Genomic DNA, 144,179 nt, shown 5'->3' on the forward strand with positions numbered 1-144,179 from the left:
CCCCCCCCCCCACACACACAGTTTTTATTTTGCCACACTTTTATTCTAATGTATATCTACCATCTTTAAGGTAAGTGTCAGAGTCAGGCACTGCTGGCTAACATCTGTAATCGTACCTACTTAAGAGGCAAAATCAAAGGATTGTGGTTCAAATTTAGCTTATTCAGGAAAAGGTGAAGAGACTCTTATTTCCAAAAACCAGCAGTGGACATGTGCCTCAAATGGTAGAACACTAGCTTCTAGTAGAAAAGCTCAGGGATAGAACTTAGGCCTTGAGTTAAATTCTTGGAATTGGCACAAACAAATGAATGGAACCTAACAAACTCATCATACATTGAAAACAAGGATGTATTTCTTACTTTTTTTTTTATTAATTCAAACTAGTTTGATGTGAAGAAAGCTTCTGAGATAATAACTTTGGTCTTTATTTAAATAGTAAAAAATATTACAATATGCATGTTTTTATATTTAATATTAAATTTAGTTGAAAAGGTAACTTTAAAGACAAAGGCCTTGAGTTCAGTTCTCATCTGTCTTATTTATAGAAAGTTGTATCACCATTTGTATTCCACAATTTATTTATTTATTCTGGACTGGGACTTGAATTTTGGGCCTCATGCTCTTGATTGGCTCTTTCCCTCATAACTGGTGGTTTACCACTTACACCATATTTTTAACCTTCACTTCTTGCTTTTTGCTGGTTAATTGGATTAAAGAATCTCATGGATTTGTATCCCTGAGTAGGACTTGAGAAGCAATTCTCAGATCTCAGAAGCCCAGGTAGACTGGATGATAGGTAGAAAATACCAGGCTGTGTTAATTTAGTTATTTATAAAATGGAGATCACATTTATTATGTATTATAGTACTTAAGTCTAGTATCATATTAAGAGCTATATGAAAAGAATAGAAAGCAAGAACAAAAGAAATGAAAAAGAAATACAAAAGGTCAGAAGTAGCATATATTACTTGTCTATTTTTCAATCTACGACTCTACTAAATGGCTATGGTAACACAAACACGCGTGTGCACATACACACACACACACAGACACACACACACATCTTCCCCAGTTCTATATCTGAAACTTTGAATAAATGCCTTTTACATAGTGGAGATAAATTTTGAAATTCTGAAGTTTTGAATCAATGCCTTTTGAAATTAAAATAAAAGAAACTTTAGGAAAATCTTGGTGCTACCTAGATTGTTGGATGAATGAAGGTTCTTTTTTTTTTTTTTTTTTTTTTTTTTTTTGGCCAGTCCTGGGCCTTGGACTCAGGGCCTGAGCACTGTCCCTGGCTTCCTTTTTTGCTCAAGGCTAGCACTCCGCCACTTGAGCCACAGCGCCGCTTCTGGCCATTTTCTGTATATGTGGTGCTGGGGAACCGAACCTAGGGCCTCGTGTATCCGAGGCGGGCACTCTTGCCACTAGGCTATATCCCCAGCCCTGAATGAAGGTTCTTAAAAGCATTAGTTACACAAATTTTAAATATAACCAAGCTGTAAGAAACATTGTTATAACATCCAGGCCACACCTTTCTTTTCCTGATTCTAATTCTGAGGAAGTCTTGTGTTTGAGAGGGAATAAATTACTTCTGAAAGTGCTTGGAAGAATTTTTCCTTTCACCATTCCTTCTTCTGGATCAGATATTTTTTTAATATTGAATAGGAAAATTACCTTTTGATTGATGATGTTTAAAGAGAATTTGAATAGTGTACTATCTAGCATTTCCCAGTTAGTGCCTGTGGGAAATATGCCGACATTTTTCCGGTAGAGAGAGGAGTGCATTCTACTATTAATAGATGGTAATAATTGACTTGGCTTCTCTATTGCTTATATGGAAGATTTGATTTTCTCATTTTATAGACCCAAATCAAAACCATTGAGTAACCTCATAAGCATTTTGAAAATGAAGAATAAAAACCATAATCCAGGTGTACTAACATATTAATCAAATTAAAGAAAAAAAAGAACATGGTATGAAATATTAGAAATGGTAAATCTCAGAATTTCCAAACTGAAGGACTGACTCCCCAAATAGATTAAATTTTCCCTTTGTAGGAAATTACTTTCAACTTCTTAAAAAATATTGATTTGGAAATGCAAAGTCTGGGCTAAGTAATTAGGAGTCCTTTCATCACTTCTCACCACAGGAGTCTAGTTTAATTAGATTCCAGCACCTTTAATAAGCCACACCAATATCTTCTATCTTCTCTAAAGGACAGATCGGCCCTCCCATGACATCACCTCTCCCCTGCTACTGATTTTAATATATGGTCATTCTGTTCTTGGGAAGTCTTTCAATTTTCCCATAGAGAATATTGGCTCATCCTGTCCCCTGGTAAAGGAATGGCAGCAATTCTTAAACTGGAATAGTTAAGAGATTTAACACTGATTATTATTGTCCCCCAGTGTAACAGGGACTTTGTAACAGTAAGGAGTCTGAGCACCCTTATTTCAGCTGCAATGGCATTCAGAGAGGGCTCTTTCCCAGGCAGTCATCTGTGTGTGTTCTTGATTTGTAGGATATTACCCTGTAAGCATCTTGGTTTATCTTCCTTTGTTGACATGTATGAGCATCACTACAACCATAATTTTATTTGGTGGTATGTGACCCTTAAAATGTTTTTCGTGCATGTTGCAGTCAAAAACTGTGTGGGGCTGAAATGGAACAGTGTTTTCTGTGATTTATAACAAGATGGGAGAGAGATTAGATCTCTCACATATTTATTCATGATTTGGTATATTCTTGAGCCAGATTTTAAGTGATTAGAAGAAAAAGTTTCTTTCAAATAAAATACCACTTGATTGTCCTGATTTTAGAGTACTTTTGCACTAAAATATGTGAAAATAAGGATGCAGTCAGCACTTCTGAAGCATTAGAAAATCTCTTATATCCAAAGAGAATTTCACTTGCTGCCTAACACAAACCTTAACCCTAACTCTTATGCCTTCCTAATATGCTCCTCTGTACTAAAAAGAAACCTATGACTATTTTTGTGTCTAGGTTTACTATTATTTTCATGATGGCTACAAAAAAAGTCTGTTCCTGTCATAAATATTCCCCCTATCACTCCAGGGAATTTGGATTTCTTGATCTCTCCACTTTGAATTTTTTAAAGAAATCCTAGAGTTAGGCATGAATGGTATCTCCATCTTACTGATAAAAACTGAGAGAGGTAAAACAACCCACATTCCTCAGATCTCTAAATGGGAATGATTATTATATAGTTGTTGGTATTGCTGGACGCCAGCGGCTCACACCTATCATCCCAGCTACTCAGGAGGCTGAGATCTGAGGATTGTGGTTTGAAGCCAGCCAGGCAAGAAAGTCAGTGAGACTCTTATCTCCAGTAAACTACTCACAAAAAGCTGGAAGTGGCGCTGTGGTTCCAGTGGTAGAGCACTAGCCTGGAGCCAAAGAAGCTCAAGGGACAGCGTTTAGGCCCATAGCTCAAGCCCCAGACCAGAAAATAAATAGTATTAAACTAAACTGATGGAAAACACTTAGTCATGTCTATACTATCAAGATTACTTAAGAAAATAATAACAGCATCAGGAAACAACCTAAATGAGGTGAAAAAAAAAAACTTCCTTGAATTAGTATGGTTATATTTCACATAAAATGAGATCTTGTGTTTTTGTATATTCAGTATTGTAAAGTAAACTTACATCTTAAAATGTAGAATTTACAGTTTTGTTTCTTCCTTTCTGCTTCTCCTTTCTAATATGCACAGACTGATTCTAAAAGAAATGACTATTTGGCACATTAAATATACCTGCAAATGAGTAAACAAATATAAGGATAAAAATAGGTTATCACCTTATATTGGATTCCAAAATAATAATTGAATATTTAATAAATATATATATATAGAGAGAGAGAGCATCACTTACACATAAGTAATTTGTGGTTGTTGCTTTATATATGCACTGTTACACTGAGTCTTTACAGCAGTAGTGATCTCAATAGACATTAAAGAGCTTGTAATTAGAGAGGGCAAGGGGTTCTATAGCTATTGAAGAGTGTCAAGATCCACAGCATGTTCTTTTAAACACATTAAATAGACTCCTGTTAGGATAGTTAATTTTGGCTAGTTCATTCTTTTTTCACATTTTATGTTGACAAACTTATACATGTCTAAGTGGGAATTACTTAAATATAATATATAGTGCTTACAACACTACATGCAAGTACTTTTCTAAAATGTCAAGGTTGCTTACAGGTGTGTGTGCTCAGTGGCCTTCAAGCTTTCAAATATGGTCGGCAAGGTGATTGTGTGTGTCTCTGTGTGTGTTCAGTGTGTGTGTGTGTGTGTGTGTGTGTGTGTGTGTGTGTGTGTGATTTCTTAATTAAGACCAGCTCATTTCATTTCTTTAATGTGAATGACTCATTACAGAAGAGAGTTACATGATTATAAAAAAAAGAGAAACCAAAAATACGTGACCCAGAAAAATCTTGTGGTAGTATTTAATGTTTTTTGAGGTTCATAATAGATGAAAGATCATCTATAGTTTTTATAGAAGACTTGTTTTGCTTATAACTTTTTACAGTTATATAGTTGCTTACTAGAACATTTTGTTTTCACTGGGTTTCTGAACATAGCATTTTGTTTATAAAGTTTCTAAGTTTTTTTTTTTTTTTGGCCAGTCCTGGGCCTTGGACTCAGGGCCTGAGCACTGTCCCTGGCTTCTTCTTGCTCAAGGCCACTCTGCCACTTGAGCCACAGCGCCCCTTCTGGCCATTTTCTATATATGTGGTGCTGGGGAATTGAACCTAGGGCCTCATGTATACGAGGCAAGCACTCTTGCCACTAGGCCATATCCCCAGCCCAAGTTTCTAAGTTTTGAATCTATTAATTGTTGCCGGGGCTCACGGTGTTTTCTTAACTTTATCTTTTGGGTTGACTATTGGTAGCTTGGGAGACTTTTGCAGAGTTTATGTATATTCTTATTGAATTGTTTTGATTTCTGCGGATTCACATTTGCTGATATTCAAAACTACTGTTTAGCTGTATTTCTAAGTCTATTTTAACTGGCTATTCAAGGTCACACTCATTACAACAAATTGAAGTAGTATGTTGTGGTCAGTGAAAAACTGTTTGCAACTAACTCCTGCCCTGTATTATCATTTTCTAAGCTCTTCTTGATTTTAATCAAAATTATTATGTCTCTAGAGATGTAATAGTAAATGTTCGACTTCTGGCATGCTCCGCTTTTATTTTTTGGTGTGGCAATCTCTCTCTTTCTCTCTCTCTCACACTTCTGTCACTGTCCCTGTCTTTCTCACACATTCTGTCAATCTCTATTTTTTTGGCACACATATGAGAATTGGTATTAGATTAATGTAATATAATAGCCGTTAATTTAGATTTTAGTATATCTTACATGGATTAGTATAGCTTATAAAAATTTAGCTTTTTGTTTTAAATAGCTAAAGAATTAATAGAGCTCTAGTGTATTGAACCTAAAACTGACTTATCAGAATGATAACAGCAGATAGCATAATATGTTCACCTTCAATTTCAGCTCATATGAAATGATTTTTTTCTGAATTACAAAAACAGTGCACATTTTATGTACTATAGACCCCTATCAGATGAAAGGGGTTTTTCCAATTTCCTTCTGTAATCACCAGTGAATTTGTTCTTTTGGCAGAAATTAAATAAATAACTTTCCAAATTTACTATTTTTCCTCTTTTCTTTCCTTTCATTTTTAATTAAAGACTGTATCCAGTATATAGAATTCACAGAGCATACACTGTTCTGTATATGTGAGAGGCATCAAAGTAATCTTTCCTTGAGAAAAAATTAGAAAATAGTGCATACACATATAGTGAGAAAATCTTGAAAGACCATTTTCTTTTTATTTTCTTGAGCAGGAAAAAGTATGATGTCATGAATTGGTCATAAATATGGTGTAAACAGAGCACATAGCTGGAATTAGATAATGCTGTTCCTAAAACCTGTTTTGTAAAAAAGTCAGTACAGAACTCGAGGGAAAACGGGCGAAAAAGTGCAACAGTGGAGCTCACTGGACACTGATGAAAGAGAATGTTGCAAATTGTGGGTGGAGATGGGAGGGAGGGATTCGGAGAGAAAGAGGGAACAGAAGACATTGGATGAAAGAAAATATACTCATGACTAGATTTTTTAATCCCTCTGTACATCATCTTTAAAATAACCATAAAGTTTTTTTGTAAGTCAGTCTTGAAACTGGTTCATCCTGTAATGCTGATTATCTGGGAGAATAGGAAAAAGAGAACTGCAATGCAATGCCAGCCTGAGCAAAAATCTTTGAGCTCCTATGTCAAAAATGAAAAGCAAAAACCAAACCAGAAACAAACCTGGGCATGGTGGCATAAGTCTGTAATTGGGTAAACTGGTCCAGAGAGGTTTGGGAAAAAAAACAAAACATGTAATGTATTTTCTTGAAAGAAAATATGTCCGATGATGATTTGTTTTAGTTATAAATTCAAAAGTAGCCTGTGCTCAAATGTTTGTAATTGTGAAGTGTTTTGAGAAGAAATTAAACAAAATGTTATGACCTATTACTATCCTCCATAAATCTTCCATTTACATGTTTTGAGAGAAATAAGACCTGGTTTGCACCTGGTTGGAAAATCAGGAGGAAGAAATCATGTTTACATGGTGTCTGTAGGTTTATGTTTCGGCTTACACTGTAGGGATGGTAATGGACCAATCTTACAAGCTTATAATACAATTTTCACTTTATTTTGAACATATTTTGCGTATTATAAAAATATTGATCACAGTGAGCTTTACCAATTGTTATTGCTATAAAAATGAATGCAGGAACAATATTTTTAGTGGAAATAAATTATATAGTCATTAATTTTTCTTTTCTTTTCTTTTTAAATCAAAAGAGAAACACCTTACATGTTTGGTCATCAGCAGAAAACCAGTCTTTGAAGGAGGCCTTTTGCAGATGAGCTCCAGTCCATTTCTGTAAAGTTATCCACACGGATTGGAAACAGACTTTAGTCTTTGTGATCATGGCCCCACAGGGTCTCTCTGTGCATAGACAGTTCTCCATGGAAACAGTTTTTCATGATAGAAAAATGATGAACGGAATAGAGTACAATCTTAGTTCATATGTGGTCTTTTCCAATATGAGGGGACACAGCGACAAACTTCTTCACTAAATGAAAGTCCGGGCTCACAGTGCCTCATTCGATTTGTACATGGTCGCCGGTAACAACTAGGGAAATAGAGAAGTACATGTGTTAGAGACCAAGACAATGACTTCATTAGGCTACTTTCACTTTCATATTTTCCTGAATTTGAACTAGAACAAAAATGACCAATTTTATCCCAAATGTGTTGTAGGATCATAAATAGGTTTGAGTTTATGGACAGAGTTACAAAATTTTGGAGGAATGGAAAAGCCTTTCAGAGCATGTCTTGCTTGCTGATATAACAAATGGAAGGATGGACTATTGTTAAGCATTCGTTCTTTTGAAGTGCTTCTCTGCTTCATGGATGAAAGTGAACATAAAACTGCAATTTTGAAATAAAATGAATATTTAAGGTCTGTTGAGTTACTGTGATCACATAAGCATGGCAGGATTCACAAAAGTCTGGAATCTGTACGGGAAGCAGACTTTCAGGCAATTAAACCCAGCCATCTTGGCAGCATCTTGGGGATCTGTGCTGAGTGGCCCTGCCCACAACTCTTGTGTTTCTATTTAGCAGCTGGCTGTGTGATAGTAGCTAAGTCTCCTTTCTCCACCTAGGCTCCTTGGTCTGTGGCATAGGAGGGGAAGAGACAACACTCACCATGGTGTTGGGGGGGGGGGGGTTTCTTTGCTCTTCCATACCAGACTTCCAATTTCTCATGTTGTTGAAAGGGCAAGTTACCAGCTAATCTATTGGCAGCTTAGTACTTCTAGTGAATTGGCTTTCTTTTACTAACTTTTTTGAGTATGAGTCTGCCTACCATGTAGAATGAGATACAGGAAAAAAGAAAACACAGGATGGCTTAGGGTGGAAGTTTAGAAGGGTGCTACAATAAAAAAAAACTCTACAGTTTAGTTTTGAATTTTATCTCTTTTATGAAAGAAAAGAAAGCATATTGAGGCAATGCTTTAATGCATTTCTTAACTAAAACTCTATCATCATATTATCAACATAATTCTTTTACTAAAAAAAGATACAGTTCTCAATTGCCAATAGAAGTTACTGCTTAAGGCAGTGGACAAAAGAATATAACATGGCCTTCACACTTTTGGAATGAATATTACAAGAAAATGAGATGTAATAAAAACAACTCACTATACAATACTAAAATTCTCTTTTTCTCTATTTACAGTCACAACCTGAAAATTATACACTCAGAAAAACTGAACATGAAAAGAGTTGCAGTAAATTGAAAGTCTTGGGGGCAAGAGACAAAGCTTAGAGCTTATTGATTTAACACTAGATTAGAATGCATGAAACTGTGGGTTCTATCCCCGGTGTGGCAAATGAAACCAAAACCCAACAACCATTATCTTTCTGGACTGAGCTGAGCATGGATGGTTGATGCCTATAATCGTAGTTACTCAGGAGGTTGAGATCTGAGGATTGAAGTTCAAAGACAGACTGGCAGGAAAGACCTTGGGACTCTTATCTCCAATTAACTACCAGAAAACTGAAAGTGGTGCTGTGGTTCAAAGTGCTAGTATAGTACTAACCTTGAGCACAAAAGTTCAGGGACAGCGCCTAGGCTGTAATTTCAAGCCCCATGACCAACAAAAAAAAAATGTAGTTGAAATATTCTATTAGTCATCAGAGTAGAAATGTATAAGGCCTTTAAAATATAATTATTGCTCGAAATATTTTAAAGAAGAAAATAAAGGGATCTATATGGTTCTCTAGGACAAAACGGGGAGAAAAAATATAAGCAGTAATATAATTAGACTCATTGACATCTGCTTAGTAGCTAATGACAGGTTATCAGAAACAAAAATTACATGCAATCAGCCCAGATGTCCCTCACTGGGTGAATGGAGCAAGAAAATGTCGTGTGTATATATAAACAATGACATTTTACCCATCCACGAGAAGGAATGATATTGTATCATTTACGAAAAAAAACGGGGAAAATATGCAAAGTGATATAAGTCAGGCCCAGAGAAACAAAGGCTGCATGTTTTTTTTCTCTCATTTTTTTTTCAGAAGTTAGAATTAGTTTATAAATATGTAAGTAAATACTTGCATGCAAGTAAACAGAAATGCATTAACTAAAGCACAGCATATCAGAGCAGGACTCAATACAATTCCTTAAAAGTCTAACTTATAGTTCAACAAAATAAACAGGTGCTTGAAAAGGATAAGATTGAGTCATGGGGAGAGGGTAGGTGAATGAAGAGACAAAGGAGGGGAATGCAGTAAAAAAAAAATCAATGTGTATCCTATACAATACAGAAAAGTGAGGGAAAGGTTGGTGTGGGAGCGATGAGTGAAAATGTTGAAAGGGGTGACATCGATCAAAATGCATTGTATTTCTAAACTGTTTTGTTAATTGGCAACTCCTTTGTAAAACTACTTAAAGACAATAGAAAATACAATAAAACAAGAGTACTAAACTCCCCAGAATGAAAAAGATGGGCTGTACTCCTATGGAAGAAAATGTAATAGTGAACATTAACACAAACTAAAGCACATATAAATGAGATTTCAGTTTTATCTGTTGAAATGTCATGGCCTATTCATATTTAGGAGGGTTGTTGGGAGAAAAGAATCCAGTGAAAGCCATTCAAAGTAAATGATCTGACAATTTAATGGACAGCTAGGAAACTATGATCTCATATCATACTAAAAAGAGATAAGTTTAAAGGAAGAGTACCAGAAATGACAAAGTAGATAAATACAAAATTCTCCATTGGCTCTGGTGACTTGGAAACTAGCCATAGCTGAAACAGAACTTTAAAACAGGCACATAAACCAAACTACAAGCAACAAGGTAGGAGGGAGATGAAGAAGAGGTAAAGCTCTAAATCACCAGCTTGGAGCTGGGTGCTGGTGATTCATGCATATTATCCTACCTACTCAGGAGGCTGAGATGTGAGGATTATGGTTCTAAGGCAGCCTAGGCAGAAAAGTCCTTGATAGACTCTTATTTCCAATTAACACCCCCCAAACCAGAAGCGGGGCTGTGGGTCAAAGTGGTAGAGGGCTAGCCTTGAGCAAAAGAGCTCAGGGATAGCACCCACACCCTGAGTTCAAGCCCCACAACTCACAAACAAACAAAAACCTGCTTACTTTCTGAGAAAGTGTGAAGAGGACAGAATGTAATTGCTCAGTCTCAGAGTAAAATCATAAGTGAATGGAAGCCATATAGGAATGTCCATAAATTAAGGGAAGAGGAATATAGAATTGGAGACATTTAAGTTTCTCATGTGAGATGGTATGCATGCTAGAACGCTGTTGAAGGATTGTGGGAGGAGATGTTAAAAGTGTAGGTCTACTTAAATATCAGTTCACCTTATTCTCTGAGTTTATAAAGGTATATATTCATAGACTAATATTGAAAGTCAGTGGATCCAATAACCTCATATTTTTTCCCATGATGAAAAAATGGGCCCAAAGCCAAGGCTTAAATAATGAGGTTTGAGTAAATTTAGCAACATATTAATTTATCTCACTAAGTCCATTAAATACTTTAAAATAAATATTTCCATTTCTAGATAATATTCTACAGTGAGAATTGCCAGTCTATACATTATTTGTAATTTTTATATGAAAAATGTACTTAGAGCAGTTTGTTCTAAATTACACCTGAATGTATCAAAATTTCTTTGTTAATGTAAGTGTAGATTGCTTGGCTATATTGTGAATACAACTAACAATCCCTGATTTCATACTAAACACCAGTTACATCATTCTGTGAGACAAGAATTCATCCCCAGTATTCATGCCTTGTTTAGTTTGGGGGAATGAATTCAATGTCATGAAAGTTTAGCCTTCATGAGCGTTCTGATGAGCTTGGTTCAGAAAACTGTTTCTGGCTGAGAATGCTTGATTTTTAGCAAGAGAAACTCATGCCTTTGATGGAGATGTCTTACCTGCATGTTTGATGTTGGAACTTCTTTCCCTTTAAGAAGCATTTCTGGGGATTTTCTGTGCATTCACAAGTACACTTTCCAGGATTTAGGGGCTGGTTTCTTGGGCAGGTTCTTTTACATACACACTGGCACGTATTTTCATCGAATTCTCTGTGGGCCCCACACGAGTTGGGGAAGAGTTTGTTTTTACAGACGCACTGGCATGAGTCTCTGTCTAGTTCTTTGTGAGGTCCACAGCTGGAAGCCCTGAGTCCCCCTTGGCAGACACACTGGCATGTCTCCTCATCCAGCTCTTTGTTGGGGCCACAGATATCATGGAATCCATTTGTCGTTTCTATACCAAAACAGGACAGTGTTCACTGTACCTTACCAGATTCTAAACATAGTGCAAAACAATTCAGAATATTTAAATGCAACGTCCTTGTGTTTTTCCCTCTAGCAGTGTGAACTGAGATGGGCACTTTCCTTTACAAAGAAGTTAAATAAAACTAATTCCACTACGAAGTAGGAAATGTCCTGTTTTGCAGTTATTTATTTCAAGGAATGAGGATTACAAGGTTTTACTGGAAAGTTAAGTAGGAAAATATATCTTAATCAAAATATAGCCTAGATATGGAACAAAATAGGGTTCCACTTACCATCTTCAGTGTTTGAAGAAAACATGAAATCTTGCTGAGCTAGGCATCTGCAAAGGTGATTATTCCAAATGTAATTCATGGGGCAGGTCTTGTTGGCTGCCTGACACCTTAGGAAAAGACAGGTAGCATTAAACAATAGTATAATTGGAAGATAGGGCAGATCATTTCTTCCTGTGTGTATTACAAATCAATGCATATGTATAAAAATAGTTTTAACATATATAAGACTATATGGATGCCCAAGCATCCATAAATTCTAATTCTAGAATTACCCTTGTTATTTTTATGGTTTTACTTGACTCCAGACTTTAATCTTGTTAAGAAGAAATATATGTGTGTGATCACATATAGATTTAAATTACACAGAGAAGTAATAAAGCCTTTTATAATACTCTAAAATCCGCCTTTCCTATTTATTATACAATATATCTTGGCCATCTTCATATGCCATTTAATGAAGTTAGTAACTGGGATGATACTCTAAAAAGGATTTGACATTATTTATTAATCTCTTGAGAAAATGCATGTTTTATTTATCTGGCGTTCTCAAATACATTTTCAGTAACATCTATACACATACACCATTACTCATTTATTTCTGAAGTATCATTTCCCACAGCTGCAAAGTATTTGCAATGTGGAGGTTTCTACTGTACATTACACCAGCAAGATATCAAAGTGTATGTTTTTGTTTTGTTCTGTTTTTCCCAAGTTCGTTCTTCTCTCCTTCCCCATTCACATCTCCTCCTTTTCTTCTTGCTCTAAGTCTTTTCATCTTTGCTATTGGTATTAATAAAGTATATGAATTTCAATTAAGTATACCTTTTCAAGTACCCCTCTGGTGCTCTAATTGCTGGCTAATTGGGACCACTTCATGTTGGTGCATGTATGCCAAGAACCCTTTAGTTTTGCCCGGTTGTTTGCTCTCTGCAATGAACAAATGTTGCCAGCTAATCTTGCCTGTCATTTCCTCCATACTTGGCATGAACCACTCCTCTGAGAAGCCATTTGATGTTGGAAAATGACATTTAGAAGTAGCTATCATTTTGTACCAAGTGTCTAGTGCTATTAGATTACAGGAATAATATAATGTTGTTTTTATAGAAACACTAACACTAGCTTCTCTCTAGTTCTTTCTGGGGTCAGAGTTAGAAAAAGCAGACATTGTTTCCTTAATGTTGACTCAGAAGAAAGACACGTGTCTTTTTATATCCTAACTTACAAAGTATATATAAACCTCTCGCTATGTGATTTATCAGCAGATGTTTGTGTAGACATCAAATGGAAATATTTATTTATAGCTCCCACATCTTTCATCTCAACACAAAACATCAGTATGTGGTAAAAAGAAGGTTGAGTTACACCCTGAATTGGTGGAATATAAGAATCATATGTAGCTATCTTAAGAAGTACACCAAGTGTAAACAAACAGGCATGTGCTTTGGCTGTTTTGAAGAAAAAGAAGTTGCAGCGATTTGATCAATATGATGATATGATTCTTTAAAAATACCCCGAAATGTCTTATAGCACCATAGAAAGGCATTTTGGAAAGAAGCAAATTTGCCTGCCTGCCTTCCTTCCATTTTCCCTTCCTTCCCTTTCCCCTTCCACTTCCCCTTCCCCTTCCCTTTCCCTTTCCCTCCCCCTCCCCTCCCCTCCCTCCCTACCTCCCTCCCTTCCTTTCCTTCCTTTCTTCCCGCCCTCTCTTCTCTCATTTTGTTCTCCTTTTCTCTCTTTCTCTCTCCTTTCCCATTTCTTTTTCAGACAAGATCTGGCTAGGTAATCCAGAATAGCCTTAAACTCCTGATGCTACCTGTCATGACTATTTAGGGGCTGGAAATACAGGCATGTACCGTCATACTCAGCTTGCAAATCAGTGTTGTACAATTATGTCTAACTTCAGTTTGAATATTACCTCCAGGATTTATCAAGGTTGTCTTGTGTCCATTTGCCTAAAAGTGCCAGCTTACTCTTAATTCACATCTAACCTTCAGCAAGTAATGAGTAACTCAACCCTTTTACTTTCTTTAAGAGTCATGTGTCTAGCTTAGAGAAAAGGTCTATTTCCCATGACTTTATTGTCATGTATTTTTTTTTTGCTACAACTTTTTATACAGCCTACAAATGTTCATGCAACTACAAAGAAAGCAACTGTGTTTTAACAATGATTATTGATGGGTGATAGTATATAATGCATTTTACACACTTATAATAACTATATATGCAAAGTATGCTTTTGAGAGATTATTGTCAGTAAGCACATACTTGAGAAAAAAAATCCAGCTCTTATTTCCAAACACCATTTAACGTTACTTAGATTTTAACTGTACACTTTGACATGCTAGCAAATTCCTCTAAAATCCTATCTCTTAATAGTCTTCATATAAACAATTTTTGCCTTTACTCATACTTTGTGCCTTTTTACTTTTTAATTTTCATTTTGAAAATACAAAAAAACATGTGATTAGCAGACTAAAGATAACCAGAGACATTTACTCTGGTATAAAGCAACAGTATGTTGTTTCGTCCTCAGTGTTTCTTTTTATGTCTTCAGGATTTTCTTTTCTTTGTGAATAGAAGTACAGGTGTGTGTGTGTGTGTGTGTGTGTGTGTGTGTGTGTGTGTGTGTGTGTGTGTGGTGTGTATTCTGTCAATTTTTTCACAAAAGGTGGTATTTTAAACTTTTCTTCATTTAATATTTCCTGTAGTATATTAGACCTTTGTAACAATTTCAAGTAATCTTAAGGCAAAGTCCCTAGTAATGACTTGACTTTTTGTCATTACTTTCAGGGTAAATCATTAATTGTTGTAGATAAATTTAGATAGTACCAATTTTCCATACCAACTGATTTATTATTTGTATCCTATCTTAATTGAAGCATCCCTCCATCAAATCATAATAGTAGCTCAATTACTCTCATCATCATTAAAGTCCCATTATGCTTTTACAAATGTTGGTAATTTGTGGCCCTGTTGACTCAGTGTAGAACAACATGAGGATTGAATGGCACACTGTCACATTTACTGTGGGTAGGCACAGTAATGTGGCAGAAACCAGAGAAAGATGTTTTCCATCTTTATAGTATATAATATATATTAGTATTGCTCTGCCAGTACTGTTCTGGCTGTTAGTTGCAGCCCATAACGAATCAGGAAATCAACTACATGAGTCAGAGAAAACATTTTCTAATGTAACATAATGGCCTATAGTAAAATATACACCACTAGAATGTGTGCTGGCTTTTCCTTGCAATTTTTATAGTTATACCTAAGTGTTCAATACAAACACACATAAATGTGTATATTCAATGCCTTACATTACACACTTGGAATTGAACCCAACGGCTTCACATATACAGTGAATGAGCTTCACCAATTGAGCCATATTCCCAGGTCTTTTATTTGTATTTTGGTATTGAGATAGTCTCACTAAAATTTCTATGCTGGCCTTGAACTTGCCATCCTTCTGTCTCTACTTCCCAACCAGCAGAGATTACTTATTGGTATCAAGTCTTTCTTATGGTAGGTATTTTTTAATTTTCATCATTATTATCTTTAAGTGGTTCTACAAAGGAGTTGTCATTTAGGCAAGTAGTATATGATTTAATAGTCTTGAAATCTAAAGTAATTTTCTCTGAAATATGTGGCCCCAGAACTATTTCTCATCAGTATGAATATATTTTAATGTTGAAATTTAAAATCCCACAAGGCATTCCTGAATTACAAAAAAGAAAAAAAGCCTGATCTATTTAGATTAAATGCATCCTCATATTTTGTAAATGAAACTCTCTGCTCTAAAGTGAGTAGAAAGTTCTTAGCACTTAAGATGTGTTAAAAAGTAAAGGGTGGAGTGAACAAAATTTCTAGGATGTTGTTATTTCAGAATGACAGGAAATGTTGTCTTGGCAAGTAAAAGGGATAATACAGTGTGCTTATCACCTTCCTGTTTTAATCTGCTAAGCATTTTAATCCTATTGAAGTTACTGTTCAAGAGGAATCCTTAATGTATGTGTGCATCCTAAATTTAAATAAGTTGTTTCATATATGGTATTCATAGGCAAAGTTGCATCAAATGCACATTTCTCTACAAAGTTGAGGGTTGCACAGTTATTTCAACATACCTCTATGTTGAGAATCAGGTAAGCATGATTTTTCCTCTACCCAAATGACTTGTAACTGTGATACAGAATAAAGTGAATTTTATGATTTCAAGCCTCACCTAACTGGTTTGGTAGCTACTTTAATTTGCCTGCATAAATTCCATGTTTTGGGTTTCATATGATCACGCAATATTTATTTTTCTGTCTTGTTATTTCACATAGCATACTATCTTTCAGGTAAATATAAATTGCTGTACGTGTCAGGATCTTTATAAAGCATTTCTGATTGAAAAAATAAGAGTACTTTGATTTATGTTCAACCACTTATTGATTGATTTCACTAAATCTCCATTTAACATATTTCATAGATCATTCAAAGTCTGTAAGAATGTTATACAAATGCAATCTGTAGCACTTAATGATCTTTGAAGAAATAACTTGCTCCCAGGGTTAGACACTACAATATTAACTGACAACACTTATGGCATCAGTTTTAAAGAGGTAGTTTTACATCAACCCCACAGATTAAACTTTTACTGACTAGGTGTTATCTATAATCCAGTTATGTTACTCTAGAAGCTATCCTACCCTGAACCTTGTGAGATCTAGTCTATGACCCTTTAACATGGATACAGCTCTTATTTGAAAGCAGGCTCTTTGAGCTAACTCGCATTCCTCTTTCAGAGGATCTCCATAGCAACTCAAAGATGCTCTCTACTCCACCAAGAAAACAAGTAGGAGAATTCTCACTCTGTCAACAATTCTGATGAGTACCAAAATAGGATTTTCTGAATGCCAACATCTGGTGTTATCAAACTTGTAATTATATTGTTTAATCTGCAAAGACTTAGACCCTTCTTGCTCAAGATTGCTATCAAGAAGAGCAGCTACATTCTGTCATTGTTTTAACAATCTTCTTCACCTTGAGTTTATTAAGCATGGTCCTTGAATACCTATTTCTATCTAGACACATAGATACTGATTGGAAATGTGGTTAACAGAGTATAGAAAGAGGGTAAGTAAAGATGAGGTTTGGACTAGTATCATATTTAAGTGGTCAAATGTGGTTTACCCCTGCTAGGCTCTGGATTCAATCCCCAACACACACACACTCTCTCTCTCTCTCTCTCTCTCTCTCTTTCTCTCTCTCTCTCTCTGTCTCTCTCTCACATACACAGTGGCCTATAACTTCAATTTCTCTAAATAACTGCTTCAGTTATATGTAAATAAATGTGCAATAATTCATTTTAAAATCCTATATAAATGGTAAATAGAAGGGCTTATGTCTAATATGTTTAAATAAAATGCATATAGTTTTATATCCCTCTATCAAATTTTAGTAGTATCTCATGTTTAGTGCTCATGTATTTTTGTGCTATTGTTTGCCTATATTTCATTAGTCCGTTGACAAGAACAATGCTGAAAAGTTGGAGTTTGTCAGGATCTAAATGCAGGAGATGCTAATTAATGAGTTTAATAAAATAGTTGCATTAGTTTAAAAGAGTAGGTTGACACAAGCTGTCCACTTTGTATAGCTATTAATGTCTGTTTAGAAAAGCCCCTTCACTGTGTTAGACTTGGATATAAAATATCAATCATGCTATTTGGTCACTCATAGGTTATCTAAGTGCAGGAATTCTTGATTTTTTAGTTGAACAGCCACTCAACCTGGGGCATTGGAGAAAGAGAACTGTAGGAAAAGTATTTGTTTAATTTATTTTTATTTGCTTAGGTATATTGGGGGTATAGAGAAGCAAAAATGAACAGGTGGAACATGGAACTTTTGGGACAACAAAGCTCTACTTGAGGATACCATAATGATAAGTAGTTGTTGGATACTTGTGATTATACATTAGTCAAAAGCTAGAGCATGTGTATCAGAGAAGTGAATGAGCATGTAAGCTATAAGCTTCAGATAATTAAGTCAATAATGACTCATATGTAGCAAACTCATGCAAGATGTCCCTGATGCAACAGTAGGTGGGAGTGAGTTGTAATAAGGAGCTGTAATGAGAACATTTGGTAATTCATGTCCTTTAAACCTGAAAGAGCTAAAAAAACTAAGGTTTATTAACAGGTTTTAGAAAACAATGAGTAGAATGGGTCTAATAAAATGACATTATTGTTTTTCTTGGACATAATGGAAATTTTTTCTGGGATCTTTGCTCCAGAAACCCCTCACTCTGGAGTTCATCACGACACAGTATCAATGATGAAATCATACTCATGGGATTTCTTCAGCCAAATATATTTTTCTGGTATTTTTTCACCAAGCAGTAAGCCACGGGATGCTATGCTTTCAGTACTTGTTTGGAGGGGACTGACAGCATTTATATCCTGAACTTTGTAAAAAAAAACAAACTTAATAGGATATAAATTAAGGTTTCAAAAATGCACCTGAATGTAAGGATATTAAATTTGTAAAGAGTATTTTTCCCAAGTTATACTAAGTGAAGTGAGCCAGACCCAAAGAAACATGGACTCTATGGCCTCCCTTATTGGGAATAATTAGTACAGGTTTAGGCAAGCCATAGCAGAGCATCACAAGGCCCAATAGCTATACCCTTAGGAACACATAAGATGATCCTAACTGAAATGAAGTCCATGATATGGAAACAAGTGATATATCACAGTTATAACTACTTTCAACGTCCTATGTGTATGTGTAGTTTCTATTATTGATGATGTTTTGTATCACCTTCCTATGTTTGTACCTACACTATCTCTGTAATCTTATCTGAGTATATTGGAAACCGTGTTTACTGGTATTGGAAGTAGGAAATTCAAAGGGAATACAAAATTCGAGAGACACGGGGTAAAAAAAGAGAAATAACTACAAAAGCAATACTTGCAAAACTGTTTGGTGTAAGTGAACTGAACAACTGGGCGGGGGGGAGGGAAGTGGGGGAGGGAGGGGAGCATGAGGGACAAGGCAACAAACAGTACAAGAAATGTATCCAACGCCCAACGTATGATACTGTAACCTCTCTGTACGTCAGTTTGAAAATAAAAATTTGAGAAAAAAAAAAAATAAATTAAAAAAAAAAAAAAAAAAAAGAGTATTTTTCCCATGGGAGAATAAAAAGATATTTTCTAATATACTCCATCAATTGGTATAAGGTTATGTGCTGATTTAATGTACTTCTATGATATGTATATATTTATGTTTGCTATGTTATTAAATTACCTTTATCGTGCTTTTCTATTTACATTTTTAAGAAAGCAACAATATGTGATTTTCAAATTAAAAGGGAAAGAATAAATATTAAAATGGTAGGTAAAATATCTCATAAATACTCAGCTTCTAAGCACTTTGACCGAGAATCTGCTACACATTAAGAGTCCAAAGATATTAGCCATTCAAGTTTTAAAGAAACGATTGTAAGGAATATAAATCCACTGTCACTTCTAAAAGAGAGATGAGTCTTTAGAAAAGTGATATTTCCCTTAAGCCTCAGTAAGAGTAATTCCTTATAAATATTTTTTAAAGTTTTTTGAAAAGTGTCAACATTTTTATATCAAATATGAAAATAATAAGATATAAAAAACTGGTCCTAGAGCTACACTGGTTTATTTTCTCATCTTCCTACAAGCCCCTTCTTTTTCTTTCTCACCAATTTGTCTCTACTCGAAGATGGGCCTTTTTTTCCAGCTGAAATAATCTATTTTTATGATACTTTAAACCAATTCAAAATACTTTGACTGTGATGATCATTTTCTTTACGTTTACCCACAAAACTTCCTACACTACCCTGATTTCTCTTAAAAAAGAATAAAACCCTAGGTTGCTGCACAAAGTTTCAGAAGCATGCACAGCATTAGTCTCTTCCATGATTACCTTATTAATTTCACAGATTATACCTCAACTATAATATACAATTTTCTAATCTATCAATGATATGCAGAGTGGATAAGAGGGAAAAGATACTATGTGTCAAATGGAAATTAACAGCTATTAAATATACAAACGATGTTTACAGAAAGCAGTATAATCATACCTTTTGCAAAACAAAAGCAAACATAAAATTTTAAAGACTCAGACCATACTCTTGTATCTTTTCTATATGCTTAATAGAGCCATCTATACCATCAAGACAGAAATCAAAGAGTGAAAATAATAGTTTCAGAGTGCTCACCTTTGAAAATGCAGGATGAAAAAAGATGATGGGGGCTGAGGCTAATTAGGTGAAAATGTTTTAATTTTAAACGGATATAAGATACATCTATTGTTTTCTTAACCTTACATGTTGAGCATTTTTTTAAAAGTTAAAATTCCTCAATGACTATACCTTTAGAAGAGTGGATTATATTTGAATAGTTTTAGTTGGCATTTCTGCTTTGCTTTTTTTTTTAAAGTTGGTCAATATTAGGTTAATTTACTTCCTTGGATTCCAGCTTCTCACCTGTCTTTTATTTAAAGTTTCTTTTCCTCTTTCTCAAAATATTGCTATCTACAGATGTATATTCGGATATTGGTAAACATTCTTTCCAATTCAGGCTCCTCAGCTAATGGAATTAGTTCTAGTCACCACTTAACTGTTCTAATATTTTACCCCCTCAACATTTCCTTCTCCTTTCTTAAATTCCAAATGCCTTCTCTCAGTTAGCTTTTTATTTCGTTTCTAATAACAAAACATTTGTCCTCTACTCAGCAGCCAAAAATATTTTTGTTCACTTGAGAACAGATATTTTATGAATCAAATGGTTTATTTAATTATTGAATTTTATTCATAATGCAAAACAAATGGTACTGATTTAATTGCTCATCAAGCAAATAAGGTCTCATCTATTAGAAAAGCATATTTTTTTAATGTCTTGTCTTCCTTTTGATAATGAGGGGTTAGTGTAGAGATGGAGCAGAACTAAAACTGACACTTCTCAATGAAAGGTCAAACTCTTTAGAATAGAGTTCTGGAAAGTTCCCCACAAAAGGAATGTCAAGAACCTTAAGAGACTGAAAGTAATAAATACTTTATAGATACACATAAATCTATGACTATATTAGCTCAAATGTAAGCTACTTTCAAAATTATAGCTAATACAAATGGCCCTTATCTCTTGTTATTTTAGAAGTCAATTGTGTTGGGCTTTTGTACAGAATAAAATGGCTCAGTTTTGCTCTTCTCATAAATTTAACCATGGAACCATTGTCACTATCAAAATAGAGAACATCTCAATAAACCTAAGATGTTGTTTGGCCTTTCTAATCAATCCTTAATATCCTCTCTTCCTTATATAATTACTGAATTGCTTTCTCTCAAATGCAATTATGCTTGTCTTTTGTGTGGTTTTCTGCACTTTTTAATAGTATGACTGTGGTAACTTTTTAATAAATTGGAGGTAATAGTTAAAAAGTGGATAAAGACCAACAGTTAAAAAAAAGAGAAAAAATATCATATATTTTTGATTGCATTACTTGTAAAAAAGCTGAAATTGCAATGGGAGCAATACCCACACGGGGGAAAACAGGATAGAATTCTTGATATTATAACGGATTATAACGGATTTTGCCCTTCCCAAACCCAGGACAAATATATATTCTTCCTAATTAAGTTATATTGAGTTTTGTTAGTTTTGCATTAGCAGTGTATATTTTAATACCTAATGCATGCAAAATAAAACTTGCAAAATTTTGTTTAATAGTAATAAATGGCATTATTTGGTAAATGATAATAAGTGGCTTGGAAGACTTTCTTCCCTGACTGTGCGACCTCAGCCATATCTCAAAACGTGGCAAACCAGATGTGGCCCCTAATTGTGATAATACATCTACCTGTGAATGACTCTTGGAGTCCAAGTACTATTGTGAATACCACCTACATATTCGCCATTTTATTCAATCTTTTTTATACGTCTGTAGTTTCTATTTATACAGGAACAAAATGAGGTCCAGAGATGAAATACCTTCCAGATCATAAAAATTCAAATAGTGGCAGACTTGAATTCAGATTCATATCTGGCTTACTCTAAGTCTCAGGCTCATTTGTTGTAACTTCTTGACGTTGAACAGGGCATAGCATAGTAGTCAAGTAAACAAATAGACATGAAAATATTCTAAATATTTGAACTGTAGCAGACAAATAAGTTGTTTTACTCAACAAGCAATTATTCATCAGTGGAGCATACTTAAGCTGCTTTCTTCCTTTTAGGGGTACATTACCTGCCCCATCTGTAAAATAACATCAGTATCACTGACCTCACAGTTGATTTATAAACACTATACACAAAAAGGAATATTTTCATTAGTTCAATTACTTTTGAGCTGAGTATTATAGCAGATACAGGCCCTTTACCTGAAATATTCTCACAATCTAATTTCACAAGCAACAGTTACAGACCCTGCAATTTCCATGCAAGGACACGGTGAATCCAGTAATTTCTCTGACTATTCATGAAGCAAAGGTGGCTGTGGTATTTTGATGAGACAAATGCAGGGGAAAGACCTTTACCTGAACTCTGAGAAATGGATAGCACTTTGCAGCAGCACAAAACAAAGAGAACTTATTTCGAGTCAAGGCCAGAAGAGAAACAAGATACAGAGCAGGAAATGAGCTTGCTGTTCAGGGAGTCAGACTTTGTGCAAGAGACTTGGTGAATAATGGGAGACAAAATGAGAAAGTAAATATAAGACTATGGGTCATACATACACAAAGATGGTGAGATATTTGTACTTAATTTTTTGAGCAGATAATGTTCACTATTTCTGGCCAGAGGAATGAAATGAAGTCCTTAAAGGCTTATCTACAGAAAATGAGGGACGGGGCAAAATGTTAGATAATAAATATACTCATCACCTTACTTGTGTAACCGTAACCCCTCTGTATATCACCTTTACAAGAGAAAAGCTTATCGATGATCTTATGCAGTCGTGACAGAAAGGCCGACAAGGAGACAACTGGTTTGATAGAAATTACTTATATCAGGAATACAGTACGGAATGAAGTGGATGAAGGAAAAAAGGGATGAAAATGAAATAAAAATTAAAAATATATCTCTCCTTTCCCCAAATAATAAAAGTATTCTGATGGCCTAAAACAAGATATAGTTAATGATAACTGTGATTTCAAAGCCCTCAAAAACATGAGAGTGAACACTGTCATGAATAATGGTATAAATAGAAATTTTTAATAGATCTTTGTTTTATATTCTTATATCTTATGGGATTACATGGAAACATAGTTCATATAAAACAGAAGTCAAGAATACATTTGAAGGGTCTACACTAGAGTCGGGAGGTCCAACAGAAAGGGTGAATGAGGGTGAATATGGTCAAAATGTGTTTCACATGCAAGTTTGAAAACAAAACAATGAAACCTGTGGATATTCTTTTAAGAAGGAAAGGATAAGCAATGGCAACATATGGGATGAGTTTCAGAGTTCAAAATGGAATCTCCTTTGTTCAACTAATATTTGCTTATAAAAGTCCTTCCTTCCTTCCTTCCTTCCTTCCTTCCTTCCTTCCTTCCTTCCTTCCTTCCTTCCTTCCTTCCTTTCTTCCTTCCTTCCTTCCTTCCTTCCCTCCTTCCTTCATTTTTTTTTTTAAAAGAATATGGTTAGACTGGGGCTGGGAATATGGTCTAGTGGCATGAGTGCTTGCTTCTTTTTTTTTTTTTTTTTTTTTTCTCAAATTTTTATTTTCAAACTGACGTACAGAGAGGTTACAGTATCATACGTTGGGCGTTGGATACATTTCTTGTACTGTTTGTTGCCTTGTCCCTCATGCCCCCCTCCCTCCCCCCTTCCCTCCCCCCCCGCCCAGTTGTTCAGTTCACTTACACCAAACAGTTTTGCAAGTATTGCTTTTGTAGTTATTTCTCTTTTTTTACCCCGTGTCTCTCGAATTTGGTATTCCCTTTGAATTTCCTACTTCCAATACCCAACTTCAAGCTGTATTATAAAGCTATAGTAATAAAAACAGCTTGGTATTGGCACCGGAACAGGCCTGAAGACCAATGGAACAGAATTGAAGACCCAGAATTAAACCCACAGAACTATGCCTACTTAATCTTTGATAAAGGAGCTAAAACAATAGTATGGAAGAAAGATAGCCTCTTTAACAAGTGGTGCTGGCAAAACTGGCTCAACACATGCAACAAACTAAAACTAGATCCTTATATATCACCCTGCACCAAAATCAATTCCAAATGGATTAAAGACCTTGAAATCAAAACAGGCACCCTGAAGACACTAAAGGAAGGAGTAGGAGAAACACTTGGGCTCCTTGGCACAGGACAGAACTTCCTTAACAAAGACCCTGAAAGGCTACAAATCAAAGAAAGGTTGGACAAATGGGATTGCATCAAACTCCAGAGCTTCTGCACGGCAAAGGACATAGCTCTCAAGATAAACAGAAAGCCCACAGACTGGGAGAAAATCTTTACCGGACATTCAACAGACAAAGGCCTCATCTCTAAAATATATGCAGAACTAAAAAAATTACCTTCTTCCAAAACAAAACTGCAAAGAACCAACAGCCCCCTCATCAAGTGGGCTAAAGACTTACAAAGAAACTTCTCTGATGAGGAAATGAGAATGGCCAATAGACATATGAAAAAATGCTCTACATCACTGGCCATAAAGGAAATGCAAATCAAAACAACATTGAGATTCCATCTCACCCCAGCAAGAATGTCATATATCAAGAAAACTAATAATAACAATTGTTGGAGGGGATGTGGCCAAAAGGGAACCCTACTTCATTGTTGGTGGGAATGTAAACTGGTTCAGCCACTCTGGCAAGCAGTATGGAGTGCTTGCTTCTTATACATGAAACCCTGGGTTCCATTCCTCAGCACCACATATATAGAAAACGGCCAGAAGAGGCGCTGTGGCTCAAGTCGTAGAGTGCTAGCCTTGAATAAAAAGAAGCCAGGGACAGTGCTCAGGCCCTGAGTCCAAGCACCAGGACTGGCAATAAAAAAAAAAAAAAAAAAAAAAAAAAAAAAAAAAAGAATATGGTTAGACTTTCAAATGTGATTTTGGGAACCATGAAAAGGGAGATATGGCTCAAGGTTTTAGAACAGAAGAGTTGACAAGGGAAAGAGGGCTGGCAAAGTGAAGACAACTCAGGATGAAATGGAATGGTTCAAACAGCATTCTCTTTATTTTAGGTGGTCATTGTGGCTTCTTGTGTCAGTATGAATGTATCCACTGCTGCCTGAAAGACATTTTCTTCACATCAAGGAGGACAAATCTCTATCAATTAAATTAAGCTATCCTTGAGTCTCCCTTAATGTGTTCTTGGAGCACAGCTCACAGCTTCTTATGTCCCTAAGAACAATGATGATATCATGAGATTTAATGGAGAAGTTTTTCTGTTCTTTTTTTTTTGGTTGTTGTTGTTTTCTTAAGGATATTGTATCTATTGTTGAGCCTTCTAAAGTGAAAAATTACTTTAAGCATTTCTGTAATATAGACCCTTTTCCATCAATGAATTATACTTTTGTTACAAATAGTTATGAATTCTTCATTCATTACAGTTTATATACAAGAAATGATAAGGAACAAAGAGTTGAGCTGCATCTCTAATCTTAGAATCAAATGGTAATGTACACTGAATCAGTCTAAGTGATTCCCAGGGTCAGGATGTGATGTTTTATGCAGTTCCTTCTCTCTGATCAAATACCAGTATTTGCCAAATTAAAAGATGAGATGGGAATCAATTTGAATAATACATGATACTTGGTTAATTTGAAGTATTTTGATGAGAAAATCCTTTCACGTAATTAAGCACTATTTCAATAGTGCAATTTGTGCTAAAAGAAGAAACGGGGATGTCTATTTCAATTGTATTATAATTATATGCAATAAATTATACATGTAAGTAAGGCAACTGACTGTTAATCAATTTCAAGTTATTTATATTACTTTTACTTATTGCTTTAGGCTTAAATCTTACCAAGGCTTAATGATTTTTAAATTTATTATTGTTTCATTGGTAGTACAGGGGTTAGGAAAACTTTGTACCACCACCACACCACGCAAAACTTTTAAAATTTAACATTATATATGAATCAGTAGTCCTACTTTTTTTTTTTTTTTTTTGGCCAGTCCTGGGCCTTGGACTCAGGGCCTGAGCACTGTCCCTGGCTTCTTTTTGCTCAAGGTAGCACTCTGCCACCTGAGCCACAGCGCCCCTTCTGGCCATTTTCCATATATGTGGTGCTGGGGAATTGAACCGAGAGCTTCATGTGTAGGAGGCAAGCACTCTTGCCACTAGGCCATATTCCCAGCCCTAGTCCTACGATTTTGAATATTTATCCAAATGGGCATCCTAATAGTGTGAACAGTGACATGTTATTCCTTATGAAACTCCTTTTATATTGTGATATATGTGGCTTCTATACTGGATTTCCAATTCCCTGTTTCAGTGTATTTGTTTGTCTTTGTAATGGTACAGGAGCTTAACCACGATCCCTGTATGTTTGGCTGAAGGCAAGCACTCTATCACTTAACTCTCAACTCCAATAGCAGCTTTTGGTAGTTCATTGGAGTTAATAAAGAGTCTCATAGGCTCTACTGCCCAGGCTGGCTTCCAACTACAATCCTCAGATCTCAGCCTTCTGAGTAGCTAGAATTACAGGCATGAGCCACCAGTAGCTGGCTTCAGTTTAGTTTTATTTTCTCAGTATGCTATACATTTTTGTGTCTTTATTTTATATTTGATGCAAAGCACAGAAAATGTTATAGAACTTCTTTAAATAAACTTGGGTTTACTTGAACATGATTTTATATTAGTAGAGGATATAGAAAAATAGATTTAATTCATACTCACTGTGGTAATGTTGCTGGCAGGGAGCGTCTAATAATTGAATGAACTTGTCTGTAAACATCCAGTTTAGACATGCATCGGCAGGAAGTATGATTGGCAAAACTGACTGTTACTGGTTTGGGGCCTTGAGAGAGGGGCACTGTAATTTCAAACAACTACAAAGAAGGGAAAAAAAGAAGAAACAAATTATAAAGATGCTATAAAGCACTTTTTATGGTAAATGTCAGAGGCCAAAAAAGAGAGATTAGCTCTCTATGAAAAAGTGTTACTGGGTAACACTGGCAGACACGACTGCGTATACATAGTTACAAACCTGCTTTACTTCCCAAACACTATCTTTAATCAGAATAATGAATAGTTTATATGCTTATCTCGTGTCACTACTTCTGAGGCATATTAGAATTAGGATAACCAACTAATGATTGCAGAGCAGAGATGTGACACACCAATGTGTTCAAGAAAAGAGAAGTTTAAAATATTCCAGCAATTTTCAAAGCAACACGTATCATCTGTAGTAAACATCGTTGTAATTCATGAGCAAAGCTCTTGGCTGAACATCCTAATGAAGCTTGGTGAAATCCCATTTATATAAACTAAACACACAGACATAAATTACATAAACATAAAATTAATTTTAAGTCCAAATTAAATTTCTCCATGAACGTAGTTTTACATGTCTCAGATCTCTTGTGAATTTATTGTGCTTAAAAGAAAAGCAGGCACATTTGTTATTTAATAGATAAAGCGGTGTTTTTGTGATTTTGTCAGAGGCCTTAGAAAAATGAGGCATGGCATTTTATAAGATTCTGGATTCTAGTCTTAAAGTTTAACTAGGGGATCAGTCTGAATGACTTATTTATGGAGAACTTTAGTCTTCCTCTAATAAATAATGTTTTGAACTGAATGCACAAATTATTGATTCCGTACAACTAAGTGGATTAAATTTCTAATGTTATCACTAAATTATTATCAGGAGAAACTAGTAAATATGAATCCCCTGTGAATTAGGTGCTTGATAAATTCAATTTGGAGAAACATACAGTAGCTGAGCCACGTGCTAATTGGTAACTTTAGGTAAGCCTAGCACAATTGCAAAGGGTGACTTATTTCAGTCATGGAACTTGACCCCTGTCTATAATTTCACTGAAGAACATTGAAATTACCAAAGGGAGACTTTGAAAATGAGTTTTAAACAATAAAATGCTGTAATTGGGGGTAACCTGGATGGATTGTGCTAAATGAAGTAAACCAGACAAAGAATGGCAGGGACTAGATGACCTCACATTAAAGGACAGTGTAAAAGAATTGATTTGATTGAAATGAAAAGCAGAATGTGGTTTCTAGAAGCTGGGGAAAGAAGGGGGGAGGAATGGGGCAGAGATTGGTCAATTGGGGGTGGGATGGCGAAGGTGTATTCAAGTTAAGACAAGAAGTTCAGCAACTCCAGGTAGTGAATGTGTACTCTGTATCCCCAAAAGTTGGAAATATGAGTGTTTCTGAGTGAGTGTTTTTGCCATATAAAAATAATAAATACTTGGGAAGAGATATGTTTAACCTTATTACACTGCGTGTAATTTTTATTAAAACATTTAATGTAAGAATCACCTGCAGTTTGTTTTTTTTTTGCCAGTCCTGGGCCTTGGACTCAGGGCCTGAGCACTGTCCCTGGCTTCTTTTTGCTCAAGGCTAGCACTCTGCCACTTGAGCCACAGCACCCCTTCTGGCCGTTTTCTGTATATGTGGTGCTGGGGAATCAGGGCCTCATGTATACGAGGCAAGCTCTCTCACCACTAGGCCATATCCCCAGCCCTGCAGTTTGGTTTTAAGAAGCAGACATTATGTAGATTTCTTGATCCACACTGACTCTTCTATAATTTTAAAAACATATCTAACTCCTCTAAGTCTCCATCTCCTTATCTATACAATAGAGAAGAATATTTTTGTGGTTTCATAGTGTGGATTGGGTTCCTCATCTTCCTTTTTCTCCTCCTCTTTACTCCAACACCATCACTAGCTAAGATTTAGATGAATTTTTACTAATGTAATTTGTGTCATAAAATTTACATTTATTTATTTATTTTTGTCAGTTGTGGGGCTTGAACCTCTGGGCTTGGGCTCTTCAGCTCGAGGCTAGCGCTCTGCACCACTTGAGCCACAGCACCACTTCCAAAATTAACATTTAATATCTAATCTTGTTTAATCTCTCAATAATTTTATATATTTTGCATACATACAAATGTATTTATGTGTATTTTTGTGGGTATGTGTATTTGAGTTTTGGGTTCTCAGGATAATATGCATCAATGCTAACAATACTAACAAAGTGAGTGATAATGAATGAGATCACACACACACACACACACAAAGATTATATTAGAATTGCTAAAATATCACTTAATTTTCCACAAATACTATTAGCATGAAAAATCCTGTAGATTAATTCCACAGAAATCTGTCCTTACAAATATGACAGTGTAAAAAAGAAACCCCCTTCTGTGTAACCAACGAAATGCAGTTATAAAATTTAATGCATATTCTACAAAATTAAGAAAATTCAGAGAAGAGGTTGGCTTGGGAGGGATGGGGGAGAATGTTGAAAGGCTGACATGGATTGTGATTCACATACTACTTTGTTGAATGGCAACGTCACGGTACATCTAAGATTAAAGGTCAAAAAATAAATATAGGATTAAAAAGTCTGTTAAAGTTTATGGAAATCTCAAACCTATTTGTGTTTAAAAGAATAAGTAGGTCTTTTTATATTTGGATAAAACATGAATACTTGTCAAACTATGTTGTGTCTCAATAGGTGAACAAGTATTTCCTCTTCTACAACTAAGACTTCAGAGTAAAAATACATGTACTATGTTAATCACTAGCTGGTAATTCCATGTATGTGATGTTCAGTAGGTAATACCATAATTTATTTAGTAATATAAATAAGAATAATTGAAATGCAGTCCAGGTTATGAAAACAAATGGTTTATCATTGTTGCTGTTATTTTTCAACATACTATGTGAAATTATGCCTTTTTTCTTTTGTGTCTCTCTCTCCTGTGGTTTTACCCCTGATGTTACTGTAACTGATTTTGGTACCCTGGATATTGTGTGTGTGTGTGTGTGTGTGTGTGTGTGTGTGTGTGTGTGTGTGTACTGGAACTAGGGAAGGGAAAGGGAATATCAAAATAGAGACCCACAGGATAAAAAGACAAACCAAAGCAACAGCAATAGCTGTAAACCAACTGCACAACTCATGGTGGGGAGGGAAATGGGAAGGGTGAAAGGCGGGGGGCGGGGAGGAAGGAAGGAGGAGGTAACAAGTTGGATAGGAAATGTACACTGTCTTTCATAAGAAACTGTAACCCCTCTGTACATCACTTTGACAATAAAGAAAAAGAATTAAAAAAGAAAATGGTTTTTCTAAAATGCTTTAATGGTATAAAATGAATAGTTCCTGAACAACAGATGATATCCACTTGTGTAGAATGTTGGATTTAAGTAGTAATAATTAAATTCACAATGAATATTGATGTTGTAAACATTTATGTACTAATAGCTCATTCCCGTTAAAATAATTTTTGGTGTTAGAACACATGTATAAAAGCTCAGATAAAAAAGAATTTAAACAAGGTTGGAAATTGAAAAAAGAATACTGGATTGTGAATTCTGTAAAACTGAAACGAACAAGAGGAAATGGCAAGTATTTCTAACCTATGTCTCTGTTGGTGACTACCAGCATTCTTTACACAGCATATTAAATGGTCAATTCTTACCAAGAAGAATGGACTTCAAATAAAACACATTTTGAAACAATAGTTTGTTTACCTAGCCTAGTAACAGTTGTAAAGCAACATTCCTGTTTCTACTTGTCTTACAAACTATTCCAAAAAAAAAAAAGGTGTTGAACTTCCTTACCAAGATATCCTGGCATACAGTTTCCTACTACATTCAAAAGGAATTTTTGCATGAATACAATATGATCCTCCAGTTCTCTCCTTTAAAACATCTGTATAACTAATATACAACAAGCTTAGTCTCTTTTTCTAACATGTTTTATTTAGATTAAATATCCAAAGTTGAGTCTATTAAATTACAACATTGTGTTTGTTAATAAAATCAGGTTCAAAACTACAGAATATTTAAAGGAATATTAAAGTAAAAGCATGAATGCAGAGTTTCAGTTGGCATTTCAACCAATAATTCCAGTTATATGGACAATAACTAGGAGCTTTTGGAACTTTAATTGAATCTGGAAAGAATACCAGACAGCAGACAGTGCAACAGGTTTACAATTGGCACTGAATTAATTTTAACATTATTAGAATTCATACATAGTACTACAATTCAAGATAAAACATCAAATTAGCATTTTAAAATACTCGATAAAATTTGGAAGCATCTTCAATAATTTATTTGGACAAATGTAGTATTTTTCACAGATGTTTTCATTGTTTTCTTAGGGCAAAGGTTACTCTTTAAAAAAATAAAAATCTTCTGACCACTCTTATTTGTATAGAGTTTCTTTTCCTCATCAGGATAAAACTTGATTTCCAAGTTTTGCCAAAGATTAATTTGTTAAAGACGCAATACAAATCACATTCTACTTGGTGAATGCATGTGACTGAAATAAATTAAAACATCAAACTGCCGCAGTATTAAGTTTAATTACTGGAAGAAAATCTTCTAACTTTAATGCAAAATAACAGCACTTAATTCCATTACATAGTTCATATTTTACTTAGTCTTGAGCATATTTTGCTGTATAATTTTCTGAATTTGCTTTGAATCAAATATAATCTGGAATGCCTATGCAGAATATATATTTATACTAGTTCCTTACAAAGCAGTGGAAAAATAAATTTGTTTCTTTGAAAACAAATATTGAATTATATAATTAATGTTATTTATGCCAGTTAGAATTAGCTCATAGACTTGGTAGGTTTGTTTACTTCAAGACTAATGGATGCATAAATTGCTAAGCCTTAGATTTCAACAAGACCCCACGGAATCAGTAGTTTTTCTTCAGTTATGTACATAAAACAGTATGTAAAACAGGAATACTCAAATATCTTTTAACTCCAAAACTGTCACTGAAGTGTCCATGACTTTCTTTTCCTTCTATTTTCCTCACAAAATACTGTACCCTCTGCAGAATTCACATTCCACTTGGTTAGTTTTGTCTCTTAACAATACAACTCCTTGTAAGAAAATACAATGAGAACATCTGCTTATGGAAGAGGTCAAGAAGTCATCCAATGGAGGAAGTTTTCAAAGTCACTTAGACACTCGTAGTGGGAGACTTTGAAGTTGTTATTGATCAGTTCACTTTGGAATTCTCCGTGCATATGGTTTTACTTTTCAACAAATGGCTGGCTTCCTTGCACACATTCTGATAACCCACCCTGCACAGAGTCCCACAAAAACATCTCTGTGAAGCTTCTAAAAAACAAAAACCACTTGAGTTTAACATGATCCTTAGAGTTTATAAATTCCAATTGGTGATTAAAATCACTATAGTAAACATACCTGGATTCTAGCAAACAAACAAAAAATAAATATTTTCTTTCTCTTCAGAAAATTACACATAGAAACTTAATTTTTCCATTTCTTTACTGTCAAAGTGATGTATAGAGGGATTACAGTTTCATACATAAGGCAGTGAGTACATTTCTTATCCAAGTTATTACCTCCTCCCTCATTTCTCCCCTCCCCCTCCCAATTTCCCTGTCCCCACCATGAGTTGTACAGTTGGTTTACACCATGTAGTTATAAGTATTGCTGCTGCATTGATTTGTCTTTTGATCATTTGTCTTTCAATTTTGGCATCCCCTTTCCCTTCCCTAGTTCCAATACATGTATATACAATAATATTTTAAATAAACAGGAAAAAGATGTTCCTTAAGCATATGACAAATCACAATATTAACAGAAACACCTTCAGGAGTTTCTTGCCTCAGCTTTCTTTGCTTTGTAAAACCTCCTTGAATGTATTTCTAAAAATTTTCGTACTCCTCTGTCTGCATAGGTTCCTTTACTTTGAATTTGATGGATGCTTATTGTTTTTTGGTAATATTGTAAACTTCATTGGGACAAGATCTATAGACCATTCCTATATACTAGTTGTAAAACACAATATAAAACATCATTTATTTAAGTGAATTTTAGATAACATTATTCTCTTAGTGTAAATAAAATTCTTGCCTGGATATTTCAGGAAAAAATTATGATATTACAAACTTCCAGAAATGCACCGTTCTGTCAGTGATAAATCTTAGCTTCTCTTTTGACAGTAAGTTTTGTTCTTTGTTTCTGCCAAATGAATTCTCTATCAATATGTGCACTCGGGCTTCAAAGAATATTTATCAATATGATTCTTCCTATCAACCATATTGAAAAACACAACCATTTCATTAAAATAATACAGTCGACATTCTTCTAGTATCTGTACTAAAATGACATTTAGACTCAAAATCAACATATTTAAAAACGTGCTTTTAATCTTGAACTTATTTCTATTTATTCAAGAATCATTCTGTTGATTTCCAAGCCAACTACTGTGCTACACTCCAGTTTAGCAACCAAATTCAATTTATGCATTCATGGAATTTAAAGACTAGAAATTAAAACAATATAACAGATAAATGAGGTCATGACTGCAAACTATGAGCCAAGAGATGCCATTGGATTATGCAAAAAGGTGTCACAGATATAGCACTTATGTTTAGGCCAAAGGATGGATGGAAGGTAACTACATATATGGAAATCTGACGATCTTGGTTAAGGAGGTATTCCAAACACAGAGTACAGAATTATAATGACATTCAGATGAGAGATACTGACAAAATCTAAGAGCTGATAGAACCTGTGTGTTGCTGTAAAGTTGTTTTTGAAGGAAGAGCAGTGACAAATGCAGGTGAAGAATGAGGTAAAAGACAGATCCTGACAGAAGACAGAAAATCAGGTAAATGGAAATATTTTGTCTTAAAGATGGATGCTTTTTTCAAACATTTAACAACTTAATGCATTTGTATCAATCAAAACAGACAATCAGTAATTAGTACGCTGGATGATGTTAGGCTCGGTGTCAAGAAGAAAATGTTACTGAAAAGTTTTCGGGAAAACGAGTAAAATGAAGCAAACTATTGGATGGAAATAAGAATTTCAATATGAGACAACACATTGGTTTGGTAAAAGTGAGAAATAAATGTGGTCACACCAGAATGAGATCAGTAGAATGAGGCCTGTAGGTGTATCTTAGAGATATTTGGGAGACAAATCTACTAATAGGACTGGGCTTTTCATTGAACTAATGATATTTGACCCAATGGATGAGTATTCAGAGAACACTGGAAAAAGAAAAAGAAAAGAAAAAGGGGTTACATTGGTCAAGATGCAATGCGTTCATAAACTGCTTTGTTAAATGGCAAGCCTTTTGTATAAGTACTTAGAGATAGTATTTTTTTTAAAAGCAGACAAGAAAAAAGCAAGATCTGTTTACTTGCTTGTTGAATTTAGGAGGATAGCAGAGGACATAACATCAGTATGAAACAACTGACTTGGACCTATTGAGGAAGAGAAAGCCAAATCACATGTAGGTAGTATGGAAATCAGGAGAGAAGTCGTGTAAACTGTAGATAAAAGTTTGGGAGTTGTCACTATAAAGTGCAAATAGAGTAGATGAAACATCAAAGTGCACAGTGGGATGAGAGGTATTTGGGGGAAATGTTAAATATTGCCCCAAGTATTGGGAGCCCTGTGTCTACCATTGTTTGAATTACTCCAAGACCTTGTTGATGGTCCTTCCACTCTGTTTTCCCTTCTTTCAATTCTATCTCCTATCTACCTGCTTGTCTTCAGGATGATATGGTAACAAACCATGGGATGTCAGTCACCAACGTAAAGGTCTTTTAATGATTTTTGCATAGGTTTTAGAATAAAACCAAAATGTGTATCATTTTTCTCAATATCTGTGCATCCCTTCCTTGCCAGCATCACTGAACACTAACCTTACTTTGGTGCTGCTAGTATTTTAGTCTTCCTTCACTTCTCAGGAGTCACCATGATCCCCGGCTCCTAGTGCTTGAAGTGAATCTCAGAGACCACATTAAAACTACACAGGGAAATGTTGTTGAAAGATTTAAGACAGTCACCTTAATTTCCACATCCATTTACTTTGTATTAAAATAGAGTAGGTTTAAGTGGCTATGTAGATCAGCTACCATGCCTATGGAATCAACATGTTAATCTGCTATCCTTTTACATTGCACAAATTAAATCTAACAACACATTTTTCAAAAAAATGGTTTTATTGTAATGTTCAATAGACAGTATTGTTTTTGGTTTTGTGTTTTTGTGCCTATACAGGAGCTTGAATTCAGGGCCTGGGTACTGTCCCTAAGACTTTTTCTCAAGGCTACTTTGCTCTACCATATAAGGTACAGTGCCTCTTCTGTCTTTTTCTGAGTAGTCTAATGGATAAATGCTTCACATGGGCTGGGAATATCGCCTAGTGGCAAGAGTGCTTGCCTCGTATACATGGAGCCCTAGGTTCGATTCCTCAGCATCACATTTATAGAAAATGGCCAGAAGTGGCACTGTGGTTCAAGTGGCAGAGTGCTAACCTTGAGCAAAAAGAAGCCAGGGACAGTGACCTGAGCTCAAGCCCCAGGACTGGCAAAAAATAAAGTAAAAAAATAAATCGCAGAATTTTCTGGTCTGACTGGCTTTGAACGGTGATCCTCAGATCTCAGCCTTTTAAGTAGCTAGGATTACAGGCATGAGCTACCAGTGCCTGACAGAAAGGTTAGTTTTGAATACCAATTTCAAATTCTGGTTCAACTCACAAAATAACTTGTAAAAGGCTTTAAGCTGCCAGCTTGAGTTTTTGTCTTTTGGGAAGACGTTTGCTTTAGGCCCATCCACAGCACAGGTTTCTCAAACATTTGAAGAAAGTTGGACATGACGACACCCCACTGTTAACTTCAGCCTATAAACTGTTCTTTAATGGCCACCTACCTCTTTAGAGAAAATCAGCATGTGATCTGTGTATCTGTTCTAAAAACCCTCATCCCAGCCCAACCTTAAGAGAAGTTTCTTGCTTAGTTATTATAAGCTTTATACCTAATGAGATGAACATTTTTCTTTGTTTTTGGCCAGTCATACAGCTTGAACTCAGGGACTGAGCTTTTTTGCTCAAGGCTAGAACTCTACCACTTTGAGCCACAGCTTCACTTCTAGTCTTTTTTGCCAGTCCTGGTGCTTGAACTCAGGGCCTGAGCACTGTCCCAGGCTTCTTTCTGCTCAAGGCTAGCACTTTACCACTTGAGCCACAGTGCCAGTTCCACACTTCTGGTTTTTGAGTGGTTACTTGGAGATAAGAGTCTCATGGGGACTTTTCTGCTTTAGCTAGGTTTGAACTGAGCTCCTCAGATCGTAGCCTCCTAAATAGCTAGGATGACAGGCATGAGCCACAGGTGCCCGGCAAAGGTGTTGAACTTTGTAGATTATTAAAAATATTTAATATTAATAAGCAGAATTATCTTCACTCTAGATAAAATACAATATGTTTTGAGTGAAAAGTTATTTCAATACCACGTTATCATTCTGCATAAATTAGGCAAATTATAAAGGTGTGCAATTAGATAATTTTAATATGTAATTTTGCTATGGATCTATAATCAAATGAAGATACTTATTCTTGAAGTTACATGTGCATACTTACATATGTTATACAAATACAATGACACATATATGTGTGTGTATTGACGGCATATGTATAATATACACATATGTATAAGTACATATTCATTATTTTCTTCTGTGGAATTTGAATCTCTACTGTGTAAAAAGATTCCATAAAGCATTTCTTTCTTCATAATAATGATCAAAGCCAAAACAATTGAAACATTTACTTCATTTCCCAAAGTCCATGTGAGCAGCTTTGACTGAAATAAACTACTTTAGTGAGACCAGAGGTTTCCATCCCTGTTGCCCCACATCACCCAGAAGGCTCTCAGGCAGTGCTGAGATGCAGCGTACCTACCGTCTTGCTGAGGTAGCCTGTGCTGGTGTTCATGCACTGAAGCCCCTCGCTGTTGCAGCAGCCCCCACATCTGTAGACGGACACACATGGAGGTTTAAAGAAGGTGTTTGTGGCTGCTCCAAACTCCTTCCCCACATCTATACACACCTCCCGGGGCATGCATTGAGTCTTTCTCCACTCATTATCAATACCTGTCGAGTCACAGGGAAGTTCCATGAGTTATACAGAATCCACAGGGCGGGGAGACCCCACAGCAGACGGCAGTCACATTTGATTTCAGATTTCAGAATTATACAGTGCAGATATTTAGGGAACTAAATAAAACTCCACAAACAAACTGAAAAGATGATAGGTTGGCCTGTGAATGGTAATACTGAAACAGAGTAGCTAAAGGTATTTCCTTTAAAAACTCATTACATCAGCCATTAAGCAAGCTAAATTAAAATAATGCTTTCTAAAAATTACAGCACTTATGTGTGGTTTTCCTTCTTGTGAAGATGGAAATTTAATATGTGTATGTTTACAAGATGTGCAAAAATAGAGTCATGCTTATTGGCTACAGCATGAATTACTTTCATGGTCCTGCAGTAAGTGTGAACAATGTGCTTTCATTTTAAACTGAGATGTAAAGGATAGTTTGGGCTCAAAAATTATTCTCAGGTAAACTAGTTGGAAAATGTAGGTAATGTCAGGCCAAACCAACTAGGACTTGTATCCTAAACTGTCATATGTTTTTTTCAGCAAAAAAAACTAAATTCCTGTCCCCTTTGTATTTTTTCTTGGAATTTGTTTCAATGAAATTTGTGGCTTACCTATAGCTCTAATTTCTTTGGTTGACATCTCCCCTATTATAACTTTTGAAAAAAGAAAATACACCATTGGACATTCAACCATGAAGCCATTATTTTCTAGCTTTGCTCTGAAATTAATTTGCAATATCAATATTTGAATTATTTGTAGTGAGTTTAATGATAATTATTATTTTTATGACCATTGCTTTTAAATTAGCCCACCAGTTTACCCTATACCACTTCATGTGACATCATACATTAGCTATCTGATCAGGTTTATAAAAATCAAAAGCAGAGCCAGAGCCAGTTATCTTTGAGGCACCAAAGTAACAAGTACCAACTTGAAAGGTGATTTGGGTTTGTCTATGAGAAATTAAGCATTTATAAGTCCAAAGCAGAATATTTCGTAAAACTGTTTTGAATGATACAGAATGTTTGAATGATTAACTGTGTACAACTAAAACTTTCAGATAGGTTACTACCTCAATTTAAAAAGCAAGGGTGAAGACTGGGAATGTGGCTTAGCAGCAGAGTGCTTGCCTAGCATGCTTGAAGCCCTGGGTTCGATTCCTTAGCACCACATAAGCAGGAAAGGCCAGAAGTGGCGCTGTAGTTCAAGTGGTAGAGTGCTAGCCTTGAGCAACAGGAAGCCAGAGACAGGGCTCAGGCTCTGAGTTCAAGCCCCAAGGCTGGCTAAATAAATAAACAAACCAAAAGCATGTCCCTTTCGCTTTTCATATTTCAAAAGTCCTCTTAACATTCAAAGTGAAGTCACACTGTGTTCAATTTTCAAATAATCCCTTTATTTTCTGTTATGGTTACTTCTTTAGTCAATAAGGCTTAATCAGTTGTTCAAAGGCTGAAATTAAAGAACTACTTGGACAGTTTGATGTGAGCTTCTTGTAGATTTTTCTATCCCCTACTTACTTTTCAAGATCTCTGCATTATAATGTGCTGCAGCAAATTTTACAGTGTCTTCTGTCCTTGTGTTGGGATTGGGCTGATCTTTGTTGTGTTGCCAGCTCCCTTTCCTTAACTGGCACTTGTACATTTTCCAGTATTCTGGGTAGAGGACAGTCATGAGTTCATCGACACTTGACACGGATCGCAGTTGTCCCTCCAAATCTTTGCTGGCATAAGCCTGTCCAAAAAACAAAAAAATCCATGGTCAGTCACTCATCAAGCTATGGGCTTGAAACAGGTGTTTTCAAAACCCTTTTGGTTTACTGTTGTATATAACAAATTTGATAATAAAGTATTACTAATGCCTCCAGAATTACTTAAGAGTTATTATTTGATCAAATTATATTAGTATTTTAATTTCCTTAAATCACTATAAAATATATTTTACTATAAAACAGATAATCATTCATTTAATTATGTAAGAAATATACCAACCTATTTTAAATGGAAAAGGCTTTATACTGTTTGTCACATATAACATCCCTTGTCCTGAGAAAACAAATTATCAATAAAAATTATCAATAAAAATTATCAAATTATCTATTCTGAGTGGCCTCTAATCATAATTATCCTAAAATCTATTTGTTGAGTATCTGAGATTATTAATATGAGCCACCATGGCCTCAATTATTTTTAGTACAATTTTTATCACTGATGTTTCAATACAAATTGTTGGCAACATAACTCATGAAAGTAGTAATATGTGCTTTAAATTTTTAATTAACATAATTATTCATTAGAAATGTGAACGAGTCACACTTTGATACACTTGTACACATAGAATTCCTGTCATCATGCTCAATGGAAAACAGACAGTATTCTTTTTTATTGTGAAGGTGATATAAAGAGAGTTACAATTACATAAGTAAGGAAATAAATACAATTTTTATTGAACACTGTTACTGCCTCCCTCATTCTGTCTTGTTTCCCTCCGCCTCCCCACCCCCCAGTTGTAAAGTTCATTTCCAACAGTGTCTTGTGAGCATCACTATTTCATTGGCTCATCCATTGACCTTTGTCTCACTATTTCTGTAATCCCCCTTACTATCCCCATTTATATACAATACAATTTATATACAATACAAAGGGTACCAAAGTAAAAAGAAAAAGTGACAACGGGGGTAAGCCAAAGGGGGAATGAAAAAATATAAATAACTGCCTACAGTACACTAGGAACAAAAATGAAACAAAAGCAGTTGTTTCCATATCTTGTAGTTCATTTTGATTAGCATCATTTTATAAGGTCATATGTACACAGCTATTGAGCTATTGTGATCAGCTGTTAGAATTATCCTAGACATATACTAATTATTACAAATGAAGGAAACCATGGAGCTTATGTTCATTTGGGTCTGGCTCCCTTCACTTAATATGATTTTTCCACGTCTTTCCACTTCTTATGAATGGTGAAATGTCATTCTTTCTGATGGAAGCATAGAATTCCATTGTGTATATGTACCACATTTTCTTGTTCCACTTCTCTACTGAGGGGCATCTGGGTTGATTCCAAATCTTACCTATGGTAAATAATGCTACAATGAACATGGTTTTTCTGGTAGCTTCAGTATAGCCTTGTTTGTGGTCAGCTGGGTAAATGCTCAGGAGTGGGATTGGTGGATCATAGAGGAGCTCCATACTGCTTTCCATAGTGCTTAACGGGAAGAATACTAGGGATCCTGGGCATAAGTTGAAACATTCTTAATAAAGACCCAGAAGCACACCAAATCAAAGAAAGGTTAGATAAATTACAATGCATTAAACTGCACAACTTCTGCATGGAAAAGGATATAGCTAGCAAGAATAATGAAAAGCCCACAGATCAGGAGAAGATCTTCACTAGCCATACAACAGATAAGGGCCTCATATCTAAAATATAATTACAGATCAAAAAATTATGGGGCTGGGGATATGGCCTAGTGGCAAGAGTGCTTGCCTCGTATACATGAGGCCCTGGGTTCGATTCCCCAGCACCACATGTACAGAAAATGGCCAGAGGTGGCGCTGTGGCTCAAGTGGCAGAGTGCTAGCCTTGAGCAAGAAGAAGCCAGGGACAGTGCTCAGGCCCTGAGTCCAAGCCCCAGGACTGGCAAAAAAAAAAAAAAAATTAAAGCACCTCAAAACAAATCCTCAAAGAAATAATCATACCATTAATAAGTGGGATAAAGACTTATGGGGGGCTTCTCTGAAGAGGAAATAAGAACAGCCAATTGAAGAACACAAAACAAATGATGAAGAGCATGCAAAAATTTTCAACATCTCTGGCCATAAAACAAATGAAATCAAAACAACATTGAGATTCCACCTCACCCATTTAGAATGGCCATTATCAAGAAAACTAATAATAATAGATGCTGGTGGGGATGTGGCCAAAAGGGAATGCTATTATACCATTGGTAGGAATGTAAACTTGTTCAGACAATATTCTTCTGTCTTCTGATAAGTTATAGCTCTCTACCAAATATGATTAGCATTGCTCTGACTGCTTCTACTCTAAGTAGTTTTTACACATTTCTCTTTGAATTTAGCTAGATGGAATCCTACAGTATAACATTCATAGAGATTGCCCGTTTTCTTAACTTTATGACTGTAAAATTGATTCTCATGAGGAGCAATTTTTTTCACTGTTCTGTGGTTTTCCATTGTCTTAACTACTACAATTTGACTTAGGTGTCCTTCAGTTAGAGTTGTATGCTGTTTATCACTTAAAGTAAACATACATTTTTCTTTTTTTCCCTCTTCTCTTTTCTTTTTTTTCTTTATTATCAAAGTGAAGTACAGAAGAGTTACCGTTTCATATGCAAGGCAAGTACATTTCTTATCCAACTTGTCACCTCCTCCCTCATTTTTCCCCCATCTCCCCGCTCCCCTATTCCCTCCCCGCAAATGAGTTGTATGGTTGGTTTACACCAATTGTTTTGTAAATCTTGCTATTTGCAATGGTTTGTCTTTTTATCCTTTGTCTCTCAATTATGGTGTACCTTTCCCTTCCCTAGTTCCAATACATGTCTATACAGTATTCGGGGTATTAAGATCAGTTACTGTATTAGCGGGAGTAAAACCACAGGAAAGAAATATGAGAGAAGAAAAAAATGGTACACTTTCACATGGTAAGGTGAAATTAACTACAACAATGATATACCACTTATTTCCATTATATGGAGTTCATTTCGCTTAGCATTATCTTATGTGTTCACACAGGCATAGCTATTGAGCTACTGTGCTCTTCTGCTCTTCCCATTGTAGAAATGTACATTTTTCTTTATAGACATGGCCAAATCATTTTCCAAAGTACTTGCACCAATTTACACTTGAGGGTTGTATATGCATACCCTTGCTCCATGTCTTGGTCGGCTACTAGTCTGGTTGTTTGAAAAGTTTTAGTTAGCTCAATTGATATGTGATAGTATCTCATTGTGGCTCAGTGCATAGTCTTTGGTTGACTGATGATAATTAGCACTCGTGTTATCTGGATGTGGCATTTGCCTCTTTTAGAAGTGCCAAGTAGAAACTTTTTATTCCCTTATTTTGGCTGACTTATTTGTTACTGATTTGGAAGAGCACTTCATGTATTCTGGGTATGAATTCTTCGTTAAATAGCCATATGTGTATTGCAAATATCTTAGCTGTATAACCTGCATTTTACTCATGCAAATGACTTTCAGAGTATTTTTTTCATTCATTCATTCATTCATTGTCAAAGTGATGTCCAGAGGGGTTACAGTTTCATACGTATGGTGGTGCGTACATTTCTTATCTAACTTGTTACCTCCTCTCTTATCCCTCCCCCACCCTCTTCCTCCTTCCCCATTTCGCTCCCTCATTCATGAGTTGTACAGTTGGTTTATACCATAAAGCTTTGTAAGTACTGCTGTTGCATTGGTTTGTCTTTTTAACCTTTGTCTTTCAATTCTGATATTCCCCTTTCCTTCCCTAGTTACAATACACATATACAATATCCAAGGTACCAAAATCAGTTACATTGACATCACGGGTAAAATCGTGAGAATGAAAGACAAAATAAAAAAGCATAATTTCACATGGTGTGTTGAAAATAACAACAGCAATACCATAGTTTAAAAATATTAATAATATCTGAAAAGTTTCTTCCTGGTTAGTATTTTTTGCATATTCTTTTCAAGTTGCTTAGCTACCCGACTCCTGAAAAGTATTATCCTATATTCCTGTCTAGAATCTTTTAAGTTTTATTTTTCACATTCCAGCTACTATGAACTTAGAATTGATTTTTGAGAATAATGTGAGGTAGGAATCAATATTCTATTCTTTTCTCATATATAACTAACCCTGTAGTATTAACTGAAAATTCTTTTTAGCCATTTCACCAAATTGGTATTTTCTTGCTAGGTGTTTTGTTGAGTTTTTCTGAGCTTTTAAATTTGCTTAACTTTTTTGCTTACAATTATGCTAGGAGAGTTTTATAATCAAAGAGAGTTTTATAATCAAAGAGAGTTTTATAATGAAACTGGAAAGTAAGCTTAATTGTGGCTGATACCTGAGAGGTCCCTAATTTTCATATTAGTAACATACAAAATTCTTTGCAATTTTATTTCCTTCCTCTTTTATGATTAATTGGAGATCTGCTTATTCCAAAACCTTGAAGGGCTTCATAGCACTGGTAACATATGCCAAATGAAAAGCAAAGTACTTTTTATATATTGAGTGCTCAAGGATGGTTAGACAATCATCCAAAGTAATTACATTAAACAAGGGGAGTGGTTGCATTAATAGATATTCATTCAACAGTATAGCATGTTAAATTCTCAAAACATGTCAGTGTCAATCATAATCTATTTTCTTGTATAACCTCAATTTTCACAATCCTATATACATGATTTAAATAACACTTTGAATACTCAAACACACCTTTCTAACGTGATGTCATAGCCAGTTTTGAGTTTTCTCAGAAAGCATTTCAGAAGAGCATACATGCATGGTAATGATAATTATCCTTGGGATATGTGTTTTGAGCACAGATATAACTGTACTTGAGTCTTAGCTCCTTCACCTACTGTGTATGACCTTTGAGATTGCACTAGAAGTAAGAAGAGCGCTATAAAAATTAAATAAAGGACCATTAATCTAAATAGGATATAAATAACCCAGTGCTTACTTTTGATAAATTCTTTTTGAAAGTTCTCTAGGATAATTTGTATTTTATTTATTTATTTATTTATTTATTTATTTATTTATTTTTCATTAAGTTTGAGTTGAATTTATTAAGCTAATATATATCTATGTAGAGGATTAATTTCTTCCTCTGTTGTTCCCCTTCACAATGAAATATTTGTCTTTGACTTTTTTTGGTTTAGGATATCTATTTCTACCTACTGCAAAGATTCATAGAGATAGCAAGTAATGATATGTTTCCTCAAACAGATGCAATATGTTAAAAGCAAGGTAAATCAAGAAGAAGTCAGCAGGCTCCTTATTGTTTGTGGGACTTGAGAGACTGTTTTGTGAGGGACAGATGTCGATATTTAAGGACCAATAGGAGAGATAGGGAGAATAGGGAGAGGGGAGAGGGGGAGAAGGAGGTAGGGAGGGAGAGAAGCAGATAGAGACACAAGACAAATTAGATGAGGAAAAAAAATAATATCAAGGAGGAAATATACTACTAGAAAAGCATATCTTGAATTCTCAAAGAAAAATCCTAAGGGACAGCATGCAAAGTTTCAGTAAGTGAAATCAGAACCCCTGACATTTCAGTGATTTTTTTGCATTGACAATTGCATGCCTACTCTATGCAAGGTATTGGGCCAATACAATAATTCAAGAGCTTCAATCATTCCTTCACCTATCTCATGTTGGCCAAGAATCAGCTGGATCCAAAACTAAGGCATTCTTAAAATCCATACTACTTAATGCCAAGAGTCTGTCTCTTTCTTTTTTTTTTTTTTGTTTGTTTTTGTTTTTGGCCAGTCCTAGGGCTTGGACTCAGGGCCTGAGCACTGTCCCTGGCTTCTTTTTGCTCAAGGCTATCACTCTGCCACTTGAGCCACAGCACCACTTCTGGCCGTTTTCTGTATATGTGGTGCTGGGGAATTGAACCCAGGGCCTCATGTACACGAGGCAAGCACTCTTGCCACTAGGCCATATCCCCAGCCCCTGTCTCTTTCTTAAAGCAGTGGCAGTAAACATTTTTGTCATGAATTTAAACACAATACACTTCAGCCACAAAGAAAGTATTCATGTCAGGAGTTTCTAAGGGTTTACAGACGATGATAAGTTTTCTTCAAGGTTAAGGAGAAGCCACAAATTTTAAAGTAAATGATAATGATGAAGCCCATACGTGCTTTCCTGTATTAGCTCTGCTGCGGATTCTCCTGAAGTACATGCTTTAAGAGCTGTGTAGGAATTTGAAGATGCACTATTGTTTTCCCTATTTCTATTTTCCCTTCCATCACTGTTTAATTCCTCAAAGGTTTTTCATAATATTCCACTAACAATGAATATAGCCAACATACATTCTGAAAATCCCAGTTTTATAAGTGTATATAACGATAGTAATTATACTCCCAAGCTTATGTTCCTCCATCAATAAAACTTAGATATGGAAACATACTTAGCAATACTGCTGTTACAATGAAATTTATAAAGCTCACAGTAAGCAGGAGGTACAAAACGCAGTCGCTGGTCTTTAATAACATAGTCCAAATAAATAGCAAGAAAAATAACAATTGTTTTACAACTTTTGCTAACTGACTATTATGTTCCAAAGAATGTTCTAGGCATGTTACATGGAAATTTATTCATTTACAGAGTTTATAAGATAGAAGCCATTCATGTTTATCTTGGGAGCTAAGAATACTACTTATGAGCTACTTGAATTTGTTCTTTCCTAGAGATTTGGAAGTTTTAGGGCATACCTGTTTTGTAGATTGCAATTAATCCCAGATGCACTTCTAACTGCTTATGTGCTTCTGTGTCTAAAAGGGATTCCAGATTAGTTACTAAAGTGGTAGGGAAATGAATTTGTTGCTATGAAACAATGTTGAGTAAACCAAAGTTGAATTATTTAACCAGAAGTACTGTGCCTAAAAACACAAAAAAAAATCCATTTTGCACTTTTACAAACTCTTAAGCCTCATTTATCTCCATAACTAAGAACTTATTTCAAGGTAACAAAAGTACAATTTCTACATAAATTACCCAGCTATTTATATAATTCTATGGTGCTGATTTTCGACTATAATTCCCCACTGCTTCTGGAAGTGGAGCGCATGTGGGATACTCCATGTGCACTCATGGGATGTGCTAAAGATATTTTTAGTAAACAACCAAGCTGGAAAAACGACTAAAGAGTATCTAATTCAAAATTAATGATTTGGAAATTCATCTGAGGTCAGTATCACTCAGTCCACACTGGGAAAAGCACTTTCTGAAACCACAATACACAGTTTTATCAACCCAAGTTCCCTCCCAACCCTAACTGATTTCTTTAATGTCATCATCACTCAACCTATTGTTCGGTATTCATGAACTGTGGGGAATTGTTTGTCTAGGTTATTCTGAGTGGACCATGCCAATTGAATCTTCACACAAAATTCAAGGGAATCACAGTTCATCTACTCAGTTAAATGATGTCATTCACCAGGTAATTTGCTTCATTCTTACCATTATACTTCAAGTAAAATCCTCTTCCCCCACACAACACATATTAAGTTCCTATATGATTTGACTTCACTCAACCCTCCAGTTCTATGCAGTTTTAGCCCATATCATTCCTATCTCCAGTCATAGAACTTGCATGTTTAATAAACTCCAAGGTTCTTTCAAACATAAAACCAGAGAAAATTCAGTTTCATTTGGTGGTATTACGTTGCTCTGGTACTTTTCATGGCTAGGTCTGTCCTCTCTTCTCTCAGACTTCAATTGACATGCTCAATAATTGCTATAATCGTCTATGACTACAACTAAATGTCTTGATTCACCCAATCTATTTCATCACCATATCTCCTTCTTTCATACCAGTTCTCACACTGTACACACTGGTTTATTTACTGTCTGGCTTATATCTCATTTTCTTTCCCACCTGTTTGTTTTGTTGTCTCTGTGTACTTTCATCTTCATAGTATGCTACAAAGCATATAATATTCCCAGAAGGAATAAGTTAAAGATCAAGGTAGACCTAAGACATATCTCATTTTTCATGTCCCACAATAACATTGTAGATAATACTTTCATAAAACCTGAAAAATAATCTAAGGGTAATTTAACACAAGATTTATTAAAATTTTACGAAATAACTCCTAATAAGGATATATTTACTTTCTTAAGGTTGCTAGAATTTCACTTCAGAGGTTATTGTTTAGTCTGAACCACGAAATAGGTAAAGGAACACAATTTCCTTCCTTCCTTCCTTCCTTCCTTCCTTCCTTCCTTCCTTCCTTCCTTCCTTCCTTTCTCCCCCCCCCCCCCCCTTTCTTTCTTTCATTTTTGGCTCTTTTGTGCTGGCTCTTGGGCTTAAACTTAGGGTCTGGTGATGTCCCTGAAGTTTGTTGTTGTTGTTTATTTGTTTTTATGCACAAGGTTAGCACTCTACCAGTTGAACCACAGTTGAATTTTGATTGGTTAACTGGAGACAAGATTGTCATGAACTTTCCTGCCTAGATTAGCTGCAAAACACAATCCTCAGAAATGAGAATGGCCAAGAGACATATGAAAAAAATGCTCTACATCACTGGCCATAAAAGAAATGCAAATCAAAACAACACTGAGATTCCATCTCACCCCAGTAAGAATGTCCTATATCAAGAAAACTAACAATCACAAATGTTGGAGGGGATGTGTCCAAAAGGGAACCCTACTTCATTGTTGGTGGGAATGTAAACCGGTTCAGCTACTCTGGAAAGCAGTATGGAGATTCCTCAGAAGTCTAAACATAGAGATACCCTATGACCCAGCAGCCCGACTTTTGGGCATCTATCCAAAAGACCACAAACAAGAACACACTAAAGCCACCAGCACAACAATGCTCATCGCAGCACAATTTGTCATAGCTAGAATTTGGAACCAACCCAGAGGCCCCTCAGTAGACGAATGGATCAGGAAAATGTGGTACATATACACAATGGAATTTTATGCCTCTATCAGAAAGAATGTCATTGCTCCATTTGTAAGGAAATGGAAGGACTTGGAAAAAATTATATTAAGTGAAGTGAGCCAGACCCAAAGAAACATGGACTCTATGGTCTCCTTCATAGGGAATAATTAGCACAGGTTTAGGCTAGTCACAGCAGAGGATCACAACAGCCCAATAGCTATACCCTTATGAACACAAAAGATGATGCTAATTGAAATGAACTCCATGTTATGGAAACGACTGTTATATCACTGTTGTAATTACTTTCAACATGCGATGTGAAACTGTAATTTCTATTATTGATGATCCTCTTGTATGCCCTTCCTGTGGTCGTACCTTCACTATTTCTGTATCTTATCTGAGTACATTGGAAACTGTGTATACAGGTATTAGAACTAGGAAACTGTAAGGGAATACCAAAATCAAGAGACACAGGGTAAAAAAGACAAACAATTACAAAAACAATACTTACAAAACTGTTTAGTGTAAATCTACTGAACAACTCATAGGGAGGAAAGGGAGAGGGGGAGGGGGGATGAGGGAGGAGGTAACAAACAGTACAAGAAATGTATCCAATGCCTAACATATGAAACTGTAACCACTCTCTATATCAGTTTGACAATAAAAAAAAAACAAAACACAATCCTCAGATCTCAGCCTCCTGAGTAGCTAGAATTACAGGTATGAGACACCAGTGTCCTGCTACAATTTTCTTTTTAAAGTGAATATTGACATAATAGTAAGACCATTTACATTTTAGTCTTTTTCATAAAGTTAACATTTCATATCTTCAATGAGGTTAAGTCATGTTAAGGAGGAAAATTAATTTCTTTCAATCTGAATAATTTACAGGTATAATTAAAGTCAAATCAAAGAGTTCAGTATTGCATAAGTTTAAAATTGTCATTAAACAGAATGTAAGAAATGCAAAAAGACAGGAGGGAAAAATATGAACTCTGATTCAAGATTAGAAGGAAAAATTTTGCAAACACTTAATTGAATTTTCCTTCTTCTTAATTCACCTTAGTGCAAGGTGAATTAAATATAAAGATGGTCTTAGAGATACTTTCTGAATTTGGTTCATAAACAAGAAAGACTAGCATTACATATTATTATTATCTTGCAATGCAAATTTATTATAGGTTGCTGTTATATTGCAAATGAATTATACATTTAGTTTATCTTTCATATATATTCTATATAAGGCAATACAAAATTCTGTAATAGGAATTGTACTTATTTTATCTCCTCATTGATTTAATACATACTTTATTACTTATTTTATACTGACTGACTTTCATTTAGCACTTTAATCTTTTATTATCTTTCCTTTTCTTCTTTTCAATTTTCAAAGAAAATACATATTGTGAGTAGACACCTCTGTTGTGGAATTTCGCTGTTTATTCTGTCTCTCTTTTCTCTCTTGGTTCTTAGAGTTCTTTCTGTATCACTAACTGCAAACTTCTCCAAATACAGCTTCTAATTTTCCAAGTTCTGCTGCAATATCTCCAAAGCAAACTTACAAGTATCAGTGAAAAACTATCTTCACTTATGTAATTTCCACTATTTTTAAACATTAATTTTTCTTTTCTTCAGTAATCTGATCTTCAATTTTAGAATCACAGAGGAGATTACTTTGCTTCTTCTTTTTTCTCTAGGGCACAATTACTGATTGGGCAGTTTTTATCTTAAAAATCTACCAGTATTTTGTGTAATTACAAACAAAGTTCAGTAAAGAAAATTGACAATATTAATTATTCAGACTAGTAAAAGTTGGTTCAAATGTTCAAATGTAAAATGAGAACATTCTATCTGTTATTTATTTTAAGCATATGTGAGTGTATACATCCACATCACACACACATACACACACATAAAACAGAAAAGAAAAGAAAAATAAGATATGACTAAGATATAAGGCACTAGTACATTTGTTTTCAGCACTGGAAGTTTTGGACAGAGATTCTTGGAAGAAATCTGCCCAGCACTTTAATTTCTACTTTTGCCTATTTGGGAACATAGGAATTAATGAAGACAGAATAGTAAAACAAAATTTAAAACTTAACGAGTAAGACAAAACGTAAATCTTAACAAATCCATGGTCCTGAACAGGAACAGGTTTTCTTTTCAAATAAATTGTTCAAATAACTTATTATTAATGCTAAATGATCATTAAGTAGCATACAGCCATACCCAAAGAAACATAGACTCTATAGTTTTCCTCATTGGTAATAATTAATATATGTTCAGATTATCCCTAGCAGATGACCGAAATAGCTCAATACCTATGTACATATGATCATATAAGATGAAACTAAGCAAAATAAACTCCAAGTTATGGCAACAGTGGTTTATTATAGTTGTCGTGATTTCTAACATACTATGTGAAAATATTTCTTTTTTCTTTTGTTTATCTTCCCCATTGTTAAGCCTCTGTTGTCACTGTATTTGTTTTTCGTACCCTGGGTATTGTATATATGTTTGTCTGAATCAAGGAAGAGAAGGGGAACTTCAAAATGGTGAGACAATGGGTAAAAGGTAAACCAATACAATAGCAATACTTACAAGACAATATGTAGCAAACCAACTGTATAATTGGCGGTGGGGTAGGGAGGAGAAAGGGGGAGAGAAAAATGAGGGTGGAGGTAACAATTTTGACAAGAAATGTACTCACTACCTTACGTATATAACTGTAACCCCCTGTACCTCAACTTGACAATAAAAATTTAAATAAAAATTAACAGTTACATGTAACCACATAAATTTAAATTTCTAAATAATGCCTTCCTTGAAAAATCTCATCAATTCCTCACAATTTATTTTATTATATTTTATTCCATAGTTACTATTTAAAAATCACTTCTTTCAATTCCTTTTATGTGGAATTACCAAATTTGCTTTAACATATATTTATACATCTTTAGAAGCTGCAGATGCAGAAAGTATATTATGAGTTAACTTTGAAAGGCAACTGCATAATTGTTCCATGGTTATGATTATGATGCTAATAAACTGATTAAATTTTATTTCAAGTCCAGTTGATGCTAATAAGGCAGAGATGGGTTATTTTAGGAAGTATAAAATTACAAAATAATGTGTTGGGGCTGAGTGTAAATATCAGGTTATATTTTATACTTTTGTCAACTTCAAATGAGGAATTCTATAAAAAGTTTGGTCTGGGTTAAAGTAACTCAATTGGTTCATAGCAAACTGTTTAGATGTGGTGGTGGTTGTATATTTCAGATTTTAAAGCACTTGCTTAGTAAGTATGAGAAGTATGAAGCCATACATTCAAACTTCAGCACAGAAAAATAAAAAGTTAAAGGTCTCTATATGGATTTCCTTGCAAAACAAATCATACCACAAATTAAGTTTATACTGGACCACTTCCTCCCTGCTTAGGGTACATATCCCTTTGTTTGCAGTTTGATTTTAAAGCTAGCCTTGAAAAAGAAAATCAGCTTTAACCCTATTTTATTTAGAGCAGGACAAATTCATTGATTCTTAGTGTTTCTTGGCTGAATTACTCAGGAATTTTGTGAAAGAGGTGACGGAGCAGTCTGCAACAGATTCAGAAAACAAGTGGGAAATATGATGTCATTACTTGAAATTCACATTGGCATTTGGATCAAAATTAGCCTACCCAATAAATAAAATACATTATTTACTAGACATGGTTCCAAATGACTTTGGTTGTCTGTATATCTGGTATAATTTAGATTTTTCAGAAAAACCATCAACACAAATCATCGAGACATTTTCAAAAATTATTACTTACAAATATTACAAATATCCTAAGCAAAGACAGGCAAATTCTTTCCACCTTAAATAGTTCTTTCCATAGAGTAAGACATAAGTGAACATTTACTTATGCAGCATCTAGGAATGAATAGCAAGTGGTCAACAAGTACATGTTATATCCAGTTATAATAGATTTGTCAAGAAGCTGATAAGAACTCTACAACTGTGACAGATAAACTCTACAAAAAGACAAAAAGAGTAAAAGAAAGTCAAACAAACGGCTACTTAGTTTATCAGTACCATTGTCAAATTTTATATATAATGTGTATTTTGCCTCATGGATGAATCTAGATACATACTTTGAAATCAAGAACTCCAATTTGATAGGTGATTTTCTATAAAATCATCATCTTCTAATTAATTAAAAAGTTATACAACATCAGGACATTTGTTCAACTTAAATCCTAACACAGACACAAGAAATAAAACCATAAACCATGCTTATGTTAACTCCAATTGATTTAATTGTTGGAGTAACTACTTCATTTCTGTAAATCACTTGGTATCCAGAGCAGTGGCAGCTTGAAAATTGACATTAATGTATATTGGACATTCCACTGGCACATTCAGTCTGAAGAAATCCAAGCCAGAGAATCCACACTGGGGCTTTATTTCTCTTCTATCTCTACTATCATGGTAATTGTGAACCTGCCAACTAACTACTCAGTTATGTGGTATATTTGATACCTAAGACCTCTCATTGTTAATTTTAAATTAATAAAATACAGGATGTCGTATACAATCTAAAATATATCATGCTATGGTTAACAAAGAAAAAATAAACTTTAACCTTTGCTTGAACAACACTTCATTTTCTGTATTTAGGAAGAAAAGCTATGGGGGATACAGAATTAAACTAACTCGATTATCCAACAGTTTCTTCTTTTCCTTCTTCTTTATATATTATATAGGTGGATGATTATGTGATTGCCATTACATAAATATTGATGCAAAACCTAGTACTTCTGCTTTCTTTTTAATTTACTTTCAAATAGTTCTCAGTAATCTTTCAGAGACTCTGCTTTATTAAGGTTGAATATATCTCATAATAAAATGTGTAGGGCTTTTCTGAAGATATGAGGGCTCTTTTCAGAATGAAAAACTGATTGTCCAAATCACTTACAATGGGGGGCTGGGGATATGGCCTAGTGGCAAGAGAGCTTTCCTCGTATACATGAGGCCCTGGGTTCGATTCCCCAGCACCACATATACAGAAAATGGCCAGAAGTGGCGCTGTGGCTCAGGTGGCAGAGTGCTAGCCTTGAGCAAAAAGGAAGCCAGGGACAGTGCTCAGGCCCTGAGTTCAAGGCCCAGGACTGGCCAAAAAAAAAAAATCACTTACAATGGAGGTCCTACATGTGAGGGAGTATATGCCTAAGAGATGAAGTTTAGTAAAACAAGGTCCCTTCAGAGACTAAGGATTCAACATGGTTTTCAGCAGCACAGATATCAGCATCTCTAGCCCAATATAGTGCTCATAAATGATAGTAAAATCAGTAATTTATAAAACACTAATATAAATTTATTATATGAATATTAACATTTTGTAGTTTTTGACAGATTTACAACTCAGGCATTACTACTGCTATGATACTTCAATCTAGATAATATCAATATTACTTTCAAGAAGAGGAAACTTGTATAATTGTTTAATCCATAGTTATAGTGCAATGTAGATAATCAGATACCAGCTTTACTCTTTCTTTCTGAACAAAGTTCTTCGGAATAGTAAGAGGTAGAGTTGAAAGGATAATGTGTCTGGCCAAGGTTTATAAGCAAAGACGGTCCTGAGTCAAACACCAGTCATTTATCATTAGGGATTTCTGAATGTTAGCATGTTCTTGAAGCCATTAGGAAGCTCTATTCGTTCCCTTAAAAGTTCCCCAGTTGCCAATTTCTTGCCTGAACAGATCTGCATTAGTAAGGGCTGCTAAACCTTCTGTTAAACAATAAACAGACACAAAAACACATCCCTTGTGGCTTAAAAATATAAAGTCAGATCTATCTCCAGCTAATCTTATTTATTGTTCCTTGATCCAATAACAAGCAAATACACTAAGTGATATGGGTCACTGGACCCCTCACTATCAATAGTCCCTGCACTGTGTGTTCTGTCTGAATCTGATAGAATTATAGATTGATCTATCTGGTCACTGCATGCCTATACAAATGTCAGATCTAGTTCCAGTAATATCATGTTAGTCTCTACCCCTAATAATGTGCAAATATCATGTCCTACCAGGCATTCATGAGACGAAGGATAGAAGTATTTACAAGTTCATTACAATCCAAAAAATATGACATCCTCCTAATGTTGTACTATATAGCTGGCTTGGGTTTGCCCTGGGAAGTACAGAAACATAACATTGCTTTCAGTGGTGATGCCACATTTTGAGAAACAAGGTAATGTCACAGATGAGGGTAAATGCAAGGATACTGCAAGGTCTGCCATATAAAGTGCATTTAACACATACACACACACAGACACACACACACAGACACACACACACAGACACACTCACAATGCATGAAAAAGAGAAAGCTAAAGGGAGATAGGAAGACTTTATGTACTCCCATGGTGGATTGTTCAATTACTTATTCTACGAGTCAGAACCACAGTACTAAGGCAAACATTTTGGTTGAGTGTAAGAAATAGTTTGCTTTTCTTTTTTCCTTTTTTTCACACTAGGAACTGAGCCCAGAACTTTGAACATTAAACCCAGAGTCTTGATCATGCTAGGCAAGTACACTACTTGTAAGAAATAGTTTTGATATAGGCCTTTCTAATAATGTGATATAAAGGAGTGAGATCAACATGAAGCAGAAGCCAAGGAAAGTAATCAGCCAAGAATGGTGTACAAAATATTAATATCAGAAAATTTTACCATAGGGCATTAACCATAATTATTTTCTTCATTTTTATTAATGAGATAAGCAGAGTATAGCTTTGGCTCACAGAATACCTTGTTTTGATTCCACGAAAGTATGGGCAACCTTCCTGCTTTCTGACTAATTTTTGTGGGTCCAAGAATAAAGAATATTAACACATGCTAGGCCAAGTATGTCTAATCTGTGGAGTTCCAAAAAGAAAAACAGGGGTGGGCAATCTTTGGAAGTAGGAGTCCTGAACCAATATATTGTATCACAGAAAGGGGAGAGATGGAGGTGGTGGGGAGAGGGAGAGTTATGCAGACAGCACTTCCTGATTGCATCAAGAACATTTCAGAATTATTGCAAGGAGGTTAATAACTTAGCTCTTTGAAAATAGTACTATCATTGTTTAGAGAGAGAGAAACATACTTTATGAGACATATTTGAAAAATTTTCCAAGTCCTTATATTGACTTCTCTTCCCTTCTGGTGATTATGTTTTGGCAAGCTTTTGTACAATTACAAGTATCTATACAATTAAAAGCTACATAGCCTTTGGTTGACTGATAATATAATGATTTTTCAGTATTAGTAAGTCATCATTAAAAAGTTGGATGCAATATTAAACACTTAAAATACCACACAAACAACATTAACCACTATTGAAATTCCAAGCTATCATGACACCATCTAAGGTCACCATGCATCAGATATTCATATAAAGCCACTAAAGTAAAGCAGATGCCAGATGTTCATAAGCTCTTGTTTGCTGAATTTATTGACTCTTTTTTTTTTTCTGCCAGTCCTGGGCCTTGGACTCAGGGCCCGAGCACTATCCTTGGCTTCTTTTTGCTCAAGGCTAGCACTCTGCCACTTGAGCCACAGCGCCACTTCTGGCCATTTTCTGTATATGTGATGCTAGGGAATTGAACCCAGGGCTTCATGTATATGAGGAAAGCACTTTTGCCACTAGGCCATATTCCCAGCCCCTTGTTTGCCGAATTTATTAAACCAAATGCAGAAATGTATTTCCTGTGTGAGTGCTTAGATATCCTAGAGACATGCACTTTAAGAACATGCAAATAGGAAGAAACAATTATCAGTGGTCTGTGCATTGCACTGTAAGACCATGCAATTACATTACTCACAGTTTTGACATCACATATAAGTAATTAGTGGGATGAAATGAGATTTGAAAGTTGAAGCATAGGAATGGGATGTACTATAGGGTTAATCTGAGATTTAAATTGAGGGTTTGATGAAGTGATTTGAATTAATGTTATATAGAAATGATGAGGACAGTGTTGTTTTGGTTAATTAACAAAAGTAAAGATAAAGGAAGAAATAAATTAGAAAGAAACACTGAAGCCTTAATTTTCTTGAAGAAATGTCACAATCAACCTTCCTCCAAAGTTGAGGAATGTGACTGCAAGCTCTGAATCAGAATGGAAGACTGTTTCCTTAAGGGCATTATGTTCTTAATAGTCAAGTTCTAATTCCTTAAGTAGCTTGCAAAGAGGAAGGGTAGAAAAGGGTAAAAGGGAGAAAGAAGCTTGAACTAAGCTATAATTACCTGGATTAGATAAACATTCAGAATAGGCCAATAAAAATACTTGAATTTTATGCTTAGATATATAGATAGAAATCTATATATTGGTATAATATAAATATTTAATTAGGTGAATATTAAAACAATTCAATTGGGATTGGTAAAGCCCTTTGAAATATGTACAGAAGAAATTTAAAATATGTGCTGAAACTTTAAGTGTGTTTATAAAATTCCTAGAAATATTTAGATGATAACATGACTTCACTAAATTACTTCCATTTGGTTCCTCCTTAAGACTCATTTTTATATGAGCTCAGACAGAAAATCTTAACTTAAGAAAAGTCTTAATTTAAGAAAAAAAAATTTTCTTTTTCTCTTTCTTTATTGGACTGGTCCTAGCCTAGGGCTTCAACTCGGGGTCTGAGTGCTGTCCCTGAGCTTTTTTGCTGAAGTTTAGTTTGGCTATCTACCACTTGCGGCCAAAGCTCCATACTCAAATTTTTGGTGGTTAATTAGACATAAAGAGTCTTGCAGACTTTTCTTCCTGGGCTGGCTTTAAATCTTGATCCTAAGATCTCAGGCTCCTGAGTAGCTTAAATTACAGGTACTTGGTTTCTCTGTTATACATTGCTCATAGGTAACAAAGGGTGGGAAGGGGGGAAATGGAGAAAAAATGATTGCTTGGTTTGGCACTAATGTACATATAAAATGAAACATCCAGTAAAATAACTCTCCAGAATAAAGTCACAAATCGCGAGTAGACAGAAACACTCAGAGAGCACTCCTTACATTAATCGTAAATATGACTGCTGCCATTTCGCAAATGTAAACACAAATCTCCAAATAAATATTTTCTTGAAATATTCTCCCAGAGAAAACATAATGAACTCACACACGGTATAAAATTCTTTTAAAAACCACTTGAAGATTTAAGAAATGAATGAGCTAAAATTTTTTCAATCACATGCTTATAATACTAGATCCTTGGCAGATGTGATCAGGCCAGCCTGGGAAAGAAAGTTTTTGAGATTTCATGTCACTGCAGGAATCTGTGTCCTGCGGCTTAAACACAAGGATTGTGGTTTGGTAGGCCACATTGCTCGGCTTGCTTTACCAACTGCTGTTCTACCACTTGAGCCACATCTCTAGCTGCTGGGTTTTTGGCTTGTTATGACGCTAGAGTCATTCACATTTTTCTTCCTGAGTTGACCTCAAAGGACAATTCTCCAGATCTTAGCCTCATGCTCGGTGAGATTACTGGAGTGAATCATGGCTGTAGTGATAGCACCATCAGGTATGTTTGCTGTTGAAATTAAACCTTCAGTTTTGGTAAATGAAAAGTAAAATATAGAATATGGTAAAATAATATAATAATAATCTTTGCCAGAGGCCAGAGGTTCACAGCTCTAATTCTTGCAACTCAGGGGGCTGATATCTGAGGATTTGGGTTCAAATCCAGGCCAAGGAGAAATATTTTAGGCACTATTTCCCAAATAATCAGTACAAAATGCTGGACAACAGACACGACTTAAGTGGTACAGCAACATTCATGAGCAGAAAAGCTGAACAAGATTGCAAGACTTTTAGTTTAGGACCCATTACCACCACAAAAATAAAAATAAAAATAAATTTACAAGCAGTCATCATGGTAACACCTGGGGCATATTTTACCCTTACTTCTGAAACTAAGTTTTAGGAGACTGTCATTGCTATGTTACAACATAACAGTAATTATAATAACACAGACATCATATGTTCAACATATATATTTGTTTTCTCACATACCCCCTAAATTCGTATCTAGCCAGGAGGCTGAGATTTGCATATCTTGTTTTGAAGCCAGCATGAAGCCCTGAGTTCAAAATCCAGTACAGCCAAAAGGAATGAGCTTAATCATGGCTAAGTGAGATTTCTAGGACACTAACCCTTTTTAAGATTTGGAATATTTAAAAATGATTTTAAAAACACGTCAAACATCACATTCCATGTTGTTTTCCTGAGTCTATGAGGTTTTATATTTTACTTTTCGTGCTTCCTTTTCTCTATGTTTTCTTTCCTTTTCTCACTCTTTTTTGTTCTCTACCTTTTGTCTTATATGTAAGTTTATCGGCTTTGGGGAGAGGAAAGGGAAGCACAGAAATGGTGGGACAAAGTGTGAACTATGAACTAATTCAGCAGTAATACTCACTAGACACTATGTTGGAAGTGAACTATATAATATGGGAGGAGGAAGGGGAGAGGGAAAACATGGGAGAAAATGCAGAAGGAGGTTCAAAAAGAAATGTACTCAATACCTGACATATCTAACTGTAACCCCTCTGTATATCAACTTTACAAAATAATAAAAATTAATAAAATAATATAAAAGTATAATAAAAGCCAATTAACACAATAAGCCCTATTTAACTTATATTTTGTAGAGTTCAATGTACAACTCTTACTAAAACAGATGTAATTAATAAAATTTTACTAAGTTCTAGAAAAATTTTTTACCAATACCCTTCCTAGGATGGTTTTCTCAGTATTCTCAATACTGCAGATCTTCACACAGTTAATGGAAAATAACCTTGGCTAATGAAAGGGGAGTGAACATAGCAAAAGAGCCTAGATTTCAAGTCTGCCAATGAAATCACTTGCTAGCAAGAACTGTGGTTATTAGAAGTCCCCACCCTACAATAGAGTCCCTGGGATATAACATGTTCAATAAGTTATTACTTATAACATGTTGATGGACAACAGAAAACAAGTATATGAAAAGAGGATAAAAACACCTTGCTGGCATTGACAGCAATAATTAAAATCCTTAAGAGAAAGTTTTGACACAACTTTGCCTGTCCTCTCTTCTACTGCCAGCCTGATGCCTACTGAAATAGTAAGGCTGTAGCTGTGAATTCTAATGGGCTGTTCAATAGTGGTGCTGTCTAAACATTAAACAGAAAATTGTTTATATTGTTTATGGCTTCTTTGGGAAGGGGCAGGAAATGGCAGAGGGTGTCGAGGAATGATGTAGTCTAAGGATAAAACACTGGAGAACCAATGCCTTATGCCTAGGGCTCAAGTACAGAGAAGTCACCTTCTGGAATTCATTAGCTGGGTGGATTCCTCACTCATGAGTCCCTCGCTGCCTGGAGTCCTGCTACAGACTTGTCAGCAGGCAACTCTTTTGGTCACTGGCAGCGAGGGTGACCCTTTGATCAGATATGGTTTGTTCTGTTCTGTTGCCCCCAAAGACTCTGCTCATTTTGAGACAGATGTGAAGGAGAAGAGAAAACACAGAACACTAATTTACCAATGTTTTCTTAAGAAAGCTGGGACTAGAATACAGTCTTATTTGCCTCCAAAGTAGATGAAGTAGAGAAGTTTAGTATTTCTGAGGCCACAGGAATGATGTTAGTCCCACATAAAGGAACTACTTCATCCAGTGTAATGACTTATTCACAGTAAACATATGCTAGATACTTTAATTGAGAAATACTCCAGAATCTGTAAATTATGTAGAATTATGTGCCTTAATTTATATCTATTGAGTATTTGATTTGCATGTACTACTTTGTAGTCAACAGTATATTTTCTCCCTCCCTCCTTTTCTCCTTGCCTTCTTGTTTCTCTTCCTTTCTCTCTCCCTCTCTGTCTTTTTATGAAAAGTTCTTACTACACAGACCAGGCTAGTCTCAAACGCCTCTTCCTCTGTCCCAGCCTTACAAGTGCCAGGATTATAGGATAGAGGCACCATGCCTTGTAATAGAATGGATTTTCAAAAGAACTTTCCAAATTAATATTTACAACAAACTCCCAAAAGAAGGAAAACATTACTTTTATCTTATTCCTAATGATAAACTTAAGCTAGTAAGTTGAAAGTTGTCTGCAATCAAATAGAGACTCATTAGAAAAACATTCTAACATACTTTCATTTACTCAGGTTTCAAATTATTTTCCATGTAAGAAAATCTGTCATTCAGAATATACATTGATACAAATATCTATATACATACATGCATACATACAATTGAAATATTGCCAGTAGTTTTAAAGTATAGGACTCACTATTATCTTTGAGTAGTGGTACTAAGGAATTTTGGTTCAACAAGTCATATTATGTGTAGAATGTAACTTGATTAATTTCAATCATTCCATTATTATCCTTAGTCTCTTCCATCCCCACTCATTTGCTTCAAGTTACTGGAATCCATTTTTCACATATACACATTAATGTTATGACTCTATAAGTCATAACATAAGGTTGAGGTAACCTTTCAACTGTGTATTTTATGTGGTAGCATATTAGATTAGTATTTCTACAAAATTACCTTAAACTTAGTTACTTAAAAATACAAAAATATTATAGTTCAAGAAGTCCGTTCAAAATGATTTTCTTGGGGCTAAAATTCAAACTATCAGTAGGACACTTACAAGGACACAATAGAAAAATTCCTTCCTTCCTTTTCCAGTTCTCAAAGCCCCCCCCCCCACTCCTGAATTCATCTTCTCCTATCATTGTCAGAGCCAGCAATGATCTGATGAGTCTCTCCAATACCACATCACCCTGAATCCAACCCTCTACCCTCTCCCTTTCAATTAGCATCATTGTAATTTCACTAGCCACCAAGGTAATCCGGGATTATAGTTGTAATATCTTTCCAATCCTAACAGCCATATCTTCCAACTCCCCCTGGCCATTCTAAGAGAAAACATTCATGGTTTCTCAGGCGGTGACACGGTGCCTTTGGGGCCATCATTTGGCTTCCTACAGGTAGATTGGAATTGTGGGGCAAAAGTGAGTAAACATGAGGAAATACAGAAAGGTTTCTTATGTTATCTATTAATCAATCCTGAATGGGTGCTTTATATTTTATGAATGTAATTTTTTCCAAATATACCTATAGATTAAAAAAGGTAGACAATCTGATTATAAACCCCAGTATACAGCTTCATGTAGAAACCAATTTCTTCAGAGTATGGTTTCTTTTACCTTTATTATTATATCTAAGTAAGTCTTGTGTTTTATAGTTTTATTTTAGCCACTATTCATCTCTTATTCCCAATTTATACAGGTGTAGACATTCACAAATGCGTATAAATAACCATACATATCATGTAAAATTTAGATGGCACAATCCAAAGCAGACATGTGTCTACATCCTCCCTGTTTCAGTCTATTTTCCATTAGTCAGCATCTACATTTTGTTGCCTTGGTTTTGGCTCTTGCTGACATAATGCCCACTCATAACAGGATGGACAGGCTGGAAATTAAAATCCCCCCAAAAAAACATCTTCAGCTAAAGATCAACAAGAGCTTTTGAATAGGTGTAGATGTCTCCATTTCCTTGCCCTTTGTTTGGGATAACTGCAGTGTATGCTCTACACTATTTCTAAGAAATACAAAGTGTAAGTTAATTCCAGATAAGAGCATCTTTCTTTTTTTTTGGCCAGTCCTGGGGCTTGGACTCAGGGCCTGAGCACTGTCCCTGGCTTCTTTTTGCTCAAGGCTAGTACTCTGCCACTTGAGCCACAGCGCCACTTCTGGCCATTTTCTGCATATGTGGTGCTGGGGAATTGAACCCAGGGCCTCATGTATACGAGACAAGCACTCTTGCCACTAGGCCAGAGCCAAGAGCATCTTTCTTGATGTTGAGCTACTATAGTTTCTCCATAGCCTGCCTCATTTCATCATTTCCCTGGAATCCTCTCCCCCAATAAACGCCTTTCTTTTATTTTTTTTAAGTTTTTATTATAAAACTAATGTACAGAGAGGTTACAGTTTCATACGTTAGGCATTGGATACATTTCTTGTACTGTTTGTTACCTTGTCCCTCATACCCCCCTCCCCCTCCCCCTTACCCCCCCCCAGGTGTTCAGTTCGCTTACACCATACAGTTTTGCAAGTATTGCTTTTGTTGTTGTTTCTCTTAATTTACCCTTTGTCTCTCAATTTTGGTATTCCCTCTCAATTTCCTAATTCTAATACCAGTATACAGGGTTTCCAATATACTCAGATAAGATTACAGAGATAGTGTAGATACAATCCAAGAAGGTGATACAAGAACATCATCAACAGTATAAACTACAGATACACGTGGGATGTTGAAAGTAGTTACAACTGTGATATAACAATCATTCTCCTGGACTTTCTTGCCTGGGCTGGCTTCTATGCTCAGATCTCAGTCTTCTGAGTGGTTAGGATTACAGGTATGAGCCACCAGCACCTGGTGGTGAGTATATTTTTTAAATAACAATTGTTCCATTGGCAGTGTATGCAGTCTCCTGCCTGTTTACCCCACTTTTGTATTCTGTTCTCCTTTGTGTGTCCAGTGGCTACTCTCTCTGCTCATGCTGTGAAGACCATGAGTTTCTGGACGTTTCTTATCTGGGTGCTCTGAAACTCATTCAGATCTTTCATCTCAGTCTTTTTTTTTTCTTCAAATTTTTATTATCAAACTGATGTACAGAGAGGTTACAGTTTCATATGTTAGGCATTGGATACATTTCTTGTACTGTTTGTTTTTAGAATGTCTTCCTCCAAGTCTACTTCTAAGGACTTGTGGAGGAGGAATATCATAAATGTTTATAGTTCTTTCCTGTTACCTATTGACATGATATGAAAATATAAAACTATAACAAATTAACATCACCATTCATACCAAAATATTCATACTGTTTTAGTCTATTTTGTGTTGTAACAAAACTCCAAAGTTCAGCAATTTATTTACCTCATAGCACTAAAATCTAGAAGCCCAAGGTCAGGGCCTCCGAGTGGGAGAGATGAGAGAGAATGAGGAAAGAGGAGATGTTGATCAAGATGCATTTTAGTCACAAACTGACATGCTGAAATTAAAACCTTTTGTACAGCTTAAAACAAATAAATACTAAAATTTAAATTAAGTAAATATTTTTAAAGGACTACAAATACAAGGCAAACACAAAGAAAAGGACTTATGTCCTTTAAAGAGTGGATAGGAAACAGTGTGGTAGAGATGAAGTAAAAAAAAGTACTCAGAGGTCAAATCAGGATAGTTCTCATCAACCATGGTAGCATAATGTTTTGTTTTGTTTTAAATTATTTTATGGTATTGTGCAAAGGTGTTTCAATTAAACATGGAAATTTGTTAGTACGGTGCATCTTGATCATTGTTTCACCCCTTCCATCTTGAACATTTGAGTTTCCGTATCAATGGAAAGGGAAGAAGCCATTGGTAGGTTGAAGGTAAGGAATAGCACTGTCACAATTAGAAATGCCTTCTGGTTCTGTGAGTAGATTATATTTGAAGTATATAAAGAGAAACTAGATATATAGGACAATTAGGTCCTGTTGGAATCATGGGAAAATGGATGAGGTCAGCTTAGCTAAGAAGGAGGAGTAATAACATGCAATTAAACACAAGGATCTGAGAAGTATTTTAGAAGAAAGGAAGCTTTGGCTTGCAGATGAATTCCTGGAGGGTTTAGACAATGAGGTTAAATGAAAAATCCAGGATGTTTTGTTGATTCATGTGAATTACACATAAAGCACTGAGCTCTATGCCTGGCACATATTAAGCACTTAGCAAATGGCAGCCAGATGTGAACAGACAAGAGAATGTAAATGCACTCTGGTAAACTGAGGGAGAAAACCGAATGATGATAGGTACTGAAAATAAATAAATGCCTAGAACAATCATTCTGTATTAAAACCACATTTTAAGCGCTATGCATAACGTAGCCCTCTAAAACTAGGTGTGAATTTTCAAAGGGCAAAATATACAGCAAATATGATGCTCATTTTTACATTGGAATGGAAGAAACAAAAATTGCTCCACATGTTAGAAGTCAAAAGAATCCCCAGATTTGTGACCATCACCTAGACTGTCAGTATGAGAATAACATTACCCTCCTCTTCTCAATCATGTTATAACAACCACAGAGAATTCAATGACAATAGATCTTTTAACAACCATTTAAAAGACACAATAAAGAGCACTATCATACTGCTAACCCAGTAACATTACTACAATCACAGATCATTAAATTCTAATGCAAATCCTAAAGTATATTACCAGAACCAAAGAACTAGAAAAACTACGAAAATTTTCAGTAAGTGAAATATATGCTCTTTAACATGTCTTATGATCACTCATCATCATATGTTCAATTTTTAAGTTGTCTCTTTTTTTCTAGTTAACTGAACACTTTGCTGCTTTCTTCATTGTCATCATTAGGTTCTAATTGTTCTTTCACACATCATTATCATATTATCATTTAATGTTTCCCATGCTTAATGTGTTATAGTCCTCTTTAAGTTATACAAAATTATAATGAACATAATGATTTGGTATTTTCAGGAAAATTAATATTCAGACAATTTTACACTATCACTCAGGAAACCCTATATTGTTGTTTAATCTATTTCCATAAATCTGGGTGCATAATTTCACTGGAAATTTTCCATACATTATAGTCTGAAATTATTGATTCTACTTCTCATCACTTTCTGCTGTAAACACTCATTCAATAACATACATTAATTTATTACCTGAGTTATGTGTAAGAACTCTGCTTTGTAATTCTTTTGTGAGAAATAAGTAACTTAGATATGGTCTCCCCAAAGTTAGAAATAAAATATTTATATATAAATAATTAGCAGAAGGAAGGGATGATTGATAAACAGAAAGAAATGATATACCAGCATACAGTTGAGGACTTACCAGGAGAGCAAATAGGATAATTGTTTGAGTTTCTTTTAATAAAGTTTGTTTTTAATCATTCTGAGATTTGGCATACTTTAATTACCTTGCTGAACTAACAAATGAAAATCAAGAAACTTAATTTATTTCCCAGTAGTAAGTTAATATTTAGAACAAGTAGCAAGCATTAATCAAATGAAGCAGTTCCTAGAACTAATGTATACACATTATTTTAGTCTTGGCAGCTGGAGCTAGAAATCTTCACTCTTACAGAGTTAACTGTGGTTATGAATCTTTTTTGCTAATTATATTTATTATCTTTAAGTAGTTGTACAAAGGAGTTACCATGGAACACATCAGCTTATAAGCACAATGAATCTTGATTTCCTTGCATCATTCTTTCTCATCCCTTCAACGTAACACTCCCCTCTCAATTTTTTCCATTTCATAGGATATACTTTGAATATTATGACTGCATTCTCCCCTTCCTCTCTTCATGAGTCCTGATCTATATCGAGGTCTATATCCTGTACTATAATATATGTTTCTAAGGAGTTTCCCATATTGACATCATTCTGGACTTGATGCTTTTCTTGGTCTGAAAAATGTACTAAGAAAAGTGAGCCAGACCCAAAGAAACATAAACTCTATTGTTTCCATCAATCTCAATAATTAGTAAATTCCTAGGATAGTCCTAAAAGATGACCACAATAACTCAACAGCTATCTATATACAAATGATCACATAAGATGATGCTATGTGAAATAAACTCCAAGTTATGGAAGTAAGTGGTATATAATTGTTTTCAATGTGCTATGTGAAATTATGCCTTTTTCTTTGTTTTTCTTTCCTATGCTACCCTGGGTATGGTATATACATTTACCTGAACTAGGAAAGGGAAAGGGAACATCAAAATGGTAAGACAAAGGGTAAAAGGTGAACTGATGGAACAGCAATACTTAGAAGACTGTAAACAAACTGAACAACTCAGCTGTGGCGGGGGGAGGAGGGGAGGGGAGAGAAAAATGAAGGAGGAGGTACCAGATTTGACAAGAAATGTTCCTTACATATGTTATAGTAACCCCTCTGTACATTACCTTGACAATAAAAATTAAATTAAATTTTAAAAATGTACTACCAGAAACACAGAATTCTTTTCTAGCACTACATATTAGTGACTGCAGTTTATATATTGTGTGCAAAGTATAAAACCTTTCCCTGATGCCCAGGTCATTTGTATCCATGCTATCCTTAGATGCTCAGGTGCTAACTTTTTTCTGCACTCACCACCACATGGTCATTCCTAGAACAACAATGCAGTTTCTTCATCACATTTAGTCTTAGATAGTTATTTCCTCCATTTTAGTCAAGATTTTATGAGAGCATCCAAGCCCATCCAAGCCCATGATAGAGGAACCAAGACTATGCAGAAGACAATTCAGTTACTGAATAATATTTTAATTTCTCTAAGACTTCCTATCAAAAGAAGTAAAAAGACTTTTTTAAAAACCAAGAAACCTCTAAAAACGAACTATCATGAAATTTTTCTTAGAAAAGAACTCTAGGAAAAAACCCCAGCAAAATGAAATTTAAAATTTTATAATTACCACACAAAGTTAAGATAATATCTATACAAATAAAAACTCAAAAATTGTACTGCATACTGGAAATTAGCACCGCCAATATAAATTTGACTCATCTTGTATGTAGAGATCAAATTCAATAGCCTTCCCTTTGGAAAGACTTCTTGGAATTGGCGTTTTTAGTATTGAGCTAATGCATCTGGAAGATAGAGTAAAAAGACATTTGTGGAAAAGTTGATGAGGCTATTTGGACTGTCAGTTGAATATAAGTGAGACACACTGAAATGGTTTGTGTATGCTGGTATCCGGAGAATGTTTTCCAGATCATTTCTTTCTTTGTAATCTTTCATATATATAATATATTCATTATATATTATATATAATATTATATGTAATTATATAATGTTTATTATTATGTAATATATATTAATATATGTTATATATATATATATATTAGTTTGAGTGCATTCTTTTAACCACTATCCCATGATTCTCTATGAGTAAAACACAGGAAGAAAAGTTAAAGCTGCATCAAAAAAGCAAAGAAATATGAAGGAATTCAAGATTATTATGTTTGTACCAAAACTACTATAATACAAACTCAGGTATCAAATCTAATACAATCAACTTCTTTGTATAATTTGTACTCATTTTTAAAGATGTGGACCAGAGATAAAGTACTGGGGGAAAAAGAAAAAAATACAACAGTTCCCCCTGAAAATTAGAATATACAGTTTTAACACAACTTCTGCAAAATACAAAAGATTGCCTGACAATTTCACACAGCATCTACCAGGACAACTGAAAATTCAAAAAGGTCCATAAATGAGAAAAGCTGAGATTGTAAAAAGGTGAGCAGTTAAGTCAAAATTGCCAAAACACATTCCGTAACAAATCATACTGTGAAAATATCACGAAAGGATAACCCTAGAATTTTTCTTTGCACAACTTTCAAGCACTATAAAAATACTCTGAAAAAAAGAGAAATTTCTCAAACAATTCTACAATAATCAGAAAGCTCATTCAAGGTAAAAGAAACTGCAGAGTAAATATAAGTTAAAGAATAGCAAGCTTTGGAGAAACTAGGAATCCAATCCAGGGAACATTCCTGAATACAATAAAAGCTGCATGTGACAAACCTACCACTAAAATTATACTTAGTGGCGAAAAGTTAAATCCATTTCCTTTAAAATCAGGAGCAAGACAAGGATATCTGCTCTCTCTACTCCTCTTCAACACTGTACTAGAATTCCTAGCCAGAGCAATAAGGCAAGATGCAAATATAAAGGGGATACAAATAGGGAAAAATGAAGTAAGACACATTCTCTTTGCAGATGATATGATCCTGTATTTAAAGAACCTCATAGAATCCACTTCCAACTTACTTGAGCTGATCGAAAATTTTAGTAAAGTAGCAGGATATAAAATAGATCCTCAAAAATCAATGGCTTTAGGGGCTGGGGATATAGCCTAGTGGCAAGAGTACCTGCCTCGGATACACGAGGCCCTAGGTTCGATTCCCCAGCACCACATATACAGAAAACGGCCAGAAGTGGCGCTGTGGCTCAAGTGGCAGAGTGCTAGCCTTGAGCGGGAAGAAGCCAGGGACAGTGCTCAGGCCCTGAGTCCAAGGCCCAGGACTGGCAAAAATAAATAAATAAATAAATAAATAAATAAATAAATAAAATCAATGGCTTTCCTTTATGCAGTAAGGATGAAACCAGGAAAGCAACTCCTTTTAAAATAGCCTCAAAAAATATAAAATACTTAGGAATAACCTTAACCAAAGAAGTGAAAGACTCTATGATGAAAACTTTAAAGTGATGAAAAAGGAAATTAAAATAGAAGTAAGGAAACAGAAAAACCCCCTCATGCTCCTGGATTGGGAAGATTAACATTGTGAAAATGGCAGTATTGCAAAAGGCTATCTACAAACTCATTGCAATACCCATCAATATCTCAACACCATTCTTTAATGAAATAGAGCCAATCAAAAAATTCATATGGACCAACAAAAGATCCTGAATAGAATAAACAAACCTTTGCAGGAAGAACACTGCTGGAGGAATATCAATACCAAACTTCAAACTCTGTTAAAAAGCTATAGTAATAATAACAGCGTGGTATTGGCACAAGAACAGTTCTAAGGGCCAATGGAATAGAACTGATGACCCAGAAATGAACCCTTAGACCTATGGCCCCTTAATCTTTGATAAAGGGGGCAAAATAAACAGGATGGAAGAAAGACAGCCTTGTTCAACCAATGGTGCTGGCAAATCTGGTTCAATACCTGTGACAAACGAAAGCTCCATCCTTTTTTATCACCTTCCACAAGAATCAATTCCTAATTGATAAAGTAAAAGCAGATACCCTGAAAACATTGCAGGAAGGAATAGGAGAAACTCTTAGGCTCCTTGGCACAGGATAAAACTTTCTTAATAAAGGTCTAGAAATACAACAAATCAAAGGAAGGCTGGACAAATGGGATTGCATCAAACTGCAGACCTTCTGCATGGCAAAGGAGATAGTTACCAAGATAAATGGAAAGCCCTCAGATTGGAAGAAGATCTTCACTGGCCATACATCAGACAAGGGCCTCATATCTAAAATATACATACAAGTCAAAAATAAATAAATTCCCTCAAAGTAAATCCTCAAAGAAACAACTGCTCCCTTAATAAATGGGCAATAGACTTGAAGAGTGACTTCTCTGAAGACAAATGAGAATTGCAAGAGGCACATGAAGAAGTATTCAAAATCACTGGCCATGAACAAACAAAACAACCCTGAGATTCCACCTCCCCCCGGTAAGAATGGCTATTATCAAGAAAACTAATAACAACAGATACTGGCAGGGATGTGGCCAAAAGGGAACCCTACTTCATTATTGGCGGGAATGTAAACTGGTTCAGCCACTCTGGAAAGCAGTATGGAGATTCCTCAGAAGGCTAAACATAGAGATACCCTGTTACCCAGAAGCCCCACTTTTGGGCATCTACCAAAAAGACCACAAACAAGAACACACGAAAACCACCAGCACAACAATGTTCATCACTGCACAATTTGTCATAGCTAAAACATGGAACCAACCCAGAGGCCCCTTAGTAGACGAATGGATCAGGAAAGTATGGTACATACACACAATGGAATTTTATCCCTCTATCAGAAAAAAATGACATTGCCACATTTGTAAGGAAATGGAAGGACTTGGAAAAAATTATACTAAGTGAAGTGAGCCAGACTCAAAGAAACATGGACTCTATGGTCTCCCTCATAGGGAATAATTAGCACAGGTATAGGCTAGTCACAGCAGAGGATCACAAGAGCCTAATAGCTATGCCTTTATGAACGCATAACATGATGCTAAGTGAAATGAACTCCACGTTATGGAAACTACTATTATATCACTGTTGTAATTACTTTCAACATGCCATGTGAAACCGTAGCTTCTATTGTTGAGGATCCTCTTGTATCCTCTTCCTGTGGTTGTACCCGCACTATCACTGTATCTTATCTGAGTACACTGGACACTGTATATGCTGGTATCAGAACTAGGGAAGTGAAAAGGAATATCAAAATCAAGAGATAAAGGATAGGGGCTGGGGATATGGCCTAGTGGCTAGAGTGCCTGCCTCGTATTCATGAGGCCCTGGGTTCAATTCCCCAGCACCACATATACAGAAAATGGCCAGAAGTGGCGCTGTGGCTCAAGTGGCAGAGTGCTAGCCTTGAGCAAAAAGAAGCCAGGGACAGTGCTCAGGCCCTGAGTCCAAGACCCAGGACTGGCCAAAAAAAAAAAGAGACAAAGGATAAAAAGACAAACGACCCCAAAAGCAATACTTGCAAAAACCATTTGGTGTAAACCAACTGAACAACTCATGAGGGGAGAGGGAAAAGGAGAGGAGAGGGGGGATGAGGGAAGAGGTAACAAACAGTACAAGAAATGTACCCAAGGCCTAACGTATGAAACTGTAACCCCTCTGTACATCACTATGACAATAAAAAAGTAAAAAAACAAAAAACACAAAGCTAAGAATCACCAACATAATTCATAAATGGATGGAGGGTTTTAAAGATAACTTCTCAGACTTGCTAAGTACCAGTACATCCATGAAGAAAAACTCAATGTACATCCTTAGAGCCATAAGAAAATACAAATCAAAATAGCATTGAGATTCCATCTCCCTCCAGTCAAATGACCATCATTGAGAAAGCAACAATTGCTGGTGGGGATGAAGGGAAATAGAAATCTTAATATGCTGTTAGTTTAAAAGTAGAGTAGTTGCAACGAGGGAAGACAGTGTGAAAAGTCCTAACGAAAACGGAACTACTCTATAATCTAGCAATACCACTGTTGGGTATTTATTAGAAAGACTGCAAATCAGGATAAAATAAAGTCACTTGCACACTCATGTTCATTTCAGCACTATTCACCATAGCCAAGTTAAGAAAACAGCCCATATTCCCCATAAATGGAGTAAGACAAATTCAAATTGACTACTCATACACATATACACTACACACATAGATACACACATACACATACACACACACAGTAATTTTATTCATCCATCAGAATAATGTTAGGCCATTTGCCAAGAAGTGTTTGAAACTGCAAATAATCATAATGAGTGAAGTTAGCCAGGCTCAGAGAAACAAAGGGTACATGTTTATTTTTCCTCATATGTGGAAGTTAGATCCAAATATAAACTTATGTAAAACACACACAAGGATACATGCAAATCAAACTGTCCAAACTATGATACACACAGGATGGGGGGAGGAGTGTTCCCTTGGAATGATTATCAGATAGTTTAATAAAATGAATACTAAGAAGTTGAAAGATATCTTGAGTAAAGGGACTGGAGTCTAAGGGGAAGGTAGAGATGAATAGAAAGTGAAATGGCACACAAACACAGTCATAATACTTAACGTACATATGTGAAGAAGGAAAATGGAGGAAACATGTTGGAATTGGATAAATGGGATTGAGGAAGAGACTGATGGAATGGGTACACTGATCAAGATGCACCGCAATTATGAATAGACATGTTAAATTGAAACCCCTTAGTACAACTATTTGTTCTTAGCAATCTCGACTTGTGAAATTTACTCGTTCCTCGGGAATTTCTAGGGAAAACAAAACAGAATCAAGAATTCACATTCTTCAGTGAATTTCTGCCATCCCATTATTTGCAATTCTTAAATAATGTATGTTCTATATATAATTCCATGTATGATTTCAATGCATTGAAACTAAATAGCTTCTGATTAATATTATGAGTTATTAAATTCAACAATTATGAAAATTGAGTTTTAGTTTGGAGATAGAATGGAAAGTGACATGTAATTCAGTGAGTAAGTGCAGAAGCTTCTGTGATGAGTCAGGGAAATATTTCTGCTTATTATTCAGCAAATGTGTTTGTTATGTCAATGAGTCTATGCTATGTGGACTTTGTTAAATATCCATGTGATAAACAATTGCCTTTGCATTTAAATTAAGTAATACAACAAGTAAAATTGAAGATATAAAATTAAAAATTTAAACTTAAAAGTATCAAGAAATAGAAAACTATGACTAATCTTAGAAATTTAAATGGTTCATACCCTCACGTAAACACTCTAACTAAAAATATGATTCATGATGTAGACTGTCTTGAAGGATCGTATCAAAACACTTGTTCTAATTAATATTGTTTTTTCTACTTATCTTTATTTGTATCCTTGAAATATTCAAGTAAGGTATACTAGAAACCAACTAAGCCATCCTCAGACTAGGGCAAGTTTCATTGCAACTGATCATATTTAAATAGCTAGTATAGTCACATTGCTTTGAACAAAGGAAGTTTGCTGAACAAATACTGCTGACTTAGATCTATTCTAGCAATAAACTAAATGGGAAGTAATGTGGCACCAGTGATTGTAGACATGTATACTGGAGTGAGGGAAAGTTAATCCACAGGGTAAGAAAAGCAAATAACCTACAGGGAAAAGCCTTGTCAAGTCATTTCAGATACAGTACAGCTCAGCCTCATAGACTCCAGTGCCAAAATGTACTTGCAGAAAAAAGTTTAAATAAGAGAGAAGTGTCTCGAGATAATGATATATAAACTATTATGAGGAAAGGTAATTTAAATTAAAAGTATACCTGTTGTTTATTGATATTAATTATTTTCTCCAAAATTTTAACTTGAAACTTTTAATTGGTGTAGAAATTTGGATATATTCAAAATTATGTGGGACTGTGCATGTATATATTCAGCATGATAACTCTGTATGGCAGCCAATCACATTTTTTGGGTCACCTCTAAACATTCCACTGAGTTTTACAAGTGCAGTTAAAACAGTTGATGTGACATCTGCAAGCACTTGTTGACAGCTGTAGAGATAATCTTATAAGCCCTATATTGTATTTCCAGCTGTTTTACGTTTAAATTAACATTCTTTCCTAATTACCAGTCTTGGTGACTATGATGACCAATTCAGGCTTGCAAACTCAAGAGAATCAGAGTTGGTTGTTTTGGGAATTTTTTGAATAGGTGTTTTAATTATTCATCAATCTCTATGAGGTGTATGAACATTTCTTCTTTTCACATTTTTTTTGTCATTTCAGAGACTTCTCACCTAATCTTTTCTCCCTCTCAATCCTGCGGGAATTGCTCTCCATCTCTTCTCTAGTTTCTATTTTTCAAACAATTAGCAATGGTCACGGGTCATCCTGGGTATTAACACTTTTAACAGCTAGAATGGACAAAGGCATCCTGTTACCAATAGACCAAACCGTTACTTATTTGAAATGTAGCCTTTAAGTGTTTTCTCAAAGTGTGTATAAAATTTAAACAAAAATAGCCCAACAAAATCAACACCAGGAAATGAGTGCATCCAAGAGGAGGGGAGGGACCAAGGAAAAAGGGGTACGTGAATGTAGAGGGGAGAAGGAAGGAATGTAGTCAATAACTCATTATATATAAGACAAAATTAAGAAAAGCAAGAGAAGGGGTACAGTCAAAGGGGAGTGAGAATGTTGAAGGGACTGACATTGATCAAGATGCATTGTATTCATAAAATACTTTGTTTTATGGCATCTCCTTGTATAGCTGCTTAAAGATAATATTTTTAACTATCTGTCACGTAATGTAAGGATGTTGGATTGCAGAGATACAATTTCTTTTGACCCTGATGGTTATGCATGCAGATTGTGCCAATATAAATTTAAAATGTTATTCCATAACCAGGGATTACATTAATAAGTATAAAATGTTTTTGTCCACATAAGTCTAAAGGTGTACTTTTGGTAAAGAAAAAAGTAAACTTAATATTATAACAGATTTCTGCTTCCTTAAGAAAGAAAGTCAAAGAACAATAAAAAAAGGCTGCACCTTTGCAGGAAAGTGAAAATTCCCACAAATCTCTACTGAATTTATTCTTAAAATTGTGTTGGCCAGAAGTAGCTCATGGCAGCAATACAAGCTGCAAAGGAACCTGGGAATTTGCTTTGTCAACTGGGTACCATGGCTGCAAATACAGGTTGATTCCAACTGCATTTAAAAAACTTAATTATTACTTTAAATTACACTAAATAATTTAACTGGACCCAACAGATCCATGGTTTAAGGCACGATATACAATCAAGTCTGTGAGGAGAGAAAGCAGTATATCTACCTGGCAATAGTTTATCTTTGGCCCTAGCACAAATGCTGTTTTCTTTGTAGCAAAGATGACACTCCAGCCCAAGAACTATGTCAAAAATAGAAAATTATTACTATTGACACAATTTTCAGTTGGCTTTCCCCCATATATATCAAAATAAACACTTCAGATCTGTTAAAGTTCCACCTATGGATTAATATTGGTATTTATTAAAATACTTATCCATAATCAATATTTTAAATGATAGAAACCCAGTTAGTTGTGTTTATATATTCAATAATTCAATACTTATTATTTGGCATCATAAGACATGTGGATTTTAACTGTATTGAATTTTTAAAACCACTGCACAACTTTTATAATTAGCCAATACATAGATGTTATATTCTACTTAAGTTTCAGTGCTGTTTGTATTTATGTACTTTGAGAAATGATTCCTTCTTATACAAATATGAAACTTTTGAACATAGGGAACACTTTATACACCTGGCATCTTGAAGGCTATTTTCCTCTGATTTTTTTCAACACCTAGACACTGGAACTTAGGAAGTAATAGTTATTTATTGAACAAATTAACAGCTACTCTTCATATGTGTATTAATTTTTATGTGTATTGTGTATGAATTTCACTTGAGATTCAAATCAAACTCTAAAGTTGTTCTGAAACTCTACAAACTTGTGATTGTTTAAATAAGTTTTTATTTTGTCCATAATTGTAACAAACAAAACATTGACGTTTAGTCACAATAAAGCAGAACAGAGGCTAGTGTGGTTCATATGAGGCTGGTCTTGTTGAGTTAAACACAGTTTTCTTCTGGTAGACCCAATTAATGACAAGCTTTCATGACTAAACTATGCTAGGAATTACGCAGGCTTTCTGTTGCCAAACACTCAAGAATGGTAATTGGAAGCAAGAAAGACAATGCCAAAAGCAAAGACAAAACACATTTAAGAAAAGGGCAAAGAAGTAAACAGGATGCTCTTCTAGAAAAGAATACTATCAGAGAGGAAACCATTCTTCGATATGTCCTAAATAAAAGGTGAAAAAATGTCCCTCAGAACCACAATTACTTAGTACCACCACACGTATGATAATCTAATGCTGAGTGACTATTATCTAATTTAAAATTTTTGGCCAAAACAACTGAGACTTATTTTGTTCAACAACTAAGACTTAATAACATTACTGTCTATTTATCTTAGTTATCAAACTGCAAGTCAAAATGTGATAACTAAACAGGACCCAGATTATTTTAAAAGACTTCACATCCCCTGTTGCAGAGCCATTGGGCTGACCTTCAACACGGAAACAAGCCTTTTCAACTTCCTGAGAATTTCTCAACTTTCATAACTCTAGCTATCCCTAAAAACTACTGACATCAAGCTATAGCAATGAAATGACTCAATCAGAAAACATTTTTAGTAAGTGTATAAATATCAAAGGCTGACTACCTGCGCTCCACCAAAATAATAACAACAGTAATAATGATGATGATGATGATGCATAATAATTAGGAAATGGTTCCTTTTTATACTACATGTATATGCCATCTATATACAGTGATATTGAATATTTTGGGGCATTGTATCTATACTAAATTTTTCATAACATAAAACCACCTAATAATATGTTAAAATCAAACCTCTCATATTTAAAAAAAATTGTAATATTATGAGTTAAAACAGTGGACCGATAAATTAGAGATGAAGACATACTGTCTGCAGAGTCTGACTTTCCAAAAGAAATCTTAAGCTTAAATTTTAAGGGAAATCTAGTCTGAACCTAAATTTTAATGTGTCCCTGTAAGATGACACATGTATAAACAATGTAAATAATTATGTCTGCTAGCATGGTGATTATTTTCCAATTAATCAAAGTAGTTTGAGTGTCCATTTAAAAACACTTAACTGCAAGCTCAGCACAGGTGGCTCATGCCTGTGTTTTCAGGAGGATGAGATCTGAAGATCATGGTTTGAAGCTAGCTCGGGCAGAAAAAGTCTTAGATACTTCCATCTCCAATAAGCCACAAAAATCAAGAAATGGAACTGAGTATCACGTGGTACAGCACTCGCTTTGAACACAAATACTCAGGGACAGCACCCACACCCTGAGTTTATGCCCCAAGGGGAACCTACACACACACACACACACACACACACACACGTGCAAGTGTGTGCGCACACGCACACACATACGTTAACTGCAGTATTCTACAGTACAATGGGATGTAAAATAAATGTAAGGATGTGTACTTTCTAAGGAATAGTGTATAAACTGTACTTGGTATTAAAATGTTGTACCTACAAGTATTCAGAAGTTCATCATCAAATGGAAAATTTTGCTCAAGGATGAAACAATGCATTTTAAATTAACAATATCTTTAATCTTCATGATTGATAATGATCCTGAAGTTACTATACATTTTTCCTACTGTACACAGAACAAGACAGGTAATATTATTGGTATAGCAAAGCAATCAGAAAAGGCAATCCTTGTGGATTTGACTAAGTTAAATAATGATTGCTTACACTTAGAAAGCTAGAAACTGTTTTGGAAAAGACTGAACTTACATATGAACAGAAAACAGCATTTGAGTACCTTTCCAATGAAATTATATAGCTTAAGAGATATGTATGCGATTCATTAACTTGGAATGAGAAACACGTTGAATTCTATGTTTAAGATATTCTGGTTATAGTTTACTAAAGAATGAAAGATTTTAAATATAAACATCTTCAAATGGAATTCAATAAAGTTCATAGCAACTGACCACAAGCATTTTACAAAGATATTTACTAAAACTCACATGTATCCTGCTTACTAAGCAAGTATTTAATGCTAACTTGAATGCATAGGACACAGGGTAAAATGCATAGTTTGTCTGAATATCAGATTTAATTTGGGCACATGAAAAATTAGTAAGGTGCTATTTCAATTCTTCAGGTTTTTTTTTTTTATGGGGACAGCATTAGGGTTATTGGGATTTAACCTCAAGGTCTCCCACCCCCTTAGCTTGCTTAGCGGGCATCCTCCTAGCTGTGCCACACCTTCAGCCCTGATTCTGGTTATTTTTGAGGTAAAGTCTCATGAACATTTTTGCTAGAGTTGGTCATGAACCAAGATCTTCCAAATCTCATCATCGTGACTAGCTAGGATTAGAGATGTGGGTCATTGCCATCAGGTGACCATTTCAATTCTGGAATTAAAAAATAAACTATACTTACCTATTTATATTAAGGATATATTAGGCTAAATCCTAAGAGAGATAATACTCCAATGCTATTGAGGGTCAGGGATATTAACTCCCGTTTGTAATGAATATATACAAACTTCCTCCTCACTACCACACTGCAGATATTTTACAAGTATATAATACAATCCACATAAATGGTGCCTTTACTAATAGCCAACACGGCACAAAACTGAATTATAGATGTTGTTTGCCTGACTGAAGTTGAGGGTTCTTTAAGCTTGACCTTGTGAGATTCAACTTTCCATCACTGCCACAAAATACCTGAGATAATCTTTACTTAGGAAAGAAAGACAGAGAGAGAGAGAGAGAGAGAGAGAGAGAGAGAGAGAGATTAATTTGGAATCATGGGTTCAGATACTTCAATCCCTGGACAACTAGTTCTGCTATTTTGATCTTGTAATGAAGCAGAACATTTCTGTGAGGATTCCTTGGTGAATAAAGGGTACTCACCTCGCAGAGACCAGAAAAAAGACAGAGATGAGAGGACCATAATCCATTATCTCTTTAAGACATAGACCCCAATCAAACTACAAACTTTCCACCAGGCCTCAGATCTTAAAGAGCCCTTCACTCTAGTGAATGAGTTCATGAAGCCATGGGTTACTGTGTGTTATATGCAGTAATATAATAAGGATGCTGTGCTCACATGGAAATGGCAGGAAGATACACTTTTTTTCCTACAGAAAGATAAGAACTGACACCAACAGAGCAGGCCTACTCTTTACCAATAGTGAGGGAGAAATATCTTGCATCCAAATCTATGCTATGACATCATTATTTGCTTAATCTGTATATCTAAAGAAGTTTCAAATTACCCAGTTTTAACTGTGATAGTCATGACTCATGAACAATTTTGGCCTAAAATTCTAATTTGGCATGGACAAATACCAAAATTAAAAGAAAGTTGGAAGAACTCAAAGAGCACAATGAATCACTATCATCTCTGAAACCAAAATCTGGCTTGGAGGCAAAAGGATTAGTTTGTTTTTCATGGATGTCATTAATGTCATGACCCATAAGCAAACATGAATCTAAAGAAGTGTTCTATTTTTCAAAACATAAACTTGGAAGAAGACTTTAAAAAAAGGATCAAGTAACTAAATCCACACAACAGACACAAACAAAGGGAAAGAATTGAAAGTATTCCACGCAGGCGATGATACTGTAGTAAAGTAAACCATAGTGGTTTTAAACAGGCCAACATCTGGTATTTGATATTAACTGGCTACCCCCAAAGAACGCTTAGTGAGAGCAAAGAGCTTGGTCTTCCAAAGATGATAAAAACTCAGGCACAGGGTGCAACAAGGCAGCTGTGTATTCACTCCAGCTACATGACAATTTCTTTAAGATGTCAGTCTGATTGGATGTGTCAAATATATTCTCTGTTTCTGAGAGGAGGAGACTGGGAGAGGCTTGCCTTGATTTATGCATGAAGAAAGCAAAGAAAATTGGAACTATTTTCTTGGCGAAAGTTTAGAGGCTTGCTACCACGGCATCTTTTTAAGTAAGCCAAATGGGTTTTCCATTCCAGCAAAGATATTAAACTTGTTTGAGGAGACAGATAAGCAGTCAGCTTCCTACATTTCCAGTAAGATCCAAGGAGAACGTGCTTCTTGTTTTTGAATGGCACATACTCACACATGCTATTGTTTTAATTTTTCATCCCCTGTTAGCATTTTAGTAAGTTATAACTAGAAGTTTTATCAAGCTCATAAGATTTTCTCTACATATTTTCTCTGCATGTTACTTTAATGACATTTCTGATCAAATGCTTTTAAAAAAAAACTTGAAAAAGATAGCACTTTTAGCAGAAAAGAAAATTAGTATGAGAGTGGAAAATTGTTACGAAGAAAACTATTTTACATAAGTACATAAATTAAATATTGGACTAGGAAAGTATAATAGTATGCAGGGTATAAAAGTCCACTAACATAATTACATAGAGTTCTGATATTGAAATAAAAGATGAAAAACACTCTTAAAGAAGCCAATCCCAGTATCATGGAGAAAGGTATGTATAAGATAGTACTGTCTAAAAGAGTTCATTCACATATTGCAAGATACGTATCTATTACATTCAGTCTGTTAATATGTGTATAGAAAGAGGAAATCTTGCCAGGCCTGTTGGTCTATGAAATCTTGACAGGCCTGTTCATCTACACTTGTAAACCCAGCTACTAGAGAAATGGAAAGTGGAAGGATGATAATTTGAGGGAGAGAAAAAGGAAAAGTTAGTGAGACTCCTATCACAACAAATAATCTGGACCATAATGCTTCATGCCCATCATCATAGTTTGGGGGAGTATAAACAGAAACATCTTGGTACAAGGTTTGTCCCAGGCAAAAATGCAAGATCCTGTCCAAAAGAAACAACTGAAGCAAAAAATAAAAAAATGACCTGAGGCATGGCTAAAATAATAGAATTCCTGCCTAGTGTTAGGTGTTGAGTTCAAATGCCTACACGGAGGAAAAAAAAGAAAAAGAAAAAGAATGTGCCAAAATATTCCTAAATATTCCCATTAGTTCTTAGGTAGTGAATACTTTCAAGATGCTTCTTAAAAGCAGTTAACACAGTCAACTCTTCAGGAGCTGGCAACTATGATTATCTATTGTGTATTTTGAATGACCTAGTCTCACTTGGCCTCAGCGTGCAGCCTCATTCAGCACACAAAGACCATGCAGTTCAAAGCAGTACCTGACTGGTAAAGTCACAAATAGATCTATCAAGCAAAACCCACTGGAGTGTTTGGAGCAAATTAGAATATCCAAGCAGACCACACCTACCTCTAAAGAAGGAAATAGTCTGAACCAGGTTCACAGAAATCACAGCACAAAAATTTAGGCACACACAAAGTGACCTGGAGGAAGCAATTAGGCTTGAAACCTACTCACACAACCTTAACTTTTGCCTGTCACATCATGCCATTACGTTTTTCTTTCTACTTTCTTTCTACCTTCTTTAGACAAGGCGCAAGTCCTGGGGTTTGGATTCAGGGCCTGAGCACTGTCCCTGGCTTCTTTTTGCTCAAGGCTAGCACTCTGCCACTTGAGCCACAGCGCCCCTACTGGCCTTTTCTACATATGCGGTGCTGAGGAATCGAACCCAGGGCTTCATGTATAGGAGGCAAGCACTTTTTGCCACTAGGCCATATTCCCAGCCCACAAGGCACATTTTCGATGTAGATACTCTGCAGAGATTTTACATCAGATATGGACTGTATATATTCCAATAATGAAGATCTGAGATGTTTACAGACTGAAGTGGCAACATTAGCATGTTTCATGAATGTGTTTAAAGTTTCGAATGTATTCAGGGTGAGCTCATGTGAAACGACATCGTATTAGAAAGCCCTGGGTGTACTCAAGTATGTTTACTCAAGTGATCTCAGTGCGAAACTCTTTAGGCGCTAGGCATCATCCTAGATTTCTTAAGTTTATTATTCGATGGACAGGGTGGTCATGAGCATAAATGCAAACGCTCAGTAGAAGAGGAAAAGTGCTACAAGCAGAACTGCAGCATGCACACAGCCTCTGCCCAAGAAGGGTAAACACTTGTTTCCAGTCTCAAAATGAAATATCAGTATTAGATACTCATTATTAAATAATCTCATTGTTTATGATCTTTAAATTATGGATAATTTTAAGTGTTTCACAATCAGTTACTTTATATGCATAGGGTGTAACTCATACTATTGTTTTATTCTCAACATGAAGCCTATCCATTGCACAAAAATTTACAGAAATCTAACTGTGCTTATGACAGTCCTAAGGTACTCATATTCTCTCTTTTCCTTTCTGTCTCTATCTTAACTTCCTTTATTTCTCTCTCTCTTTTTCTCTCTCTCTGAAATATACTCTTTTAACATTTTATAGTTTTGTTTTTGTTTTTGTCGATTGTGGGGCTTGAACTCAGGGCCTGGGCACTGTCCCTGCGCCTCTTTGGGTTCAAGACTAGTGTTCTACCACTTGGGCCACAATGCCATTTCCAATTTTATTTATTTGTTTGTTTGTTTATTTATTGCTTGACTGGGTAGTTGGAGATAAGAATCTCACAGGGACTGTGACTGCCAGCATGGGCTGGCTTTGAACCGCAATCCTCACATCTTAGCCTCTTGAGTAGCAAGGATTACAGGCATGAGCCACAAGCCCCCGGCTTTACAATATACCATCATGAAGTAGTCGTTCATTACTTTGTTCATTTTATATGTCAAAGAGCACAACGAAGCTAAGCAATAGGCACTAGGCCACACAGTTAGTTTATTTAGTGGCACTAAATAGTTTAGAGACATGGTAGGCCAGTGACTATAGGAAGCACTCCAGAATCCCCATTCTTCTCAATTATGCAGAATATCTATATAAACAGTTACAACAGTCACAATTATGTTACTCCTTGACAGTTCTATGACTAAAATCAGAGCACAAACATTGGCAAGTTATTCTTTTTTTTTTTTTTTTTTTTTTTTTTTTTTTTTTTTTGGCCAGTCCTGGGGCTTGGACTCAGGGCCTGAGCACTGTCCCTGGCTTCCTTTTGCTCAAGGCTAGCACTCTGCCACTTGAGCCACAGCGCCGCTTCTGGCCATTTTCTATATATGTGGTGCTGGGGAATCGAACCCAGGGTTTCATGTATACGAGGCAAGCGCTCTTGCCACTAGGCCATATTCCCAGCCCCTGGCAAGTTATTCTTGATCGTACTGTAGAAATACTAATGCAAAGTGCAGAAGCTGAGCCAAACTGAATGAATGAATGAATGAACGAACTAACCCACTATAACTCTGAATCCACACTCTCCACTTAGGACTGCAACCTTTAGTACCATATAAAAGGAAAATGGTCACTTGAGGATACAGTTTTAATGTAAAATAAATTGTAAAATAAATGTCTAATAAGAATCTTTATACATATAGAAGTCACAGAAACCACACCTTTCTGATCACTTCAACACTCCCCACCTGCTCAAACAAGGAAAGTGTTGAAGATCAACTTGTAGAAAATTCTGACTCATCAATGCTTTGCTGTTACTATTTAAACAAAGTTACACATCTAAAGGTTCCTCTTACACTATAGAACGTCCACTTTCTAATTAGTTGGCTTCTCAGTTGAAGTGGGCTTTTTTTTCCATCCTTAAGAATTTTTTTTTAAGTTTTTATTATCAAACTGATGTACAGAGAGGTTACAGTTTCATACGTTAGGCACTGGATACATTTCTTGTACTGTTTGTTACCTTGTCCCTCATACCTCCTCCCCCCTCCCCCTTACCCTTCCCTCCCCAGGTGTTCAGTTCACTTACACCAAACAGTTTTGCAAGTATTGCTTTTGTAGTTGTTTCTCTTTTATTACCCTGTGTCTCTCAATTTTGGTATTCCCTTTCAATTTCCTAGTTCTAATACCAGTATACACTGTTTCTAATATACTCAGATAAGATTACAGAGATAGTGTAGATACAGTCACAGGAAGGTGATACAAGAACATCATCAATAGTAGAAGCTACAGATACACATGGGACGTTGAAAGTAGTTACAACTGTGATATAACAATCATTTCCATAACATGGAGTTCATTTCACTTAGCATCATCTTATGTCATCATAAGGGTATAGCTATTGGGCTCTTGTGATCCTCTGCTGTGACTTGCCTAAACCTGTGCTAATTATTCCCAATAAGGGAGACCACAGAGTCCATGTTTCTTTGGGTCTGGCTCACTTCACTTAGTATAATTTTTTTCAAGTCCTTCCATTTCCTTACAAATGGGGCAATGTCATTCTTTCTGATAGAGGCATAAAACAGTGGCTCATACCTGTAATCTTAGTTACTGGAGCTGCTTAGATCTAAAGAACTATGGTTTAAAGCAAGCACTGAGGTTGGAGAGAAGTCCAAAAAAATTGTCATAATTTAAATAGCAGAAAAGCTACACTGGAGGTGTGAGTGTGACACAGTGCCAGTTGTAAGAAAAACAAAATTCCTCTAAGGATAGACCCTCAGTTCAAGCCCTAGTACTAGCACATTCCATAAAAGTAGAATTTATTTTGCTCCTTTCCCCTCAAATTAAATTAGCAGGGATACTTTCAAGCAGGATTTTGAAAGAAGGAATTCTGGAAACATTTTTAGGATTACTTCTTTCTGTTTTGTGAACTGGTAGCTGACCTACAGATTTGTGTGGATAATCCAGTCTTGTGTGCAGCTAACTTTTCTTTAAGGTTCTATTTTAATGTACTGTGTGAACTATTAGCCCAGCAAGGAAGCTCAGTAATCCAAAGTGCTATTAAAAGGAGAGAGAGAGAGAGAGAGAGAGAGAGAGAGAGAGAGAGAGAGAGAGAGACCGCGCGCATGTGCAAGTGTGTGTGTGTGTGTGTGTGTGTGTGTATCCTAGCGTGACCACTGTTTATACTGCTTACTCTGTTTGGAATGCAAACCATAATAGCAGAATGGTCTGTTATTAATACATCTTATAAATGTATTCAGATTGCAGAGTAATGGGTGATCACATAAGTCAAAAGTGATCAGCACTGTTATCATCAGAAATCAAGAGAATACTACACATGGGTGGCCACAGAATGAGAAAGGCAGTTGGAATGGGTCTGAGGAGATTTTGACCAATTTCCAGTTAGTTTCTTTAGACACTTTGGCACAGATTAAACTTACTAAAACCTCACTTACAGTATACCACTCAGGACGCTCAGGGGCTCCCAAAGCTTTCATCTCAAACTCAGACTGGCTCTGTGGCTTCTCTTACTTTCCACAATGTTTCTGCTTCCCTTCAGGCTCTTTTCTCTCCAGTTAAAGGTCCCTGCCACTATTTCCCAAACATCCCTGGCCACTCCTACTCTGTGTGTCACTGTTACTCTTCAATATCCAAATTATGGCTAGGTCTCCCATGTCTGCAGTTAGCAGCTACTCATTTTCAAATTTCACCTATAGCCCTACTTTTCTCAGGACTGCCACACAATCCTCATAAGCCTATCTCTACAAGTGGTCATGGCACGCTCACAAAAAACTCTTACTGTCCACTTTTGTACTTTCACTCATTTCTGGTATTTTTTTTTCTTTGCACGAGCATATTTATCATCTCTCAAAAGTGCTTTATATGCACTTACTATAAACAACAGCACTCCATATCCTTCTGCCTCATTCATGCCATGGTCATTTCCTACCTCTAATTGCAGCTGACACTAATGAGAATTAATTAAAATGCTTCTGGATTAAACACAAGAATTAGGATCAGGACACCCAGAATTAAGGGGTAAAGTTGGAAGAGCACTTCTACCAAATTGTACTTGGTGTCCTCAATTCTCCTTCCCCTGCCTTGGCCAGGCAGTCCCACAGACTTATAAGACAGTTGAGGAATGTGTATGGGTGAGAAAGATTCTAGAATACAATCCTTTATCCTAAATCCTTGGAAAATCCTGAGTCTCAGATACTAGAAATTGTCAGGAAACAAAATGTACATACATGTCAGTATCCACTACCTCTTAACTATCTATGGTAACATGGCATGAAAAATGCATTTCAGTCCAGAGATATTTCAACTTAGAAAATTGTGACTATAAATACCTATGTCAGTTCATATTAGGTTGATGTCACCAAATAATTTATGAAAATGAGCTTTTGGACTTCAGAATTACCATGAAAGGATCATGGGTCATGTTGAAAGCCAACAGGGTACAAAGAAACAATAAGAATTTCTCAGCCAAACATGCTTTAATGTATGTTTGGGCATCTACCATAAATGCCCAACAAAGCAAATTAAGCCAATAAATCTCTGCTTTCTTAATCAAATAACCCGCATAATATGTGTAGATGTGTATAATTACTTTTAGAAGAAACAATTATACACACAGTCTTAAAATACTTTGAGTAAATTCATAAGGTTATTTTAAATTACCTTATAAATAAAAAAAACTTTAGTAAATTTCTGTGAACTCTGTGTAATTTCTCATTTGTAAAAATCAATGATGACTTAGTTGACAATTTACAAAAGTTAAGCCCATATAAGATGAGACATGTATTCTGCCAAGTATAGAGTAACTGGTAAAAAATGAAACACAAATGCTGTTCATTCCTAAACTACTCATTTGTGATAGATCACTTGGCATAGGAAAATACAATCTTTGACTAAAGTTACATCAGAACAACTTAGTAAAATTGTTTAATAATTATCAGAATTTTTTGTTAGGCCCCCAAGTAGCCAGTGTCCCCTCCAATACTTGTATAGACTAGGACATTTATACGCTATCTTCACTCATAGGGACTTTACTACACTTTATATTTAGGGCTTGAAAGAAAAGTTTATCGTCGGGGCTGGGATATAGCCTAGTGGCCAGAGTGCCTGCCTCGGATACACGAGGCCCTAGGTTCAATTCCCCAGCACCACATATACAGAAAACGGCCAGAAGCGGCGCTGTGGCTCAAGTGGCAGAGTGCTAGCCTTGAGCGGGAAGAAGCCAGGGACAGTGCTCAGGCCCTGAGTCCAAGGCCCAGGACTGGCCAAAAAAAAAAAAAAAAAAAAGAAAAGAAAAGTTTATCGTCATTTCAGGTTGTCCCATGATTGCGAATTAGGGTCTAAATAAATGTAAAAAATTGCCCTAAGTGCAAAGTAATATCTTTCTCTCTTCCTTGCTGCATGCTACTCCAATGTGCAAGAGGAAAGTGGAAGATTCTGGGAGGACAAGGGATCATGGAGTTTTTCATCGACCTCAAAGGGTTGAACCCATCCCCATATTTTCCTAGAACATGTTTCAAAAGTCAAGAAACAAAATTTTTGTTCCTGGTTAAGTCATTTAAATTTTAAGTATCTCTTCTTTAATGTAATATCTCGAATATAATATCCATCTTATGTAGTTGCACTGAAAGCCAAAAAAAGGGGGTTCTAAAGCTCTGGCAAAATACAGGGCACACACGGGTACTGAAGACAACACAGATTATTGTGAAACACACAGTCCTTATGCATAGGAAAAGCTGGAAGCTGAGATGAACCTTGAAGGCATCTGGAGTTGCCAATGGCAAAAGCAGAGCTGTAGTTACAGAAAGACCTCATCCCACTCCCACTCACTCTTGTTTTCCCCCAAAATGTTAAGAAAAGCTGGGAAACATTTCCAGGTCAATCTCACATTGAAAACAAGGAGACCAAGACCTTTCTCTCAAATGCCTTGAAGTGGAAATCCAGAAAGCTATTTCCCTAGTTACTACCTTAACTCTACTCAAATCAACTTACAAGAATGAGAATGAAGACCCATTGTCATTAAAAAAAATGTCATTGAAGTTAGTCAGTAATTGTCTACCACCTAAAGTAGTCTGGATGCTATCTCATGAACAAATGGACAAGAGCCCAATAGCTATACCCTTATGATCACATAAGATGATGCTAAGTGAAATGAACTCCATGTTATGGAAACGATTGTTATATCACAGTTGTAACTACTTTCAACGTCCCATCTGTATCTGTAGCTTCTATTATTGATGATGTTCTTGTATCACCTTCCTGTGGTTGTACCTACACTATCTCTGTAATCTTATCTGAGTATATTGGAAACCATGTATACTGGTATTAGAACTAGGAAATTGAAAGGGAATACCAAAATTGAGAGACAAAGGGTAAATTAAGACAAACAACTACAAAAGCAATACTTGCAAAACTGTTTGGTGTAAGTGAACTGAACACCTCAAGGGGGGAAAGGGAAAGTGGGAGGAGGGAGGGGGGTATGAGGGACAAGGTAACAAACAGTACAAGAAATGTATCCAATGCCTAACGTATGAAACTGTAACCTCTCTGTACATCAGTTTGATAATAAAAATTTGAAAAAAAAAGATTTAAAAAAATGAACAAATGGCTGCCAGTCAGGAAATCAAGATGCAACTGGTTTATACATGTAATCCTAGATACTTGGGAGATGAAGATAGGTAGATCATGGTTTAAGTCCAGACCAGAAAAGCTTTTGTTATTTAAGACCCATCTCAAAGAATATCTGAGGTATGGTAGATTATGGTCCTAGGTAGATAGGAAGAAAAGGCCAGCCAAGACAAAAATGTTAGATATTATTGAAAAGTAACTAAAGCATAGAGCACTGGAAGCATGACCAAAGTGATAGAACACTTGCCTACCAAGCTTGAAACCAGGAGTTCAAACCCAGACCTAAAGCTTCCCCTGCAAAACAGTTAAAATTATGTGTGCGTGTATTGTGTCTATGTGTGTGTATACATACACACACACACACACATATATATGTTGGTAAAATAAGTATAATAAATATATAAAAAAGTGGCAAGCAAACTGGAAGGTAAAGTGAGCATTTTTATGTTGAAATCCACAGATAGCCAGTATCAGTCAGAGTAATGTTAGAAATTAAGGAAAGAAGTTGACAAGGACAAAAATGAAAGTTGAGAAAAATATTTTATGCTCTTCAATACAATTATGAAAGTACTACTATAGGAGAACCAGATAACTCAGGAAAATGGGACAAGGATGTAAGTCTCTGGTTTTGATAACTTTTGCTCTCCTCAGAAAGGGGATTTGTGAAAGTTAAACTCTGAACCTCTAACATAAATTGATGCAGGGTAAATTGAAGAGATTTTAAAGCTTCCTTTCCTAATCTTGAACATCTTAGCCAAGATTGATAGGCTGAGCTTGGAATGGGGAAGAGCGTGTCATACAGAGAAATATAGAAACCACAATATAAAACAGAGGGAAACATTCAAATAAATGCTTATACATTACAGCTCTTTTTGGCGCCTATTTTATCTGAATAAAATGTATTTGAGCTTCAATGCACACTTGTAATTTTGTCATATAGATTAGAGTAACACCTGTCAAATGCTCAAAGACATAAAGTACATTATACAGATTAAGTCCTCTTTTATGGGACGTAAACTTGTGAAGCACATTTTTGTTTCTCAAACAATGCCCTATGTCTAGCCAAATGTTAAGTGATCCATGGAGTAAGTGCTATGATGAGCCATTAACAACCATCCTCTTCTCTGAAATACCGTAGTCTTCCAAATAGGAAGATTCCCCTCAGTAAAACACTGAGGCTAGGGTTACTTTCTCCCACTCTGTTAACTCAGCTTAGTCTTCATTCATGGGTTCCTACTCTGTAACATCTTCAGCTCCTTCATTTGTTCCACTAACAGCACTCTCATTTCATCACTTCCGATTTGCATTGTTTCTATTGCTTCCTGATTAGACCCCAGCCCAGTAAATGTCCTTCTGATTTCTAACCAATCCCAAGAATGAACTCAATACTCTACTACCTATGTGATTCAACTGCTCAGATTATGAATAACTCTCCATGGCAGAAGAATAGGCTTCTTAAACTTTTTCAGTCTATAGCCAATAGCACTCCAACGATCTCTCTAAATTTAAGATAATAATTCACTGTTATTCCACATAACTCTTCACCTCCAAACTTCTATCTTTCTGCTTGTCTTGTCACTCTATCTGGGAAAACAATTAGATCCCTGGTTTTGATAAGTTGATCTAATGTGGAACTCACTTCCAAAGGGACAACTCAAGTTCCGCTCTCACATCAAGGTTCTTAGCTCAAAAAAAAAGGGGGGGGGAAGGGAGAAAAGCAGCATAAAGTAATTTCTCTCCCAAATTTCAGAAATCAGACATCACTTCAATACCAATTCCATACCAACAGAATAATTAAGTCTCAGAGTATTTCTATTCATAATTCATTAGTTTTTCACTTTAAATGTGATTTTCTTGAAGAGAGGGAAAATGGTGTATTTTTAAGAAGATCCATTTTAATAGATTACATTGCAAATTAAGCAATTATGTAAAATGATTAAAAAAACAAGGACATTAGCTTTCAGATCAGTGTACCTAATATTTTTATTACATAGGAGAACAGCTTAGGATGCTAATTTAACATATAGTGAATATACATTTTAATCTTTAAATCTTAGATCCAAGCCCAAAGATTTGCTTGATCTCAGAGTAGGGGAAACATTTAAAGACAACCAGAGAATTCATAAATACTTGGTACATGTGGTATTTTGAACAATTCTGCTGGTGCTTAAGTGGGAACAGTACATAAAATTAAAACATGTAGTGTATAGAGTTATTAATCATAGAGAAAGAAAATCCAGTGTATTGAAATCTAACATACATAAAAAGTGCTCTTGGTATTAATACTCTCAGTCTGGCCACGTCTAAGAACAAAAAGTTCCATATCTATACTTCATTTGAAGTAATGCTTTCATTTAATTGTTTGGGTCACAAACCAGGTTTCACCTAAAATCAAACTTCCAACTCTACCAAAACTCATTTTGCAAATATTGGATCACTTTATGATTTTGGCTCTAATTATCTGAATGGCTTACGGGCTAGAAGAAGCAATGGTGGCTAACCCTGCTTTATAGCACATGAGTTATTTCACAATGTCTAAGGAGTAAAATAATGACCCGTAGAGAAGATTAACAATTGGTTCTTCCCAATTCTCCATTATGCCATTTAAATGACGTGCTTGTACAGACCACTCGGGAGAGGCATAGTGATTTTATTGAAGACTGTCAAAGTACTACTTACTGGAGAAGTTTGCTTTGACAATAGCACACTCTTTTATAGTCTATGGAACTCAGAAATTTAAGTAATGTTTCAAGATATGGGGGGGGAACTTGTATCATCTAGATAGTATCAACTCATAATCAACATACAGATAGAATAGACAGTTAAATTTCAAAAGCAACATTTGCAAAATTGGCATGGCAAAGGGAAAACTTGATTACATCACTAATGAAGACAGCTTTGAAACTAACTTTTTTTGTCCAATCTCATAGATCTTATACATCTCAGAGAGAGAGAGAGAGAGAGAGAGAGAGAAACACAAACACCTCAGAGTTACATCCTTTCAAGATTGATCTGGGAGTGTGACTCTTAGATTCATGATTGACTTATCAGGAAATTATTTTTATTTAATCTTCACATTGACTTATTGTAAGGAAAAGCAAGTTTTCATCAGGCACTGGAGAAGTGTAATTTTACTAAGTCATACTCAGGGTAGCTTGACTGCAGAAACAGAAATTGAATGGGTGTGGCAAAATTCAAGGACTTGAAGTACAGCAAGTATTATTGGGCCCAATATTACACTTCAGTACTATTTAAGGACTGTAGGAGATCCTCTTCACTGTAGTTATAGCCATGCACTTGTTTTATAAAAATGATAATCTCATAATGCATTATGGTCTGCAATGTGTTGTGCATTGTTTTACTCAAAAGGTTTTCCCTCACTTGGCTCCCTATATTGAGCTACACATCCCTATATTTTAACTTTTCCCTAAATGTAACTTATGTTCCCAAATAGAACTAGGAAGGTTGTTTGATTTCTACACATTTGGTGTATGTTCCTCAGTAAAGTCAACTGAAAGCCAAGTGCCACACACCCCTTGGCCCTTGGCCACTTTTTCCACGAGTTAAATAAACCACTGCAGTCTGCTTCCAGCCAGGGGCACTTTAAGTGGAACTCAGGAGACTGTCACAGCGCGTTAAATAAAAAACTTCTTCAGGAGTTCAAAATTCTCCTAAGTGTTGTTATGTCAGATATGAACTTTTAAAGTAAATACACACTCTTTAGCAGAATCTGCTGGGAAGGAGCACATTTAGGACCGAGAACTCTTTGAAAATCCAAACGCCTTCCAAAGCATCTCAGCACCATGTTTTAAGTCAAAATTATTACGTGCCTCATATTTGAAAACAAAGTAATCCAAATTGGGAAGAGTATGCCTTAGGTTATTTTTTACTTTTTTTCTTTTTACCAAAGTTTACAAATGTTGAGTTCACAACACTGAAAAATAAAAGCCTAGTTTGATGGTGAGCTAAATGACTGTAATTCTCCACTTCTAATCAACCCGAAATCCCTAAAACCCAGTTACTGGATTCCCTAAGCGTTTAATAAAATAGCGCCCAGCTCCAGGTACTCGTACAACCTGAACACCCCAGCAAAGGGTTGACTCAATATCCTTGTGTCCCAAGAAAGAATGAGCCAAAACAAGAAACACGAGCATTTATTTTCCGGATCCGAATGGAAATGTCTCCAGAGGCAGGCTTCACCGCGCCCTTGACTCCCCCCTCTGCCCTGACCCCCACCCCCACACCCCAGGCCACTTTGAAAGCGATCCTGGGATCTCAGTCACTAGACACAGTGTAACGCGCTTTGCTCCTGTGTCACTTTTCGCCCATGTAACTTGCTATCTGGTAACAACTTCCTATTTACAGTGCGGGAGGGCGGGGGAGAAAGAAACACTTTCTAAAGCCTCAACTTTGGATCCACCGCACAGCAAGCATACAAACCCTCCGGAGGGTTTCCAGTACTCAGGAAACCCGCACACCAGTTCTTGTGCAGCCTGCAACACAAATGGGCCCTGACCTGGGGTGGGGGCGGGGGGAAGCAGGAGGAGGGGTAGGGGTCCCCAGATCCGCAGGGGTGCAAGCACCTACCTTGACCTCGCCGGCGTCGGGCTCCGCGTCGGAGTAGCCTAGTCCCGACTCCCAGGCGGCGGCGGCGGCGGGCGCCTGGCGCGGACCGGGCAGCAGCGCAGCGGCGAGCAGCGAACACGCCAGGGACCAGAAGCCCAGCAAGTGCATGGTGGACGCCGGGCCCGGGGAATGAGTGGGGCGGCCGGTGGGCTGGCGGGGGCAGGGCGGGGGGCGTGGCCGCCCGGCGAGGTTGGAGGTTCCCCTCCTGGCTCGTCCTTTTCCACCCCCCCGGGGGGTCTCCTCCCGGGGCGCCCCCCGCCCCCCTGGGCGAGCCGGAGGCGGCGGGAGCCTGGCGGGAGCTCGGGGGTCCCAACTTTGGCAAATCTTCGTCTTCGCGGCCGGCAAGACCCGGGAGAGGCGAGCGGGCGTCAGGTAGCGAGCCTCGCGGGAAGCCGGCCGGCCCCGCTCCCCAGCGATCCCCCGCAGCCCGAGTGCCCCTCCGCCCTCCGCTTCCGCGAAGTGAAAGAAGCCGGGCTAGCGGGAGCGGTGCCGGCGTGGCCGGGGGCGGGAGGAGGGCGGCGGGACGCCCGGCGACGGCGGGGCCCGGGAGCTCCGCGCGGGGCTGGAGCCTCCGGAGCACGCGGGGCAGCGCGGTGGCGGCGACGGCGGGGCCCGGGAGTTCCGCGCGGGGCTGGACCTTCCCGAGCGCGCGGGGCAGCGCGGTGGCGGCGGCGGGCGCTGGGGCAGGGCATGACTGATGCGCCCTCTGCCTGCGCTTATGTGAGAGAAAGCGGCCGAGGGAGGGCGCGTGCCGAGCCCGGCTGCCCTCCCCTCTCACTTTCCCTCGGAAGCTCTCCCTGCAGCTCCCACTTCCCTCGCCTCCTCCCCTGGAGGCCCTCCCTCCCTCCCTCCCCGTCCTGGGAAAGGGGGTGGGAGTGAGGCGGTGGGGTGGGGGTGTGCTGGAGAGGTGCAAGTTCACTTTCAGGGCTGGGGATCCAACAGATACCGTACTTGGCCAAGTTGGAGAAGAGAAGAGTGGGTATGGTTGGGTGAGAGAGAGCTGGGTCTTTTGTCCTTGGTCACTCCAGGCTCTCTTGGCATGCCACGCCCTCTGCGCCCTGCATATTTTGGAAACTGTCTTGAGCTCTGAAAGTTTCAAGTCATCTTGGATTCACCCTCCCCACCCCTTTCTCTTTGGCTTGTTCTCTCTCTGTCTCTACCCCCCCCCACACACACACACACCTTTCCTCCCTGCCTCTGCCCCAACCCCCTTTTCTCCTCCCTCCCCCTCTCCTGGGGAACTTGGAGTTGCTGGATGAAGCCACAAGACTACAAGACTTGTGGGAATCAAATGCTGCCTGTTGGGACAGATGCGAATGACCCTTCTGGAATCTTCAACTTCCGGCAGATGAAGAGCAGTGCTAGAATCCTCCTGGAGAGAAAAGAAAACACAGGGTCAAGTTTCTGGGAGAAGTTGAGTTTACAAGAGAAAGAAGATCATAAACAGGGACAATGACATGTGTTAAGCATATTCCAGGAAGGAGATGACTTTGGCAGAAAAATAACTGTTTCCCAGCTGGAAAAATTGTGCTGTGACACTGGTGGCATCCTTGGGGTAAGGGGCGACCCAACATGCAGAACAGGAAAAGTCTCACTTTTACACTCCCCTCCAACTACTTTACTTACACTGACATAAAAGGCTTAGAAATTAGAACATGAAAATCCCATAAGGTTTATAAAATCTTAGATGGAGAAGAGACTTTATGTGGTTCAAATCTTTAGAAACTTTGGAGCTCTTCTTACCTGTATTTACTTGTGAAGACTTAATATGCAGCTTACAGGCTGTCCAATCCCTTTAGTGTATGTCAGCTTTGCTGAAAAGTGTTTCCTTCCATCTAGCCCACTGCCTGTGACTTCTAGAGTTTGTAGGCAATAGCTAGTCTAACTTCCACATATAAGTTCCTCAAATTCACTGAAAACTGTCACGTTTTCACTGTGTTAGCTTTCTTCCCAGAAAAAAATATCTACTTTTCTCTCCACATGACAACACACCAGCTTCCTCTCATCAGTCATACTGTATGTTTACATTTGTGAAATACACTGCTAAGACCATGGCTCAGTACTTAAAGTCCTCCACCAAAGCATGCAGAGAATGAGTTCCCTTATACAGACAGCATGCAATTGTTGATGTAGTCTTGGATCAAGTTTATTTTCTGGCAGCCAAATCATTGTTGACTCAAACTACTCTTAAGTCAACTAAACTCCACCAGAAAAAAAAAAATTTATTACTTTTGCCCCACCCTGGGGCTTGAACTGAGGCACTGTCCCTGAGTCTCTTTGTGCTCAAGGCTACTACACTACAACCAGAGCAAGAGCTCTACTTCCAGATTTTTTTTGAGCAGTTTATTGAACATAAGAGTCTCATGAACTTTCTTGCCCAGGCTGGCTTCAAAGAGCAATCCTCAGATCTCAGCCTCCTGTGTAACTAGAATTACAGGCGTGACCCAACAGTGCCTAGCTGCACCAGAATTTCTTCATGTGTATTATTATAGTCAGTCACATCGTATTATTCTGCATTTGTGGGATTGGCTCACTATGTCACTATGACATTTTCATTTGTCTTTTGTAAATTCACTCCTTTGTCATAGCTTATTGGGATAGTTTCTTCACATGCTAAGCATATAGTTCCTCTGTGTGTTTCCCTGTTGTAGGTGTATTTATCAATTTGCCACATTTGTTGTCTTCAGACCTTGATACAGTTATGGAAAGGGAACAGTCAAGGACCATGTGAGAAGATTTATACAGAAGTTGGAGTTCCCTTGCAACCTTGCCACAGAACAGTGATTCTCAACTTTGAACTCCAGAGTTCGCTTCACTGCACCATTAGAATGCATTCTGGTCCTTCTCTTCCTGGGGACTCTTGAGTACAACCACCTGCTGCCTCCAGAGTCAAATCAGAGATAAGTTGTATGAAATCAAGAACAGAAGTTATTCAGTGTGGCCACTCTAGGAAGAAAGAGGAGAACCAGAAGCCTAAGGAAGGCCTTGATTCAGGCTACTGAGAAGAACCTCATGTATAATCAAGAAGTCTCAGTCAAATTGAGATCCGATTGGTAATAGCTGTAGGAAGGGAGTTCCCTTGGGCTCCTGGAAACTCAATATCAAAGAATAATTGAATGCCCTTCAATTCCTGCATGAGTTGATTGCTTCCACTTTGGGTGGCTAGGATGGACAAAGCCTTTGTTGCCATTTTGGCAGATGGCTCTCTCCCATGGGGAACAGCCATGACAGGTTGATCTCCCTGTAAGACATACTGTTCCTGGAATCTTGAACACATCCTAGTTATTCTTAATGTCTTCAGCATTGAAGAGGCTTTTGCAGACACTGAATTTTACTGTTGTGTTATTTATTTGTCATTCTGTTATGCTTATGATGATGTAGATTTCAAAAATATAACCAGGCTTTCTTTGTGGTCATATACATGGCTGAAAATTTGGGCTAGTTGTGTGTGTGGTTTTTGTTAGGTATTAATTTTGAACATATACTGTATAATATTTTAATATTGTATATGAATGACTATGAGAGTCTACAATTATTTTTTCTCCTTGATGCTGTGTCTTTATGATCTAAATTTTCTTTTTATTACCTTATAATTTCCAGTTATAAAATTATGGGTTTTGTTCTGATGTTAAAATTGTAGGCTTTCAGAACTAAGACAGTTGGTGAATGTGACTTAGATAAAACTAAAAACCATTCATGCCAACATGATTTAAGGTTTTATTTTGGATACAATACGATTGAAATCAGGTAATAAAATTTACCCTTTGCTTCACGAAATGCCAACAATTCAATGTGTTAAAATAATATTCTCGTCGCTTATCTACACCATTTTATTCATTACAACCTTCATTTTACTCTGTCAAAAAACCCTTAAAATCTGTACCATACTCTTTCCCCAACCTTAAAACTACTTAACTCCAACCCCAAGCCTGTTTGTTAATCTGCTTCCAATTTATCCTGAGACAGTGGTAAGACCGTTACATTCCATGACCTGGTACATTCCATCACTGCTGTAACTTTTACTAAATTCATGTTTTGTTTATTGATAGGTTTTCTGCAGATATTTTGGAAATGTCCCACTCTAATCTGGTCAGTCAGTATTGGTCTTACTGCTCAAATGCAGGACCGTCAATTCAACCATTTGTACCTCTGTGACTACAAGGATGGAATACAACTTGAATTAAAATTAGTCCTGAATCCTTTCCGTCAAGCTACCAAAAGATCGCTGTATTTTACTCCTTAAGATACCATTTCAGGGTTCTTTGGAATTATTTGATCAGATATGAAACATTACCAATAGCCTTGCTTTATGTCAGTGCTCTGTTCACTTTTTCATTTGGGAGTTACTAGCAAGTTCAGAAGGCAGAGTGTAAAGTAAAAACCCTGTTATAGCAATTCCTTGAGCTCGCCCTGAGGGCTAGATGCTCACAGAGTGTCACCTCAGACTGACTTTCAGTTTATGAAAAGCTTATAAAACTTTCTGAGTCTTGTTTAGTCTATGAAACAACGTGCGTAAAAGAGAACTCTAATCCAAACGTTCCACCCTCCAAAACCTACAATTTTATCAGTATTTTCACTGCAGGTCAGATAACTACCAAGGGGCTGAATGCATGATGAGCATAAACTCATCGCTGCTTCCGGCCATTCTACCTCCAGTCCGAATTTGCACTTTAACCAATGCACGTGACTCTTTAAATGGAATCATTTTACCAATGGTATTGGGGAATTTCAGTGGACATATAAAAAAAAAAAACTATTCATTTAAGAGAGGGCTTAAAATAGAAAGTGAATAAACCTATGTCCTCCATGTTACGATTGATCTGAGCAAGCTAACAAAAGAAATTGAGACTCTACAATTGTTGCAGTGTCTCTTCCACAAGGGAGAGAAATGAAAGTTGTGAAGGTCACTTCTATATTGAATCTTAGCATTCTTCTCCCATCATAGGGCCATGTAGGTCACGGCATTTTTTTCTGAGTACCTTCCTTCTCTTGCTATCAAGCAGGAACACTGAAAGCTCAAATGACTCTTGAAATCAGCCAAGTTAGAATAAACTCTTTCAAGTGGATTTTAAACCCTGGGTATAGTCTGAGCTAAGAGTTTCCAGTGCTGTGAAGCATAGGTAAAAATGTACAGAACAGTTTCTATTGGTTCTAGGAACATATAATTCAAGGTCACTGCTCTCTTTTGATTTATATGTGATTAGAATTTTCATATGTGATAAAATGGGATGGAAAAAGCAATGCAATTACTTCATGTTATTGCAAACAAAGAAGACCACAAATCTATAACAAAATCAGAGGAATGTAGACAAACTTTTTAGAAGCTATCTACCAAGACCAAAAAAGAGCTTCCTTGGAGACCTAAGGAGAACGCTCTTTGCACAACTTTAGAAACTACTCAGACATAGACCATGGAATAGCTGGAACCCCAGATTCTATCTCACTTTCTCCAAATAGCTGTAAGTCAGGGAAATAGACTTAATAAACATGTAAAATCTAGAAGGGAAAATTGGCCTACTGCCAGACTCCAAACTCTCATTGAACAAAACTACACATAAACAAGGAAGCAGGCAATCAATGAAGCTACTAAGTGTGATTCAAACACTCATTTTTTATTAACCCTTCAGTTCCCACAGAGACTGTAACTATTGAAAGGTGCATTGTAAAGGCTTGATTGATATTGTCTCTATTCTATGAAGCAGAAGCCCTGCTGCCATTGACACAATGTGCCCTTCTCAGATTTCATCTGTTTATGTGGTAGCAATTGCACAATACACAGTCAGACTTCTGTTTCATCCAAGATCTCTAATCTTTATATCATTCCTGGGGAGTGTGTGTGTGTGTCTGTGTGTGTCTGTGTGTGTGTATGTGTTGTTATATCTGTTTTTCGAAAAGTATTATGAGAAAAAATATAACACAAAGATATTCTTGTTCACTTTCAAAAGAACTGTTTGCTGTCACCAGAGGTACCGAGCTGAAATCCTGCAAATAATTTTCATGAAATTATTCATCCACAGGAAATAAATAGGTCACGGTATATTTATCCACATTGTGGGAAAACTTTATTGTAGTTACTGTAAATGTTGTGGGGGCATATTTCATTGGCATCATCATATTTCTTGTACAACGATAGAGATGTGGCAGAAACCCATGTCAGACCCCATGTTGGACATTGTTCACTGGTTTGTTGGCATGGATTTTTGAATATCTCAACATTCACTGATTTCCAAAGCACAATGAGACTTTTGTCTGATAAACTATTATCATTCTAACAGTAATTTTACTGGAATAGCATGGTTCCTATAATAATGTTTAAACTTAGTTATATTTTGTGCTTTCAGTCTGGGAGAATTTCATGCTTTCTAGAGACCCTCAGCACGCTATTGTATTTTAAAAATCAAATCAGTGCATTCGTTGACTTTTACCATTAGAAAATGTCACAAGTATCCCTTTGAAGTTACTTATTTTCTATTCACTTTGGATCTGTCCTGGTCTATTAATTGCACTAAATAGCACAGATTGGGTAATCTATGAATAAAACGGGCTTATTTTGCTCAAATGTGTGAAGATTTGGAAGTTCAAGCAATGCTAGCACTACCAGTGTCTGATAAGAGTCTTCCTTGTGCGTTTTTTCGCTGTAGAAGGCTTCACAGGTCAGAGAGAGGGCCAACTTTGCCAGATATGTCTTCTTAGCGTCCTATTAAGTCATAATGGGAGTCTCACTCTCATGATCTCTAGTTTAACTTCCCAAAGACATCACCATTATTGACATCTGAATGGAAGGATGAAGTTCTCAAAATATGAACTTTTAGGGGATATTTCCAAGCCTATGCAAGCTCTTCCTTACTGTAGGTAAGCACCTACAAAAGCACCACAAGAGATTCAAACAACAAACTCAGTCTATCACCATCAGATAAAGGTTTGCATGTTCATCGTAGCTGCTATTATGAGAATCTGAGGATTTTTCTTCGTGAAATGCATCAAAGGAAAATATCCCTGAGAGTAACACTGGAAGGAAAGTTTAACTGGAGGCGCAGTTAGGCTTGGGGACATAGCTATCTGGTCTCATGTTTTCCCTTTAGATACATGTATGCATTATTTCCAGTGAGTGCCTGAAGGACATGGGTGACTTTGGCCTATCCTCCATAGAACACAGGGATGACGCTGGATGACACATTGTCTTTTGTGTTTTCTGTTTTATCCTCATGTTTTCTTTCATTACTCTAGACTCAAGGATCTGGATAGTTAGCCAAAGATTGCTTTCATTTCACAGGTCAACACTTAAACTTATCTTTAACAATTGAATTCTGAATCTTTAGCCATTCCTTGCTATAACTCAAATACTGCAGAAAATGCGAACATCATGTAGCCAACCCAAACAATCAAGCTCTATGCTCTTTTGCAAACATTTTCCTGTGAGCACCACCCAGCAAATATCACTCATTTATCAGAAACTGCTTGGTTTCAATCATAATTACAACCATTTACTACTTGATTTTTTATGTGGAAGAGGACACAACAGGAAAAGTAACCAACACTAAATTTCTAGGGGGAAAAAATAGTTTCTGCCTCCACTGAAAGCTCAAAGATTCCTGCTCAGAGATAACATTTACAAACAAACATTCATGAAAGACTTGAAGGGAACAAGAAACAGATGGTTTGTGTTTAGGACCCACCTTAAAAAGACGGGCTTACTATGTAGGTAACTGATGGGATATCAGATTGCCCTTAGGTGACCCTTCATGAACCCTTCTTTGAACACATGGGGTTTATGAGAACACTAAGCTAATTAATATAGGAAAGAAGTTAAAATGACACATGACATTTAAGAGTCTCAATAAATTTTGAATAGAGTATTAATAATAATTACTCATTATTATATAATTGTGTGTCATTAATATCTCCTGTATTATCTATACTTCTCATCTTTATCTCTTGTATTTTTATCACATACTTAATTATTTAAGTAGATATAAGATAGAAGCATTAACTTTTTCTTAAACACATTGCAGATATTATTAGACCAAGTTCTGCCATCAAATGATCACTACTACAAGATCTGAACACAATATTATCGTCTTTCTCTAGAGTTCCTATTGTTTGTCTGGCAATATTTTTGTTGGGTTTATATATTCTGTAATATTTAGTGTTTCTAAAATATACTACTGTGGAGATTGTCGTGGCCGGTATAATATAACTGAGGTAACTGAACTATGGAGCAGTTAAATATCCTTTACAAGATCTTAATAGCATCTCTTATAAATGGGGGTTTTGTTTTGAGATACATATATTTGTTCACGAAGTACCATGATCAGAATCATCGATCCCCTCCATTGTTTTCCCTCTTTCCACCTTCTTATCCTTCTAAAACAATTTTAACAAGTTTTTTAATCATTCTATTGTCATACATGTATATGAAGTACTTCAATCACTTCCATCCTGTTTCATTACCATTCATTCTCTCTCCTTCTACTAGTATCCCCTCCCACCCATTCAGAACCTGTTTTACATTCCTGTCATTCTTTTTGCTTTAGGTATATTTTGATTGTTGTATCTTGTTTGTTCAAAGAAGTTTCACTGTGATATGCCATTCTTGAGCCACAAACATACACCACCTGTTTTTGCTTTAGTTATTTTCTAGGCAAATTATTCTGCTTATTGCCAGAGGACCTGATCTTCCTGTGTCTATTGCCTTATATCTGATTGCATGGATATGCATTTTAAAGATCCATTAGTAAGTTAATGTCATTGTAGGCAAAATCTTTGCAAACTTTCTAAAATATATTGCTTACAAAAAATGAGTGATACAATCAATAACCTACAAATTATTTTGAGTCATTTTATAACAATCCAACAATTGCTGCTCTTGTAAATCTCCTTGTATTTACAAAATTGGATTCCAAACCTTTTACTACAGTGTCCAGAGGTTGAGTTTTGTTGTTTTTAACAGTAAGTTCACAATCCACCTTTCTAGTATAATTTGTTATTACTTTTCTGCACATATCCTTTTTCCCAACCATGGTTAGAAAATACAGTTATTCTCCAATGATTGGACATAATTTTACTTCTGGTAATTTTTCCTGCTATTTCTACATGAAGAATAGTCTTTCCACTTTTCAAATTGACTGAAATGCATACTTTTGCTGATTTAAAATCAAGATATATACTCTTTTCTGATACATCAGAAGGAATTCTTCCCTCTAGTGTGCTCCCAGAGTATATCAATATATTTCATGCTCTATGTGTATATTTAGTCATGGTATACTTGAGAACATTCTTCAGTGATGGAACAAGTGGCATGTATATTATACTTAGAGTATTTGTCTCTTTTTTCTGTTACCAAAAACAGTATTGCAGGCTCTTTTCATCTAAAAGAGAAGAAATTGATTTGGACTAATTCTGCAGCATCAGGATTGAGAAATATCATCTGGTGATGATCTTCAACAGAGTCTCAAGATAGTGCAGGATATGACATGACAAGATATCAAGCAATGGATTTATTTTGGATATCTTCTGGTCTTATGAAATTGTTAGGAGTCAATGGTGAGGGTTAATGCCTTTTTCTAAGCTTAGGAATTTCTAAATACTCCAACTCCCAACAGCATAGATTACAATTTTCTATCCATCAAACCTCACAGGAGATAATAAATTGTAATTCATGAAGCCATAGAATACACATTGAAACCACATCCAAACCATGCTACCGTAAACCATGTTACAGTGAATATTTGTTTACTTTTCTTCTCTTCTTTTTCCATCTCTCTCACTCCCTTTTCTCTCTCAGTCTCATAATGTTATCTCTGTCCTGATCTTAGCCTTCATTCTAAATAGCATTTATCATCATTTTCCTCATGCAGCTCCATTGTTAATTTTAGTTAGTTTGATTTAGTTTGTTCAATTTAATTAAAAGTAAGCAAGTCATTTGAAATATAAATTTATTTCCTCATTTATTATTTTAGCCATCTTCTTTAGGCATAAAATTTATGTATAGTAGAACACACACACACACACACTATACAATTTGATGAATTTTGACTTATATAACTATCAAGGAAGTACTTACCACAAACAATATCAACCCCTTTTGCTTCCTGTTGCTTCCATCTCTAGAAACCATTGATATGTTTTATATCCTTTGGATATGTTTGTCTTCTCTAGAAACTTACATAAATGAAAATGCACAGTATGGAAATATGAACTCTGCTACTGAATTTGGCTACTGAATGGATTCAATATTTTCTTGTAATGTCTGAAATGCAAGTTGTATATCTGTAAGTTTAGGATAAAAGGGAAAACAGAATAGAGACAATGCTTTAGGAAGTATGGATTTGAACAGGAAGAGTGTTAGGAGTAACTGTAATGAAAACTGAAATCAAATGGCATCATGTTCCTCTTTAATTGATATGTATATATACATACAAATATCATATACACATGTATATTTTAATTATATATTATTAATTATATATATAAATATATATGTTCTTTTTTCACATTGATTATAATGACTATTTGTCCACCTGTCTAACAGGTTTTTTTGAGGCACCAAATAAAGTTCTTTTTAGAGATTTTATTATAACAAAATAGTACAAACATAACTCTTTCAAAATTATAATGGTTTCTTCTACAGTTATTATGTTTTAGGATGCAGATAAGCTGTAGAAAAAACACAGGAAATACCTCTTTTCTGAAAGAATGCCATAAAACACTATAGATAAAATCACTTGCCATTTGTATTCAATAGGTCATTTATAGGGGACAGAATACTTGCAGTTACCTTGTTCTATTGTTGAGTACAAATAACATTTATTTTTAGAGAAATTCACAAAACATTGTAATATTTTCCAATGATGGCCAAATATATAAAGAACAAACAACTCTGGACATCTATAAACCAGTTTGAACAAAGGTTAAGGTGATGCAAAAGTTCCTTGAAAGTTGTTGGTTGACTTTAAAATATGGTGTGAGTCATATAATTCTAAATTAAGTTTTGAAGGTGATCCTTCTCACCTTGTTTTTCTTTTTTCAGTATTTTATTGTTATTGTAGAGGTGATATACTGAGGAGTACCCTTACATGAGTCAGGTGATGAGTAACGAATACAATTCTTTCTGAACTAGGTCTCTTCCTCCAGACTGCCCCCCCTCCAGATATAGAGTTCATTTTCCACACAGTATCTACTGAGTGCCACTGTTGTATTTGTATTCCCTTTGTTCTACCATTTGTGCCTCCCTCACCCTCCCAAAGACAAACTAGCAAATGAAACAAAAGGAAAATAAAACACAAAACAGCAACTACAGAATCTAGAAAAAATATCTTGTTTCCTTTTCTTGGAGTTCAATTAGTAATAGATCATGTGCATATAGCTATTGAGCTTTTGTGATCTCTCCTAGGTATGTCTTCCTTTGGCCTCAATGTGTGAATATGTAGAGACTTATATAGTTTATCATGTCCCAGTGTATGTGTGTTTGTGTTTGTGTGTGAGGTGTATGTGTGTATGTGTGTGTGTGTGTGTATGTTTAATCATTCCGTGCATTTTCTGGTAGATTTACAGGCACATTCTAGCTACCAAAAATGAGGGAAAACATGCAAACCATGTTTCTTTGGATCTGGCTTTCTTTGCTTAATATAAATTTTCCATGCTTTCCATTTCCTTACAAGTGGCACAGTATCATTTAGAAACAAAACAAACCAAGAAATGAGCAAAAACATAGGAAGAAAACATAGAAAAGATGTCATGAAGATACATAAATGTTGGGGAAATTTGTATTGAAATTATTGTAGAATTAAGGACATAAATATCTTGCCTCTAAAGCAACCCAGGTAATCATTCATTCATCTAAATTCATCTAAAGCAGTCCTGCCATATTCAAAATAAAATTTTACTTTGAAACTTGCCTTTTCAGAAGATAAAAGCACAAAGTCTGAATCCTAATAATAATAGTTTGCCAAACTTCTCTGAAGAGTTTAGACAGGTTATGTTTTAATATCTTCTTTTTTCCTAACTATGAGGGACAGAGGTGTGTATATGAATTCAGGAGAAAATTGCAGTGGAGAGTGAGAGAGCCTTATATCAACACTCCTTAAAGGACCGTGTTTCTGGATACTTTCCAACACAACTTATGGCAGAGAATTCTCCTCCATCCACAGTAAATCCAGCTGCAGATCAAACAGCTCCACAGACTAGCCCTTGTGTTATACCATTTTAAAAAGAGACCAGAGGCAAAGATGCTAGGTATTTTCTCTAGGGCACTTTCAGGGTTCACATAGAACAATCTTAACAGGGCACGGGGAAAGGTTTTAAAAGGCAGAGACGTGTTTCTCCCCCTACCTGAGCATGAGAACCTCCCAGATTCTTCTAGGAACTGGTTCAGGAAGGGCCAAATTTCTCTGAGGATAGAGCCACCTGTCAGGCAATCTCTTTCTCAATAAGTAGAAAAGCAGACTTGTTTTCTTTCTCCCTCTTTTTATCTTATTGTCATGTTCTTTCACTGGTAGCTTACTCTACCTACACCTTATTTTCTGTGTCCCTTTGTAATCTCTGATGCTGGGCCTCCAACATATAAATTACACACACACACACACACACACACACACACACACACACACACACACCAGGAAGACACCTATTTTCCCAGTCTATTCCCCTTTACCCATCTTCCATATTTTATACCTCTTTTCTCATTCAAATGGAAATGATACCTTTGAATTCCTACATTTAAAAAATAATTCTCTTCAACTACACTGTCTTTTTTTTTTTTCATCTTGGCCCATCCCTGATCTTTGTTCTTTGGTCACAAGGAGGGTACAATCCATCCAGCCCTCCTCATTCTCCCTTTGATCCTCTCTCTTCTGACTACATTAATTTATTGAGCATGGATGACACAAGTTCACAGAACTAGGTCTGAGGATGGTCTAAGTACCTAAAGTCACACAGAACTCACATCACCTCTTCTAATAGGGTACTCCCTTAGAACAGATATTTGACAGAGTTCCCTTTGCTTTTTCCAGTCCAGCAGACCTATAATAGACCTGTCCCTCGCCATTACACATCAAAGGTGTTCAGACCCATCCACATGCTAGGAATTGATCTGGTTAGTTTCAAAGTTCACACTGCCAGTGGCAAGCCTCTGTACACTTTCTAAGTGATTTTATTAGCTTCCCTGGTTTTAAACATCATGCATACCCTCCAAGCTCCAGTGCAAGTTTGCAATCCTGTTCTATCCATTTAGTTTTCACTTCTTCCTTCTCTTAATGTCTCTAGATCTTACTGTCTCCTGATATTTTTGCATACCTCTTTGTTTAAAGTTAGTAGTAACACATCTGGTAAGTAGAAAAATTAGGAGTTATCCTCTAACAACTCTATGCTTTCATCCTATATACCCAATCAATCATCAAATTATTGAAAATGTATTTGAGGGTATTTTTCTTGAATTCCTTTCTGTTCATAGGTAATATCTAAGCGCAGTCTCAGAGCTTTAGGCTATTCCAAAACTATTTGGAACTATTTTTTATTCTCACCTTCATTGCAAACAATGTGTCATTCTGGTCATTCTGCTATTTACATACTTTGTAAATTATAGAGCTGATTGGTTTACTAGCCATCTAAACACTTATCAGCTCTCCTTTGTCTTCAGCAGAAGTTTTCACATGACTAATTATAGAGCTGAATAACTTTTAGAAATGAGAATAGCATTGATTTTCAAAATGCAAAAGAAACAAATGAAGCAAGGAGACCCTCTGGAGATTAAATTTATGAAAATATCTCCTTCTTGCATCTATCAGAAAAACCATGCCTGGAAATAACTTCGACCATTAAAAGCATTCCTCTGATACTCTAGACAGAGAACAGAGCAAAGGTTCCTAGAAGTTGAGTGCAGAGCCTATGGGCCTAGTTTTTGTGATGAGATTATTGTAATTCTAGCTTATTCTTTAAAAACATCTTTATGAAAAGCTGTTCTAATTTCTGTAGAAATGCAGCAGAAGTTCAAGTGATACAGTGTCAGTCTTGAGGAAAATTCAAGTGAAAACAAAAGGCCCTCAATTCAAGCACAAGTATTGGCACAAAAGAATCACAATTTCTGTAGGAAAGTGAAATGATAAATTTTTAAACATTTAGTAGGATGCAGTAGGATTATATCTGTCAGCATAATCTTTGAAACTTTGTCTGAATGATTGATTTTGTTTTGGCTGAACAATTAAAATTACATCAATATTTGTGAAAGTAGGTTTTATTCAATTTAAGAATTAACCTTGCAAAATTATTCCCAAAATAATATTGTAGAGGAAATATTCAATAAAAATTCTTTTCAAATAAAAATTAATGAAGAGGCATATATCTTCAGATTGATAAAACAAATCACTGTATAAAGAATATCAGGTTTGGCCCACAAATAAAGACATTCTCATATTTTAAACATGTATGCTTATATTGGGAATTCATGCCAATTTTCTAGAGTTCATTACATTTTTAATAATTTTATGTTCAATATATTTAATGTCAGGAAAATGAAAAGGCATGGATGTAGAATTATTCAGAGAAAATTTTACATATTTCTGAAATACTTTTGGAAAATTGATGAGAAAAAGAGTAAGAAGTATGTTTGCTTTATACTTTATATTTCATTTAAAATTTTTAATTAAATAATCTTAATTAAATAACCTCAAAAGCTGTTATTTAGCTTGTGATACAGGAGTGGTTTTAGGAATAAAACATTTATAAGAATGCTTGTGTAGGATAGTATGTTGTAGTGGTGATAGGTGTGTGTGTTCATGGTAGTGGTCTCAGGGTTTGAACTCAGGATTTTAAACCTGCCAATCAAGTCCTCTACTACTTGAGCCAAGCCTGGAGCTCAATCTTAAAGATTGTTACTTTGTAAAACTCTAATCAGGAGACTTTCTGGGAAAAACTGGCAAAATGCAGACAACTTCCTGTGAAAGTGATCAAGAACCCTTTTCCCCTTTCCTTTGGGGAAATCTCAACAGTGTTTCGAAGTCATGTAGGTTATGGCTTCTCAGGTGGTTCTTATCCTGCCAGAGAGGGAATTCACTCTGGCCACTAGGCACAATGCCAGACCCAGATTGTCAAGGATGAGGTCTGGTTTTTGGAATGAGTATTCCTGAAGCCAGAAATCTCTAATCCACTTGTTCAATGTGAAGAGCATACTCTATGCTTAACGAGTATTCACAAATATTTTTTCTTCCTTTTTATTCTGAGGATAGAATCCAGGGCCTTGTGTGTGTTATATAAGCTTGATCTCCTATTGAGAAACACCATTTTCCTGAAATTAAATAATAATAATAATGCAAAAGTAGGAATCATGTAAACTAAAAGTGTGAAATGAGTTCAGTGCAACTTTGGAAAGAGAAGAAGAATAAGATCAATTTACCTTTTTTGTTTTTCCCTCTAGAAATATCTTGCAAAGATCTCACTAGATTAGAAGTAAGAGTCTAGGACTACTAGCATAATGATGAGTAGAAATCATGTGCACTACTCTTTGGAGAAATCATCATTCCTTATTATATTTTATTCTGTCTTTGTTTCCTGGAGTTGGTTTTTTCCTGTGCATCAAGATTCCATGCCAGTTTATTTCCATGGAAGATCTCAGGTGCTCCCAGGATGTTGGAAGTGGTACAAAATGTTGGACTCCCTAAATGCCTTGGAAGTCTCGCACTTGGTGATATCTGTTCCAGTGTAGCCAAAGCCTCATGTGATACTGTAGTGGGTGCCTCTAACATCAATAGAGTTCATGAATTCTGATTATGCCTCTAGTCCTAAAGCAACCAATCTGAATTAAATAATTGACACTCCTATGCAAATGACATTATCTCAGGATGGATAGCCACATCGCTTTTATTAGTACGAGAAATGTGATGATCTTTGGACATAATCTCTCTCACAAGATGGAATTATCCATTCGACGTTGGATTGATGCAAGAAAAGAACACATATTTGATTCAATAAAACATCCAAAGAAATATAACAGAAGTACTCCATTACATAGTTAAACAACTTCCATCCATCTGAAAATCTCATCAAGGTTTCCATTGAATGTGTATCACTTTTGTACCATCATAATTTAAAAAAATACATTAAACTATAACAAGTCAAGGTTAGCATAATGAAAGTGACAACAGGAAGAAGAAGAAAGTCCTGGGTATGTGATTCAGTTGGTAGAGCACCTTGAGCTCAAAACCTCCAGAAGCTCAGACTTTTCAACCTGCCACTCACTGTGTGTCTGTCTCTCTGTCTCTGTCTCTGTCTCTGTCTCTGTCTCTCTCTCTCTCTCTCTTTCTCTCTCTCTGTCTGTCTGTCTTCTGGCATGGAATAATGGTATGAATTAAATTTGAGAAGAATTCCTGAGTTCCTTGGATTAGGAATTTGGCTTTGACCCATTTCCCATCTCTAATGACATCTCAACTCTAGAGAATTTTCAATAAATAATTATATTGCATTTGCCAAAACTTTTCCAGGGCATTGCATTTTGTGGTAATTATGTCAGAAAATATTTGGATATATAATACAAGTGCTGATGGAAGCATTATCTGAAATAGACTATGAATACACTTATATGCTAGGAAACCCACTGGCTAATGTTTAGCAATCAGTTTAATGAATAAACAAATATTTCCGAGGTCACCAGACATAGGGTTGGAGTGCATGAGAGTCAAAGAAAGCTCTCATGAGTATGTATAATAGGAGAAAAGGGATCAATGAATAATGAAAATATAATTAATTAAATAAAGCCCAATTAAAATAATTGAGCTGACTTAGCACAACTGAGATCTATATTTACTCTTCAAGAATGAGTCCAACTCCTTTATAAGTTTTATCTCCAGTTTATCTCAGAGTTTAACTTAAAAATAACCTAGGCTTTTACTCATCTGTGTTATGAGTTACATTAGCCAAGTGTGTGTGTGTGTATTTAATGCACTATTTCTAAACTAGCACATTTTTTTTTGCCAGTTCTGACCTTAAAGTAAAGGCCTGAGTGTTGTTCCTGAGGTATTTGAACCACAGCTCCACTTCCAGCTTTTTTGTTGGTTAATTTATGATGAGTTTCATGTACTTTCCTGCCCAGGCTGACTTCTAACTATGATCTTCAGCCTCCTGAGCATCTAGACCTACACGCGGGAGCCACCAGAACCTAAATACTGGCAAAATTTTTAGTCTGAAGTTCAGTGTTTATCAGATTGTTTACATTTGTATTTTAGGAGCTTGTTCTTTAAAATAAGGACTTAAAAAATCTCCAGTAATATAATTCAAAAATCAAATTAAGCTACTGCTATTTTCCTCTTTAGTTTTAAACTTCAAAATTCTTATATTTATTTTCATTCTCTTTTTCAGCTTTATTCCATGACTCCAAAGAGATGGAGAGGTAAATGTGATTGGGCATGGTTTGGGGATTCGGTCTTATACAGAAAGAATGCCGACCTCTTATATCACCCACACTGAGTTAACCCAAACGTCACAATAGAAGAACACCATCTGCTGGAAGAAAACCTTTACTAGGGAACTCACTAGCTGCAAGTTTGGGGTTGTCTAAGACACCTTTAATTCTGGCCAGCTGGCTACAAATGCAGGAGTTCCCATTACCATTCACATTTGTTTTGCGGGAGTGACTCACTATACTTAAGTGCTGTGCTTATGATTTTATTATAACCAAAGGAAATCAGAACCCTCCAAAGGGAGGAAATCAGAGGGTATGATCTGAGCAGGGAAAAACATGAGGCTTTCTCTGTGAAATTCTCTGAGTTATCCTAAGAGTTTGAAGGCACACATTTGGGGATACTTCCAAGTGCTGCAAATGGGATACTCTAAGCTGATTTCAGTGTTTGTACATTTTATTGGAAGTTCACCACAGGCCTGCTGTTGTCTGAATCATTGACCTGGCTTCTGGTTTCCTGGTGGTTAATTGAGGATAAGAATCTCATGGACTTTCCTGTATGGGCAGGCTTTGAACTGTGATCCTCAGGTTTTAGCCTCCTAAGTAGCTAGGATTGCAAGCATGAGACCCCAGTGTGCAGTTTTGTTCTTTTTTAATATTGTTCTATCATGCACTGTGCTTCACAATATGTAGGCTAATATGGCTTCTATTCTAATAACCTACTTTTACCATAATTAAACTCATCTTGGAGAAGAAAATTAATATTTTGTGAAGGAATATTTTTTTTTACAATCTTAAATGCCTTTTAAAGACCTCTCCACTTCATTATATTGCTACGATGTATATCAAGCATCAACTTGACTTTTGGTAGGGATAAACTATATGCAATTGTTTTGAAAGATCAACAAAATCAATCAATTTTATCTGCTAAAGAAAGAAAAGTTTAAAAAAAAAAGATCAAATTCAGAAAGATACCAAAACCAGTCAAGACATCACAAAAATAAAATGACAGATTAATACTTTGTATAAATGTTGCTGCCAAAAGTCTTCAATAAAATAATAGCAAGCTAAATCCAGCATCACAAGAAAATTACACACTATTACAGGGTTTTAAATATTACGACAAAGTAGATACTATTTCTTGAATTTAAGGATTATTTGGCATTAGAAGAGAAATTAATATAGAAAAAGCTAATATATTCTTATTATTAAAACACTCACATTAGTATCAGAGGAGCCCTCTTCAGTTTGACAGAGGCTATCAATATAAGGCATACTATGGCTTATGGAAGACCCACGAACTCTATAGGTAATGAGACTGAAAGCATGCACCTATGATCAGGAATAAGACAAGAAGTTACATACTTGCCACTTTATTATACTACAGGTTTTTTCCAGGGTAACTCAGTAAGTTAAAAAGAAAATATAAAGTTTCCAGACTAGAAAGCATATGTACTTTCACAAGTTCAATGAAGCTTCAGTATACCAACTCATTATTCAAAATCCAATGCATTTCTATATGTGTGTAAGTCACAATTGGAGCATGAACTACAAAATAATACCATTTGTAACAGCACCACAAAGAATAAAAGATTTAATAAACTAATCAATGATGTACAGGTTTGCATGCTGAACTATGAAAGAAATTAGAAAAATCTCAAAAGCAGAAAAGAAATCTCATGTGTTTATGTGTTTATGGGTGGATGACTTAATATTGTTAAGGATATTACTCAAATTAACGTACAGATTTAATTCCAGGACTACTAACCTTCCATTATTTTTTGTAGAAATAACCTTAATCCAATCTTGTTCATATGGATTTTCAAGGGATTTTTGAATAGACAAAGTAGTCTTGGTGATGAAAACAGAGAAAACACATACCTTTTGTTTTCAAGAATTATTGCAAAGCTACATTAATATACAGACATAATGATAGAAATATAGATCAATAAAATAGGATTGAAAATACAGAACTAAACATATCACAAACTGACTTTTAATTGTGGTTCCTGTACTATACAATGGGAAAAAACACATTTCAACAAGTTTTGCTGGCATAATTGGACATTCATACACTAAAGGATTAATGTGGGTTCCTACTGAACACTACATGCAAAAAGTACCTCCAAGTAAACCAAAGATGTAAGTACAATAGAAACATAAAATTCTTAGAGAGGGCCTCTGATGTAAATGTTTGATACCTTAGACTCTGGTTTCATAAATAAGACACAAAAAGCACATGCCCCAAAAGAATAAGATTAAATAAGTTAGATGTCATTAAAGTTAAATTTTTTTCTTTTCCACTGAAAATATTTGATTAAGAATGTGAAATGACTACATTTAGGACAAAAGAAAGTATTTGTCAATGTAGTTCCGGAGTTCTTGTGTCCAAAATACGAAAATAATTCCTGCAAGTCAACAACAAACAGACATACAAGCAAATTAACAAATAAGCAAGGAGTTTGAACAAATATTTCACCTAGGAAATTTTACAAATAGCTGATGAGTGCATAGAGAAAAGCTTCATGTCATTAGTTATTGGAGAATTTTATCTCAAGTTATGATCTGTTAACAGAATAACTATACTTTAAAAAAATCAGAAATGAATAGTACTGGTGAGAAAGTAGAAAGATAGAAACACTCAGACATTGTTGGTGTGGACTTAATATAAAATTATGCTCTATACATATTGGCAGTTCTTTAAAAACTCAAATGCACAAGTTACCATTTAACTCAGGAAATTCACTCCAAGGTATATATCCAAGAAAATGAAAAACAGGTACTAAAAAATAAACAGGATTTGTAGGTGAATGTTCAAAGCATCACTATTTAGAATGGTTGAAAAGTGGAACAAATCAAATACCTATCCTACGATGAACTAAGAAATATACATATATACATATACATATATACATATATATGTATATATACATATATACATACGCAATAAGATATTATTTAGGCAAAAATAATGTGTGAAGCACCTGTACATGCTACCACATAAATGAATGTTTAAAGATTTTACACATGTAAAAGAAAACAAACACAAAATGTCACATGAAATATGGCTTTGCCTAAAAAAGTAACTCAAATAGGCAAATGCAGAGATGCACAAACACAATAGGCAAATTCAAGATAACGCTCAGTAGCCAAGGGGAAAATGTCAAGTAACTGCTTGGTAAAGCAGTTATATCATGGGACTGGAGAGTGGTACTTTTCTTTTTCTTTTTTTTTTTTTTGCCAGTCCTGGGCCTTGAACTCAGGGCCTGAGCACTGTCCCTGGCTTCTTTTTGCTCAAGGCTAGCACTCTGCCATTTGAGCCACAGTGCCACTTCTGGCCTTTTTTATATATGTGGTGCTGAGGAATCGAACCCAGGGCTTCATGTATGTGAGGTAAGCACTCTACCACTAGGCCATATCCCCAGCCCCTACATTTTGAATATATGATAAAGCACCAAAACTTTATACTTTAAAATGGTGAATGTAGTCTAGCTATATTTTATTCCAAAAATTATTCTTGAAAGAATGCAGGTATGCTTTCTGCAGTTTTGGATCTAAGTCTCTTACCATTTCATTCTTTTCAATATTTTACACTCTTCTAGTAATAACTTTGGAGAAATAAACATTTTGTTTTGTTTTTGTGTGCTATTACTGGGCCTCACACTTAAGGCTTTGTGGCCTTGCCTGTTGTTTTCTTGTTCAAAGTGGAGAACATTACCACCTGCCACACCTCCAGGACCAAAATAAACTCCTTGTCCAAACTTTACTTTGTTATGAATTACAGAAATAATTGGTGTCACCTCTTTCATCATTCTCACCTCATCTCTCCCAACCCCACAGATACCCCACCTCATTCTCCTACTTCCATTTTCACACATATACATTGAATTTATTATTGCATTCTCCATTAGACTCATAAATTGACATGTTGAATTGAAGCTTCTTTGTGCAACTATTTAAGAAAAATTTCTTAAGATAGTCAATGATTTTATTTCTGCTCTTAGAACAAAGAGATGTCTAGTACTGGTGAAACACTTGTTTACTACTTGAACAGTCCACGAAGGAAACAAAATGATTTCTATAATTCAGTTATTAAGAAACTTTTTTTTTTTTTTTTTGGCCAGTCCTGGGCCTTGGACTCAGGGCCTGAGCACTGTCCCTGGCTTCTTCCCGCTCAAGGCTAGCACTCCGCCACTTGAGCCACAGTGCTGCTTCTGGCCGTTTTCTGTATATGTGGTGCTGGGGAATCGAACCTAGGGCCTCGTGTATCCGAGGCAGGCACTCTTGCCACTAGGCTATATCCCCAGCCCATTAAGAAACTTTTTTAAAAACACATGAAATTACTATTTAATATACACATACATACAAATACACATCAAAATCACAGAAATAAGGGGTCAATTTATTGCTATGAATCTGTTGAAATTATAGGTGAAGGTGAAATAAACTTGAATAATTCAAAAGTAATGAATTTGTTGTTGGTTAAGTTTGGTGATAATAATGAACCAAAAAATTCAGACCCATTTAAGCTTCCATTTTGCGAGGGCTGCCAGATACAGTACTTCCTCAAATATTTCTTTCTCTCTCTCTTTTTTTTTAATTTAAACTATCTGAAGATAGTAGCTGTATAAAGGGATTTCAGTTCAGCAAAGATTTCTTTCTTGATGAAAGACTATGTCCACCCTCCATTTTCTAATGAAAGCAGTTCACAAACATGTGCCTGTGTCATCTCCAGCACATATTGCTCTCTGGATGCCAGTGCAACCTTGTTATCCACCTAGTGGCAGAAGTCACAAGCTGCATTCCAAATGGGTGGGCTATGAGTTTCAGACATTACTATCCCATCCTGCACTGCTCCCTGCTATAATCTTGGCTGGTGAGTATCACATCTCATGTCCATTGACCTGTCCTTTTCAGCTCTCTTGTAAAAACAAAAAACAACAAACTTTGTCACTTTTTCCTCCCATCATTTCTTTACTTTGTGCCCTCTCATATACCAAAATGTTTTGCCTAGTATATTTTAAAATCTCATTGAATCCCTACTGTTACTATCTGCTAAGATTTCTATTAACAACCTAGATTTGCTGCATAGTGTTCTCCATAGGTAGAAAAAGTAGATAATCATAATTGTTAGAGTAAAATATTCCATCCAACTTATATGTGATATTAATTTTTTCTTCTTATACCAAACAGCCACAGCAGTTCATTTACTGTGAATACAGACTTCTCAGAAAGATCATGTACTTTGGATACCATAAAGGAATATATTCAGCTACCAAGAGGTAGTTTATATAAAATTTGAAGTCAGATGTACATTTTGTTATTGATTTCAACCAAAGAAAAATAAATGTAAATTACTTTAAAATTTATTTGAGGGAATAGAAGTAGCCTGTTTTGGTTTAAAATTTAATTATTTATTTAATTTCTAATATGGTAACATAAAAACTATTCATGATAAATGTTATGTTGATAAGTAAGAATATGATATAGTCTAAAGCATTTAGTGAGCTTTTTTATCATTTCCTTTCCTCACTAAATGTTTCATTTTGAATACAATATTTTAATAACTATTCACAAAAATCTCTGAATACTACTGAAAATATCCAAGGGCTACAATTTCATTTAATATTAAACCTGTCAGTAATAAAAATATAGATTTTTAAAAGATTCTTTTTTATTTAAAAGAACTTCATTGAATATTTATTTTTAATATTCCATACTTACAACTATGAATATAGGAATACTGCAGTATAAACTCAGGAAGAAAAAGATCTGCATATGCAAGTGGAATTGCATTCCACTAGTTCTTTTAAACTTTTTGCCTATAAACAGTAATGATAGTTATTATGATGATAATTATTGTTTTCTGTCTGAATTTTTAATGGATATTGTACTTTACACTGTTGGTAGACTGGTACCATCATGAGAATCAATTTATCCCTATGTCAAGAAAGTAGACCAAATAATACAATGAGGTTTCAGAACTGTAAATGCATTTTCCCTTTTTTTTTTATTATTGGTTTATCTATCCAAGATATGTGAGTTGTGTTTTTACAATGGTAAAAATATCTGCAATTGTTCTCTTTTATCAACATACCTAATAACAGTCTCAATTATTTATTTTCTTTGGTAACCTTACTGATTTCCATTGATCACCCCTTATGCATTTGTAATTGGCTTACTGCCTTATTTTCTAACCACTCCTAAAGCATTAGCGAATGATTTCCATGGTCGTATTTTACAATAAGTTGAATTAGTGAAAAGACTTTCAGTCTTTTAAAAAGTCATGTATATATTTTAATCCTTAGTGTTGACCACAGTAGGCAGTCAATATTTGAAGAATACAAGTTACATATTCTAAAATCACTGAATAACCTCCCTATAGATTTTTATACATCAGAACTGCTTAAAACTCTGGTCAGAACTAAACTCAGTCGTTGTGTCACAAAGAGTTCTACAGTTTTCTTTGAAAGTCTGTATTAATGAACCAGGACTCTGTCTTATGTCACAGCTGGGCACTGAGCTTTCCTCCTTTATGTTGCAGCACTGCTAATTCCCTGAGTAGCTTCCTAGGAAAGGTTATTCTTTTAAGTCTGGCGCTGTGCTGTAAACAGACTCCTGTTTATTCCAGCTAATGAGAAACAGGCTGTCTGGAAATGAGTCTCTGAGGAAAATGCTGAGCAAATCTTTAGAAAAGAAAGCTCTCCAGATTGACTGAAAGGATAACATTTGGTAACATGGGGTAAGAAAAAGTACAATATCAAACGCAAAAGAAGTCAACTTAGATATGAAAATGCTGGGATGGATCAACTTGGGCTTTGGAAAGCACAAGTTAAGAAGTTGACATTGTCACACATATTCTGCTGTTCCCTCTTTCCTCTTCCCCCTCAAGTCTTATTCCCCCCTCTGCCATTTCCCTCTTCAATTTTGCTGCACATCCTTTTCTGGTCTTATCTCTTCTTGGATCAGCCAGGCTGTCTTTCCCTTTGTGTCTTCTGCTACAAAGTGTCTGACAGTTTATGGTCTTTTCATCTGAGGACTCTTCCTGTAGACAGTTTCAAATAGCTTCTGTAGTTGCTTTCTGACTTTTAATTCAAAAGCCACTAACTTTTATATGATAGATTTTACTATCGAAAAGTTGCCTAAGAGGACACCTTCCAGAGCATTGGTTTTTGTCCCTGGAGAAAATGTTTTTGTTTTTGTTTTAGTTCCCAAAGTACAAAGAATTTCCCACAGTCATTTAAAATGAATGTCTGGCAAATGAACTGGGGACTAGGTATGCTTGGTTTTTTTTTTGTTTTTGTTTTTGTTTTGGTTTCTTGTCACATTTAAAAGACCTTGATTCTTCCTTCTGTATGTCCATCAGCTCTATGAAAAACTCACAAACTACATATTGGTCACTGGCTTATTTTGGAATGTAATTAGAAACCAGAAACTCTCATTTAAAATAGGCCCCTCAATACTGTAAATTTTTCTCCACTGCCCAATTTCCAACTCTACTAACAAGGCTTTCCTGATGTTACCAAAAATTAGTGTTATCAGACACGACTGGGCATGTTCAAGGTGGTAAGGCCACACAGAAGATTGGCATTGTTAGATCCCTCTCATTAATCAAATAATAATCCTCAGAAATTCCTATTGCTATGATAAAAGCAAAGTTTTCTTTACCTCCTTATAGATTGTAGCCCCATTTTCACATCCACTATGTTTTTACTACATCTTAATGTCTGTAGTGGTTTCAACAATGTGTATATAATGTATAAGCATCCACACTATTTACTGGTGCATCAGCTGTATAAGGTAGACATTCTAGTTAGCGCTGTGTTGTATATAAAGCAATTGAGCTTCACAAATGTTCACTATTTCAGATCGTAAGGATAATGGAGTGTTATTCATAATTCCATATCAGAACCACTATGTATGCAATGTCTGTAGAACCACAACAGTAAGTGTAAGCCTGTGAGGGTGAGGACTTAATCCGTTGTGACAGATGACCTTATATGAATAGCAACACAAGCACAGCACATTAATAGCCCTTAGGTTTTATTTTCTAGGAGACTTAACTCATCTTAATTTTTTTTTATTTTCCTTATTTCATGACTAGGGCAGAATGTCTACTTTCTTGGTCTCATGTAAATGAGATGACCTCCCACCAAGAAATACAATTGGTCTCCTATGTCCAGAATAGCAGATCTCAACTTTCAATTACCTGTTCATGAGGCAACTCAAGGATTCAGGAAAGATGACTCTGAAAGATGATTCTAAGTCCCTTAGCTCAAGTTCTTTCCTTCTTCTTTATTAAATTGTATTCTACCGATACAGAAATTATATTTTGAAGGACATTGTATACAACTAATCTCATATGAGTTGGCTTATATTACCCTGATGCTTAAAATAAATTTTTAAGAAAAATCATGTAGAACCCTCCAACTAAAAGCTGAAGAGACAGACTTAAGAGGTGAGTACGTTGTCCTGTATGTGTTAGACACTTAGTGACAGAAGTAGCCTAGTAACAAAATACTTCAGATTCAAAGCTCATTGCTTTTTCTACTCTACCATATTTTAAAACGACATTAGCCAATTATATTAATTTGTTCTGCACAGTGGAGTTGCAGAGAATATAGATTTAATTTATTTAAATTAAATTGAGTGAAGAAGGCCAAGTTAGATATCACTGAAATTAAACATAGACTATTGTGTCAAACATCTTACTCAACAAGAATAGACTTCAAGCAATGGGGTTAATCGATCTTAAAAAAATAATTTGGATTTAGAGAATCGTTTGATTTATTTTTAAAAGGCTTAAGCACTGATAAAGAAGTCAAATGTTTTGTTCAACCTTAAGCCAATGATAGAAAAATTGAGGGCTAAGGAGACACATGAAGGAAAATATTATATTTTGATACATAAATATGTCTGCTTTTTGTTCAATCTTTGCAAATCTTTCTTGAAAAATTAAGAATTAGGCCTTCTGCTTCTGTGTCTATTTTTAGTGGGATTGCTTCAATAGCCTATTATTTCTTTTTTAGTATTGAATCATCTCCTATTGAATCAAAATAACTTAAGTGATCAAGTATTCCTTCTGAAAATATAAAGATAAGATACTGCTTCCACGTGAGTTATTATAGCCTGAATATCCTACATATGATGTTACAATTACTTTTTCCATCTTCTCTACAATAAGAAATGATTTTTTTTTTGTACTGATATAGTTCTTGTCATTGGAGACTGACTGTTCATGTCTGGTGTTTATCCGATCTACAGTCTGTTGTTTCTATCTTTGATATCTGTTGATATCTAGGTTTTTAATATTTTTACTGAGAAAACAAATTAATAAGCAGAGGGAAAGTAATTTTATGAATTTATATGTACCTGAAGAATAAGTATTAACCTATATGGAGTTGTACTAATAAGAAGCTATGTCTTCCTCTTCCAGGTTTGTCATACCATTTCTGTAGATTAGCGTCCCCTAAATATTCAGATGCTAAAAGGTTGGTGGTCATCCTTAGTGGGAGGAGGTGAAACCCTTAAGAGGTAAGGCTCGGGAGAAGGCCTATCACTGGGGAGATGGGTTTTGAATGACACATTGAGACCCTAGTACCTCATTTTCTCTTTCATTCTTACACACTCTCCTATGTATTCTCCAACCCTTCAAATTTGCTCTTTTATTTAAGATACAATTATTAAAGGAGCACTAAAATATATTTATCAAATCTATTTTGAAAATGTTTTACTATATCCTCATCTATTTAACCTTTTTCAGGGATCCAATTTTATATGTCAAGGCTAACCTGAAAAGAAAAGAAGTTTTAGTATGACATATTGCTTTATCTAAGTAGTTCTTTATATTTTTACCTTTAACGAGAAAAAGAGAAAAAGTAACTTGTCATTTTTGTTTTGTATATTTTCACATTTTTTTCTTATTATACAACAGGTATTTTGAGGGTTCTGTACCAGAGTTTCAGTCAACTACAGGTATTTTTCTTTTCATAATGCTATCAAGATATTTAAAGACATTCATTGATTCTATGCCATTACGATCATGTTAGACATATTGAACAATATCTTTCAGGTTGTTTTGTATATTGGAAGAGGAGCTAAAATACCCCAATAGCTGCACATAAGATGATGCCAAGTGAAATGAATTCCACGTTCTGGAGACAAGAGTTACACCACTGTTGTAGCTATTATCATCATCACATGTGAAACCGTACCTTTTGTATTTTTTATTATTTTTTTCTTGTCTGTTTGTTTGTTTGATTGTTTTGTTTAGTTTTGTTTCTCTTATATTCCCTTCCTATGGTTATAACCCCACTATCACTGTCTCTCATCCGAATACCCTGGATACTGTTTATATGAGTGTTAGAACTGGGAAAGGGAAAGAGAATACCAAAATTGAGAGACAAAGGACAAAAACACAAACCATTCCAAAAGCAATACCTACAAAACCATTTGGTTTAAATCAACTGTACAACTTGGGAAGAGAAGGTAAGGGGGAGATGGGAGGGGGGAAAATTGAGGGAGGAAGTAACAAGTTGAACAAGAAGTGTACTCACTCTGCCTTACATATGCATCTGTAACCCTTCTGTACCACACTTGGACAATAAAGAAAAAAAGTTTAATTAAAAAAAGCAAATTAACCTAAAAGCCATATGGATATTATTATGTTATGAGAGAATATTTCTAGCAATTAGTAATCAAAGAGATCTTTCTGCCAAATAAAGATATTATACTTAATTCCATAGATAGTATTTTTAAAAGTTTAAATCATCATTGTAAGTAGAGAATTATTTGTTTTAATATTAAGCCTATCATGGTCTATTTCATGGCAAATATATTATGATTTCCAAGCCAATTAGATAAGTATGTTATAATTATGACAAAATAAATCGATTGAAATCTACAGCACTGATTTCGAATTCAGAAATTCTCTCAATTAGATAAAAATTAGTTTTAGCTTAGTTTGCATAGTTTCCACTTGCAAATTTCCACCAACAATGGAAAATATGATTAACACGTTTGAAATCATTTATAATACACTATGACTCTACATTCCTGAATGCTGATAACAACAATATTACATTCTTATGAGCTTTATTTCTTGACTGATCAAAAGTTTTCAGGAAAGATCTAGATATGGTCAATTAAACAGTTATTGTATCAATTTAGCAAGGCAACAGAAATGTGTTTATTACATCTTTAACTTGAAATCTTGTTAGAATAGATAACCTGTAATATATTTCTCAAATTGATGGCAACAAAAAGGTAAAAATTTTAGTGATGCTTTTTAAGATTTCACTGTCTTAGAATTTAGGGCATGAATGGAACCCAGAGTTGCATTAAAAATAGTAACAATATTATCATTTATTTTTCAGTTTAAAGCATTCCATTTTAATTACTCCATGCTTGTTTGTGGTATAACCATTGGAAGTTCACCTAAGGGTAGATTGGTAAGTGTAGAAAATTCTGGCTTATTGCAACACACAGGGACTATATTTGGCCTTCCAATAAAAGATTACTTGGTCCAAAAGTTTTAGCACACAGCATCTGGTATTCAGGATAACATCATGTTTTTCTCAAAACCCAAGTCAAAGTTCTGGCAGAGTAGCATCCCAGAGTATTTAAGTATTTTGCCAGCTTTTTTTTCCCCTCTTTTGCCCAGGAAAAACTACATTGTCATCATGCCAGTGGTATCTATCTATTTAATATCTGCTAATAGCCTACATACTCCTGTAGGCTTAAAAAAAAAGATGTCTTTGTCAGGAGGGAATGGATGGGAACATAAATCATAATTAATTAACAGCTCAAAAGGATTACCATGAAAACAATAGTTTTCAAATCTAATCTAGCTTCAAACTGCCAATCTCAAAGCAATCGCTCCATAGCCACTTGACTTATTTAGAAATTTGATAAACGAAGAAAGCATATAAGCTTTCCTTTCATTTTACATAAATTAACTTCAAAAATATAAAAAAGACTTTCCCCATGATTTTGTGATTGGTGATCACTTTGAAAGTATTAAAACATAATTATTCACATAGACTTTTATTTTTAATTCTCCTTCGAGAACTCAATTCTGTAGTTTTTCTTACTAAGTGCATTTCCTAAAATTCTTTTTTTTTTTTTTTTTTTTTTTTTGGCTAGTCCTGGGGCTTGGACTCTGGGCCTGAGCACTGTCCCTGGCTTCTTTTTGCTCAAGGCTAGCACTCTGCCACTTGAGCCACAGCGCCACTTCTGGCCATTTTCTGTATATGTGGTGCTGGGGAATCGAACCCAGGGCCTCATGTATATGAGGCAGGCACTCTTGCCACTAGGCCATATCCCCAGCCCCCCTAAAATTCTTAAGACAAACAAAAGCAACAAAAACTCTGAATCAAGACAGGTTTATGTTTGGAATCTGTTTATTAAACTTTTATTACTCATTGTAAAAATCCAAGTTACCCCTCTGAAAATATATTGATGAAGGTACATTATATCTTATGCTTAGTTCTTAAATGTCAAGCCTTTTATAAATTGGCACAAAAACATGATATGATCAATAGATTGCAAAACTACTCAAACTTATCTGAAGCCATTTATAGACAATATATTCTTTTCTGTTGCAGAAGTATACGTGCTTAGTACACAAGGTGACCTCAGAACATAACATCCAAGCTCTGGGACATGTTTCATCTCAATGATTTTGTATATACAATATGGGCCTACAGCAACAACTATGAGGGTTGATTTATTGATCCAGAAAATAATGAAGATTAATACTCACCATCAAGTAGATTGGGGGGAGGGGGTCGGACATGGGGCTTGAACTGTGGGCCTGGGCAAAGTCCCTGAGCTCTTCAGCTCAAGGTTAACGCTCTACCACTTGAGCCACAGCACCACTTCTGGTTTTCTGCTGGTTAATTGGGGATAAGAGTCTTATGGACTTTCCTCCCTGGGCTGGCTTTGAACAAGATCCTCAGAACTCAGCCTCCTGAGTAGCTAGGACTAGATGCATTAGCTCAAGTAGATTTTTGACTAATGTAGTTTCTTTCCCCTCTTTCTTCCTAGAGAAATGTTCTCTGAAAAGTTATATATTATATGTCAATTATATCTGGTATAATTATATATCAAATATATTATTTATTACATATCAAATACATTATATATTTGATTACATATCAAATATATATTAATCATATCTGAAATAGTTGATATAATTATATATAATTGATATGTAATATCAATATGCAATAACAACTATATATGGCATAACTATATACCTATATAATTATCTCTTATATATAAATCATGTAATATAATTTATTTTCCTCCTGATCCCCTAAAGAAATGTGCAATGATGCCATTAAAATAATTCCAGTTAAGATCTCTGCTAGGATAATAAATAAATGTAAACATTTATTTTTCTTTTCAGTAATACTGATGATTGGACTCAGGTTCTTGAATACAAGTTTTCCACTGCTTGACTTAAACCCCTAGTGCTTTGGCTTTCAGTTTATTTCTCAGATAGGGCTGTATATTTTACCCAGGTCAGCCTTGAACCACAACCCTCTTAACTCCACCACTAAGCAACTGAAATTATAGGTATGCACCACCACCCACAGCCAATATTACAATTCAAATATTTTATTATCGTTTAGTAGTTATACAAAGGAGTTGCCATTCAACAAGGCAGTTTAGGAATAAAATGTTTCTCGATCAGTGTCGCCCCTTTCAACATTCTCACCCATCTCTCATATACTTCCTTCCTTCCCTTTCTTTCTTTTTCCTGTTTTTAAAAATTTAATGTCAAAGTAATGTACAGATGGGTTACTGTTATATACATAAGGCAGTGAGTACATTTCTTATCAAACTTGTCACCCCTCATGTGATTTTCTCCAACCTTCCCCCTACCCCAGTTCCCTCTCTATCCTCCCCAAGTGGTACAGTTGGTTAACAGCACATTGTCATGTGAGTATTGCTGTTGCATTATAATTGTAATCCTTTGGGTAATGCCCAAGAGTAGAATGGCTGGATCATAGGGTAGTTCTATCAACAATTGCATTAAAAATAAATTACTGAGCTAAAGAGAGACTTCTCAGAATAAGAAGAAAAAGGGCCAACAAATACAAGTAGAAGTGTTCCATATCACTGGCCATAAAGGAAATGCAAATTGAAACAATGCTGAGATTCCCCCTCACACTTGAGAATGGCCATCATCAAGAATATGAACAATAGCAGATGGTGGCATGGATGTAGGAAAAGGAATCTCTAGTACATTCTTTGTGGGAATGAAAACATGTTCAACCACTCTGGAAAACTGTGGAGGTTCCTCAAAACACTAAACATATATCTACCCGATATTATATATAAATTTTAAAAGGCTATAATATTAATGGTTGCTTTATTCCAATAGCATGTTAAATGATTTGCAGTTTATTGTGTCTAGCATATTTGAGTATTATTGCATCCAAGCAGTTCTAGAAATAACTTCAATGTGCCCCCAACCCAAAGGCAACCGTAAAAACTTTATAAGATGTTAGGTGCTAGGCCAGGAACAAGACTTTTTGAGACAGTATTTCAACCAACAGCTGAGCACAATGGTACATGCCTATTGTCCTAGCTACAGTAAGAAATGTAAAAATAGCTGGCCCTCCTGGCAAGCCTGGGCAAAACCAAAAACCCTATCTACAAACTAACCAGAAATAAAAAGGATGGGAGGCATGCCACAAGCTGAAGAGTACTAACAATTACAAAATCATGAGTTCAAACCCTAGTACACCACCTCACCCCCAATATATAAGAAAACTGAGGAAATGATTTAGCAGGAAAGCCTACATATTTCAACTGCTTGTGAAAACAAAGAGAATGGACTAAAGGGACAATATTCAGAATGTACCTAAGCCCAGGTCAGTTAACAAACTATTTAATGTGATACTAAAAGTGAAAAACCTTGGCGATTAAGTTAGTCTTGTTTATAAACTGAAATCCATCACTTTGCTATTAAATGTATGATTTTATAGCATCCTCTGACTATTGAGTTTTCCTTAGTTTACAAATCTGTTCACTAAGTACTAATCAATTGTGCAAAGATGCCTATAAAGTTCCAAAGGCAGACACTGTGGTGTGGTTTCTTTATCAAGCCAAAGAGAGTTGGTCATATACTAGTTAAAATAAGCTTTGAAGTCTTACTTAATATTATAAATACACACACAAAAGACCAACAGCTATTGAATGGTATTAATAATTTGACCAGTCGTTAGTGCTATGTAAGTGAGAGATTCATTTCGTTCTATTCCAGACATTCTTGAACACTTTCCTTGGGTCATTGAACATAGTTAATGTATTCATTTAAAAGCATAGCAATGGTACTCCTTTTCAAGGTCTCAGTGTAGATTTTAATGAAGAGTAAAATAGAGAAGGCTATAGATCTGAGCTCAAGCAGGAGATAATAGAATGCAGTTGAATACATTAAAGCATCAGCTCCAAGGCTTCAAAACCCTGGAGTTAAATGATGTTATAACACTTCATTCTACTTGAGCTCAGTTAGAAATATCTCATTATAAAAGTGAGTGAGTTTAGTATTCTTGATAAATGACATATTATCTCTCATTTCCGAACCTCCTCTTTTCCTTAGAGCAAAACCATGAAAATACAAGAGGTATAAGACAAGGTTTCTTATAACAGAATCTTGCTTTCAGTGATTGGGGACAAAAGTAAGACAGGCCCAGAGCTAGGAATAGGGTAGATTCCCAGCATATAACCACTACTTTTATTCAGATACATTCCTTTCTCTCTGATTCTTATAATGCCTTAAGTATAATATCAGATCTCTTATATCTTACATATTTGGATTTGGTAATGAATCTTAGCATATATTAGTTGAACACTGCTTTCAAAATAAGGGCTATTTAAAAGCAATAAATTAAAATTTAAAACTTTCATTGTTGTTTTATAAAACTATTACAAAGTTGTAGATCTCAATTTGATTTTTTTTCAGATTCCTGTATCCTTGTTGATATGTATCCTTTTTCATGCCATCCACTAACTTTCTTCTTTCATTTAGCTGTTTGTTTGTGTCTTCTTTAAGCTCATTTTTTTGTTTATTTATATTGAGTTGAATTTAACTTTTTAAATTTATCCTCCCTTTTAGTTTACTTAGTGGCTTGTTTGGCTTCCCTATGATTTTATTAATGTGCTTATATATTTATGTTTTAAAATATCCTATTTATTATCATCCTTTTGTGCTCAATATTATTTCTTCCCCCTCATCATTCAGATCCTTTGTTGTGTAGCAATTGACTTTTGGAGGTATCATAGTGTCCTTTTTTTCTTTTCATATTTCGTGTGTTCCTATAATTATATTTGTTCATCTGAATTTGGTCTGTGGTTTGGGGTTTTAGTCTTCTTATGTCTTTCTGCTGAGTTATTCCCTATGTTCTGGCTGGACTAAGTATTGTCTGGCTTTTTATGTCATTTCTTACCACTTGCCTGTCAGTATAACTCAGCAATAACAAGTTCTCCAATTAAATTTCAAACCTGTTATTTACATAAAGTAAAATACCATTGACAACATTATCTATATAACTGTTTTATATTAACTGGACTGACACTATTATGTGTAAGGGGTTAGAGAAGTAAAATATGTTTGTGTAAGAGTGAACATTTAGAAAATAAATTAGAAATAAATTTAGAAAATAAAAGCAATGAGGGAGCAATAGGGATGGAGGAAAATACAGAACAGTTTGTACAAAGTAGAAGACACACTCCATAGAGCTTATATCTGCTAGGGTCTATCAGTATAAGACATACTCTCCCCTAACCCAGGTCCTTTCAGATCCTTGGGATAATCAGAGGCAGCTGTCAGGGAGAGGCTGGGTGGGTCCTGTGGAGTCAATGCAGTTCCCTGGTGTTGGACTATTCTTACCATGTGCTGAGAATGTACAATGTCCTTTGAGGATGGAATGTGAGGTCTCAGAGCATGGCTAGCAGTCAGAAAGCACTTGATCACTTCTGCACTTAGTCCTTGCCCAGCTCTAGGCATCCAGTTGTGGCGCTGGTTAGAGGAGTGACAGGGTGGGTCCTGTCACCAGATGCTCTGTTCTAAGGGAGAGGTTCATGAACTTCTTTTAGATTCAAATAAGGACCAAGAACAGCCCCCACTCCCACTCCCACTCCCAAATGTGATGTAGCAGCTGCTTCCTGTGCATTCCTTGAATGGAATAAAGACCCAGACACAAAACATGTCCTCTAGCTATCTGGCTTCCTATAGTTTCTTTGGTTTCAGATTATTTCCTCAGCTAAAGATCTCATGTCCTCATACTTGGTTAGGCTGGGTGGTAACTAGGGAATTAAGTAACTTATTGCAATGCAGATGTGTGCGTGCCCTATAGTTGCTGTATACCTTTTGTGTGGGGACAAGGCAAATATCCACTGCAATGTAGTTTTACTTACCTACAGGTGCAGGTCAGAAATGTGGATGTTTATGTTATCCTTTTCCTGGAGGTCTCTTGTGGGCTAACAGAGTCCAGTTCATATGCTGAATGGTTTGTTCCTAGAGTTGCTGGCTACAGCATCTGTCTTGTACTGCACAAAAATAAACATCACCTGGTCAGGCTTGCTGAGCGATAATGAAGATGCTTTGTTTGAAGGGAGGCTGGAATGGATGACTTTTGCCAGAAACAAAACACAAAACAAAAAAAAAACAAAAAATAAAGAAAAGGAAAGGAAAATATCAAATCTCATCTCGACTGGAAAGGTTGAGGAAGAGAGTAGAATGCCTCTGCCCAGAAGTTTCTGCACAATTGGAAAAGGTATTTTCTTCTTTGTTGCTGTTATTTCTTATAGAAATGTAAAGGCTTGTCATTTTTGTTGTCTGTGGACACTTATTAACTAGACTTTTGCTTATGACTTCCCTTTACTTTGTGCCTAGCTTTCCCTGAAGCTACATACCTGTGGGTTTATTTCAGGTCCACAGAGAAAGGCAAGGACTTCATATCAGCAATTCATTATTCCCCATCCCTGATTCTTATTTTTTAAAAAATCAAGTAAACTTTTTCTTTTTACTTTTTACATTTTATTGGTATTTACAAGATGTACAAAGGATTTTCATGTGATATTTCTGTACCTATAAAAATGTACCCCAGTCAAATTCATTCCCTCTTATAATTTTCCTTTATTTACTTTCCTTAAGATAATTTCAACACTTCAGTTGTTCTATTTTTATACATGTGCACAAAGTACTTCTATGATATCTCCCTTGACCTTCTCATTCCATTCTTTGGCATCTTCTTGGTGTGCACTCCCAAACAGAATCTGTTTGCACCCCTGCCATTCTTTTTGAATGATTAACTTTTCATATGAGAGTAAGCATGGGATATTTCTCTTCTCTGTCTGATGTGTTTTATTAAACGTGAAGGTCTCTAATGACACCAAATTTTCTGCATATGCAAGAATTTCATTTTTCCCAATGGCTGAATGTGTGTGTGTGTTTGTACATTTTCTTTGTCCATTCATTGATAGATAGGCATTTCATTTCGTCCCATAGTTTGGCTATTGTGAATAGTGCTGCTGAAAACAAAAAGAACATGCAAATAACTCTATTGTATACTAACATATTTCTTCATGACTTATATTCTTGATCCCTGCCCAGAAACAATAAAGCAGGATTATATGATAGTTCCATAATTAGTGTTTTTCATGGAAACTGATTCCCATAGTGACTACATTAATTTCTATGCACACCAACAGCGTATAGATGTCTCTTTTACCCACATCATCACCATCATTGGTTGTTTGTTTTCTTGGTAATAGCCATTCTCACTGGGATGGAATATCAATGGGATTTTGGTTTGCTTTTCCATGATGTCTAAGGATTAATATTTTTCATGTACTTATTAGCCACTTGTACTTCTTTTGAACAGTTCATTTTCCCCTATATCAATTAGATTATTTATTAGGGTCTTAGATTTGTTCTTTCATTGTTTATTTTTAGGACTTTTTACATATTGTGGACATTAATCATTTATTTGATGAATAATTGACCCATCTTAGTCTGTTTCCTATTTGATGCGATTGCATATTTTTAATTTTGTTCTTATTTTCTGGGCACTTGAATTTCTATTCAGAAAAGCATGACCTTTGAATTCATCTTTATTCCCTATACCTAGATTTCCCCTAGTGGTTTCAAAGATTGGGGAATTACACTGAGCATTTTGATCCACTGGGAAGGGATTTTGAAAGCCAGTTTCATCTTTCTACATGTGGCTCTGCAAATTTCCCAATTCCATTCGTTGAAGAGACTCTCATTTTTTAAACTAGCTTTAAGGAAATCAGATGGCTAAAGCTATGTAGGCTTATTTCTATTCCACTGATATTCATGCTCAAGTTATTTTATGTTAGCACCACGCTACAGTGCTATAGTATGTGGTAGACTTCTTGCCTTGGGGTTCACAAACTTGATTTCATCTCTGAGGTTTTGAAAGTAGATTCAGTACAATAAGGTGATTTCTAGGTCATTTCTGATAAATCTCAAAGATGGTTAAAAAATCTAATGTCTGTTATAAAAATCGCTAGAGCTTTGTTATTGAGAAATTAGTGAAAATCCTTCTGGGTGAAAAGATAAGTTGGAATTGGCTTACATTTTTCAATCCTCCTGAGTAGCTTCATTCAATAAGTAATATAAAGATGCTTATTTCCTGAGATTGTGCCATCTCTACAAACTGTTACCTTTAAAAGATAGACAAATTAGATTTCCTACATTAATATTCTAGGGTTATAATTTTAAAGCATATTCCTACATTTTATGATTCTTCTCATAAACTGATTGATTGGAATGGGGGAGGGCACAAAACAATCACAAATAACTTGAGTCCAGATCTACTTTCAGTGACAAAGATTGCATTAGCTCAGCCTCTTTCTGTTTAGTGAGGTGTAAACTAATTGCTTCTTTGGCCTGCCTTTCCCTAGACTTTAGAGTTAATGAATATAAGATGATGTAAAGGCGAGCTGCTCAGGCCTCCAAGCTCAAATTTTAAATAAGGTCATTTTAAAGACTATTTTTACTAGCTAAAAGAAAAGACTTTTTCACAGGGAGATCTAATTTCTTTTAATCTCTCCTATTTAGTCTTTCCTCATGAGTTTTTCTAGAATTACTGATTATCAGTTCAGGTTCTGGTTTTTTTTACTCTCTTTCCCAAGACTCCACTTTTATTTTTCCATCTAAATAATTGGATCTTAAAACTACAGTAAATCCATTTTAAACAAGCTTCTTTTTGTCCTGTAAAGTTTTTGACAACAGTATAACAAGACTCAGCAAAGGTTGTAATTGTAGAAGTAGCACCTTTTAGGTAATAAACTAGGAAACAAAATTGATAAAACTTTCTAATGCAAAGTAGGCTTACTGTATTCACTGTTGGCTCCCAGATGGACTCATTATTGAATAATCTGCCCACCTCTTTCCCTTTGGAATTCTTTTATGATTCTTGTTAATATTGCACCACCTTAAGCCTTGGATATCATCTCCAGAGGGCATTCCATATTCAATTTGCTCTTATTCTTCTGGCCTCTTTATGTTCTTCCCATGTAGACTTTACTAAGAAAACTTTCTAGAATAAAGGTAATTCTTTAGTCTTCCTACCTAGAGTTTAAGGATGTAGAATATTACATATGTCAATGATGGTATCTCCACACATAAAAGATTACTTGGAAGCCTTTAGTCCTTCAGTTGGTGATTAATACCTATATATTTTTAAGACAGAACAAAATCAAATTGTGTAATACCCATATACTTGGAGCCTTTTTGTGATTGAAGTGTTTTATTCCTGTCTCTATTCCTCAGCCCCTGTACAGTAAACCACTCCCTGACATCACATCCTCTCACTTGATACTCTGTCTCATTACAGAAGCAAAGCAATGAGGCTACGTGGTCATTAGATGAGATCTCTGAAACCTGGAGGCAAAACCCATCTTCCTCCTTTAAACTGTTCCTTCCAGGCAATTGTCACAGTGCTGAAATGTTGGCAAACCATAAACTTAAAATAGCTTAAAATAAGTTCTGCATAATTCACTCTTGATTTTAAGAAGTCAAAAAAAATTTTAAAAATTAAATAGGAAAAAAAGACATTGGGGAGACTGGGCACCAGAGGTTCATGCCTGTAATCTTAGCTACTCAGGGGACTGAGATCTGAGGATTGCAGTTCAAAGCCAGCCAGGACAAGAAAGTCCATGAGACTCTTCTCCAATTAACCAGAAAAGGGCTGGAAGTGGAGCTATGGCTGAACTGGCAGAATGCCTTTAGTGAAAAAGCTACGAGATGGCATCCAGGCCTGAGTTCAAGACTCAGGACCTGCATGCGCACAAAATAAGACATTAAGGATAAACAAACAGATGGAAGCAATACTTACAAAACCATTTGGTACAAACCAACTAACTGTACAACTCATGGTGGTGGAGGAGAGGGAAATGGGGAGGGGGAGGGGAAAATGAGGGAGGAGGTAAAAACTTGGATAAGTAATGTATTTGCCTTATATATGAAACTGTAACCCCTCTGTTATTCACTTTGACAATAAAGAAAAATAAATAGAAAAAAATTAAGACCTGTACAACTCATGGGGGAGAGAGGGAAATGGGGAGGGGGAGGTGGGGGAAAATGAGGGAGGAGGTAACAAGTTGTATAAGAAATGTACTTCAGAGGGACAAGGTAACAAACACTACAAGGAATGTATCCAATGCCTAACGTATGAAACTGTAACCTCTCTGTACATCAGTTTGATAATAAAAATTTGAAGAAAAAAAAGAAATGTACTTCACTTTGACAATAATGAAGATGGGGAAAAAGAAGTAATTCTTACTGAATTTCAGTAGAAATTTGCAATATTTAGAGTTAGACTTGTTATTAAAGTGACTGATTAAATTCCACAAAGAACTGGGCAGATTGACAACTCTCAGAATGCTATGCATTATTATTTCAATTCTCATTTTTCTTTCATGAAATATACTTATATTTTTCTAGTTGAATTGAACATCTCCAGTTAATATGGTAGGATGTAAGAATCAAATAACTTTTAAGTTTGTGAGCTACACAAAAATACTTGAAAGTCTGAGAAATCTTTTTTGTAAAAATGTATACATTGCAGTTGTAATTTTAGGGGGTAATGGGAAGTTGAGCTCTTTTGACAAAGACTAAAATTTAAATAAAACTGTAATGCCTGTGTTTGGGCATAATAGGTTGGTCCTACATAAAGACATCCATTTCTTGCTTGCTTTTCTCTTCATACTTCTCATACTTCCTACTTTTTTTTTTTTAAATCCTGGGCCTTGGACTCATGACCTGTGCACTGTCCCTGGCTTCTTTTTGCTTAAGGCTAGCACTCTGCCACTTGAGCCACAGCACCACTTGTAGCCGTTTTCTATATACCTGGTACTGGGGAAACGAACCCAGGGCTTCATGTATGCGAGGCAAGCACTCTTGCCACTAGGCCATATTCCCAGCCCTAAATATTCCTAAATAGGTACTGCCCCCAAGCCCTTTTTTGCTTTTTCAGGTAGGGTCTCATGTTTTGCCAGGAGCCTGCCTCAAACCATGATCCTTCCACTCATGCCGCCTGAATTGCTTGGACTAAAGGCATGGACCATTGGTGGCTTATATGCTGAGTTGGGGTCTTGCAATCTTTTTCACCAGGGCTAGTCATAAACCAAAATCCTCCCTATTACTGTCTGCTGAGTAGCTGGAACTATAGGAGAATACCACTGCACCCCAACTGTCATACAGCCTGTAAGGGAAACACTGGGGACATTCTTTAATCTAATATTAAGTAATTTAACTATCAAGTGTAATTCCATGAAAATAGAACCTATTCTCTTGGCTAGTATCTTAAAAGTCCCAATCAGGACTTGAAGATTTTTTTTTTTATATTCTCTACTGGACATTCATTCAGAAATAAATGCTTTTAGCAGATGAAATATTTTCTTCGCTTAACATGCTGTACTTCAGATATTTTGTTGCTCTGATATCTTTTTACCACTTTTGGAGGCAGCTGTAGAATTAATGTGTTCTTATACTTGAGCCAGATTATTAGAAACAGACTTGTAACACCTAGACTGTCTTAGTCATCGAGCCAAGTATTATACCTAGAACAATGCCAAAAAAGAGTGCTAACCAACAAAAGAACAAAGTTCTCCATGCAGCTGCAATAATCATTGAAAATCCATTACCTTATGTCTCTCTGCTCCGCTCTGATAATCTGTTGGACAAATGGTTTGGAACTTTGTTCATACTTAGCAGATGTAAATGGACATGAAATGCATGCTACTTTATACACAGTGCCAAAAGATTGTTTGACTCATAGACTACCAAAAATAACTTTCAAAGGTAAATGGTAATAAGGGAAGAAAGAACTATTAGGGAAATGTATTTCTATAATATGATGGCAGGAAGGAGAAAATTCATAGTCTGAGACAAAAGGGAAACAATTCAGAAAATAAAGAACTATAAGAATGATAAAACCAAAACTCTACTGTACTAGTTAATACTTTAACTTTGTATTAGGTTAAAAACATGCTATTGAGGGGTTGGGAATATGACCTAGTGGCAAGAGTGCCTGCCTCGTATACATGAGGCCCTGGGTTCAATTCTCCAGCACCACATATACAGAAAACGGCCAGAAGTGGCGCTGTGGCTCAAGTGGCAGAGTGCTAGCCTTGAGCAAAAAGAGGCCAGGGACAGTGCTCAGGCCCTGAGTCCAAGCCACAGGACTGGCCAAAAAACAAAACAAAACAAACAAACAAAAAAAAACATGCTATTGAATATAATACAGAATGAAACTATGTATAACGAAATTGCACTTGGTTTATCTTGAAATTTAAATGCATTTAGTGTTTGTATTTAACACAGAGACAGCATTAATAAAAATAATCTACATACTGAGAACCAATATACTCCTTATGAAAACAACCAATTTAGGAGACAGATTTGCTACATTTACTTAAAAGTAAGCCATATTCTAGACCAAAGCTTTCCAATACTCTAAAACATTATTCACCAACGTAAATATCTGATACACCATGTAAATAATTTTTAATTTTCTGATACCTCCAATAAAGTAAAATACAATAAGTGAAATTATTTGAAAGTATATTTGGCTTAACTTGGCATATCTAAAATGTGATTTTTAGCATATAAGCAATATTAAAATCCATTTACAAATATTTTACAAAGTTTTGTTCTAGTGTATATTTTATACTCAAAACTTAAATGTCTTGGTCCAGATGTTAAATTTTTACCTGAATCACCTCATCTGTATTTACACTATATAATTTGCAGTATAAAATACATGGAAGTACTCAGATTAGTCCAAATGTATCCGCACATTTTTTCTTTTTTGCCTTTATTTTTATTCTTAAATTTTTATTTTAGTAATTCTAAGAATTGAACTCAGGGCCTACCACTTGTTGTGCAAGTACTTGGTCACTTAGAATAAATTCCCAATTCTTAGAAGAGGTCTACCATGTCTGCTGATAGGAATGTGTACTAGACTGCTTCTTCCTGGAATAAGTTTCACTTTGATGCAAAAAATTTAACATATTTCTAACCCTAATCTGAACTCTAATATTGTTTCTAACTCAACCTGAATCTTAACACAGAAATATACTCACTTTCCTTCATTATTTGCATATCATGTACTTGCAATTTTTAATATATAATGCAGATCTAACCAATCCTCTCCTTTTCTTAACTCTAATACTAACCCTACCTTTACTGGAATATTCACTTTTAAATTCAGGATCATAATACCTACATAATGAAACTAAAACAAACACACTCAATGTCATGAATCCTAAATTGGTCTCCACACCTTGTGAAAGGATACAGTGGAAATCTGAATTTTCCCTTTTCCCTAACTATAACCCTAAGAGAAATTAATGGTAAACCTAGTAATAATTATTTCTGAATTTTAAAGATTATATGAGTGCTCTCTTTTAGGTCAGTTCCAGCTTTGATTCCACTTCTCTGTCCAAAACTTACATTCAGTGTAACTGTAACCTTTACCAGTTTCAAAATTCTAACCCCAACCCCTTCCAAACCCCTAACCCTAACCCTGGTTAAATCCCACATCTCCTAGTAACAACAACAAATAAAAACTGTCGTTTTCACTCATCCTAGGTTTAGCAACATTCGTTCTCCATAAAATAACTTGCTAGTTTGATTTCAGCCTTACTCATTTTTTGAACCGAACCCTAAATTTAAAGAATCCTAATTTTGAAAAAAACCATAAACTAAAAGTGCAGAGTCCTAAGAAAAACACTCTGGTTTACAGTGATTCTAACTTATACTGAGCAGCCACTTTCTAAAATCAGTATTTCTTTAATCTAAAACCTAACCTATTTCTAATCCTAATCTTAATTCTGGTTGTAACTAATATCATTAACTCTAATTTTATTTATAATCTTGAAAACTCACAAGGAAATATATTTGTTAGGATTGCCTCGGTGGAAAAAAATGGCCCTGTTCCTTTGTGTCTCAGCTCCCACCCCCCCACCCCCCACTTTGCACAGTGGCCCCTTCCCCAGAAACCTCTCCTATTCCTATCCCAGGTGACTGCATGCCTGGAGTCAGTAGGCGGTCCCCCAGGCTGTGAGGTCTTCCTAGCGGCCACACCTACTCCCTTGCCTTATCCCTATATATTAGTCTCCATCATTGGCTCTGCCCATTTTGGCCCCTTGCCCCTTGCAGCCTTTCCCTCTTTCCCTTCCCTTTGCCTTCCCTTGCAATCCTTGCAGCCCCTGTCCTCCTCCATCTTGTGTAGGCTAGCAGTATGCTCTCCCCACAATAAACTCTTTCTGCCTGAGCCATGTGGCAGTCTCCTTTCGCTGGACCTGACAGCATGCATTCTTTCCTTGGTTTTCTGGTACTTACAATTCTTAATGTAAATTGCAGTTTTCACAAATACTTACCCTGCCTAAGGAATCATGGTAATAAGACACAAAGTATAAAAAGTAATGAAAACCCTTTCTTTGTCATGCATCCTAGCTTGGTCTTTCTCATACCCGGAAAAGAATCTGTAATGCAATCCTAACTACTTCCTTTTTCCAAACTCAAACCATAAGAACATAATGCTAAGCCTACTCCTACTTACACTATAATTCTAAAATCAAATGAATGTTCTATTTTAAGTCAAGTCTCACTTTTATTCTATTTCTATGTCCAAAAGTCACTTTCAGTTTCACAGCAACATTTACACACTTCCAAACTCTTATCAAGGAACCCTCTCCAGAATCCTAACGGTAGCCCCAATCCTTGTTACATACCACATCCCCTAGTAACAAAAAGTCATTCCAGTTTTCATTCATCCTAGCTTCAGCTCACTTGTAGTTTGTACAACAGGTTGCCATTTTGACCTCAATATAGGCCAAGTCCTAATGCTTGTGATACCTGACATCTCCTAGTAGCAAAAATCCCTTTAGTTTTCATTCATCTTAGGTTTAGCTCCACTTGTTTTGGGTTTTTGAACTTCACTTGCCATTTGTTCCTCAGCATTACTTTTTCTTAAACTAAACCCAAATTCTATAAAGCCATGAAAGAACCCATACACTAAAACTGCTAAATCCAAAGGAAAATATTCTAACTTGTACTTAATTTCCAGGTGCAAAGTTAAGGTTTGCTTGATCATAAAACCTTACCCTTTTCTAATGCTAAGCCTAATCATAGTTATAACAAATACTCTAACTCTAATCTTATCTTGAAGTCAACTATTCATTGATTCTCTGCAGTTTTGGTACTCTCAATTCTTTATGCAGTTTTACATTAATCTTACCTTTTCTTAACCCTAACACTTAATGTAACCCTTACACTAAACATAACCCTAACTGGAGAATTTGTCATTATACTCAAAGTGATAAGCAATGGATAATATAGCTAACACAAACACACACATACTCATGCATACATGCAACATGCAATCTAGCCCTAAATATTTCCTTTTTCCCAACCAGAACCCTAAGAGAAACACAATGGTGAACCTAGTCCTAATTATACTGGAATTCTGAAAATCACACAAATGCTCTATTTTAGGTCACTCTTAACTTTGATTCTACATCTTTGTCCTAAAGTTGCTTTGAATGTCACTGTAACCTTTAACCATATCCAGACTCCAAACCCTAACCCTCTAGAACCCTAACTCTAGCTGGAATCTTAGTCGTACCTCTTATACCAGAATAACAACTACAACTCTAATTTTCTCTCCTGCTAGGTTTAACTCCACTTGTCCATCGTTTCATATGTTGTTATTTTGAAGGGAACTTCATTCAATGCTTGAATCTATCCCCAATCTTACAGAATCTAGAAAACGAGCCATACACTAAAATTTCTGAACACTAAGAAAAAATGTTTTCAATGACATTGATTTTAACTTGTACTGGAATGTCAGTTCATAAAATCAGTTTTGATTTGACCCTAAACCAAACCCAGATATAATTCTAAACCTCACTGTAACTGTAACCAACACTAACATTCTAACACTAATCTCATCGCTAACTCACCTTGAATCGTCACAGGGAAGTATTCTGGTATTCATTGATTCTCTGCATTCCTTGTTCTTGCAATTCTTAATATAGGATGCAGTTTTGACTTACCCTTCGGAACCCTAATCCTTACCCTAACTGCAAAATTCATCATTATACCCACAGTAATAAGACACAGATAACAAAACTAACACAAACACATTGATTTTTCATGCATTATAACTTGGTCTTATCTCATACACGGATACTTACCTTGCGGTCAATTCCTAAATACTTTCTTTTTCCTTACTTGAATCCTAAGAGTAACATAATGTAAGCCTAGTCCTAATTATATTCAAACTCTAAAAACCACATGAATGCTCTATGTTGGCTCAGTTCTACTTTTGATTCCACTTCTATGTCTAAAACATACTTTGTTTCACTGTAATCTTTTTCCATTTCCTAACTCTAATGGTTACCCACCAGATTCCTAACTCTAACCCTAATACTAGTTATACCCCTTGTGGTCTCGTTACTATGAAGAAAATAACCATTCTTATGAATATGATTGTAGCCATGTATGAAAGATTAATTTATAGCTTCATATCCTGCTTACATAGCCAGTTACCAATAACAAAATTAAACTGGGAATGCCAAATAGAATTGCCTGTACATGATTACAGTTTCCCTCATGCAGACATCCATTGTGTAATTTTCAAACTTACAAGTGAAAAACGTCAGATTCACATGATTCAACAATCCATCCTATTGAAGTCCAGTAAGTTTCATAAGCATGTGGCGATATCCATCTATGAGTCTCCTCTCTGAGGCACGCTGTCACATTTCAGATTGTTGGCTTTACTCAGATGTTCTTCCTCATGCCTCAGTGTGTATTTAGGATGTAATAAATCACTGTGTACTTGTGTTCCATTTTTGTGGCTATTTACCTGTTTGTTTCTTTGCTAGACCCAGAACACAGATATAATCTAGATTATTTGTCCAAGGATCAAAGAGACAAAGAGAATGGCAGGTACCTGGTCACATCACTACAATTACACAAACCATTTGCCAATTATAATAAATATTGTAAGAAATTATAATCACTGTAATAAATGTTTATCTATTATAAGAAATGTACTCCAAAGACAATATATTTTGCTATTAGAGTGAAAAGATAAGATTTTTTTCTCTCATGTTTAAGCAGCATTAGACATAGTATAATTTATCTTTTTATTTCTTTATTTGCCAGTTAAATGCACTATGGAAAACAAAATTTATAAGTGGACATCGTTGTAGTTTTTAATCTCTCCACTTTATAGCACAATCTTGCAAATGACTTTTCCTTTTGACTGATTTCATTACTCTTTAGCCCTTCAAGGTTAGCATTTATTGATTTTGCTTTTACCTTGATTGGATATTACCTACCTCTGTGCTTCAGTCAATTGAAACCTTCTGCAGTTTCTGCAGCAAATTGAAACCTGTAGCAAATTGAAACCTCCTATACGGAAGAAAGCTAAAAGCAAGTCTATGAGAAAAGGTACATTGACCCCAATTGTTTCAGACCATATTGGTAATATCATTGTGGCTGTGTTGCAGAAGTGACCTTAACTGCATTTGTTTACATTTAATCCACAGTAGTCTTGATGACTGATAGAAAACAAGCTTAAAACCACACATTAAAATAATTTTAAAATTGAAAATTCAATTTTGTGGGTGCTTTATATGAGCATGACTTATATGGTATCACTTGTCACATGTATTGACATATCCTTCCATTAGAAAAAAAACTTAATTGGCAATGCATTTGAATAGTGAGCTTACAAGAGAAATTGTTACAAATTCTTCCTATAATATAATTCACAGTATAGTAACATCTGTGCCTGAGTACCTTAAAAGTCATGCATTACAAATGATGAATATTGTATGAATTCTGGGAGCACAGATTACAGGAATATCTAATAAATTTTGTGTAAATTACAACCCTTCTGTGAGTAAAATGAGGATCATTATTAATAATATCCTACAAGCAAAACTAACAGAAAGTACTTTTTGTCCTCTACAAGACGACCCTCGAGGACCCTCTGACTTAACTTTGATTTGGAATATATTAAAAGAAATACTAGACAAATGATATTTAAGAAAACACTGGACATTAAGGTGCATATTTGTAATATCAGAGTTTGGGAGGCTGAGGAAGAAAGATTGCAGTTGGATGCCAACATCAGTTCCATAGTGAGACATTGTCTCAAAACAAACTAATAAAAAAATTCAAGACCTATAACCAAGTATGAAAAGAAGTACTAAACAGAAAAATAAATAAATAAATGACTTAGGAAATTGAATGAAATATACAGTGTATACTATAGGGGCAGACACAATCAAGAACAAATGAGGCCAGACATTTAAGTTGATATTTTGTAAAGTTAAGTAATTTGGTATCTATATAGTTTATTGGTTCAAAGATAAGATTTCAGCTATACTCCCAGTTTTGTCTGCCCATTTAAACTACCTGGGAAAGGTTTTAGTCAATATACCTAGTTAACATCACTATTTCAATGAGAATGTTTAAAGCCAGAATCCAGACATTTTTAGTATCAAACTTTCCATGCATAACTCATTTGTGTGAAAGTTTGTGAAACACTGGCTAAAAGCATGCTTACTTCAGGGCACATGATATCATCTAAATGAATATTCACAGCAATAAGAAAATACATAGCCCTTCTTCATATTCTTTAAACTATATCATGCAAGAATTTTAATACAATTTCATTTCCTGTTTAGCACTATTAGAGAAAGAGTGGGAGAGAGAGGGAGGGAGAGAGAGAGAGGGAGAGACAGAGATAGAGAGAGAATGATGGAGAGAGGGAAAGGGGAGAGAGAAAGAGAGAGAGAGAGAGAGTTTCAGCCCCACATAAATAGCTGTTCTTGGTGTTAGAGATTTTAAATAGTTTTACCACCATTAAATTTGACACCCAGTAGATAGTAAGCCTGTACATGTTAAATGAATAAATTGTTATAAAAAAGGATGGCAAACTAAGTATCACGTGTCTCTTATTGCAATTAACATATTCCCATCTTTTAAAGTATTCATAAATCTTTCATTCGTATTAAACTTGTTTATTAATTACTTCTTTAAAATTGATGTGAAGAAATGAATGTTGTTTTACTTTTAAGAGATTTTATTACATGCAACAGTGCCTTAAAATTGTACAAATCATTTAGCACCATCTGCTGTATTTGCTGGAGCTACAGTTTATCACCTCAAATTTTTAAAATTGAGCTTTAAGACCCACGCTTAGTGATTCCTCCTCCCCTGAATCTTCTATAATAAGATAATGTAAATCACTATACAGTGCTAACAGTAAAGAGTGTTTTGTTTATCAAAGGAGACACAAAAAGGTCGGTTAACAGAATAAAGATCACCACAACAGGCATGTAGAAATCTAGTCAAGTCCTATTCACAAAATGAGGGAAGGATATCCAATGGAGAAAAGATGCTGCTTAATGATACAACAAAAATGGTGCTCAAACAATTGAATGTCAATATGGAAAATGTGGATTTTTTGGATATAATACAACAGCAAGATTCGAGGGTGGAAATGATGACTTTGGCTTCATTAAAAAATTAAAAATATAGAAAGTTAACTAATGGCAACAAAAAGACTCTGGGTGCAGAGAGAGGAGAGAGAAAGCAGTGAAAGAGATATGCTTGAGTCTGTTTTAGGTTTGTTTCTGTGTACTTGTGTGGGGCTAGAATCATAATGCTGGTGATTGCTTTTAAATATTTGTGGGCTCATGGGGAACTTTAAAAATAAATGTAATCCTAATACATAAAGTCTTCACAAAGAAATATTTCATTTTTACCTTATACAGAAATACCAAATACTAGTTAAAATAAAACAACCTATTTGCTTCTAGACATTTCCCTATAGATTTTGCCAAAAGTATTTTAATAAAACTTTTTCTGTCATCTTGGAATTTATCTCATACAGATTTCAGATTTTCTTTCAAAGAAGTCATCCAACTTGAAATAAGAGTCTCCTTATGTGACTCTAGCATTAATCACTGTCATACATAAACGTGTTAAGTAACATTGTAAGCATGATCCAGATTTATGTGACAATTCATTTTGGTTTGAAGAAAAACTTGCTCAGCATTACATCTGGAATTTAACCTTGGGATTTTCATTTAATTGGGTATAATTCAGGATTCTTATTCTTTTGAAGGTATTTTTTGCCTCTTCTAACATATCATATGTTAGAAATATGACTTTGGGAATTGGCCTTATTTTTCAACTATACAAGTTATGTCAATAGATAACAAACAATGGATGCAGTCATGTGAAAATAATAATCTAGTAATGTATGTTAACACAACCAAATACATAAAAAGTTGTTTTAAAATTTTTAGAATTTGACAAGCTGATATAAAACTGATGAAGACAAAGAGTTTGTGGTCATACAGGATTTCTTCAACCAGATTGAAAGATTGCTATTGTAGTAAAGTATCAGGCTTATCTTAGTGGAGGAATAAATAAATAAACACATAAATAACTGATAAAAGCTAAAAACTTAAAATAATACATAGATATTTGTGGTTTTGACCTAGACAGTATGCTGGACAAGAAGCCTTCTTAGTAAAAGGTAATGTATGAGTTCAGTGTACTTGTAAGAATATAAAGAGGCTTGACCTTTATATAAAGAGCAATTATAGATAGATCCTAAAAATCAATACAAATGCTAAACAGTAAATGTTCAGAAGATGATATAGAAAATTACTTTTATTTAAATAGACAAAAGATTTTTTTAATAAACCACTGCAGCTTGAAATCAGGGCCTTGCACTTGCTAGACTGGTATTTAGCAACTTGAGCTTTGCCACTGACCCTTTTTTGCTTCAGCTTTTCTTCAGTTAAGCTCTAAGTTTTTTCCCTCTAGGTCTTGCTTAGACTATATTTTTCTATTTATGCCTTTTGTATAGCTGGAATTCCAGGCATTAGCCCCTATGTTGGCTTGTTTGTTAAGATGGACGTCTATCTAAGAGTTTCTCCTGGGCTTGTTTTGACCTCTGGTCCTCCTCCAGATTTTTGCCACTGTCATCCATGGGATTCCAGTATGCACACCATGCCCAAGCAGCGAGGAAACAAATATCTTAGGATATCAAAGCATTGTCCATAAAAGAAACAGATTATCAATCAATTTTTCTTAAATTTATCATTATAATAAGCCAGAGCAGAATAGGCCCCAAAGTATAGAAATAACTCCTATAAATAATAAGAGAATGGCAGTCATAAGTTAAAATAAAAATATGAGCACTCAGTTCCCACATGGCTAAGAAATATATGAAAAAGCACTTACTAGTGAAGACTGAAGTATAAACTAAAACTGAGAAACTACTAAATTTTCTTACAAATGAAGAGTTCAAAACGACTATCAATACTGCGTATGAATTCTCAGCACCACTGTAAGTGGTGTAAGTTGTTGCAACATGTAAGTTGTTGCAATGAATGAAAACTACAAACTTACAAACTAAAGCATCAGCTGTTACTCAATAATTTCACTTCCAGTAGAACAACCAATAGAAATGGGTGCACAAACCCAAAAAGATGATGAACAACTTGTTTCCAAGTAGCATTATTTATCATTTATCACTGTGCTAGATACTTTTGCTGAACATTATGAAAGTGAGAGCATGAGGCGGAGGAAACCTGGTCACAACATGACAATTGGGAAGCAGAGAGACAGACAAAAAGGGGCCAGAGATAAGATACCCTCATATCTTATCCCCAACTAGGTCTCAAGTAGATTCACTGCTTCAGCCTAGCTTATACCTCTTAAAGGTCTCACAGCCTCCCCAAATAGCACCAACACTGGTGACCCATTATTTATGTATGAATCTGTCAAATAATTTCATATTCAAGCCATTAACAAGCACTGTCCTTCAAATAATACCAGATAACCATCAGGAAGAAATGAATGATCAATGTTGCATGAATGAACTTATATACAAAATAATGAACGGTATGTTAAGCTTCTTATTTTCAAAAGAAAAAACTTAACTCTTTGTTTTCAAAACTTTAGGAGTATGTGTTAGCCCTCTTCCTACCAAATGTTCATTTTTTCCCACTTTGTTGACCACTACTTGTGCTTAACTGAGAAAATTCACAAGGCCATGTTTTTGTTGCATGCACTATCATTGAAATAGCTCCTAGCCTTTGCTATTTTATGATCAGTTAGCTACAAAATAAAATTGAACTTGACAAGAGATTGTTTGTTAGGGAGGTATTGTATGTTAGGGACTTTCTCAAAAACAAAATGTGAACCAATTTAAAAGGGAAATAATTTGGTCATCCCTTATTTCAAGGAAGGCACTATTTTTATACAGGAACAAAATTATACACTCTCAAATTAAAAGATAGTTTATTCCATTGAATATACTTAGCTTTAAAAGTTGCTAAACATTTTTCTTATTTTATTGTATTTTGACAGAGAAATTAGTATTTTGTTGAGGCTTAACGACTTTCCTTGGTTGGACCATATTCCCTTAGTGAGACAATACTGTTGTCAACAGACTACATTCTCCAAGACAGTTCACAAGGGAGGAATTGTGTTACCACTGACCTGGAGGAAATGGGTCATTTACTTTATTAGTGTAACACAATGACACATTTGAAATGGAGAGCCATAGTCACAGTTCTGCACGAATATGCATCCTTACAAATATTTTGAATCCCTCTTAGTCATGAGGATAAGGCTAAACGTCTCTAGATGCTAAATTCGAATCTCTGAACAAAAACCAAAGAAGCTAAGAGATCAGAACTTGTGCTGAAAGGAAACTTCTCTTAGGGAGCCACATAGTAGTTTGGATCTTCAAGGCTCCCAGCGCCATAATGTGTTAAAGGCATGGTCCCTAATGTGACACTACTGAAAAACAATGAGGCCTTTAAGATGTGGGGCCTGTCTAGAGGTCTTAGATCATTCTGGGGTGCCCCTTTTGGAATGGTGAGATCCTCCGCCCTTCTTCACCCTTTCTTTGGTTTCCCAGTCATGAGGTGAGCCGCATTGCACCCGTGGATTGCTACCTCTAAACTATGAGCCAAAAACACTCTTCTCCTTTTTTTTCTCCTCAGGTACTTGTAGAAACTAAATTTGACTAACACAATCTGCATGTCAATGCTCTTGGGAAACATTTTTCGAAAATACCTGGCTTCTCAAAGCAGCAATGGAAGATGAATAGATTCTATAGTATAGACGTCCCATCCCAAGCAGAGGGAACTTTTGGGAGGTTCTATCTCCACCTAACACTTTTGAAACTTCCCTGCATGGAGTTATACTCGTCTTTCCTGTGCTCCTTTGCATTCCCATCTTTTGCAACTTAATGAGGAAAGTTTTTCCCAATGCTAATTGCTTATCACTCTTGGTGACTGCTGATATTTCTACAGACAAAAGCAAACACAAGGTTCTGGCTACTGCATTTTATCCTTAGCTTTTGTCTGGCCCACTGCCAACATAAAGTCCCCAGTTCCCTTCTAATCCACATAAAAACAAGGCACAGCACATTCTCTTGGGATGGTAGAACAATAATATATTATCACTTTCTATCTGTACAGGTCCTTTCATTTAGGCACTTTATCTCTAGCATGTCAAGTCAAATTTTGCTTCTGTACAAAGGCATCATGTTCTTGAAGATGTCTTGCTGAATGTTCTTTTAATAGTAAATTGTGAGTGTCATACGGAAGCTGAAGATTCTAAAAGCCTGCAGAATAAGGTTCTTCTAATCTTTATCCTTTCTGTACTTGAATCCATTCAGTGTGATTTTAGTAGGATGCTGGCTGGTTCATGAGTAGACCCTTGAAAGCACCTATGATAGATAAATTGCTGGTCCACTAGTTTACAAATTCATAGGAAATGAGTTTCTCTATTCTGCAATATCATATAAATTAATTTTACCCCATTTAGAAAAGATAGCCTACAGATCCCTAGTCAAGAAAGTACATGAGAAGTTTTGACTCGT

The 144,179-nt window shown here is 35.7% G+C and overlaps 1 protein-coding gene across 1 annotated transcript; it reads right to left on the minus strand.

Annotated features, from left to right (window-relative positions):
- Positions 1-6,732: 6,732 nt before the first annotated feature.
- On the minus strand, positions 6,733-91,694 carry Vegfc (vascular endothelial growth factor C). The gene is made up of 7 exons (XM_048330749.1): positions 91,269-91,694; positions 38,339-38,552; positions 36,621-36,811; positions 26,582-26,733; positions 11,708-11,814; positions 11,070-11,403; positions 6,733-7,222 (listed from the first exon to the last, which is right to left on the minus strand). The coding sequence occupies exons 1-7, from the start codon at positions 91,413-91,415 to the stop codon at positions 7,108-7,110; spliced, it is 1,260 nt and encodes a 419-aa protein (XP_048186706.1). The 5' UTR covers positions 91,416-91,694; the 3' UTR covers positions 6,733-7,107.
- Between the last annotated feature and the right edge of the window lie 52,485 nt (positions 91,695-144,179).

Source organism: Perognathus longimembris, chromosome 21 (genome assembly GCF_023159225.1).
Source record: "Perognathus longimembris pacificus isolate PPM17 chromosome 21, ASM2315922v1, whole genome shotgun sequence".
NCBI classification, from domain to species: domain Eukaryota; kingdom Metazoa; phylum Chordata; class Mammalia; order Rodentia; family Heteromyidae; genus Perognathus; species Perognathus longimembris.

Bases quoted from the DNA above. Each gene is read 5' to 3' on its own strand.
- Vegfc (XM_048330749.1), bottom strand. From the start codon at position 91,415: ATGCACTTGCTGGGCTTCTGGTCCCTGGCGTGTTCGCTGCTCGCCGCT. The intron at 36,812-38,338 runs GTAAGTAGGGGA...GTGACTCGACAG, and splicing joins TAATGCAGAGATCTTGAAAA to GTATTGATAATGAGTGGAGA. The intron at 7,223-11,069 runs GTAAGACATCTC...CTATTTCCCTAG, and splicing joins TTCCAACATCAAACATGCAG to TTGTTACCGGCGACCATGTA.